The sequence below is a fragment of the Dasypus novemcinctus genome, chromosome 12 (assembly GCF_030445035.2).
Source record: "Dasypus novemcinctus isolate mDasNov1 chromosome 12, mDasNov1.1.hap2, whole genome shotgun sequence".
Taxonomy (NCBI): domain Eukaryota; kingdom Metazoa; phylum Chordata; class Mammalia; order Cingulata; family Dasypodidae; genus Dasypus; species Dasypus novemcinctus.
The window spans coordinates 85,365,249-85,477,901 of record NC_080684.1 but is presented as its reverse complement, the minus strand read 5'-3'; the positions used below and the strand labels follow the sequence as shown (position 1 = coordinate 85,477,901).

General features: G+C 38.9%; 1 protein-coding gene across 2 annotated transcripts; it reads right to left on the bottom strand.

Annotated features, from left to right (window-relative positions):
* Nucleotides 1–5,732: 5,732 nt before the first annotated feature.
* UTP20 (UTP20 small subunit processome component) lies at nucleotides 5,733–112,141 on the bottom strand. 2 transcript variants are annotated; one of them, XM_058308608.2, is made up of 62 exons: nucleotides 111,898–112,141; nucleotides 110,805–110,885; nucleotides 107,785–107,851; nucleotides 107,538–107,670; nucleotides 106,875–107,063; nucleotides 102,219–102,300; nucleotides 101,406–101,543; nucleotides 100,805–100,960; nucleotides 99,963–100,109; nucleotides 99,371–99,505; nucleotides 98,405–98,482; nucleotides 96,323–96,501; nucleotides 92,778–92,933; nucleotides 92,546–92,634; nucleotides 90,541–90,646; nucleotides 89,220–89,370; nucleotides 88,551–88,613; nucleotides 87,214–87,372; nucleotides 82,013–82,089; nucleotides 80,760–80,839; nucleotides 80,277–80,520; nucleotides 75,071–75,253; nucleotides 71,600–71,690; nucleotides 66,758–66,843; nucleotides 65,565–65,690; nucleotides 58,357–58,523; nucleotides 56,497–56,705; nucleotides 48,739–48,882; nucleotides 47,960–48,039; nucleotides 40,685–40,911; nucleotides 38,905–39,049; nucleotides 37,660–37,747; nucleotides 36,325–36,468; nucleotides 36,072–36,122; nucleotides 35,812–35,964; nucleotides 34,410–34,565; nucleotides 33,900–34,040; nucleotides 33,330–33,467; nucleotides 31,034–31,173; nucleotides 30,683–30,765; nucleotides 30,219–30,496; nucleotides 29,100–29,239; nucleotides 28,739–28,895; nucleotides 24,742–24,840; nucleotides 23,837–24,004; nucleotides 22,088–22,254; nucleotides 21,251–21,392; nucleotides 19,998–20,114; nucleotides 18,213–18,383; nucleotides 17,825–17,956; nucleotides 17,342–17,452; nucleotides 15,716–15,795; nucleotides 15,214–15,283; nucleotides 14,899–15,081; nucleotides 14,001–14,132; nucleotides 13,356–13,488; nucleotides 11,415–11,602; nucleotides 10,659–10,730; nucleotides 8,342–8,644; nucleotides 7,935–8,061; nucleotides 6,387–6,532; nucleotides 5,733–6,107 (listed from the first exon to the last, which is right to left on the bottom strand). In XM_058308608.2, exons 1-62 carry the CDS (start codon nucleotides 111,940–111,942, stop codon nucleotides 5,952–5,954), a joined length of 8,379 nt encoding a protein of 2,792 aa, XP_058164591.1. In that variant the 5' UTR covers nucleotides 111,943–112,141; the 3' UTR covers nucleotides 5,733–5,951. The 2 variants fall into 2 exon arrangements, with proteins under 2 accessions (XP_058164591.1, XP_071075127.1); XM_071219026.1 differs by lacking the exons at nucleotides 96,323–96,501; nucleotides 98,405–98,482; nucleotides 99,371–99,505; ... (7 more) ...; nucleotides 110,805–110,885; nucleotides 111,898–112,141 and adding an exon at nucleotides 93,755–93,939.
* Nucleotides 112,142–112,653: the final 512 nt, after the last annotated feature.

Genomic DNA, 112,653 nt, shown 5'->3' with positions numbered 1-112,653 from the left:
CTGGTGTGTCTGAGTGACAAGGGGACATGAAAGGTTATGCATTTAGAGGGTGAATGGAGCTGTCTCACGCTGCTTCAAGCCAGTAAGCCTGTATTCAGTCAGGACAGTCATACCCTATATAGTATATTACTTTGGATTTTTATTTTAATAACTATTATGGATAACCTGGGGTAACTTTCCTGAGGCTGACAAAATCCTATTACCGTAATAGGAGCTATTCAAAGTCTGAGGGCTGTAGCTACTCCAGAATGACAGCCACAGTGATTAGCCCTTCCCCCAGAAAACAGTAAGTTTTGAAGATCTGCGTCCTTGGATGGGGAGGACGCCATTCAATTGGTTGTTAGTACCCAGAGGACCTGTGTGGGAGGCTCTGATGATTTCAGGAAGCCCGGCGGTTTTCGTGTTAGGGTGGCAATTACCCTGTTGTTTATACTACCATCTGATTTCAAGTATTGTGCCCCGATGATATTTTTTTTTAAGATTTTTAAAAATTTATTTCTCTCCTCTTCCCCTGCCCCTCCCACCCCCCCCCAGTCGTCTGCTCTGTGTCCATCCACTGTGTGTTCTGTGTCCACTTGAATTTTTGTCAGTGGCACTGGGAATCTCTGTTATGTCATCTTGCTATGTCAGCTCTCTGTGTGCGGTGCCACTCCTGGGCAGGCTGCACTTTTTCACGCAGGATGGCTCTCCTTATGGGGCGCACTCCTTGCACATAGGGCTCCCCTGCACAGGGGGCACCCCTTGCGTGCATAAGCTCTGCACGGGGCCAGCTTACCACACAAATCAGGAGGCTCTGGGTTTCAACCCTGGACCTCCCATATGGTAGGCGGACACTCTTATCAGTTGAGCCAAATCCACTCCCTCCCCCCTCCTCCCCCCCCCCCCCCCCCCCCCCCCGATGATTCTTGATCCATCTGGACAGTCTGGGTGCAGGTGAGGGATGGTTGGGCAAACGGAATGTGGTTATTTGAATTAGAACAAACTATGTGGCCACGGAGGGAAAGCAACAACCCTAGCATCTAGATTCTGGGAGGTGTGGGAAGGGAGGCAATGAATAATGCTTTATCTCCTTGATACAGTCCCATCCAGTACCACAGACTGGCAGAACAATTATATGAACTGCTTGAGTCAAGCAGCAGCTTTGGCTGGTCATCTAACCCATGAGGTATAAGAACAGAAAAACTCAGGTGGACTAAATGGCACTGAATGAGGTATTCTACTGTGCTGACACCATCAAATGCCAAATCCTGAACATGGACTCCCCTTGTGCACATACACAGACTGGTGCCACCTAGTTTCAATCTTTGAATTCATATGCTTCACCTGTGGCCTGAATGGCCTTTGGTTATGCAATAGATGGTTATCAAGGCTGCAACTTCTTGGTGACCTTGCTCATGTAATCAATGTAAGTGATCCAAATCAGGTTTAACAAACCCTTAACTGGAGTCTCCTGTGCCCTTATGGTTATATATTTATATGTGGGGGAGAAGAGGCCAAAAAATGTCTTCCCACTGGGGATGAAAAGTTGCTTTTTGGCCCATTGATTGCCCTTTGTAATTGCTGGCAATGACACCATCCCTAGGACCATGTTCCCTTGCTGGATGCCAGGTCAAGAGGGCTGTCCTGCTGGAGGCTACCACTGATGGCTGGTTCCATAAGGTAGTGAGTACTGTGCCCTGGTATCAGCATCCATAGACAGTGGTCAGAAACCTGCTCTTCACTTTAGATACCATAGTCAAGTCCTATAGAATCAGCAGCACAATTTAAACTCTCTTGCATGGGTTGTAATAGATAATAGATTGGCCATAGACTACATCCTGGCTGCAAAGGAAGGAGTGTGAATGATCATCAACACCTCCTACTGTGTTTGAATTAATACCAGCTCATTACATGGAACAATCCACACATGCCTTCCTTAAAGGAAGCTAATTGGCTATCTGAAGTATGAATTTGGTCCTAGTCCTTATGTGTCGGATCCAAGTTACTGACAGTGGCATGCTCATGTGCAAATTTGAGTTTGACCAAGAACTTGTAGAGCTGAGGGGTGAATTATGGGAAGAGGCAGTCTGCCATGAACCCAGAACATCCCTGCACATCCTTGCTGAGTGTGCCAAACTGACCTCTGACCTGAGGCATTTCTATAGTTATGTAGCAATTAAGTAGGTCAAGGGCAACACACTGTGATGACCATGGGACTACTGTCTCCCTGAGGAGGGGGACTGGTTTGTTTCAAAAGGGGCTGATGAGATTACTTCAGTTTATGGTGTGATCCAACCCAATCAGAATGGGTCTTTTTTTTTTTTTTAAGATTTATTTTATTTCTCTCCCCTTCCCCCGCTGTCTGCACTCTGTATCCATTCGCTGTGTGTTCTTCTGTGTCCACTTGCATTATCTGGTGGCACTGGGAAACTGCGTCTCTTTTTTGTTGCATCATCTTGCTGCAGCTTTCTGTGTGTGCAGCGCCACTCCTGGGCGGGCTGCACTTTTTTCATGCAGGGTGGCTTTCCTTGCAGGGTGCACTCCTTGCATGTGGGACACCCCCACATAAGGGCACGGCACTCCTTGTGTGCGGCAGCAGTGCCCACGTGGACCAGCTCACCACACAGGTCAGGAGGCCCTGGGGATTGTACCCTGGACCCTCCATATGGTAGATGGAGGATTTATCTGTTGAGCCACATCTGCTTCCCCAGAATGGGTCTTAATCCTGTTTTTTATTGAAGCCCTTTAAAAGCAGGATGAAATTCAGTCAGAAAGACAGAAACCCACTGGAAGCAAGAAGCTGAAGCTCACTGCCATGTGGCAGAGGAGCCCAGAACCAAGGATCAGCAGCAGCCAGTCCAAGGATGCTAGTCTTCAGGAAGAAAGCATCATCTTTTTTTTTTTTTTTTAAAGATTTATTTATTTAATTTCCCCCCCTCCCCTGGTTGTCTGTTCTTGGTGTCTATTTGCTGCGTCTTGTCTCTTTGTCTGCTTCTGTTGTCGTCAGCGGCACGGAAAGTGTGGGCGGCGCCATTCCTGGGCAGGCTGCTCTTTCTTTTCACGCTGGGCAGCCCTCCTCACGGGCGCACTCCTTGCGCGTGGGGCTCCCCCACGCGGGGGACACCCTTGCGTGGCACGGCACTCCTTGCGTGCATCAGCGCTGCGCATGGCCAGCTCCACACGGGTCAAGGAGGCCCGGGGTTTGAACCGCGGACCTCCCATATGGTAGACGGACGCCCTAACCACTGGGCCAAAGTCCGTTTCCCGAAAGCATCATCTTGACACGAACTTTCTTAGTCTCAAAATTGTGAACCATGAAATTCCCATTGTTTAAGCCAACCCATGCCATGGTATTTGCTTGAGCAGCCAAGGAAAAATAAAAGTGTTCTTCTGACTTGTATCCTTCGTTGTGAGTAAAATTTCTCTACTTAATACTTTTTCCTTCCATTTTCTCTTTCTAAAACTGACTTAAGAACCTTCTCTCCTATTTTCATTTTGGCCTTTTTCTTCTCTTCCATTTCTCCCCACCCCAAGAACTAGATTTATATCCTAACCTTTAAATTGTTTTTATTTATGCCAATATATTTTTAATTTCTAAGAAATTTGTTTTTCATAACATCCTATTGTGTTCAGGTTATTTCCTTTGATCTTTCTGTTGAAGGCACTGCTGAAATGTCTGGAAATTCTGGGTTCCCTGTATTTAAGTAGAAGTCATTGAAATTTGTGGAAGGTTGTTTGTGCAGCATAACTAACTCCAGGGCCTCACTGCCAGTAATCAGGCAATGATGTGACTTTTTCATTGTGGGTTTCCCAAATGGTAGTGGATAAAGATCTTTTTCAAGGGCCAGAGAAAAGGGAGTAGTGGTGGAAGGGTCCACTTTCTGAATACTGGTATCCAGGGTAATAGAGACTCCTACAATTCAGAATGTACTTCCTTCTAGTCCTTATTTTCAACCTATGTCTTCCCTCTGCCTCGGCACACCTGCTTTTCCTGAGTCTGGGACTTCTCTGGTCTCCTGGCAAAGGACGGTCAGCTGGGCTATGGCAGTGTTGATTAGGGAATTTATGGGTTCAGCAACTGTGAATATAGACCTTCAGCTGGCTCATTTTCAGTCCCTTTCTCTCCTCAACTTTTTCAGTACAGATGCCTCCAGATGTTGAGGTTCTCAGGTGCTTGGCAGGCACTGTAGTTGCTAAATCAGTCACCACTTTTCCAAATGGCTTTCATTTCTCCAAAAATTTCAAATCTCTTGTTTCCTGTAGTCTTCTCTCCTCTTTTAATCACATTTAAGAGGAATTTGCAGTGGCCAGGAAAATGGAGAGCTCAGATCTGCTGTGGAGCACAACTGACTGAGCATCCTAGCTGCTACCTCTCCAGATCCACCACTGGAGCTTACATGGGCTGCTCCCAGCCACTGACTGGGCACAGCAGAGGTGGAAAGCAGGCCCACTCCTATGAGAAACCAGAAATGGGCTCTTCAATTGGGTGACTGGCTTGTAGACTACTCATTGGCCTGGCCAAATCTTTTTTTGCCTGGGCAGCCACAGTAGCATTTGGGGGTCTCAAGTAGTGGCTGCTACTGACTAACCAGTACCTAAGTACATTAATATGTAAGAATTGGTTATCAGCTAAAGACTAGTTCCAGGCAAATGCCTTGTCATGTTTAAGGGTCATTTATGTTTCTTGTATGCAATATCTATTTCTTTTGCCAATTTTTCCTACTGGATTATTTTTGTTGATTCACAGTCCATTATATATAACCTCGGTACTAATCGTTTATCAGTATATGGTAAATGCCATAACCCAATTTGTGTAGAAGTTCTTAATTTTAATGTAGTAGAATCTGTCACATTTCCTTTATAGATAGCAATTTTGTGCCTTCTTTTTGATATCTGACAGGGTCAGTTCCCCAACTTGTTTTCCTTTTTAAGTGTCATGGTTATTCTTGGCTTATTATTCTCTGTACCAATTTTAGAATTAGCTTATTATGTTAATATCAATAACTCTTGGGATTTTGCTCAGATTTGTGTTTAACCACTAGGATCAATTTGGGAAGAACATATATTTTATGATACCAAATCTTCCTATCCATGAACATGACTATATTTTTTCATTTGTGCGGATCCCCCTTAATGTCTTTTGATAAAGTTTTAAAATTTCCCCCCAGAGAAGTATTAGACATCTTTTATTAGGCTGATTCCTAACCACTTTTACATTTTTTCTTGCTATAAAGCTTATCATTTTAAAAAAAGATCCCCCCCCCCCCACCCTGCTGTTTTTGTTGTCTGTCTATTCACTGTGTGATCTTCTGTATCTATTTCTCTTTTTTGTCTTCTCATCTTTTTCTTCTAGGATTCAGAGGGATTCAATCTTGGAAACCTCTGATATGGAGAGGTTCCCTGTCAATTTTGCCACCTCTCTGTTGTGCTTCACCTTGACTCTCCCCTTTGTCTCTCTTGTGTCATCATCTTGCTGTGTGACTGACTTGCACAGGCACTGGCTTGCCATGTGGGCACTCACATGGGCATTCAGCTCACCGCATGGGCACTGGTTCACCATGCAGGGCACACTTTCTCTTCTTCTTTTTCACCAGGAGGTCCCAGGGATGGAACCTGGGTCCTCTCATATGGTAGGTGGAGGCCTTATCACTTGAACCACATCTGATTCCCTGAATCATTTTCTAAAGTTATATTTAGAGCTCTTTATTGCTAGTGTCAGGTGCTTTTTAGACAATGAAGATATATTAGCAGTATGAAATGTTTTAAGCAGGTTTAATATTTAAAAATTATGAGCATCATGATTATATTAAACAATATTACACAATCTATGCCAAAGTTTAACTTAAATATATATAACCAATAAAAACCTAATGTGATTTAAGACGAGTGGAATATACCAGAAAGTTTGTGCTTTGGGGCAAGTTGAGTCATTGGGTGTGTATCACTGCTTGAGTCATAGTTCAGGGAGCACTTTATTCCACCATTGCTAAATCTTTCAGACTGTGGCCTTTCTGTCTCTTGGCCTTATAGCCTGGACGGAGGAACTCTATTTTTCTCTTCTTTGCTTCACTTTTATTTTTGTGTTTCTTCAGCTTTTTCTTGGCAGCAATATCAGGATTAGTTACAAACTTTGAAAAAGAACAGAAATTTTATATTACTTTTAAAGTAATGGTAAACCAATAAAAATCACATGCAGAAATGTACCATTTTGTAATCATTTTTTCGCACCATGAATGTAATACATGCCCATTAAAGAAAATCTAGAGTCTGGGAAAAAACCCCACCTATAAAGTCCCCAGCTCTCCAGCACAATCGATCTCTTTTCACTGTGTGTGTAACATACACACACAGTTAAAAATACTTATTAAGCCTAGTGAACACGGCACATTTTCAAACAGCAAACTTACCTCCAAAGCTTTCCTCTTTTTCCGGAGAGCCCTTTTCTCATTAGCTTGTTTCTGCACAGAGGCAAAGGCTAATGAGAAGCTCTCGAGCCCAACCAGCTTTTTGAGTAATTCTATGATTTCCTGGGATAGATTCTTCAGCAAAGGGTCTAATCATACACAGAGAATAATGATCAGAGACAGTCACGTAAGAAAGGACACACTTAACAACAAAACCAACAATATACAAAATTTAAACTCCTGCAACCTCATCGCTTTTATCTCTTCTACATTAAACACTGATCTAAAACTGGCCTCTTTCTGAGATGGAAGGAATGAGCAGAGGTTCTGGACACAGCATTCCCAGGCTCCATTTCATCAAGGATACAACAAGAGACAAAGGCTGGGAGACCCACTTCCCAGCAGAATTCTATCTCTGAAGACAGGAGAGTAACTTGAGAACTGATAAAATGTTTTGGGTTACCTTTTTAACCTGCTCAGTTCTGTGCAGAGTTTCTCCAACTCCTCCCTAATCCACAGGCAGGCTTAGCTCTGCCTATGATAACCTCTGTTTGGATCAATGACTCCACACCAGTACTAGAGCGCAAGTTTCTTAAGGGAAGGAGCTGTGCCTTTTCCATTGGGAACCCCCAGCACTTAACTCAGTGCCTGGCAAATAATAGGTGCTCAATAAATGCAGGCTGAATAATACTAAAGCAGACTGGAGTCAGGCTCTGTCAACAGCCTGATCCCTCTTGACCTTTGCTTTTTCCTCTCTACCCCCTTACAATATGAATATACTGACTCAACTTTCCCTCCAAGTTGTATGACTAAAACAGCTCCTGCTTTGACATTTACTTCATTTGTTTTATTTTTTAAAATTAATTTATTTTTCCCCATGCCTTCATTGTTTGCATTTGCTGTGTCTGTTCACTGTGTGCTCATCATCATTTTAGGAGGCATTGGGAACTAAACCTAGGACCTCCCATGTGGTAGACGGGAGCTCAATTACTTGAGCCCCATCCACTTCCCTGTTTTATTTTTGAATTGTTTTAACATAACACCATCCACTTTAAGTCCTCTCTTTCCAAACCCTACCTCCTTCTTTTTCTATTAAATTCAACAGAGGTGATTAGGATTTATAGTGGCTATGAACCAAAATGTACTGGGCCAAGGAAAAAGAAGAAAAATAGGAAAAATTAATATAATATTAAAAACTATTTCAAGCAAAAATAATTCTGCACGTATTTTGCAGTAGTAAGTATAATACTTCAGAGAAGACTGTTCATAGCACTTTGAGATTAAAAAAACCATCAAATTATAGTTTTCTTTGAATATTTATTATATACTTAAGAGTAAGACATCTTTTAGGACAGAAATATTCACTCTAGACATGAAAAAGGATAGATGAGAGAACACATACAATAAAATTGTGTTTGCTATTAATTATCTTGAAGCCTCGTAAGTTTCTAAAAGCAAACTTTCTGGCAGGTATTGAGGAGAAAAAAGAAAGAAGCATTCTGATATGTCATGACTCCTAACGTGAAAATATACAGAAGAGAGGTGGGTTACCTTGCTCGGAATAGGTGCTGTTCAGTTCTCGAAACAAAGGAGCTATGATCACTGGGAGATATGGCTTTACCTTGTCTGTTCCAAGATCCATAGCTATGGCTCCAAGAAATTTAAGGATGCATGTTCTCTGGAAGAACAGAGAGTTTTTCATTTGAAATGTTTCTTACACTTGCAGTTACACAACTACTCAGTTAATTTTAGAAAAACTGGTCCAGTGCATATTGGGACAGATGTTTTTGCTGCAGTTTTGATTAAAAATGTAACATTTTTAGAGGCAGTTTTCTTGAGAGGATCATGAGTGCCACTAAAATACTTTTCTAAAGTGCTTCTTAACCTTAGTTTATGAAAATCTACTTTTTAAGCTACTCTTAATGACTACTTTTGGTCATATGGCACATGGATTGTACCTTTAATGGGTTTCGAGGTGAATAAGAAGCTTCCAGTTTTGCTATCCGGGACAACTTTTGGATCAACCACAGCAGGGTAACTGGCTTGTGGGGCTCTTCCTTTGCCTTTGCCTCTTCATCCTTGTCTTGGTCAGACTCCACCTTTTCATCTGCATGGGCCTCATGTTCTAGTTCCTCTTTGGCCACACCATCTCCTAAAGCTTCTTCTTCTTCCATATCTTCTTCTGTCTCATCTTGCTTATCCGCAGAATCAGGTACCAGTAAATACAAGACTTTGGCTACAAACAACAAATTCTTAATAACCTTCAAAGAAAAGGAGGAAAAGGTGGAATTGGATCTTGAAATATACATGGCTTGGTAAAGGATAAGCTAAAATAGCTAAATTGTAAACTTTTCTACAATGAGAAAATAAAAAACAAACAATTGGCACTGCATTGTTAAATTGATGATAGCCCAATTTCTGGATAATTCTCAAGTTCTTCCTTATAGTGCATCTAAACCCTTTTCTAGGTAACGTTATCCATTTGGTCTAGTCCTACTTTTTAAGGTTACACAGAGTAAAGAATTTTATTCCTGGCCATCTGTTTACATTTTTAAATGAGCTTTAATTCTCCCTCCATTAAATTATTCTTTTTTTTGAGTTACTAGGGCAGGTATTGAACTCGGGACCTTGTATGTGGGAAGCCAGAGGTCAAGCAGAGCTCACTGGTTCCCCCAAGTTGGTTTTTCATTTGTTTGTTGTTTGTTTTGTTTCTAGGAGGAACTGGGGATTGAATTCGGGACCTCCTATGTAGGAAGCAGGCAATCAACTGCTTGAGCCACATCCACTCCCCTCCATTAAATTCTTTCAACCATTCCTCATCAACATAACAAGACTTTCATTTATTGAGCAGTGACTAGTTGCTTGATACAGAGCATCCCAAATCAACCTTAAAATATCTCTGTCAGGTACTATTGTCAGGAGAGAATACCAAGGCTCAGAGATATAAAGCAAATTATCCAAAGACAAAGTGAGTAGTCAGTCAGGATCCAAAGGTCTTGAGAATTCAAGCCCAGCTCCTTAAAACTGAGCTCCTTCCTTCTCAAATCCCACTGATTCAGTCTGTCTGAAGAGCCTGCAGACTGAATGCAGTGTTATAACAATGCACACTTTTACGGAATCTCTGACACCTCTCAAGTCTATGAGGTTGGTATTTCACACCCACTAGGAAGGAAGAAATCAAATAGGTTTGGGGTTCCTCCACTGTCCTGGCTGCTCAGCTAGACATGCTGCGGTCTGTCAAGTATTCAGAACCCCACACATTGCCCTGAAGCTGGCCTGGCCAGCAAGGATTAGTGCCAAGATTATCTCTAAGAGCAGAACGGCCTTATATCGTCTCTCTTAGAGTTGATACTGTGTGAGACCTGATCCACTGTCCAGTCTGTTGGGATTTCTTTGGCCCCACTTTGCCAACCATTGTAATCACTATCCATTCCTTTCTTGACTCTGCCAGATCATGAAGCATGTTATATCTTCATTTTAGAAAGTGGTAGAACTATCAGTATTTCTGGCGTGTCATTTGAGATCACTCTTTAGAACCTGTTGCATAATCTACACTGCTCTATCTTGTCCACAATGAGTCATGAGAGATGTGATCAAGTGCCTTGCTCATCTCCAAATCCCATATCTATAGTGGTTTATGGACCAGCTCAACACTATTAAAGGCAGAAAAAATAAAAAGGAGCAGTAGACCAGTTATTCAAAAGTAATTCATATTTACTCCATATTTATAAGTACCTTTTCTATATTTGTGTTTTATTTATAGTTATATTTTATAATATGAAAATATATAAAACTTTTCAGTGATGGAACGATTCTTCCTGTTAAGGACAGACAATTCTCAGATCATGCTGTAATATTAACATTACTTTCTGTTTTCTCTTTAACTTCCAAGGGTAAGAGAGGAAATAAATATAGTTTAATAGCAAAATAATCATTCAGTCAAGCAACCACTCATGCTCTTCAAAACTTCAGTCACAATGTGGTGTTGATATATTCAGGCTGAAGGGTTAAAGGTTAACAGCTACCTCCACTGCATCATCTTTACTGGGAATTTTAAAAGGCGCCAAGAGGAACCCCACCATGGACCCCAAAGTTGATTAGGTATAGGTGTATAACTGAAAGTGCACTTGACTGTATCTTTATAGTTCATCAAATTCCAAGCATTAAAATAGGCTGAAGAACTCCCAAAACAAAGACCAAATGTGAGACTTTCCCTACATTGTTGGTAGAATAAGAGTTTCCCTTCTCTTACGATGGTAGGATTACAATTCTTACCTGTTCTCCTAGAGACTGATCCAAGAATTTGGAATGCAATTGGTGGCAAGAGGCTAGAGAGATACTTCTCATCTACAAAAAAACAAAACAAAATATGGACACTAGCAGATACAACATAGGACATTTCCCTTTGGTTTTTAAAACTCCAAATAACCATAATACCCTCTGAGGTACTAGATTTTGCTTTGAATAACCACTTCTGTAGACTGTAGAGGGAAGGTTCAAAAACTGTAACTATCTCCTTCTCCCTGCCCCAAAGCATTTCACCCCACAGAAATGGGATATTTTCAAGTTTGGGGAGATATAGGTAATAATCCCTTAGATTATCTGTAGAGCACTTTGTAGTATTCCAAATTTTTCTCCTTCCTCTTTTCTTCCCTTCCATCCTTCCGTCATTCCGTATTTATGGAGTCCCCACAATGAGTCAGGCCTTGTGCCAAACCCTAGGAAAGCAGAGACGCATTTAACGTGGTCCCTACCTAACATTTTCATGAATGTGATATCATTTAGTCTTATATACTATAAATCTTATTTCCCAATGCTGATAAGGAACTTAATACTTGCAGAGGAAGAGTAACGTGTTAAACCTTTAGGACGACCCCTTTCCAATTACTAAAACGCTTGTTGATTCACATGTTCAACAGTTTGCCAGGTGGAAGAGTTTCTGCCAAGGGCCAACCCCAAGAAAGTTTGTGATTCAGAATGAATACCTCACAAAGGTCATGAGGGAAGGAAAAGGTTTTAGAGAAACTTTACCTTTTGGTCCAGGTCATTTGTTAGAAACCTGACTGCTACTGGTTGCGAGAGTCTCTTTTTGGTCTTTTGGGCAGTCCATTTTCTAACAAGCTCCTCTGGTTGGCAAGATGCAAAGAGCAATCCAAAAATTTGGGCGGCGGTGAGCCACACCCAGTTGTGTGGATGTCTCAGGTGAGCGTGCACATGGCCTAGGAAAACAAGGGCATTTTCAGACTTCTCCCAGCTCTCCTGATTCTTTGTTGGTAAATTTGACTATTTTTGGCATTTATTAAAGACCTATTACATGCTTGGAGTTAGGAATACAAACATAAACAAAACAGCCCTGCTTTTTTTCCTTTTTTTAAAGATTTATTTCTCTACCCGCCCCCACCGTTGTCTGCTCTCTGTGTCCATTCGCTGTGTGTTCTTCTATGTCCGCTTGCATTCTCAACTGCACCCAGAATCTGTGTCTCTTCTGTTGCGTAATCTTGCTACGTCAGCTCTCCCTGTGTGCGGCGCCACTCCTAGGCAGGCTGTGCTTTTTTTGCACCAGGCGGCTCTTCTTGCAGGGTGCACTCCTTGTGCGTGGAGTTCCCCTACACTGGGGACACCCCTGCGTGGCAGGGCACTCCTTGTGCATGGCAGCACTGCATGTGGGCTAGCTCGCCACATGGGCCAGGAGGCCTTGGGTTTGAACCCTGGGCCTCCCATATGATAGGCAGACACTCTTATCAGTTAAGCCAAATTGCCTCCCCAGCCCTGCTTTAAGAAGCTACAGGGAGCGAGGGGAGTGGTGGGGTGAAGGAACTCTAGACACAACTTGAAAGCCAACCCCTAGCAGGGCAGATGACCCAGAAGGGGTATGAGTAAGCCTAATCATAGATTTAATTCCATAAGAACTAGTTTTAGTTTCAGATTCAACCGTTAATAAGGTAGCACTAACGGTTACATTTTCTAAATTAAGTGATGTAAATATGTATAAGGATGCACATTTGTTACTAACAACTACTAAAAGTGGTGGCTCCAAGTAGCTGACTGGAAAGCCATCATTTATTTGCCAGGTGCAGTGCTAAGTGTGTTACATCTACACCTCACAACAATTCTGAGGTGGAGAGGCCATTTCCATTTTACAGATGAGGAAACCAACATTCACGGAGATTGAGTGACTTGACAAGTTATAACAGGCAGAGCCAGAACTGGGTCCCAAAGCGATCTGTCCTCAAAGCTTACTCTTAAGCATTAGGCTACACTACTACTCTCGATATATCAAACTCGGAAAGCAGAGTGGAAAAGCTTATAACAGGTGGTGGGGAACAAGACTAAAATTCTGGATTAACCATGTTATATCTGAGTTTTAGTTTATGCTGTTACATTTTAAGAACATGGTTTTACTTTTTACCTGTATGACACTTGGTAATAATCTAACCAAATTTCAGCAAAGCCATACCAGAATAGGTCATAGTAACAATTATATTACTTCTTACATAATTGAGAGTTCTGGCTCTAAAAGTGGGTAGGTACTTCAAGCATTCATTCTAGTATCTATTTTCCACTGACTAATGAAAATCGAGTATGTTATGCAGCTGCTGTGAAAGAGAGTTTGGTGGTTCCTCAGAAAGTTAAGTACAGAATTACCATATGACCCAGTAATTCCAGAACTAGGTATATACCCTAAAGAACTGAAAGCAGGGGTTCAAAGAAATATTTGCACACTGATGTTTACAGCAGCATTATTCACAACTGCCAAAAGATGGAAGCAACCCAAGTGCCCATCAACCATTGAATGGATAAAGAAAATGATACACACAATGGAATATTATTCAGCCTTAAAGAGGAATGAAGTCCTGACACATGAAACAACACGAAGTGTTCATAGTCTAATTTCCCACACCTAAGTCTATTTTCAGTAATTTTATCACAACTGTGCTTGTGATTAGATTTAAATAAAAAGGAAATACTTACTCCAGATTTTACTCAAAATCTCAGAGGGTTTGGTAAACTGAATAATATTACATTCCTTGATGAGTTTACTTATCAGTGTAAGAAAACTAAACAGAAGGCGATCTGCAGCTTTTTCTTCAGTCTCTTCCATTATCTAAAAACGATACGTATGTAAAACAATTAAGACAACACTCTGAAACTATGTGGTAGACATTTTTACTCTAGCATGTAGATCCACACTAGGGTTTCTCCACCTTGGCACTATGGACACTCTGGGCCAGATAATTCTTTGTTGGGGGCTGTCTGTGCACTGCAGGATGTGGAGCAGCTTCCCTGGCCTTGGCCTACTAGATGCCAGTAGCACCGCCCCCTCCCCCCTCATTCCTCATTTGTAACAACCAAAAAATGCCTGCAGACATTGCCAAATGTCTCCTGGGGAAGGCGGGGGGAATTGCCCCCAGTTGAGAACCACAGGTTTTCCTACACTATGAAAGTTAACGTACTTTAACCCTATTTTTGAAAGAAGTTCCAGCTGCACTGAATTCTTGCTTTAACTAATAAAGATAATTTTGAACTACCAAAATATTTAATCTATTAGCTATATCATCTCAAATAAAACTGTGAAAGTTTTATTCCCTAGCAAATTGAAAATCTTGAAAATCTTACATCTTGGAAATTTTCAGGATCAATTTCCTTTTCAATGACAGGAAGGACATTTCCAAGTCTCCTCTGAAAAGAAACTCCTTCACTTTCCACAAACAAGCCACAGATCAGGGCAGCCAGTTGTCTATTCAAGCTCTACCAAAAGGAAACACCACAAGGCAATTAATACAACCTGGGAGGTTGTTAACAAATTTGAAAAATGAAGGTGGGCATTACTCTATCTCAACATGCAGAGACAATAAAAATATTTCTTTAGGATAGCAGAAACCAATAAAATATGGAGCTTTAGTGGCAGACAAAAAATGTGGAGAAATCTTCATACTCAAGAATAATGTAAAAAAAAAAAACAATAAAAAACATGAAGGATAATGGCCTTCATTATCCACTGAGCACTTTAGTATTATTTTTTCTAATTAAAAAAAAATTAAAAAGAGAAGTTTCATTTACTCCCTCAATTATGTGGGCATGCAACAAGTCAAACATTAATATAGGAAATGGTTATTTATATTCCTTAAAGATCAGCCAGAGATGATGGTGGCAGAGTAAGCAAGTGGATACTATGATTGATAAAAATTACATTCAAGGAATTAAAAAAGTTAAGACTGGAAACAAATGTGTTCATCAATAAGGGGCTGATTAGGTAAATTATAATACATCCATGTAGTGCAGTACTCGGCAAACAATGGGAATATGGCTGATTTTTATATTTTCACTATAGCTTCTTATAGTTTCTAGAATTTCACTGTAAGAATATACTAATTGCAAAATCAGATAAAAATGATAAATATATTTCTATTTTGGGTAAAAGTTAATTCAACAATGTATGAGATGAACTCTTCTTTGAAGTAGCAATGCCAAAAGCTAAGAGTTGTCATTAAATATGACTAAAATCAACCCTAACCTTTTTCGCTCCAAACCAGGTGATGACCATATCAAACAGCCAATCTTTATTCTCAAGGTTGATTTTACTGAGCAAGGATTTGATTGTCATGGATGCCATCTTTTTGCACATGGCAGAGTCATCATTCACCATCATTAGGCAAAGAGGAATAAAGAACATTCCACAGTTCTCGTGGAGCAGTCCCTGAAATGAAAGAGGCATTTATGAGCACACTCAGAAGTGGATTCTCACAGATTCGCTAACAAGGAAGGACAAGGGGGTTTCAGGACGCATGGGGAAACACAGCTGAAGAGTTGTTTTTGTGACTCACAGTACCTGAGGGAATGTGTCAAAGAGATAGGCTATCATTTCCAAGGTAGACTCTCTCCCAGTCTCATGTTCATAACTAGGGCAAGAACATTAGGGGGATTTGTTAGTATCTTTTGAATTTACCAATAATTACAAAAAATTTAAAATCTTGTATTAAGGTGTTAATCTATTTCTAAAATGAAAAGCACCCCAGTTTCCAATTTTAATCCTTGTATATAGTCACCAACTATTATGCAGTTATAAATGTAAATTTTGTTAGTTTTTAACATTCTCCTAAGTGGATGCTATTGACAATCAATCATTTAAAAGTTTGTAAGACTAGACTGAAACTTAGAACTGCCATATAAACCCAAGCATACAGTTTGATAATCAAGGCAGTAATTTCTATAACAGCATCGCCAGAGGATGTGCCATTATTCAGGCTTTGTCCTTTTCAAGACAGCATGCCATATTAAAAGGAAAGAAGAAAGGACCATTTGTCCTTGTGTAGTTTGCAGCTTAAGCTTACTTCAGTTGCGCGATCATGAATTCCAAGTTTGGTCTCAGTTTGTCACCAAGGGGATAGTCCAGAACATATTTCAGAAAAACCTAGGAACAAAAGTTACACGTATGATTATCTGGATCTCATTTCTTCAGGATTCCCTTTCCTGTGACACCTTCTGTGACACACTGGTCAAGGTTACCAAACCTATTAAATGCCTATTAAATGAACAATCGTGCCGTCTCTTCTCCTTATCCATGTCCTGCCCCACTCCTGGACAGGCGGTGTGGTGTGGGAGACTGAGTATGGACTCTGGTCCAACTCCATGTCTTCCCCTGAATAACGGTAATAATAATGATGATAATGGTGATAATATTAATACCGGTAATTACAATTATTAATGCATTTACGAAATATCTTCTATGTGACAAGCACAGTGTTAAAAGTTTCTTGGTTAATTCTCGTCACTCCATTAAGAAGTAGGCATTATTCTTGGAAGAGGATGAAGTTGCTACAGAGAGGTAAGTAACTTATTCAAATGACAATGTTAGAGTTCCATGCCTAGTCTATCTGTGCCCAAAGGCTGTGCTTTCAAACCACTGTTCTATTCAGCCTCTAACTTTAGTCATAAACTGTGAGAAAAAGGCACATCATTAAATATTTTTCCACCTCCTGGTTGATAGGTGTTCATAAGATAAGGGTACAAGTGCATAAACACAAATCTGATGACATCACTCTTCTGCTTAATGATTTCAAAAGCTTTGTGCTATTCTTAGAAAAATCCCTAAATCTCTAACAAGACCACAAGGTCCCGCTTAACCTGGCTCCCCTTCCCTACCTCACCCACCTTCATTTAGCTCCTTGAACAAGCTAAGCTCCTAACCCATCCCAAGGCTTGCTTACTTCAGGCATTCACTGTTCCCCTTACCTGGAAGTCTAAATCTTAGTCTTCCTTCAGATTTTGACTTAAATGTCAATCCTGAGGAAAGTCTTTCCTGACTAGGTGCTCCCACTGCATGTTTGCCAATTCTAAGATACACACTTTTTTACATTTTAACACACCTGAAATTGGCATGTATCTTATACTTGATGGTGTCTTAAACTGGTGTCACAGTTTTCTCTGTCTTTGAGGTACATATAATAATGGTGTGTCTTACAACTGATGAAAGATGACAGTACTTTTTCCTCATGGCACTTATGATGACTGTAATTCAATAACTATTTGTGGAGTTGGTGTTTTATGCTTGTCCCTGTAGGACAGGGATCATAAATAAATTTTGATGACTGCTCTTCCAGCATCACCTGGTATACACTGACAAGCTAAGCAGTTGATGATAGACCAATGGACGTAAACCTCTGCTGCAGGTTATCAGGCTGGGGAAGAAAAATGCACTTCTTCACTCCTTCTGAAACATGCAACCTACGATGACGACATACAATTAATGCTCCTTGTTAGCCAAAAATCACCCATAAGACAAAGCAGAGACCCTTCTCACATTTGGTGTATAAATGGGTTCCTGTACCTCAGAATAAAGCAATAACCTGACATAAGCTAGTCTTCAGGATTCAGTCAATGTTGACATCTCTGCCTAAAAACAAAACCAATAAGGTGGGGCTCAACCTTTGCTATGGTAATCAGCTTTCTCTACAAACCTGTCTGCATTGGATTCTGACAGGTTCACTTTGTGCAGAAATTGCCAACTTGGATACTTTCCGCATGACATCATCTATTTCTGGGACCAAGAGCTTTCTTGATAAAATGGCCTAAAATACAGAAGGAAAAGACAGATTCGTTTCATGTGTTTTACTACAGATGGACACAAGTAGACTGGATGTTCAAGTGGTATTCAAACATCATTATTACTGTATCATCAAAAAAAACCCAAACAACGTCCGATATGATAAATGCAGAGTAGCTGATTTATGCAGAATTCCCAAGAAATGCTGAAATAGAGCTCCCATTCAACATTTTAATAAGTAGATACATTAGCTTCCAATTAACCCACCATAACCCAAACAACCTTTAAAATAAGTTATTTTCAGAGTTGATATCTAGTCGACTATGTTGCACATTATTCTAAATCTCTGATGTGAAGGTCATAAGTGGTAAAAGCCAACATTTTGGTGACTGCATACCTTCAGAAGACCAAATGCAGTTGCTTGTCTTGAGGTATCATAAATGTCCTCCTCCGCATATGCCAGAAGGACTTGAAGCTGTTTTTCGGTTATCTGGTAAGATGTCACTTTCTTCACAAGTATGGTCACACACTGCAAGTTACAAGTGTAAGGTTAACTGCCAGCATGTCCAACAAATCAGGACCCACTGAAATGATAAGGACTTAATACAGCACCAGTTCTGGTTTTCACACAGGATACCAATACCCTGGCCTTAGCAAATTAATCTGGAACAATTTTTGACCAAGACCACAAAGAACAATGGGGATGACTAAATTTGATGTTGGTCAAAATCCAGGTCCCGGCTTGAAATCCTGATTCCAGCTTTCTAAAAGAGAAAACACCTCACCTTGAAACAATTTACTGCCAGGTGGAAGTTCTGGCCCCTGGCAGCCCCGAGTTTTGCATAGTCCTTCAGCAAAAGAAAAAGGTGTCTTGTCAGCTGCTCTGCTCTTGTTTCTATGGAAGGCAGGGGGAACCTCAAGACCCAGATCAGGCATTGTAAAGCACCTGTGATCACCTGGAGAAGGAAAAAAAATCAATTTATGAACCAAGAGGGCTGACTAAATAAAATGCTCTGCCCAGTTCACTTTGTAAGATCTGTGCCTAGTTTAAGATGATAAGGGAAGCAGATGCGGCTCAAGTAATTGAGCTCTTGCCTAGGACATAGGAGATCCTGGGTTCAGCTCCCAGTGCCTCCTGGAGAAGATGAGCAAGAGAGTGAGCTGGCACAACAGGCTGGAGCAGCGAGCTGATGCAACAAGGAGACACAAAAGAGAAAGCACAACGAAAGATACAACAAAGTAGGGAGCAGGGGTGGCTCAAGTGATTGATAGCCTCTCTTGCACATTGGAGATGTGTTCCTGCTGCCTCCTAAAAGAGTATGAGCAGACACAGAGAGAACACAGCAAACGGGCACAGAAAGCAGGTAGTGAACACAAACAACGAAGGGTGGGGGGAATAAATAAAATAAAATAAAGTTAAAGAAAAAAAAAAAAGATAAAGAAGTTTTTTATCCCCTGCAGAAGAACTCACTGTTTATCCACAGCAAGGGAAGATATATCACAAGAAAAGAAGAAAAGGCGCTCATTTACCATATTCTTAAACTACATGGATAAATGATTGGATGGGTTTGTTGAGTTGAATTCTTTTTGGAAAGTGCATCATAAATGACTTCTATTTTCTAGAACACTTCTTTATAATTATACTCATTCTCATGAAGTTTGAATTACGTATACCAAGCATTCTACTGGTATGAGCAATACAAAGACACCATCCCTGCATGCAGAAGTCCACAACCAGCTCAGAAATTAAGCATGGGGTCAATTAATTATAATTTAATACGTGAAGTGCTATGCAAAGGGCATGAAAAAAAGAAATGGCGACTCTGTGATGACACAGAACATCACCATATCTCTAGGCAAACCAAGATCATCAGGTAGTGCACCTAGTTAAGCTCAACCTAAAACAGTCCCTCCTCAGTGGCTGGGACATCCTCACTGGGATGGACTGGATGAAGAAAAAGTGCTTGGGCTCTGGAGTCAGAAAGACCTGGGCTCAGTTTCCAGCCTTGCAGCTTACTATGTCCTACCTATTACTATATTACTCTGAGATGTTACTTCGCTGCTCGGCACCTTCATCTGTAAAACAGGCACTGTGACGAAGGGGCACTAAGGGTTCATATCCTAGAAGGCAGCAGCTCTGTGACCTGGAGCAAGCCACCGAGGCTAAGCCCTGGCTTTCACATGTGTAAAATAGAAACATTAATAATACAAGTCTCTTGGGTTGCTGTGAGGAGTAGAGACAATGTCTTTAAGGTCACAGCACTGAGCCGCAGCAGTGATGACAACGCTGAAAAGTTGATGATTACTTAGGGATGCCATTTACCGTAATGGTGAGGATTGAATGAAAGAATTAATGCACATGGAAGGGCTGTCCAAACAGATGGGCTTATTAAGCTGAGGAAGCAATTTAATGCAGGGAATAGTGGTGGTTCATGCTGTCAGAAAGCCCTCTAAAAATTCAATCATCATGTGAAGTTATATAAGCCTAGAAATAAAATCTAGGTATTTTGCACAACAGTGCTCTTGTGGAGAAAATAATGGGCCAACACAGAGGGTAAACCAATGCTCACCTTCACATCCATGGAACCCAGGCAGTCTATGAGGAGGGACACAAAAGGGTCCAACATCTCCAAAACATTTTCACTTGAAGACTTGATCTTGGAATTCTTCAGACTCAGGTGTAGCAGCTAAGGAGAGAGTTTAGGAAGATATTTCACATTAGTTGCCTGTAAGACCAAATGAGTTGGGAAAATGTGAAATGATTTTTAAGAGACAATTATGAAATGTCAAGATGTTTCTATTTGGAAAGACTAAATTTTTTTTTTAATGGTACCGGGGATGGGGATTGAACCTGGGGCTTTGTATGTGGGAAGCTGGTGCTCAACCACTGAGCCATATCAGCTCCCCTGAGTTGGTTTTTTTGTTTGTTTGCCTGTTGTTTGTTTTTGTTTTTAGGAGGCACCAGGGACCGAACCCAGGACCTTCCATGTGGGAAGCAGGCACTCAACCACTTGAGTCATATCTGCTCCCCTGGAAAGACTAAATTTTTAAAGAAATGGGAAACAGGCTGGGAGACTCTCAGTAAGTCAAGGTGGGAGCTCACTGTACAGCTGAGATGCTAAGTTTATTTACCAAATGGTTACTCAATGTCTACTATGGCTCCAGGCACTTGGGATCCAGCACTTGGGATGTAGCAACAACCAAGACAGACATGGTCCCTGCCCTATTGGATCTTAGCCAGAAATCATTAACTCGTGACAAATGCCAGAAAAAAGAAATGCAGGGTGCCCTGAGGGGTCTGTGGGAACTCAGCAGAGGCAAGAGCAGGTGGAAAGGTCTTGGGTTTGGAAAAGGTGTGATGGCTCGTATCTGCAGACTCTTATGCAATTGAAAGGAAGCCAGTGGGGCTGCGATGCATGATGGAGAGGCCCAACATGAGGCTAAGAGCTCGCAGCCCAAATGGAAGACTGGGCTGTCTCCTAGGAAAACAGAAGCCAACGAAAGACATGATCAGATGTGTGTTCTTTAAAGCTCATCATCTGTGAAAAAAATTGAAAGTAGTTCAGAGGTGCTCATCTGCAAAGCAACAGTGAATCCATAATAAATATCAGGTCTGAACCAGTCATTCTGGGACAGATATTATCATCCACGTAGGTACCAGATGAGATAAACAGTAAATGGGCCAATGCACATTTGAAAAAATGTTTCGTAATTTATTTAAGAAAAGGCATTCCCAATGGAAGTGAGCAGTACTGGAAATTCAGGAGAGGATTAAAAAGGACTTACTGAGGGCAGCAAGTCTCACTTTAAGCTCAATTCTTACCTGAAGCCCAGACTCAATAAATATGTGCATGTTGGTTTTCCTGCTCACAACAGCTTTCTGCCCGCCTCGAGCTGGAGTTGGGGGGAGCAGAAGACAGCTCTGGGGTGGTAGACGTGGATCTGGTGCAGGGGCAGCTGGGCTTCTGTCAGTCACAGGAAGGAAAAGGAGGGGAAGAGACCCTGTTTGCGGCATTCCCAGGACGTGCCGAGCCCACTGGGGTGATGAGGGCCCCGCACTAGTTCCTGTGCCGTTTGTACCTGCTTTTTCCCCACCCCATTTATTAGGCTGATGATCAGGGTTATTAGGACAATCCCCAGAAGCAGAGATGGGATGATGAACACACACTTAAGATGAGCAGCCAGGGGACACTCCCTTGGTTTGATTTCTGAACACAAATGCCAAGGAGTCTCTTTTTAGTACATAATAGCAAAATCCAAAGGAAGTTTATAAATATGTAAAGGATTTTTAAATATGTCTAAATCTAAAACTCTGAGCAGAACAAGAGGTATATATTTAAAACCTATCCTAACTTTGATTCAATAAATATTTAAAACGTGGTATCATAGAAAATCGTATCACAGAGAAATGTCCAAACAACTGACTGCTAACACAGCTATCTCATTCTTCAGAAAAATACACTCATGTTGAGATAAAATCACTTGGGAAGACCTCAGCTCAAACACAATATTATAAAGTAGTACCATCTTAAAACTCCAATGAAAATAATTTTTTTAACTAAATCAAATTATTACATTAACCCACTGAAGAGTGGATAACAGCTGAATGGCCTATCAGAAGCAAGACCCTGAGGCAAGCCGACCCCCACCCCCAACTTACTTTTCTTTTTCTGTTAACAGAGGAAGATTTTCACTGACCAAACCATAACTGAGCAATAGAATGGATTCCGTTGTCATTTCTTGATTTACAATTAATCCTGCTATGATTCGGCGTAAGGTTTCATGAACTTTCCGGGCCAGTTTTAAACTTGTGGTATTTTGTAATATCTAAAGGCAAACACAAATGTCATGCTGAGGTAACACAGAACTGCATTTGGATTTGTGGTAATGGGAGTTTTCTTTTATGTAACTGCTCTGTAATATACGATGATTTCTTCTCATTAAAAAGAAGTACTTTCTCATATAATTTCAAGCATATATTATAAAACAGTAAAAGTTATGCATAAATTCAACCCCAGAGATAACCACTGTCAGTAGTTCATCAGCCTCCTGATTCCTTGCACTCCGAGTGCTCCCTGAGTGCATCCCAGGAGACCATGTGCTCAGAGACTTCTAAGAAGTCGACCCTGCAAGTACTTTAAAGGGGTGAACTACAGGCCAGCATGCACACTCAAAACCAAGCACACATGTAATCTCTGCTCTAAGATGCTAGTGAGGTGCCACAATGGCCAAGCCTGGGTGTTTGGTATTAGTTAGTGGGTCAAATCAAAGGAACTTGTTGGGAAACCAGGATATTCGACCCCAGCAAAACACTCAACCCTTCATAGCCATTATCTTGCATAGGACATAGTATTAATAACTTTCATTACCTTGGAGGAACTTTTACATATAGTATATATGTAAAAACATGTGCTCTGCTGATGTCATCAATTTCTCTTTTGCATTTTTTCCATCGTTAAAACTCAGATCAGGCTCAGATAAGGCTAAAATGCATTCTAGCAGCAATTATGGAGTTAATCTAGTGCTAAAACATTTGGGAATACAGTAATTCATGTCATTATTCATTTTTTTCCTCTAGTTTTAGTACACAAAGCTATAATAAGGTGGATCAGTAATATTTATTGAATTTTCACCCCTGTAATAGGCACAGAGAACAATACAAAGGTGGGTAAATTACAGTGCCTGCCCTGTAGGTCTGGGATTCTTAACCAGGGGTCCATGAGCTTGAACTGAAATTCAGAAAAACATTATCCTTATGGGGACGTGTTGGTGCGGGTTTGGTATATTTATTAAAGAATACACGGCATAGTGTGGACTTAGTAAGGGGTTCTGTGGTTTTCACCTGACTGCAAAGGGGTCCATGGAACAAAAAAGGTTAAGAACCCCTGCTCTAGGTAGAAGGCAGAATCAAAGAGTGGAAAGAATGAGAGCTTTAGATCAGAAAGACATGGAACTAAATTCTTAACCATGTACTATTTTTCTGGGTCTGAATTTTCTTATATGGAAAATGGAAATACTATCAACCTCATAGTGGCTGTGTACATTAGAAGAGATAATGAACACATTGTCCATTTAATGAGTTCTCTTCCTCTTGGCAATCTGGGAGTGGTAGTGTGACTCCAAAGGCTATGTTCTTAGCTGCTGACTTGACTCGGCTGGGAAATTCAGCTGCACTTCAGTTTTGTTGCCTTTCCTTTTGCATTCCATGGCTTACACCAGGGACCATGACCGCTGGTTTAGGTCAACCAACTCAAAGCTGCCATCTAGTGGTCATACAGTAACTGGAACTCTTAGCCCTCAAGGAACTCCTGGGATCAAATGCACGGTTAAGGTCTGTCGGGCAAGGCTCTTTTCAGGAATGCATGATACTGTAAACTTTGGGAACTTCTGTATCGCATCACATCCTTACCTCTTTTAATGGAAGGATGAGTTTTGTAACCTGATCTTTTCCTATAAACTTTCCCAGGATTTCATAGGAATCATAACTCTTGCTTCTTCGTGCCTCCATGATTTTGGAGAGGATCTGCTTTACTTCTTTCTCTTCAGCAATGGCACCAAATAATTCATGGTTAAAAATCTTGGAAAGAAAAAGGCCACATGGCAATTATGTACACTCACCAAAATATGTCAACATCAGCAGTCTTTGATAAAGGCATTGGTATGTTCAAATCAAAGGAAAGCTAGTTAGACTAGTTGGAAATTAAGATGGTAGGAGTTTCTACATATTTTACTTGTTTTCAATTAAGTTTAGGGACCAACAGGTGAAGAAAAATCTGCATAAATTTACATATATATTTATATTTCTTATACAGACAGGCGTTTCTTTTTTTAAGGAGGTACCAGGAATTGACACTGTACATGGGAAGCAGGTGCTCAACCTCTCAGTCTCGAGCTACATCTACTCCCAGGCACTTCTTTTTTGAAAGTACCAAAAGGTAGCTTAACTTTCCTATATAGAATTCCTCATGATACTTGTTCTGGGGAACATACTTTTATATAAACCCCAGACCACATCTCCAATTACATCTTTAAAAGAGATTCTTTGAAGCGGCCAAAAGTTGTTGCTCATTTCAAAAGCCCTTGGTACACAATGCCAACATTCCCTCAAGAAATGTCATACCAACTTATTATCTGCTAGTAACTACTTTTTTCACTTGAGTCTTCACTTTTTAAACCTCTGCTAATTTAAGAGATAAAACAGTACATTATTTTATTTTCACATCATAGGATATTATTTCTTAATATGTGAACTCATTTTTTGTATCCTTTGTGTGCATATTAAAAAAACCTGGAAGTCCTTTCACTAAATCTTACCTCAATCATTATGTCTAAGCAAGAGTCCAAATCTCCAACATGGAGCTTGTTGGTGAGGCCTTGTAGCAACATGTAAACAGTGAACGTTAGCACATGGACCTAGAATGAAATGCATGTGAAAATATTAAAGGTTAAGAACAACGTGCTAGAAAACTATAGGAAGATCAGAGAAAAGAAGTATGGCAAAGATATCACTCACAGCTTATCTATCTGTTATTATTTCAGGGAGACATTTTGGCCAATGACATATACTTGTATTATCATCTAAAATCCTTTAACAAAATGATCACTTTGTACAAAAGATGCCCAGGAACACCTTACCAAGCTTAGGATCCATTATTGTAATTGAATCAGGCTAGTGATTTGTAAAGAAAAGCACAAGTTGAACTTTATAAACCAATCTGTGAATTAAATAGCTTGGCAATGAGGAATGTAAACACACGGCTGGTACATAAAGTGTTATGAAGGAAAGAAACACATTTACTGAGCGCTTACCATGGATAGGTACTGCTTAACACAGTTTGCGTATACTAAATCATTTAATCCTCACCTACGCTATCTATGGTGTAGGTGCTATGTTACCAGCATTTTGCCTAGTAGGAAGCAGAGGTACTGAGCGGACAAGTAAGGTGCCCCAAATTGCATGCATAGGAAGTGGTAGAGTCAGTATTTAAAATCAGAAAGCCTGGTGCCAGGGTCCCAGGTTTCCACCTCTATGTTATGCTACCTCTCAAGCTTTCTGCATTCTTTATACTGCTTTCGCTGATATAAAATTATCGCAGGAAATATCAGCTAATGATCATGGGCTAAGACAACACAGTTGTCAATAAATAGATTGGATTTTAAAGACATAGCTTCATATGCCTATCTTTAATTTTTTAAAGGTACTTTTATCTATTTAAAATGTTTCTGGGAAGCAGACTTGGCCCAATGGATAGGGTGTCCGCCTACCATGGGAGGTCCACAGTTCAAACGTCGGACCTCCTTGACCCATGTGCAGCTGGCCCATGTGCAGTGCTGATGTGCACAAGGAGTGCCATGCCACGCAGGGGTGTCCTCCGCATAGAGAAGTCCCACACACAAGGAGTGCACCCTGTAAGGAGAGCTGCCCAGAGTGAAAAGAAAGTGCAGCCTGCCCAAGAATGGCACCGCACACATGGAGAGCTGACACAAGATGATGCAACAAAAAGAAACACAGATTCCCGGTGCTGCTGGTAAGGATAGAAGTGGTCACAGAAGAACACACAGCAAATGAACACAGAGAGCAGACAACTGGGGGTGGGGGGGGGGAGAGGAAGGGGAGAGAAACAAATAAAAAATAAATCTCAAAAAAAAATAAATAAAATAAAATGCTTTCTGTGGAGCTTTATATAATTTAAAAAAATATACATATATTTTTGGAGGATGAAGAGGGAAAACTTGAGAGTACAATTTTGTTATGTCTACATTGTTAATATACTAAAACCCAAACTAGTTGTTCTTTCATTCCTATTTCAACTATTTTAACAAATAAAGGGATGGACTTTAAACACAGATGGTTAAAGGACAAAAGGCTAATAATTGAAGTACTGTACTGCAGGTGGCCCATAAATATGTGTGGAATGAATCCTCAGGGACAGAGATGTATTGCCATCATCCTTGTGTGCCCAGTGCCCAGCACAGTACCTGACACAAAGTAGCTGTGAAATAAATTCAAGTGGTTGAAAAAAACAAAAGGTAAGATGGAGAAAGCCTACTTACTATTCCCTGTCTCTCCCACTAAATGCAACTAAAAAACCTGGCCAGGAAGCATGGAACAGCCATAGGGGAAGAACACCAGAATCAAAGCACCATCAAATGGTTAGTGAGTTTACCATTTTCTCCTCTGGTATCCTCCAGCCAACATGGAATGGCACCAGGACATACACAGAGAAAGCTCTAGAAGACCCCTCCTCCTTCTGGCCAGAAGAGCAGGAGAGGGGATTTATAATGTTCCAAGAGAGTGAAGAAATTCCTTGTTTTTTTCCCCCCCTCCTTCTTTTTCCTCACCCATGCCCCAAGAAACCCAGTGGTAGTGCTTGCAGTAGCCTAGTAATGGGGGTTGGGAGGAACCAAAACTGAGGGAAGGAAAACTTCCTCTCTGATTCATGGGATTACAGTTACAGTTCTCAGAGGGCAAGCCAACTCTAGCTGCTTTTTTCTTTCTCTGTTTTCCCACTGGTTGGTCCCAGACATGAACTTAGTTGCAGGAGTGCATGGAAAAGTAGAAGAAATAAAGCTCCAGCTTTCTAGTAGCAGGACTGGAAGAAATGGTTAACTAGACAGTGTCAGCAAAGAAATGGAAGATATAAAGAAGAATCAAATGAAATTGTTAAAACTGAAAAACACAAAAACTGAAATATGAAACTCACTGGAAGGGCTCAAAAACAGAATGGAGTTGAAAGAAGAAGCCAATGAACCCAAAGACAGAGCAGTACAAACTATTCAACCTAAATAATGAAGAGGGGAAAAAAAGATTTGGAAAAAACGTAAACAGAGCCTTAGGGATTCATGGGACAAAAAAAAAAAAAAGATCTAACATCGATTTCATTGATTCACAGGAGGAGAGGAAAATGAGTGCGGTATAAAAAAAGTATATGAAAATTATGGCTGAAAACTTCTCACATTTGGTGAAAGACATACAAAAGTCTACACTCAGTGACAATATTCTTCAGGAATAAGGTGAAATGAAAATATTTACAGATGAAGGAAAACTAAGAGCATCTGTTGCCAGCTTATCTGCTTTACAAAGATTATGAAAGGAAGTTCTTCAGATGGAACGGAAAAGTTACCACAAAGAAACATGGAACATCAAGAATGAAGAAAGAGGGAAACAGATGTGGCTCAAGCAGTTGTCTCCTGTTTACCATACAGGAGGTCCAGGGTTTGATGCCCAGGTGAAGTGAGCTGGCTTGTGCACTGAGCTGGCCCATGCAGAGTGCTGGCCCATGCACGAGTGCCACGCTACGTGGGAGTGCTGTCCCGTGTGGGAGTGCCAGCCAATGAGGAGAGCTGGTGCAGCAAGATGATGCAACAAGAGACACAGAGGAGAGACAAGAAGAAGACATAGCAGAACAGAGAGCTGAGGTGGCGCAAGAGAATTATTGCCTCTCTCCTACTCCAGAAGGTACTGGATTGGTTCCTGGAGCCGCCTAATGAGAATACAAGCACAGACAGTGAATGGACACAGAGAACAGACAACAGGGCAGAATAAATAAATAAATCTTGAAAAAAAAAAAAGAATGAAGGAAGAGGGGAGTGGATAACTCAAGTAGTTGAGTGCCTGCTTCCCATGTACGAGGTCCTGGGCTCAATCCCTGGTACCTCCTGAAAAAAAGAAGAGGAGGAAGAAGAAAGCTAAAATCAAAGACCTAACTCAACACCTGAAGAAAAAAAGAGAGAATATGCAAATAAATAAAATAAGGAATGAAAGGGGGTACATTATGACTGATCCCACAGAAATTAAGAGGATCCTAAGAGGATATTATGAGAGACTGATGTCAACAAATTAGACAAAGGAAGAACAACAGAAATGGTAAAGATCTGGGTATGAAAGACTACTGTTCTCTTGAGTTCTTTTGCTATTCCACCTGGAAAGCTTGTATTATTTTTATGACTTATAATAGTATCTTTTCAATTCTTAAATATGCACACTTTATTGTTCACATTTGTGGCAATACACTCAATAAACATTTATTAACAACTCAGAGAACACAAACCATGGTATCAAGTGATTTGAAAGAAACAGACAAGTCAAGTAACCCAGGCCTATTAGGATCTTTTAAAAAATCAAACATAGGGGCTTTTGAAAAAACATATTCCTTTAATATTGATTAGGAACTTCTGAATGTCTTGCCTGCTGTCTCAGAGGATCAGCCTTACTGAAGACAGGCCCAGAGCACCATGACTTATCATGTACACACTGCAAATATCTGAACTACAGTTTAACTTGAATATAAAAGCACACCATGTAATTTACCTGATATCCACGGACAAGGGTAGTCTGTAATTCCTTTAAAATATATTGCAGGTAATGCACACCCAGATCCTCTATTATTTTTGCAAGAGTGCTGCGTGCAATGTCTCTGACTTCCTGTGCTCTGTTCTTGAGAAGGGCGCATACTTTCAGCAAAATACTAGAAAATAAGAAATTGAAAAACGATGAATCAAATATGAATCTAAATACATTTTAATCTCTTGTAACCCAAATTTCTCAGAATTCTAAACCAAAGCAAAGAGTGATGGTATTTCTCTTTCCTACAAAAGAGATTCAAAAGTCAATAGAAGAAAGAACAATTCTTGAGTTTCACTGAACTTCTCTAAATTGTCACACCACACACCTTGGCAGATTAGCTTCCAGAACTTCTTGTGGCAGGGACTGCATTAGCTTAACCATGGCAAAAGCTAAAGGAACTCGAATGACTTCTTCATCATTAACAACCTTTGACTTTATAAGCTTATGTTCTTCTTCCCTTTTAGTCTGCAAGAAAAGTTTAGATTAAACCAAAGTGAAAGGAAATGGATCTTGAACCTCTTAACACTTAACAGATAAGCTTGTTTTATATATTTTAAGCCCATTTCTAAGTTTAGTGGTTTTAAAAACAAACTAATATCAGATATTTGAGAATAACCCTCTAAAAATTATAAAAAGAATATTTTACTTTTAAAAGGAGCAACCAAAAAAAAAAAAATAAAGTCAGTTTTCACTGGTTTGGGTAAGAATGCTGTTATATTAAAAAAAAAAAAAAAACCACCTGAAATTTGCATCGATTTGTGACTGCAGTACCTCCAAAAAGATTTATTTACAAATATACAAAATGACCAAGTTAATATTTTATACCCAGGGTTGTCAAACTTTTTCTGCAAAGGGCCAGGTGATAACAATTTTCAGTTTTCTGAACTTTAAGGACCATGAGGCAATTATTCAATTCTGCCCATGTAACACAAAAGCAGTCTAGACAGTATATAAACAAACAGGTATGGCTGTTTTGTAATAAAATTTTATTTACAAAAACAAACTGCAGGCTACTTTCAGTTCCTGGGCCATAGTTTCCCAACCTATGTCTTACATGGAGAAGAAGACTGACTTCTTGAGAATGTGTGGTTAAATGTTATCTCTGTTAACTGGGGAAAGATGAATTTTAAAGAGTAGAGAAGTGGTCAAGTAGAAAAGGGAAAGATAATCTAATTTTTAATGATCTTGTTTTGGAAACTAAGTAATCATATTATCTACTGTAGAGACAGAAAACCATATATCCACCATACCAAAATCATAACAAAGAAGCTACAGCAAGAGATGAGCCCAAGGTTGACAAAGTAGTGGGAAGGGAGGTGTGATGTGAAATAAGATGAAATCCAAAAGCTTAAGCTAATCCATTAGAGCTAAGAGCTTCAGTATGATAAGGGTTCCACCAACACTGAGTTCACATACTCGACAGGGCCCGAAACAGAAAGATTACCGTAGATGCAAGGCACTTATGTAGCCTGGGTAGGATATCTCCAGTTATGGTTCCTTGGATATTTTTTATTGTTCTCTCCAGTTCTTCTTTATTCTGAGGAAGGGAAGAGACGGACTTTGTGGTACACTCAGATTCCTGAGTTGGTGTCTCTTTAGAATCAGTTGCATCAGGACTTCCCTTCTCCTTTCCTTCACCCATGAGCTCTAATTCCATAGATTCATGCTCTGGTAACTCAATCACTTCTATTGTGTCTATGTTTAGTAAACAGCAGAAGTCACCTTAAATCAAATAAGAAAACGAAATAGTTGTGGTAAGATGTCCTTTCTGTCAACATTCTGTCAGAACACATTTAATCACCAACTATGGGCAGGTGATTAGTGCTGTACATGCAATTTTTAATTCATGTTCGCAAATTACCCAAGATAAGGATGGAAATCTAGTGTAAGAAATTTTTAAAAACTTACTTTCTTCATTCTGAAATTTTCTCATTTGCTCTTCGAGAGTTTTGTGGTCAAAGTGGAATGCTTCTAATACTGTTACTAGCAAACTTTAAAAAAAAAGAAAAAAGGCACACAGAAATGTTCACTGGATTATTCATGTTAATACTATCTCACTATTAAAAGGACAGAGTATCATTCCAAGAGGCAATTTAAAGACATAAACATTAAAATTATTTTTTGACTTTAACAAGCATTAGCATAACCTCATTAGTAACATGTAAAAGCAAATTGAGATTATAAAAGAATTCAGGAAATAATTTTAAAATTACACTTTAGAAACAAAAGAAAACAAATACATAAGAAGTCTGACCATACCTGACACCCAACTTTTGATTGATCTGCCCTGTCTGTAACACATGAATGAAATGTTTCAAGTAATATATATATGCTGACCAAGACAGATGTTTGCAAACAGCGCCAATAACTTCTGTGGCAGCAATGATTATATTTTCATGCTGTGAAACAAATCAATGGCATTAATGCAGAACAAGTATTTGTCAATAAAATACATGGCTAACTCAGTATAATAAAAAATTTAGAGAGTGGATGATCCAGCAATTACAGACAGGAAAGAATGCCCAAACTACACTCCATTTTCTTCTCTAACTCTTTGAAAAGATGCAGTCAGTTCAAGGATGGACACCTTCCTTTAACTAAAAGATATTAAAAAATAAAAAAAAAATTTTTTAAAGGATATTAACATACACTGGACTCTTCTGCTCAGACCTCTCTAATGGGTACCATTTTAAGACTGCAGACAATCGATGAAGTAAATGCAATGTGTAAAAATTGATAAATACCAAAGTGAACTATAGATTATGCTGTTCATTACTCAAAAGTACATTGCCATGGAGACTTCTCTTTCAGACCACAATGGAGAATAGGGCCTAGATTTACCCTCATACCTTAAACAACCAGAAAACATGACAAAATACATGTAAGGACAGTTTTCAGATTTTGGACTTCAAGCATGCAGAATAGTGATCTCTGAGAGAATGGACACAGATGAGATTAGATTTATAATGACCCAGCTTACTGTCTGGAAAGAACTGCCAGGTCACAGTACAAAAAGGGAAAGTCCCCAAAAAGCCTCAGAATTGGAGAGACAGAATTGCAAATGTGGGGAAGTCATAACAGCTAAAGTCCACAAGGCAAATTATCAGAGGAGAGAGAGGGAGAAAGAGAGCTGCAGAGCCTCCCTAGTCTTTAGCTAAGTATTGATAGGCATATGTGAATAAGGAAGGGACACGAAAGGTGCAACAATCATCAAAAGAACTATACACTGCTGTGAATAGTTCATGTTCCTATCAGCCAGTGTGAAAAGCTTCATAATACCTGGGAAATTGGAAATTCAAGGTACTCAGAAAAATAGTGCCTCAATAATAGGGTCATATTAGACCTAAATTAAAGGTTGCCCTGGACCTGACTGACAAATTTTAAAGCCTGCCTCAAAAAGATCAGACTATTTTCAAGTCACCTAACCATGTCTCAGAACAGCTCTCAGGAATGTTTAAAGAAATACAAGTACAGCCAGCTCTCAAAAAGGTAACATTCACAATGTCTGGCATCTAACCAAAAATTACTAGGCATGCAAAGAAGCAGAAAAATTACCTATAACAAGAAACAGTGATCAATAGAAATAGACCTAGAAATGACATGGATGATAGAATTAGTAGACGAAGACATAAAAGAATTGATATAACTATATTCTATATGTTCAAAAAGGGAGAAGAAAGCATGAGCATGTTAAGGAGAGATGTGGAAGATATAAAAAAAAGACCCAAATTGAACTTGTAGAGATGTAAGAGACAATGTCTGAAACAGAAAATACATTGGTTGGAATAATGGAAGAATAGACACTGCAAAAGAAAAAAAAACAATGAATTTGAAGATCCTGCAATAGAAACAAAAGGAAACCCAGAAAAAAAACTAAAACAAAATCTGAGCCCTAATGAACCATGGGACTATTTCAAGTGGCCCAGTATACACAGAAGCCTCCAAAGGCAAGTGGGGGACTCAAAAATATATTTCATGAAACAATGGCCAAAAATCTCCAAGTTTGATAAAAACTACAAATCTACAGATCCAAGAATTTCAACAAACCCAAAACACAAGAAACAAGAGGGAAACTTCACTAAGGTACATCATAATTAAATTGCTTAAAACCCGGATCAAGAGAAAATCTTAATCATCCAGTTATAAGGATGAAGATTCCAAATGTAAAGTACTCAGAAAAGTGCCTGATACCTCACATAGTGCTCAAGAAAAGGTAGTAATTGTTTTATTTCATATCCTATGAGCCATTTGGGAGAACAATGACTCTACAATCAGCAAAGTTTACCAGAATTAAGTCCTATGATATAAGAATAAAAGTATGTCACCTGTGATAATTTCTAGTAGTGGAAGTATTTTGTGGTTGACACTTGTGGGCTAATAACTGTGACAGTATAAATGACAGCCACCATGTATATAGCATTACTATGTGCCAGGCACTCTTTAAGGGCTATAGAACTAGCCTAAGCCTCTACTTATTGTAACAACCCATTTACATGGTGGAAAAAACTATGTTATGGAAGTGTAAGTTTATTGGTTTCAAGATTTAATGCCCTACCTTTAGCATTTTCTCATCAAAAATTGGAGTCATGGCATAAGGCATAATATAATTCTGAAGAGATTTAGAAGATAGCACAAGTTTGCCTTCCATTAGTTGTTTTGAAAGTTTCTTCAAGGCTCGTGCTCTTCTGTGGATCTATTAGTAAGATAAAATATGAATTAGTTACTGAAAAATCTTACCTACAACCATCTCCATTTCACCATTATGTTCTTTTTCCATGAAAAGATTAAAGAAGTGAAATACAGTCCATGTGTTACATGAACAAACACCTGTGCTTTGATTTGCTTCCAGAGACATAATTCACAGCATTAGTCTAACAATGGATTCTAAATCTTTTAAACTTCTTAAGAAAAGGGAGAGAAATGTGACACTATTTTTAATCTTAGCTTGTGATATCACATGCCCCAGGAAATGATCATTTTACACGCAAATTTAACTGATGATCATGAAGACCAGCTTATGGGAAGCTTAAAACGTTTTGGAAAGCTAAAATATGTCTTTTAAAATGAGGCAGAATTGTTTGAATGCCTACTATGTAGGCTGGAAGAAAGGAGAATTATCTTTTACCTGAATGTGCTTCATGTTCTCAAAGAAGTCCATTTCTGGATCATGATTATCAGTAAGCTGTACTAGGTCTTTAAATTCCAGCTGATTTGGAAAGGTTTGGATTAAACAGGAAAGCAGTGTGGTATAGTCCTGTTGAATACTCTGCAAAGAGCAAGTTGAGAAAAAAAAAATGTGCTTTTATTTTAAAAGAAATATCAATTTGTTTCCTAGATAATACAAACACTCAAAAAAAGGTCCCTAATTTTTTTTTTAAAGTAAAACATTCCCATTGTTAAAAAAAAAAAAAAAAAAAAAAATCAAATAACAGCTATAAAAAGTATAAAATAACTGCTCTCTTTTCCAATCTCCTTTACAAGTCTGGTTCATATTTTCAAAATTAGGTATTTTAATTAAATGTATAAGCCTGCTATAAAACAACAGCGAAAGTAGAAAAAGAAAAGAAAAAGGAAAAAAAAGCACAAACCTCAGATTGTACTTTAAAGACAAAGTTACAATAACAAATCCTATTACCTCTGTCTGGCTCTTCAACCCTTTTCTTAATTTCTCCAGGAGTGAACGATGAATGATTTCCCTATATTCCTTCTCTGTGATGTTCAAGGCAGCCAGCCTTTTAATGATAGTCATCAAGCACATGCTAGCATTATCACTTAAAGACATGTCTCCTAACTAGAAAAAAGGAAATACAAATTATTCTGTATAATAAATATAATAGCATAGAACATTATTTCCCAGTGAAAGTGTATTTACAAAAATTTGCCAGAGCTCTGCTCAAAAATCCCTATTTAGAAATTTCCCCACAAGTATCTCACACCTCAGGAAGAACCAACTGTAGGGTTCTGAGGAATAAAATAAATGACTGAAAAATCGTGCCTAATGAGAAGTACCCCTTAATTTCAGAAAGTACTATGAAATGCACTTCTTAGTTAGCTTTACTTGCTAAAGCAGGCAATAAAGGCAATAAAAGGTTCATTAAGGCCCGTTTTCAGTATTCAATTTCAGGTCATCACTGAAAATGACTAAGACTTGGCTTGTATAATTCTGGTTAGGTGCTTGAACTCCTTGTTTGAGGAATGTAGGTAGATAGTATGGTAAAGGCATTCCCAAATCCACCAACTACATGGAATTACTTATGCTAAAATTTGACATGATATGTGAAGAAATGATCCCAAAACTTGGGGGTAAGTAGGGTGGGAGGGCATGATTTCATATATTACATAATCCTTAACATCCAATAAATAACTATAAAACAAAACAAAGAAATTATTGATGCCACTCCATGGTTAATATAATCAAGGGTTTTATTTTCCCCATTTTGGGTTTTTAATTCAATTCAGCAACATGACACTTAATATAATCCAAACCCCTTCTTTTCTACCATATCTACAATAAAAAGTGCAAACTCACCAATAATACTTAATAGTTAAATAACTACTTTAAAAATTGAGATATAATTCACACATCATAAAAATCACCTCTTTAAAGTATACGATTTAATGGTTGTTCGCAGATTCACAAGGTTGTGTAACCATCACCACTATCTAATTCCAGAACATTTTAATCACCCCGTAAAGAACCCCTGTACCCATTAGCAGTCATAGTCATTCTCCCTTTCCACCTTACCCCAGCCCCTGGCACCACTAATTTCGATGGATTTGCCTATTCTAATATATAAGTTTTTTGTTGTAACTGCCCCCACATATTTTATTTGATTTGAAATATTCGTTTGTCAAATCATGAGAAAAGTATGTTCTGTGCCAAAGTCTTCCATTAAAAGAAATTTTATATTAAAAACCCTTGTAACCACTCTAAAAAACAAACTAAAACAGAGAAACACCTTTGGGGAAATTAAGTTGTGAAATTATATTATCAAAACAGTGAGGAACAATTCAAATTGTTTTCTATAAAGACCTACCTCCAGATTATAGAAACAATTATGCATAACTGGAATTAGATAATTAACATCCACGGTTTGCATTTCTTTAATATAAGAGGTAATGGTCTGGAACATTGAGAAGCGAACATCAAAGTTGATGTCATCAAGATGTCTTTGATCAAAGGCGTTAAGCTACGAGAAATGCCATTGAAACCATAAAAATTAAGGGATATAAATCTTAAACAAAAATGAACAAAAGTACTTTTGAAGTACAAGGAAAAAAAGATTTTCTTTCTTACCTTGACAACATCAGTAATATACTGTAATCCATTCTCAAAATCAGAAAGATTCTAAAAGGAAAGAAAACACTACATTATTATAAACAAAACCTAAACTTTCATGCTCTCCTCTTGTCAATTCCCTGTCCTCTCCCCCTCCCCCATTCATACAGAAATACTATATTGGCACCAAGAAAGCTACTCACACATTTTAGATGTTAAAATTATTTCCTAAGGCAAAGAGTAATTTGGGACCAAAATGACTATTACAGACCTGGAAAACTGTACAAAGCAATTGTCTTGACAACTTGTTCTTAATGACTGAGAATAATTTTGCTAGAGGCTTGAGGAAGCTTGTAGGATCCAAGCAATGTTTTAACAAATTTTGTACTGTCACCAGAATATCAACCTCTGTATCCTAAGAAGAAAAATTAAGAAAGATCACATTTCAGTAACTTATAAAACTGGCTAACTTGCACATTAATATATTACAGCATAGAGAATATATGGATAAGAAAAGCACTAATTTGCAAAATTATTTCATAGTCTTTTTTTTTTAAAAAAAAGATTATTTATTTATTTATTCCCCTCCCCCCTCGTTGTTTGCACTTGCTGTGTCTGTTCGTTGTGGGTTCTTCTTTTTTGGAGGCACTGGAACTGAACCTGGGACCTCACATGTGTGAGAGAGGCGCCTAATTGCTTGAGCCACCTCTGCTCCCTGCTTTGTTATTTCTCTCATTGTGTTTTTCGCCTTGTGTCTTTTTGTTGCATCACCAAATTGTTGCACCAGCTCACTGTGCCAGCCTGTTGCGTCAGTTTGCTGTCTTGCTCTTCTTCTTAGCAGGCAACAGAGACCGAGCCCAGGACCCCCCATGTGGTAGGTGGGAGCTCAATCACTTGAGCCACATCCACTTTCCTCACAGTCTTTTAAAAGCAGTTAGCATTTTAACTTAACATAAAACCCACACTAATGTCTATATTAGTTTCTTTAATTCTAATAGAAAATATACATTATTTTGAAACATAATTTCTTCTATTGTCTAGTCAAAAAAGAGACATCAAAATGAGTTTGTGAAGAAAAACACACACTTTTCGTTGTCTTCAGATTTGCAGTCTTTTAAACTGAGGTGCTATATGATAATAATGTTCAAAGCAGCCTTATAAATGAGCTTGAGCAAGTAGAGGATTCTTTTACTCAAGACTGAACTAGGTTTGAAAATCCTACCAGAAACTCTTAGCGCATATCAAAAGTATGACTTTTCATTCAGGTTTTGCCAATGTGATGAACAGTTTAAGATTATACAATGCACTTCTTGATCAAAGTCAGAGGAAAAAAAACCTAGCAAAACCCTGAAATGGGTTAGAAGCTAAACAAAAGAAAGGGGGGTTGACATTTTTCTTATTACAGTAAATAAAGATGCAAAATCTAACCCCTGCTTCCTTTTTATTTAATGTTCTAACTTTTCTATTTTCAATTTTATATTTCTGTATAGTATCTTTTAAGTTCTTTGGAACAAATACAATATAGAATCCTACCAGTAAAACTATTATTCACAAATAAATCTAGTGATAAACTGCCACTTTCAAGACAAAGTAAATGAATTTGTACCTGGGCAATATTGCTACGGTGCAGGAAAGGAAGGAGAAGTGTAATAAGCAGAGAGCTCTGCTCTTTGTCTTTCATAAACTTGCTGATCCTAGAGAAGGCAAAAAAAAAAAAGGATTTGTAAGGAAGGTACACAAGTTAAGAGCATTTCTCTAAGAAGCTGAACTTTTTGTAGAGAAACACATCAATAACTGAAGGTTTTTTAAACATTCAAATTCATGGGTGGCTTTTAAGTATGTATACATGTATAAAAAGTTGAACTCAATTATTTAGCCTTACCCACTCTTACTTCTGTTCAATATTGGACTCACTGCTGCTACTTCTCTTTCTTTGGCAATATCTCATGGTGTAGGCAAGCTGTATTGAACTTCGATGCTGCAACCTGGCAATTTGTCATTCCTACTGCCTAAGTGCTCTGTGTACAGTATTTCAGTTTCACTCCCAAATTGCCCTGCAATGTAGGTATTACCAGGCCCATTTCGCTCAGAGGAAACGGATCTCAGAAGTTGATAATGCAGAGCTAGTGAAAGGTAGGGCAGGCCTTTCATGAAAACTCTGGTCTTTTTGGTGCCTAACTGCTCATCAATTTTTTTCACTACCACGTAGCCTGTGATGCAATTTAGTGAGTACATTTAGCGTGATTTTCCATTTTGCATGGATTAAAAAGACAGTAGTACAAAAAACAGCACTGCAAAGACATTTCTAATGTATCATTTTCTTGTTGCTAAAAGTAGCAGAAAAAATAAATGTTCAACAACTAAGCCTAAAGTCAATTTAAAGTATAAGACAGGGATCATTTACTGCACTCAAGTTTAACAACCTTATCCTTTATAGATATCACAATTATATATTACAGGATCTATTGCCAAATAGACTCTTTAAAAAACAAACCTGCTTTTAAAAATTACTTGAATCAAACTGAAAAAATTATGTGATTTTGCAAAACTGAAAATTGGAATTGAGTAAATTATACAGAGGTAAAACAAGCAAATCTGTTAGTCTATTTAAGGATTCTGAAGTCTGTTCCCTTTAATATAATTAAATGAAGATGCCATAAAAGGTTTCCAATGACTATTCCAGCCGAGAAACAGGATTCCACATTAACTCAAAAGTACAGAATATTTAAAATATGGAAAAGCTTTTTAGTTTGTTGTAACTACTTATAAACAACTGAAAAACCAGTTATATACATATATTTTAAACTAAACCATGGGTGGTAATGTCATCTTTAAGTACCATGTCACTTACTTTGAAAGAATGCCAAGTTCCTTGCTGACTTGTGCCCTATTCTTTTTCTTTTTCACCTTTTCTGCACTTATTGTGGTTTTGCTGAGATACTGAAGAATTGCAGGTACATGAGGTAGAATTAATCTTCCTCCTATCGTGATAGACTCTAAAAAAGATAGTGATTAATATTTTGATTTTAATCAACTACTTACTGTTTTTTTTTTTAGGTACCAGGGCTGGGGTTTGAACCTGGGACCTTGTATGTGGGAAGCTGGCACTTAACCACTAAGCAACATCGGCTCTCCTGAGTTGGTTTTTTCATTTGTTCTTTTGTTTTTAGGAGACAGTGGGAACCAAACCCAGGACTTCCCATGTAAGAAGCAGGTACTAAACTTCTTTTTTTTTTTTTTTTCAATTCATGAATGCAGTTTATTTAGCATGCACTTGAAATCGTTTTTTTTGCAAAGCAAATGAACTATGCATTCATTAAACCAGCAATAGCAAAAACAATCTCTTCAGTTAATAATACGGGGTTGCTTCAAAATATGCAAGTAGCTTTCAACATCATTAGGGCATACAAAATAGATAAATGATGTATCAACAAAGACCAGCAAAGAAAGTGGTTGGAGTGACATTTAACACATTTCCAAATTTCAAGTTGTCTAATAAAGAATGGTGATTACATATACCAATTATTTTCATTTCCTAAGCTCTTCAAAAATATTTACTAACAAAATTATTAAGCATCAAATTCCTCAACTACTCTTAAAGAATAATTATATAGTATCTTCATAACATGAAGTGCTCAACTATGAAAATGTAAATAAATTTCAACTCTAAAGATTAAAATAACTTTCTTCAAAATCAAAATAACTACATCACTAGCTAAATTTAAAATTAATAAGCCCCCATGAACCTTTATTTAAATTATTTTTGATAGTAGGAAAGGAAATGTTGGGATAATATGTCAGGAAGAATTCAGAGTCATGACAGTGGAAATCACTTGAGAATTTCTTGAAAGTAAATCACCTGACTTTCTACTACTATAAAGAAAATCTATCAATGTAACTTAAAAAGCACCCTCTTCTCTGTGACTTCCTGGAGAACCATGAGGAAGTGAAACTCATCAAGAAGCTGGGCGACCACCTGACCAACCTCCACAGGCTGGCTGGCCCGCAGGCCAGGCTGCACAAGTGTATCTTTGAAAGGCTCACCCTCAAGCCTGATTAGGAGCCTCTGTAGCCCAGAGGCTTTTGGGGGCCCCTCTGCATTACCCCAGCATCCAGGCTTCTGCCTGAACCCCCCTCTCTAGCTAGAAGGCATCTTTATTTTTTAAATTTTTTTTTGTCTTTTTTTTTTCAATGTTACAATTAAAAAAATATGAGGTCCCCATATACCCCCCACCCCCCTCACCCCACTCCTCCCATAACAACCTCCTCCTCCATCATCATGGGACATTAATTGTGCTTGATGAATACATCTCTGAGCACTGCTGCATCACATGATCAATGGTCCACATTATAGTTTCCACTCTCCCCCAGTCCACCCAGTGGGCCATGGGAGGACATACAATGTCCGGTTCTAGAAGGCATCTTTTTAACCACCACTTTACAGCCCCCTAACAAGCACTGAACTTCAGAGTATAAACAATAAAGCTTTCTGTAGCACAAGGGAAAAAAAAGGAAAATTATATGCATATAAGCTATTAAAAGAACTAAATTCTATTGAAGTTTTCCCTTTCTGAGGGAACAAGCAGCTACCTCGAGGTCTAAGAAGCATATGCTTTGTATAGCAAACATACCGTATGCATTTTCGGCAATGTCAGCATATACACATCCAGTTACTGGCAAGCTTAAAACCGTTTCTGTGGGTTCAAAATCTGGAAGGTTAAGAAGGTCATCGGCTATATCCATCACAATACTGGCTGTGGCTTCAGAGAGATTCTTTGCTGAGAGAATTGCAAAAACATTCGTCAGGATATCACATTCTGGGTGCCCAGGTTTCTGTTTAGCCAACAAAGGGAAATATCTGCAAGAAAACATTGACATAATCATTTACTTCTCAATATATTTATGCCTAAAAACATGTCCCATACAAATTTTTAAAATTAAAAAAAAAAATTTAAAGCAGGTACCAGGGATTCAATCAATTTGGGACCTTAAATATGTAAAGTGCACACTCCACCACTGAGTTACACTCGCTCCACTATACTGAGCTTAACAAGTATGTAAGTATATGTGTGTGTTTGCACATACGTGTGTGTGTATAATAACATTAATTCATAGAAAATTACTTAAAGGATAATTAACATTACTATCTAAAATTTGATGGATACTCTAAGCACCTTACAAACATATTATTTAGACACTTTATTTATATTTCCCATTTAATCCTTATAATATTATATCATTTTCCCTACATTACAGACGAAGACACTGGAATTTATCCAAAGCCACAGAGCTAAAAAGGGTCAAAGCTGAGGTATTTTTTAAAAGGGCTACCTACTTAATTTTTCATTTTTTACTAACATTCTATACCTACCAAGCAACAACTCCCCTTCCCTTTACCTCTCACCCTCAGTAAACTAATTTGTGTTCTAACTCTACAGAGTTGCTATTTTTGGATATTTCATAAAGGTGGAATCATACAGTATTTGTTCTTATGTGCTTTATTTCACTTGGCATTCTGTTTTCAAGGTTTATCTGTGTTATAGCATGCATGTCTTAGAACTGCATTCCATTTTATGACCAAATAATATTCCACTGTTTTTACAGACCACATTTTGTTTATTCATTCATCTTTTTATGGACACTTGAGTGTTTCCACCTATAGCTATTGTGAATAATATGTCTATGAACATTGGTGTACAAGTTTAAATTAGAGTCCCTGTTTTCAATTTCTCTGAAATATATACCGAGGAGTGGAACTGCAAGGTCTATGTGGAAATTCCATATTTAACTTTCTGAGGAACTGTCATATTCCTCTCCAGAGTGGCTGTAGCATTTTACATTCCTATCAGCAATGTATGAAGGTCCTAATTTCTCTGCATCTTCCCTAACACTTACTATGATTTATTTATTTATTTCATAATAGCCATCCTTGTGTGTGTGAAGTGGTGCCTCATTCTAGTTTTGACTTGTATCCCCCTAATGGCTAATGGTGTTAAGCACCTTTTATTATGCTTATTGCCATGTGTATATCCTTTTTGATAAAATGTTTAAATCTTTTGCATATTTTTTAAGGGGACTGTTTTTTTTTTGGTTGAACTGTAAGAGTCCTTTATATATTCTGGATATTAACCTTTATCAGATATATGATTTCCAACTATTTTCTCCCATTCAGTAACTAACCCCCCCTCCCCCTTTTTAGGAGGTACTGGGGATTGAACCCAAGATCTTATACATGGGAAGCAGGCACTCAACTACTGAGCTACATCTGCTCCCCAATTACAGTTGTTTTTTTCATTTGTTTTTAGGAGGTACCAAGGATCAAATCCAGGACCTTGTACATGGGAGGCAGGTGCTCAACCACTCAAACTACATCCATTCCCCGGATAAGTTGTCTTTTCACTTTCTTGATAATGTCTTTTGATGCACAAAAGCTTTTAATTTTGATGAAGTTCAATTTATCTATTATTTCTGTGAAACTATGTGACAGTAAATTCCCACTGTTAGGTCAACCCAATGCATGGTATTTATAACTGCCTGAAACTAACGTACTATAGTATGTTTCTTTTGTTTATTTTTAGGGGTACTGGGAAATGGCCAGGACCTCATACATGGGAAGGAGGCACTCAACCACTGAGCAACATCTCCTCCCCAATAACAGTTGGTTTCTTTGTTTATTTTTAGAAGATACTGGGAATTGAACCCAGGACCTCGTACATGGGAAGCAGGTGCTCAACTACTTGGGCTACATCCACGTCCCTGTAGTAAGTCTTAAATTCAGAGAATGTGAGTCCTCCAACTATATTTTTTATTGAGTTCTTCAACTTTTTGTTCTTTTTCAAAAATCATTCTGGCTATTTCAGTCCTCCTGCAATTCTATATGAATTTACGGATCAACTTTACCATTTCTGAAAAAGAACTATGGAATTATGACAGGGGTTGCACTGAATCTGTAGACTGCTTTGGATAGGATATTCACCTTAACTATATTAAGTCTTCCAATCCATGAATATGGAATGTTGCCCTTTATTAGATCTTTAATTTTTTCAGCGGGGTTTGGAGTTCTCAGCATATAGATATTTCATACCCTTGGTTACATTTATTCATAGGTATTTTATTTTTTTAGTGGCTATTGTAAATGAAATTGTTTCCTTAATTTCCTTTTCAGATTGTTCCTTGCTAGTGTATAGAAACACAATTGATTTTTGCATGTTAATCTTATACCATACAAGTTTGCTGAACTCATTTATTAGCTCTAATAGTCGTCTTGTGTATTCCTTTGGATTTTCTATATATAGGATCATGTCACCTGCAAACAGGGATAGTTTTCACCATTGAGTGTGATGTTAGTTGTAGGTTTCCCATAAATACCATTTATCATGTTGACAAAGTTCCCTTCTATTCCTATTTTCCTGAATGTTTTAACCATGAAAAGCTGTTACATTCTGTCAAATACCTTTTCTGCATTTACTGAGATGATGTGGTTCTCTCTCCTTTATTTATGTGATATATTTTATTTATTGATTTTCTTAGGTCAAACTACCCTTGTATTTCTAAGATAAATCCCATTTGGTCATGGTGTACAAACTTTTTAATACACTTTGGATTCAATTTGCTACCATTTTAGGGATTTTTATATCTAAACTCTTAAAGGAAATCGGTCTGTCATTTTACCAGGGTAATTAATGCTAGCTTCATAGGATGAATTAGGAAATGTTTTATCCTCTTGAGATTTTTGGTAGAATAAGACTTGAGCCACTGCCTAACTTCAAAGTCTAAGCCCTCTCTAAAAGAAACTTATTGAAGACAAACAGTTTTCAATGAATGTGAATGCTTTCACACTCACTTAAAAACAAATAGGGGCACCAGTGTGGCTCAGTGGTTGAGTGTTGGCTTCCCAAATACATGGCCCAGGGTTTAATCCCCCACCCCGGTACCTCAAACACCACCACCACCCAATGTACTACAACCTAGGAGTTAGGAGTACAGATCAGATGAACATTTGTTGTATCCAGATATACAACATTCAGAAATTAGATTCATTTTCATAGGGGGAAGGGTGAATCCCTTCCCAATAATGAAAGACTCACACAAAAGATATGAATGTCCCATCTAACAGCAATGTACAGTAAGGTCAGGTGAAACAGAGACTTTCCAGCTAAGAGCAAACAAGTATTTGTTTTACGGCCACGGATGCAATGCTAACATTTAGTAGGAAGGTCAAATTGGAAAAATCCAGAGAGTCTGACGTTAGCATAATCTCTGGAAAAAGAGCTCAAGTACTTTAGCATACTTAGCACAGATGAACTGGTATACACATTCTGAGAGATTATGTTTATTTATATATCTTATGTTCAACAAATATCAACAAATATTGGGCATGGTATAGGCAAGCATCAAAGAAGACTTTATATATACATATATTATCTCTAATATTACCGAGGTAGGTACTGTTATTATTTTCATTTTACAGGTGGAAAAACTGAGGTCCAGAGAGGTCAGTTTTGCCAAAATATACATAGTGGTACTAGGATTTGAAACTAGGTTTGGGTGGGCTGCAGAGCTTGCATTCTTAACCACTGTGCTTCATGTTGCCTTTACCGTTTTTTTTTTTAAGCAGAAAGGGTGAGAAAGTTGCTTTCAACTTTGGCAAAATCCTAGCAACAGCCCATTCAAATAAAATGCAACCCCAAAGTTATCAAACTTTTTTTCTTGAACAACAGTGTAACTACATGCAACAGTATATTGGGCGCATTCCATACTGAAGGGTATGGCTAAGTCAGGAATTTCATACATTCATTCCACACGCAATAAATATCAGCTTAGACGGATTAAGAGCTGAACCCTCTGTGGAGAAGATACAGTAAATGAGAATGGGTCTCTGCCCTGGGGAAGCTTAAGGTAGATAAGGTGTGAAGATAGATAAGTACATTATAAAGGCAATATGTGATAATGGAGGCTTATGGGAGTGCAAAGACCTTAGAGGAGGACAAGATGGGTCAGACATAGTGAATAGGCCAGAGCAACTATTAAGAGTGACTAAGAACAGTTCCACTTTATGGTGGTTGTCTTGGTTTAATTATTTATAGCTTCTTTCTTCCCTCTCAGGAATGTTGCAGTTTGGGCAATAAATTATATGATCACTCTACCTAGTAAGTAAGGTTTTGTTGTCCCAAGTTAAGCTAATTTCTAAGACAATTCAACCTTACTTGTAAGCTTAAAGATTTGGCTATAGTTCAGTGCTAAGTGCATTTATAAAAATAAAAAGCAAAATGCCTAGGGATGTCTGGACACAATATGCAATTAGCAGCCCCTCAGCAGGCTCTATCTGGGAATACAGAAAAAGCGATTTGTCCAATAAATTCCCTAATCATGATTCTTCTAACTACTTCTTTTATTTGAACCTATAATTTTCAATTTATTTGGTAAGTTTGTTTCTCAGAGACTTAAAGCTTTCAGTTTGTTCCTATGTCCGTTGAGCCCTGAAACCCAGTAGGTATGCGGTGAACTCCCAATCTCTAGTTCTTCAGTTCCCTGGACAACTAACAAGATTGATGATGAACCAACCCCATCCCAAAAGCAAGGAGTATCTTCAACTGCATGGAAATAATTCCATTCCTCTGCCCTACTGTATCTCCATCTCTTCTCAGCCTGAAGCTGTCAGAGTGGACACTGTTACAAATCCCTCAAGGCTGAGGAATGAACAAAAATAAGGGGGGAGTGTAATTGCTGACTAAAGCAAATTTATTGTTATTGTGGTTATCTTGTGTTAACTGAGTAATTTGTAACAATTGATATAAAAATAATTAAATTTAAAGAAGATACAGCTGAGACACTGGCTATACTTTTAGAAGTTAATAAAAATCATGACTTGTTAAAAAAAAAAAAGAGTAAAATGCAGAGCCTCTGAGTGGACGAAAAACTTTTCGTATCTAATTAATACTATAAAAGCTGTAACTGTGGGAAGTGGACTTGGCCCAGTGGTTAGGGCGTCCGCCTACCACATGGGAGGTCCGTGGTTCAAACCCCGGGCCTCCTTGACCCATGCACAGTGCTGATGTGGGCAAGGAGTGCCCTGCCACGCAGGGGTGTCCCCGCGTAGGGCAGCCCCACGCACAAGGAGTGCGCCCTTAAGGAGAGCCACCCAGAGCGAAAGAAAGTGCGGCCTGCCCAGGAATGGCGCCCACACACGGAGAGCTGACAAGCTGCAAGATGACTCAGCAAAAAGAAACAGATTCCCATGCTGCTGACAACAACAGAAGTGGACAAAGAACACGCAGCAAATAGACACAGAGAACAGACAACTGAGGTGGGGGGGGAAGGGGAGAGAAATAAATAAACCTTAAAAAAATAAAATAAAAGCTGTAACTGTACTTCAAAATCAAAGTTAATTTTTTACTGAAGAGTAACATTCCCATGAAGTGGTTCTAAACTCATTCATTCATTCATTCATTCATTCATTCTTCCACACACAACTACATATATGTATATATATATTGCTATGGATTAGAAGGGAAATCAATCTTTCTAGAGATATTCTTCAAGTGAGTATTATATATAAAAGACAAAAAAGGTCCTGCCACCCATGCCCTTTGTTGCTATGGGCTCTTATTTCCTCTACCCAATGAGAGAGAAATTGAGGAAGGGGATGAAAGGGCAACTAAGGATGTAGACCTAAACTTTGGATTAGGACCCAGTTAATATAAAGCTGAGTCACAATCGTAAGGTCTTCCTGGATGAAAGTCCTTTGTGGTTTCTTTGCATAAAAATTATACACTATAAAATAATTTCCGAGTAAACTTATTAAGTGCTGCTTATAAATGTTCAGTGATAAAGGCAAGATGTGAAACTGTTTTATCAACTTGGGAAATAAACAAAAAGAACCCTACTTATCAGTTAAATAAAACAGGTTTTCCTGAGATGGGCAATGTCAAGATTTTTGTTTCTGAAGATTTTTAATGATATAGGAAAATGTTTGTGTTATAATAGTACAAAAAGGTGGTCATAATATACTCAAAAGAATGTTGATTTACAACCATGACAAGTGTGTGTATATTTAGCTAGAGTTTTACAAGGAATAGAATAGTCTAGAAAATCTAGAAAGCCTGTGCCATTTTTCTGATTCAAAGTGGGAAATGGAAAAAAAAATACAGAATACCAATTACAAATCAGCTTTGATTTTTTTAGCTCTGATTTTTAAACAAGCATGCAGAAATGGTAATGTCTGCATGTAATTATTAATATATAACAATCTAGTGTGTTTCACATTCTGTTATTCTTTCTCACTATTCTCTCCCCTTGCCAGGCTGAATCAAGTTGCTAACATTATTCTTACATATAGGAAGAAGACCTGTATCAATTCCAAAACTGGTAATTTTAAAGTCTAATGAAACTAGAAAAACCCCCAAAAATGTATTAGCTTTGAAGTAATATATATTCTACAACTTTAATTTTTATTAAACTGCAAAAAGTTATTTTGGCTGTTTTAAAAAATATATATATATATATTATTATAAATAGTTCAAACACTGCATAGGATATATCATGAAAAATCTTCCTTCCCTACTCTGGCCCACCCTCAACCATGTATGGTAACCACAGCTTCTCATGTATTCTTCTAGACATTTTCTACTGCATTTCAAGCATACAGACCCACACGTGCACACCTGTGCAGTTTTCATGGATCATACTACTATCCATATTGCTTAGCAACTAACATTTTTTTAAAACTATGTATTTTGATAAATGCTTTAATTCCATGTTTTAATTCAATTGCTTTATTCTCTTTAACTGCATTTAAATATTCCACTATATGGAAAGACCATAAATGACATTGTAAGTTCCTCAGAAAAGTTTTAACTACATTAAAGATTACCCTTTTTAAAGGTGGGTGGGAGGGAGAGTTATACCTTGCATTTCTGCTCCAGATACTAATTAGTTTCAGCAGAGGAGTAGGAGAATACTGGCTCTCAGATCCAAGTCTGCTGATCTAGGAAACAAAATACGAACAGAACAAAATAAAAACCTACACAGAATTACAGAAAACGCCAAAAACAACTAAAAACCACAACAAGGAAAGAAATCTCACCAGCGGGTATAGGAGCCAAGGGACAGAGATAGCATTTATAGGGAAAAATAAAGGAATCCAAAATACCGTCCACACTGGAAGTGCTGGACACTTGAAAGGAATTAACAGAAGAGCCAGGTACTTGAGGTTTCAAAAGATCAGAAATGACTGAGAGCTCAAGTAGCTAGAAATAAGCTTTCCTAAAACCAATTCTACAGTCTCCTCACTACAGCTATACCGGTTATCATCACAGAGTGGTCACAACCACAGAAACCAAAATTGGAAGTAAGAGAAATACCTGCTTATTTTCCCTCATCCATGTCAACAGCTACAGCACAAAATGTGAGGTGCTACAAAAGTTATGCTCCATTTGCTCAAGGGATACAATCATATTCAAATGAACCACACACATAAATCCCAAGGTACTGCAGAAACTACTCTTCAACTTTACGTAGTAGTGGGGGGCAAAGAAAAGTATTCTAAAACTTCCAGAAATAAAGAAAAGTTTGAAGTAAAAGAAAAGACAGCACAGCATTCATGTCTAGGTTGTGGTTTACGCAGGTGGAGAGGCAACAAGGAAGAAGCAGAAGGCACCATAGCAGAACATAAAAATCGGTTTACCTGGGGCCAAATCGCACCATGAAATACAGCATCGATTTCTTCTGTTCTGAACTCATAGGACTCCCAATCCAAAAAGATATCAGTTACCATTTTTATTCCGAGCCGTCTTAAATTTTTCAGTGGGTTAATAAACCTCAGCTGTATCTGTAAAACAAAGATCTTCTGTTAAAAAAATATCATTTATATTTTATCATTAATATCATTATCAAATCACTGACTTTGGCTCTGATTCACTTGGGAACCCCGACACTTTTTTCATTAAGCAAGAAGCGACAGTGGAGATTAAAAAAATCAAATAGTGAAGGCCATTAGCAATGCCCAGTAAAATCCCATTAAAGTTTCCTTAGGAAAAAACCAGAATAGCTATTTTATAGATCACATTGTTTTTCCTGCCATAAACATAACATTCTAAAACAAATCAAAGCTTTTTTTTTTGTCACCACAATGCCTTAGACTAGAGAAAAAAGATATTAAAACTTCACTTCATGAAAGTCATTTTTATTCTTGTTCTTATACTTTTTTTTTTAACCTTTTAAAAACTAGGAGTTTTATATTATTCTTGTTAAATTTAGTCTAGGGGACCTATAAAACAACTTATGCTTTATTCTGTGACATGAAAGAAAACAGGCAACTTAATTAAAGCATGAAAAGGTCTCAAAATATGGAGTTCAGGGAAGCGGATATGGCTCAATCGACTGGGCTCCCGTCTGTCATATGGGAGGCCCTGGGTTCACATCCCGGGGCCTCCTTGTGAAGGCAAGCTGGCCTATGCCCATGGAGAGCAGATGGCCCACAGCCATGGAGAGCTGGCACAGCAAGATGATGCAACAGAAGGAGACAAGTAGACACAGAAGAATATGCAGCGAATGGACACAGAGAGCAGAGAGCAAGCAAGCAGCAAGGGGGGCAGAATAAATAAATAAAATAAATCTTAAAAAAACATGGAATTCAAAGAAAAATGTATTTTGGAAAAAAATAAGATTTGTGTGTGTGTGTGCGCTCATGCAAGGACGCTGGAGTAGGGGATATATATGAATTAGTAGTAGCCTTTATTTATACTGCCACTTGCACTGGTTTCTTCTTCCCTATGAGTTATGAAATCACAACTATGCTGCCAATTTGTCCAGGCTCGGATTCAGAAGCATTTATTGAGGCCCCACCAATGGGTCCAATGCCCTGCCAGCCATGGGTCAGGCCTCAAGTTAAAATCTAATCGATGGAAAATTTGTTAAATTTTGTGATAGAATGATATTACCAAAGATATTCACAGGTGAATGTATAAAAAAATATGGTATGTACACACATGGAATATTATAAAAAAGGAAAGAAATTCTGATGCATGCTGCATTTTGGATGAATGTTGAAGACATCATGCGGAGTGAAAAAAAAACAGATACAAAGAGATAAATATTTTATAATCTTGCTTATATGAAATACCTAGAAGAAACAAATTTCATAGAGATAGCAGCAGATTATAGGTTACCAGGGGCCAGGGTGTGGCGGGGAAGATGGAGTTACTGCTTAATAGGTTCACAGTTTGGGGTAATGGATATTGGTGAGTGTAGCACAATATTATGAATTGTACACTTGAATATGGTTAAAATAGGAAATTTTACATTATGTGTGTATATATATATTACTACAATAAAAAGTTTTTTAAAACGGAGGAAAAAGTGCCGAAGATTCTCAATAGGACAGAAATTACTATAAATGTGAGAAGAGTAAGGCTTCATGGAAGAGGCAGAATTTCCACAGGACCTTAAAGGATGAAGAGGCGTAGGCCAGAGAGAGGAGAAAGGAAAGGCCAGAGAGACTTCTCATGACCACAGAATGTTGCAGAAACTAAACAAAATGAGGAAGATCCAATCCTGAGTTTTTCTCCCCCCTTGATTGATACACTCTGGGTTATGAATATATTGGTGACCATTTAAATATGACCTATATCAAAATCTAAAAACTACCATGAGATTTACAAAGACAACACAAACCCTCCAATATAATGAATTTAATCAAGTCTTACAGTCAAGCTATCAATAAGAAAACTATTATTTCATGGGAAGTTACTTGTCAAAAAAACTGGATACCCTGATCACAAAAACTGGAGGCCTTGCATTCTGAAACAGCAATTTTTTTTTTTTAGGAGGTACCAAGGATTAAAGCTTGGACCTTGTACATGAGAAACAGGCACTCAACCAACTAAACTACGTCCACTCTGCTGAAACAGTACATTTTTTTTTTGAGGTACCCAGGCTGGGAACTGAGCCTAGGGCTTCTTATGTGGGATGCTGGCACTCAACCACTGAGCCACATGAGTGGTTTGTTTGCTTGTTGTGTTTTTTTTGTTTTTCAGGAGGCACCAAAGATCGAACCCAGGACTTCCCATGTGGGAAGCAAGCACTCAACTGCTTGAGTCACATCTGCTACCCAGAAACAGCACATTTTAAATGTACAAATATGAAAAAGGATGCTACCAATTTGCTGTGCAAGTCTGAGGAATTGTGATTTCTCACATACCCATGTTTCTACCATCCATTTTTATCTAACTGTGTAATTATACAAGCTATAGGGACGGAGAAAATGAAAGGGAAACATAAAATGGTGGCATAGTTTGTAAGTCATTCTGTTCTGCTTCAATTCCAATGCTAACATTTTCATAACCAATTATATCATGAGTACTGATCTTGGGAAACATGGTATCATGATCACTGGTTGCAAATAAGAAACCAACCATTACCAAAATGATATCAAATAAGACACCCTCCACCCTGCCACCAGCTTTCTCTACATCCTAGTATGTTCTGCAATGCTCTATTTATTTGCAACCACAGTGCCAGCAGCCCTGTTTACATAGTAACTGTCAAAATGGAGAAGAACCCTGAATACAAGCAATTGTAGAAGACTTTAATTCCTAGAAGAATATTAATATGACTAAGTTTATACACATTTACAAGTTACCCTATTGCTTAAAAGTACAAAAAACAAAACAAAACAAAACAGAAAACAAGTCTCATGACACATATTCCAGTGTTAGGAGATGCCCTAGAAGATAAAAAAAAGTAAATGTATAACTCAGCTCAAACACATAAATGTAGGAATTTAACTCATTTAAGTAATATTGTTGTGCAATAATTCATTATAAAACCTCAAGGGATTCCTCGGACTAACCCAAATTAAAAAAAAGAAAGCAAGAAAGCTTGCTTATATTTGCCAACAAGTTTAACACTTTGCTAACTAATGAACTGTGAAAGTACATAAATGAGCCTATGAGTTACTGACTGTTCACTCAGGAGTAAGACATCTTACTGAGTAATTTCTTTTTTTTTTTTTTAGAGATTTATTTATTTATTTATTCCCCCCACCCCTACCCCAGTTGTCTATTCTCTGTGTCTATTTGCTGCGTCTTCTTTGTCCGCTTCTGTTGTCAGCGGCATGGGAATCTGTGTCTCTTTTTGTTGCATCATCTTGTTATGTCAGCTCTCCGTGTGTGCAGCACCATTCCTGGGCAGGCTGCACTTTCTTTCACACTGGGTGGCTCTCCTTACGGGGCGCACTCCTTGCATGTGGGGCTCCCCCACGCGGGGGACACCCTTGAGTGGCAGGGCACTCCTTGCCGCATCAGCACTGTGCATGGGCCAGCTCCACACGGGTCAAGGAAGCCTGAGGCTTGAACTGTGGACCTCCCATGTGGTAGACGGACACCCTAACCACTGGGCCAAGTCTGCCGCCATTACTGAGTAATTTCTAAGTTATCCAAAGATTTAGAGAACTTACAGATGATTTATAAAACCTCTAACTTTTCATAATTTAAAATATTCATATATAGATAAAGTCACTATCACTCTTGTAAGACATAAACTAAAATTCTCACATAAGCCTCTTATTACATAGAGAAAGAATTTTCCAAGACCTCTTTTTCAGGTTCAACTCTTGGCCCACTAACAACCCATTTTCCACAAAGGAGCCAAAATGTTATTTTTAAACACCTGTAGTAGTTTGATACGGTTATGAATTCCAAAAATAGATATTGGATTATGTTTGGGATCTGGTCTGTACCTGGGCATGACTGAGTTATGATTAGGGCTTTGATTGGGACATGTCATTAGGGCATTGAGTCCCTGCTCCTTGGTGGGTGGGGACTCACAGATAAAAGGCATGGCAAAGGACAGAGTTGAGGGTTTCTGGTGTTGGAGTTTAATGCTGAAGTCTTAAGCTGGAGCCCAAGGAAGTTAGCACACACAGGAAAGCCCCAGGAAGAGAGGACCTGAGCCAGGAGAAGAACACAGAGGAGTAGAGACAACTCCTTAGACATGGCAGAAACCCCAGGGAGAGAGACAGAGCCGTTCACCTGATAGTCTACAGCTGACATTGTGGAGAGAGGCAAAGTCTAGAGAGCCTCATAGTCTATAGCTGACCTTGTGGAGAAAAGAGAGGAGTTGAGCCCAGAGGAACACAGGAAGCCTGAACCCTCACAGACATCAGCAGCCATCTTGCTCCAACACGTGAAAATAGACTTTGGTGAGGGAATTAACCTATGCTTTATAGCCTGGTATCTGTAAGTTCCTACCCCAAATAAACACCCTTTATAAAAACCAATCAATTTCTGGTATTTTGCATCAGCACCCCTTTGGCTGACTAATACAACACTCAACAGACCTTATGACTCCCCTGCTTGAAATCTTTCAGCAGTTTCCCATTACACATAGAAGTAAATCCAGCTCATCGTCACAGCCTTCTGTGGTCCCCCTACCTACCTCTAGTCATCTTGTGTGATTCTTCTTGCTCATTATGCTCCAGCCACCTCAGCTTTTGTTTGTTCTCAGAACATGCCAAGATCGTTCCTACCTAAGGGCCTCTGCGCTAATCATTTTCTTTCCCTGAAACGTACTTCCCCTGGCTGAGTAGTATAAGCTCAAATATTACCTCCTTACAGATAACTCTGACTACCCCAGTAAAAGTAGCACCCATCTACCCCACCCTGGTCATTATCATATTTCCTAGTTTTATTAAAAAAAAAAAAATTTTTTTAAATCTCACCTATGTCTCTCCTTAACATGCTTGAGCTTTTCTTTATTTTCTCGACCATATGGAATATATTTATAGCTGTTTTAATGTCCTTTTCTAATTCTACCATCTGTGTAATTTCTGGTTCTGTTTCTATTGATTGATTTTCCTCCTCTTTATCAGTCAAATTTTCCTCCTTCTTGGCAAGCCTGGTAATATGTGACTGGATGCTAGTCATTGTAAACTTTACATTGGTCATTAAATCATTTAAAAGTGTTTGAGCTTTGTTCTGGGCTATAGTTAATTTACTTGGAAAAAGTCTGCTCTTTTAAGCTTTGTTAAGTGGAGCAAAAGCAGCCTTTATTTGAGTGCTAAATGGCTCCAGTGCTGAGGCAATACCCTTCCCAGTCCCATGTATTACTGGGTTTCTAGTCTGGCTGTTGGGAAAGTGGACTGTTCTGCCTGCTCTGTTTGGGTGGTTTTTACCACTTCTGGCCAAGATGGAGAAACAGGGACCAGATTTACCCCTCCCCCTCTTAAGCCACTGAAAACTGAATAAAATATATGAAACAATGACTTTCAGCTAGCGGACATCCAGCAGGAGAGTACAGTGATCCTTAAGAGGGGAAACAGTGATGTAAGCCTTACTTTCCCCTGGCTTCTGGCCTGGAGACTTTCCAGACCTTCTGCAGGGAGGAAGAGCTGGGCATAGCCCAGGAACCTCCCTGAGGTGAGGAACTCCCTGGAGTTGGGAGTCTGGGAAGGCCATGGCGGCTAGAATTCACAGGGCAGAGCACTAGAGTGGAGAGAGTTACACAGAGCCTTTGAGTTTCAGAGATCCGTAAGAGGAGTCCCCTTATTTTATCTTTGTTTAAGAACTTACCACCATCTGAAATTATTCTACTTATTTTGAATTTTTGTTTTTTAGCTCTCCCCTATAATACTGAGTCCTTATATGTCTCTTTCCCCACCTAGAACAAATGTCTGACACAAAGTAGGTGCTCAAATAAGTACGTGTCAAATAAAAATGAATTGACAGGAATTTTTGTTTTGTTCACTGCTGAATCTCCAGTCCTAAGGACAGTTCCTGACACATAGTAAGGAATGAATTAAAATTTGCCGAAGGAAGGAATGACAGAATGAGGGAGACATCACAGTGCCACAAAAATGGAAGGTATGGGGAAGCAGACTTGGCCCAATGGATAGGGTGTCCGTCTACCACATGGGAGGTTCATGGTTCAAACCCCGGGCCTCCTTGACCCATGTGCAGCTGGCCCATGCACAGTGCTGATGCACGCCAAGAGTGCTGTGCCACACAGGGGTGTCCCCTGCGTAGGGGAGCCCCACGCGCAAGGAGTGCACCCCGTAAGGAGAGCCGCCCAGGGCGAAAGAAAGTGCAGCCTGCCCAGGAATGGCGCCGCACACGGGGAGAGCTGATGCAACAAGATGACGCAACAAGAGACACAGATTCCCGTGCCGCTGACAACAACAGAACTGGACAAAGAACACGCAGCAAATGGAAACAGAGAACAGACAATGGGGGGGGATGGGGGGGGTGATGAAGGGTGGGGGAGGGGGGAAGGGGAGAGAAATAAATTTTTAAAAATCTAAAAAAAAAAAGGAAGGTGTGTTCTAAATCTCTGGATCTTGGTGGTAAGAGATTATTATTCCATTACTAAAGAAGATTTATATCTATGCATAGCCCCAAAAAAACAGCATAAAGGGTTGGCTGATGGTTTTCATCTATACTAACCATATCTGAGAGGTAAATCAATAAATGAAATGAAATGAACATTAGACAAATCAAAACTGTGCTTATGTATCTCATTAACTGGGAGTCAATGGCAGAAATCAGGTCTACGGATTAACTTAAGTCTCACATTTCCCAAGAGGCCTTCAGTTGATAAAGACGTTATGTTTCCCTAGACTCCAAAGAGCATACTAATAACTACAAAACCATGTTTCAATAGAACATAATTCATTATCTTGAATACAATTCAAAAATTATTTACTAGGGAGCGGATATTGCTCAGTGTTAGAGCGCCTGCTTCCCATGTACGGGGTCCGGGTTCAATCCCTGGTACCTTCTAAAAACAAATGAAGAAACCAACTCTCATTGGTGAGCAGAGGTAGCTCAGTGGATGAGCACCTGCTTCCAATGTACGACGTCCTGGGTTCAATCCCTGGTACTTCCTGAAAACAAAAATTTTACCGAGCACCACCTTGTGAAGCCTCTTGGCAGGTGACCACGTGGCATGTCTTGCCCAATCTTGCTGCTTACCTTTATTTAAAACACTGCACCTACAGCAGGCAAGCATTTGCCTTTTAAAAAGCTTCAGGCAACTATCTCAAAATAACAAGAATGATGGTAACAGTGCTCTATGTACCCCCCAGCCATTCAGACTTGAAAGATGTCCTGCACCTCTGGGCTCTTGTAATTAAAATCTAAGAAATACCAGCTCAAGCACCCCTGACTTTAGTGTCTGAGAAATAAAAAAGATAGGGCCCAAGCACACACTCCACTATTCCACTTACTGTTTAAGTATCACTTGATGCAATCTTTTTCTACTTGTCATACACAAATATTTATAGCAATGCAGATCCCCCTGATATGGAAGATGTTTTAAAGAAACACTTTCAACAGGTTATGTGAGGACTTAATCTAGAAGGATATTAGGAATTCAGGTTCCAACCTAATTCCCAAGTGAAACATGTCTCATATTAGCCCAATAAGAAAGCATCTTCAGGAAAACTCACCTTGTCTCGTTGGTCAAGGATGTGTGATACAGTTGCTGTCATACAGAGCAATATCTGCAAAATCTTTGGTAAGTATGCACTGAGAAGATGACTAATATTCTTCAATACTATTTCAAGGCTATTAAAGATACCATGTTGACGACCCAAAGGAAGAACTTTAGACATATCCAAATCTTCTATTGCTTGAATGACCGCAAAATGGCACTCACCTAGTGAAACAAGGAGGAAGAGAGATATCATACAAAGAGAAATAGTATGTGACTACTAATAATAATAGCTTCCTTTCAATTTCCCTCCATAATACAGTATTTCCTATTTTTATAATGCTTTTTGACTGATTCCACATATATTATCTCCTTTTGATTCTTACCAAATACTTAATGAGTCAGGTAAGGCAGATTTTATTTCCACTTTATATATGTGGAAAACTGAGGAATAAAGGAGGAGAAACTAGTGCCAGTATTGTCTTTAAGCCCAATTTTCATCCAATTTATGGTATTCCGTAAAACCTGAGTTACTAAGTCTTTTATTCTATATGGCAATTTTCCAAAATTTCTTTTCATGCTCAGCTTTTATTGAGCTACACTGAATTTGGCATTTTCACAGACAATGGCTTGCTACATTATAAGCTCCTTTGGGGCTCAGAATCAAATGTTTTATTTCTCTTGTAGCCTGCTGATGAATACATAAAACAATAGTCTTTAGTACAGCCACACTGACTTCAGAATTACTTGCGAGACTTGAATTGCTATTGCTTGAGCTTTACTTCGAACCTTCTGGCAACAAAACAAGATCTTACTGATTCATGTACTGAAATGGTCCGTCCATAAGAGTTATCATTTATATTTACCCACCTACAAGGGGGAGTATTACACTGAACAAAAACTTAGCTACTTTCCTTCACAGGGCAATATTACACTGAATGAGAACATACAAGACAGCTGGATCCACTGCCAAAGAAAAAAGACAGAACAGACCCAATATAACCACCCTATAAATAAATATCTAAGTTTGACTAAAGTAAAGCAATTATGGGACTAGAACAGAGATTTTTTTTTTTTTGCCAGAAAGATATGGGTTCAATCCGAACTCCACTGCCTTCTACTTCATTGGCCATAGGTAAAATACTTTTCTTAGCCCCAGTTTCCTCATTTATAAAATGGGGACAATCAAGTAATGCTACATCAGGTGGTTGTGTTAAGGATCAAATGAGCTCCATGTAAAGTGGCCCATCATAACATCAGGCATAAAGGAAGCACTCGATAAGTTATTATTAATAATCAGTAGTAGCAATTACTAACACTGCATACCACAGAGCATTATAGTTCATTGAACACATTATTACATCCATCTCATCTAGACTGTGAGGTTCTTGAGGGCAGAGAATGTAATTACTCGCATTTCTATTCTCAACTTAGCAGAGCGTCTGAGGCAAGGAGGTGTTCAACAAATCATTACTCAATACATGGATGACTAGTGAAGGAATAAATGCCAAGACAATTAAGACTAATTAAGATTATTTTGCTGCAGGCTTTAAATTTCTTAGAAGAAAAACATTCTTCGTATATAGGTAAGTATTTAGCATTTTTTCAAATGGCTCAAATGCACAACAAAAAACACACATTTCCTAATCACGGGCTTACCTATACACAGATATAGATAAACCCCAGGTCAACTGTGAGCTTCACCCCATGCAATCTAATATTAAGATGAATTTCATTTCAGCAAAAAAAACACCATGGAGAGTGGGAGAAGCAACTGTGTTAGAAAGATGTGTAGAAGTATGGTAAACCTTCTCTGAGACACTAGAAGTCGACAGCAGACAAGAGGCATTCAGGGTGGGAGTGCTTTGATAGCTACCATTCTTGAAGTGCTTCACAGGTTCAAACAGCAGGTCTAGGAATATCTCAATCTCCTCAGGCTGGGTTCCCGCGAGGAACCTCAAAACAATGGACATGCGGGTGCCTGAAGCAGACTTCCCCTGAGTTTTACTCCCAGTCTTATTCTTCATTCGTCCATACAAAATTCTAAAAAGTCAGAAAACGTCATTTGTTTGCACATTAATTCTAAAACATGATATTAGTTGTTTTATTTTCTAAAAGGCTAGAATAGCAACTCAACAGATATATTGGGTTTATCATAACACAAGGGAAAATGAACACAGAAATTAGGTATTTAACATAGGAAGTTCAAGAAACAACAAAGCAAAACTAAGAGAAGCAGACAGAAAAAAAGAGAGTAAGGACAAAGGCCAGAAATTAATACTGGAAAACAGAATAGGAGTAAAGTTGATAAAGTCAGAAGGTGGTAATTTGTGGGAGAAAAAAGCAATAAAATAGGCAAGTCAAAGGTAAGCTTAATGAAGGAAAATGACAATGTGAACATATATATTAAAAGGACAAAAAATAAGAGAATGCAACTATAAGCAATAAAAGGGAAAGATTTCAATAAAATGCAAAATCATAAATAAATATAAATTAGCAAAGAAACCTAAGAGTAAGAAAGTCTGAATAGGGAAGTGGATATGGCCTCTGCCTACCATATGGGAAGACCCAGGTTTGATCCCTGGGGCCTCTTGGTGAAAAAGAAGAGGAAGCATGCCTGCGTGGCAAGCCAATGCCCGCGTGACGAGCCAAGTGCCTGTGTGTTGAGTCAAGTGCCCCAGCAGTGAGGTGAGTGCCCGCACGGTGAGCCAAGCACACATGTGGGAGCCTGCGTGGTGAACTGGTGCCCACGCGGCAAGCTGAGTGCCTGTGAAGTGTGCCTGTGCCTGCACAAGTTAAGTTAGTCATGCAGCAAAATGATGACACAACAAAAGAGAGATGAAGGGGAGAGTCAGCGTGAAGCGCAGCGGAGACCAGGAACTGAGGTGGTACAATTGACAGGGAACCTCTCCCCACATCAGAGGTCCCCAGGATTGAATCCTGGTGAATCCTAGAGGAAAAGACAAGAAGAGAAGACGAAAAGAGCGAAATAGATACAGAAGATCACACAGTGAATGGACACAGGCAGCGAAAACAGCAGGATGGGGGAGGGGTGAGGGGAGGAGAGCAGGGAAGGGGGAGGAGGGGAGGAGGAGAGGGGAAAAAAGTCTGAATAGACCAATTCTTGTGGGAAAACAATGAGTTTATATAGTTTTACAAGTGATCTTTTTTTTTAACTTTCAAGGAAAAAGTCCTTCATTTGTGAAGGTGGGATAATCATGATATTAAGACAGGTCAGCAAACAAAAATAATACTACATACAAATCATGTTTATAAACAGAAAACACAACATTTCTAATTACAGTATCCAGCACTGCATTAAAAAATATTAAAACTAGATGATAAATATCCCAGGAATGCAAGAGTTACTAGTAAAATCTATGAGATTCATACAGATCAATGTGCCATAGGAAGAAGCCAATACAATCATTTTAATAATATTCAACATCCATTCTTCTTTTTTTAAAAAGATTTATTTATGTATTTCTCTTCCTTTCTGCCCCAGTTGTCTGTTCTCTGTGTCTATTTGCTGCGTGTTCTTTGTCCGCTTCTGTTTCTGTTGTTGTCAGTGGCACGGGAATCTGTATTTCTTTTTGTTTTGTCACCTTGTTGTGTCAGCTCTCCATGTGTGCAGCGCCATTCATGGGCAGGCTGCACTATCTTTCACGCTGGGCAGCTCTCCTTATGGGGCGCACTCCTTGTGTGTGGGGCTCCCCTATGCGGGAGACACCCCAGCGTGGCATGGCACTCCTTGCGCGCATCAGCACTGCACGTGGGCCAGCTGCACATGGGTCAAGGAGGCCTGTGGTTTGAACTGTGGACTTCCCATGTGGTAGACAGACGCCCTAACCACTGGGCCAAGTCTGCTTCCCAACATCCATTCTTGAGAAACTTCTAAAATCCTAGTAAGAGAAGCTACTTTTCTAACATGTTAAAATTTATTAATTTAACATTTAAAATTCAAAGACAGTATCCTTTTTGATATTAGGATCCCTTTATACTCTTAAAAATTATTGAGGTCCCAAAAGAGTTTCTGTTTATGTGGGTTTTATCTATCACTATTCACAATAACAGAAATTAAAATTGAAAAAAGAAGTGTTTTAATTCACTTAAAAACAGTAAGTCAAGGGAAGCTGCTGACAACAATAGAAGTGGACAAAGATGAACATGCAGCAAATAGACACAGAGAACAGACAACTGGGGTGGGGGGCGGGAGGGGGGTAAGGAGAGAGAAATAAATAAATCTTAAAAAAAAAATAAGTTGATTACATATTAACATAAATAACATATATTTAGTGAAAAATAATTATATTTTGTACCCCTGTTAGTGAGACTAGTGGCACTGTCTTATTCATTTGCAAATTTCCTTATTGTCTGGCTTAATGGAAGATAACTGGATTCTTGCATCTGTTTCTGCATTCAATCTGTTTCAATATATTGTGGTTTAAGTAGATCTAGTCTCACACAATATGTAGTTGGAGAAGAGAGAAACATTTTAATAACTTTTCAGATAATTATGGATATTTTACTTTGATACTACAGCAATACTCAAGGAGTGGTAGTTTCTTAAAGGCTAGTTACAATGTGGAATATGAAACCATATAAATGAACTTTATGTCTTCTGCTAAATTAAAATTCATCTGTCTATCTTATACTTTGAATGGATCTTTTACCCATGCATGAATTTGTAACATGCATCATTGGTTATTTGGGAATACTGGCTGACTTATCAAGATCTGCCAAATCTTGACACATTTCATTACAAATAAAATTAATTTATTAATATCACTATCTTTCCTTAAAATTACAGGGTCATTGTATTCATTTTCAAGAAAATCCCTGTTTCAAGAAATATCCAAGTTTGAAAAGTCAAGTCTTTCAAGTGAAAATAATGTTCTAAGAAAAAGTGGCTAGTTTAGCCTGTAACTCAAACACTTGCATCACTTTCCTTGAGACACTAGTTGTCTGTGCAGTAGGTCTTTTATGTTTACATCCCACTTCATCATACAGAAAAAAAACCAAAAAAAAAACATGTACTTAAGGATCAAGATTTAATAAAATTAAAAATGTTAACTGCTTTATCAAAGACATTAATTGAAACTAGTTTTTTTGTTTGTTTTTCTTCCTTCAACTATAAGTGCGTGGTAATGAAGAATGAAGAATGACTACTGGTGTAGTTTGGTGCCACTTGTCTTGATTTATACTAAAGGTGAGTTTTTTACTCACCATTGCTGTGCCAAGTACAAATGTTAATTCAGTGAAAAAAAGATCCATGTATCTTAGTACTATTATGAAAACAGTTTCGTCCCTGTGGACCTCTTGAAAGGGTCTCAGAAACTACCCAAGAATGAGCAGACCACACCTTAAGAACGCTTGTTCTACAAACACTACTGTTAAAATACACTAACAAGAAAAGGACAACCACCACCTCTAACATCACAGTTAATTCTTCTGGGCTATGCAGTAGATTCTGATAAAGAAAGAAAAACTTTAACATCATAAAAGAGAACATCAAATTATTTTGAACAATATTAGAGTTCACCTTTTAGCAGGGGAGATAAACAATAGGAGAGTATGTTGGATAAGTACTTAAAGAAGAAAAAAGCAAGGTAAGGGAACAGGGTTATTAGAAGGTGCAATTTTACATAAAGACGTCAAGGGAGGCATCTCTAACAATGTGACATTTGAGTTAAGACACAAAAGAAGAAGAGGAGTTAGCTGTCATGTGTCCCAAGCAGAGGGATGAGCAAGATCAAAGAAACCGAAGTGGGTTCAGAGGCATGCCTGCCTATGTGAGGAACATCAAAGAGGCCACTAGGGCAGAAGCAGAGCGAGGAAGGTGGTATCTGTGAGGAGATATGGTTGGTTAGAGAGGCAGTTTGGGGTGACATCATATCAGGCCTTGTAAGAAGTAATAATGACTTTCTATTTTAATTCCAAATAAAATGGGAAAGCAAAGGGTTTTTAAACAGGGGACTAATATCATCTGACCAATGACCATTATTTATTATTATTATTTTCTGTTATTTATTTAATCATCCACATTACAAAACTTTCTTATTAATTTTAATAGGGTTTTCTTGTACTTTATAGGTAGGATAAAATCATAGAAAAAGCATTATAAAACCCTACATAAGTCTAGGTTATACATATATATTTTATGTCTATTACAAGTGACTGTCAACTCAATACATAAAAGTTGTTTTGCATTGTTTTTCTCCAATAAATGGTGTTGCAGTAATTGGATTACTATTTAGAAAAATAATTAGGCATGATCCCCATTTTCATTTCATACATCAAAATTAATTCCATATGAATAAATGAATCAAATTAAAACCTGAAGAATGAAGAGAAAACAGACAGGAATATCATTCACCTGGTTTCAGAAAATGAAAATGCTCAAAGACAAACAGTCCATGAGGAAAGAAATATAAATGACCAATAATCTTTAAAAAGGCCCTCTTCACTAGCAATCTGAAAAAGATGAATACAGTGATACCATTCTTCACTAACAAAGTAGCAAGAATTAAAACAAGCAAATAACAGTAACAGCAATAACAGTCAGCAACAGCCAGTATTAGAACAGGATAGGGAAATTAAATAATACCCTGGCATTGGAACAATATGGGAAAATGGGCATTCTCTTATGCTGCTGGTGGGAATATAAACTGGCTTAATCTTCTTGAAAGTGATTGGACAATTTGTATCAGAAGGTTTTTAAATGCCCATCCATCACTGACTTGTCTCCCTTCCAGAAATTTATTTTAAGGACATCATCAGAGGTTAAGTCAAAGGTTAATAAGGAAAAATAAAACTTGGGGTTGGGAAGCAGATGTGGCCCAAGTGATTGGGCTCCCATCTACTACACAGAAGGTTCAGGGTTCAATTCCTGGTGAAGGAAAGCTGGCCGGCGTGGTGAGCTGGTCCGAGCAGAGAGCTGGCACATGCAGAGTGCTGGCTCATGCAGACAGCTGGCGCAGTAAGATGACGCAACAAAAAAAAAGACACAGTGAAGAAACAGTAAGAGATGCAACAGAGCAGGGAGCTGAGGTGGCGCAAGAGGTTGAGCACCTGTCTTCCACTCCAGAAGGTCCCAGGATCGGTTCTCAGTACTGCCATATGAGAAGACAAGCAGGCACAAAAGAACATGTAGCGAATGGACAAAGAAAGCAGAGAGCAAGTGCAAAACAAAAGGAGGTAGGAGGAGAAATAAATAAAATTTTAAAAACAAAAACAAAACAATGGATTCTATTAAAGAAAACAACAACAACAACAACAAAACTTGGGGGAATGGATGTGGTTCAAGCAGTTGAGCATCTGCTTTCACATGGGAGGTGGTGGATTTGGTCCCCAGAGTGTCCTAAAAACAAAAAAACAAACAGCAAGCAAACAAATGAAAAAACCAACTCAGGGGAACCAATGTGGCTCAGTGGTTGAGTGCTGCCTTCCCACATTAAGAGTTTCCAGGCTCAATCTCTGGCCCCGGACCTCAAAAGAAAAAAAAAAAAAGAAAAAACCCCAAAAAACAACAAACAAAAAAACTTGGTTAAAATGAAAGAAGATAGTTCCAGAGAGTAATTTGGCAGTATATATCAAAAACTTTAAAGATTCACAGATATTCAATGTAAGATTTATTGAACAACAACAAAAAAAACACAACAGGGAGTGACAACATCAACATGGTGACATAACACATCCCCTAGAAGTGTCTTCTCTCAGAATGAAAAAATAAAAGGACAAAAACCACTTGATGAGTACTCTGGAGGATGATAGAGACTGGAGATAAACTCCACAGGTACTCTGTGTGATGTCTGTTTGATTCCATTTATAACCAGCATTGAGAAGCAAAAAGCAAATGGTTCTATGAAGTCCAGGTTAGTTATGTAAAATACAAACTACCCCAAACCACCTGAATACACATAAAAATATATAACATACACGAATCTAAACGCACAATGAAATAATTTTTAAAAGGAAATTGGGATCATATGGCATCAAATGATTTATAATCTTTTTCTACTTAATAAAATTTACCACAGATGTTTTCTCAGGTCATGAAATGTTTTAAATCATCATATAGATACGCCATAATTTACTTAGACCTGGCAGGGAACCCAGAGGATATGAGATTCAGCTCTAATTAAAGGAACTGAAATCCAATGAGATTAAAAGGCATAAATGGGGACGTGGATGTGAGTCAAGCAATTGGACTTCCGTCTACCACATAGGAGGTCCAGGGTTCAATACCCAGGGCCTCCTGATCAAGGCAAGTGAGTCCATGTGGCGAGCTGGCCCATGCAGAGTGCTGCCTTGTGCAGGAGTGCAGCCCACGCGGAGAGCTGGCACAGCAAGATGACACAACAGAAAGAGAGACAGGAGAGAGAAAATAAGAGACACAGCAGACCAGAGAGCTGAGGTGGTGCAGGAGAATTGATGGCCTCTCTCCCACACTGGAAGGTCCTAAGATCAGTTCCTGGAGCTGCCTAATGAGAATATAAGCAGACACAGAAGAACACACAGCGAAAGGACACAGAGAGCAGACAATGGAGGGAGGGGTAGAAATAAATAAATAAATAATGTTAAAAAAAAAAAAAAGGCATAAATGCCCCAACTTATACAACTATATAGTAGTAAAGGCTGTATGACATCAAAGGTCTTTTAAATTGCTGTTCTGGAATCTTTCCAATTCCTATCACTTTAGAGCTAGTGAGCTGAAAGGTCTGAGTTTTATTTTTTTGCACCCAGTAAATATAATCTTTGGATAATTTATGGATTATTTTTGTGTTCCACCATTTGTAATGAAAAGAGTAACACTAAATATCACCTGATATTAAGAAACTGAATTATTTTTACTATTTCTCAACAGTAAGACTGTTAAAATAATACCATGGCAAGATCTTTCTTCATGTTAGGAAGAAAATGTTCTAAATCAAGTCCCTATAACAATTTGACTTGCCCAAAAGGGGCAAAAAAAAAAAAACCAACAGGAAATACAAAATGAAAAATTCCATTACAATTGCCCAAAGGATCCTAATACTAGACTCACAATTTTTAAAAAATCAGTCTTTAAATAATATAAATTACCTCATCAGAATAGGAAACAGATCTGCTCGATGGACTGTTTTCACTACTGCATTATCTTCTGAAATGTTAAAATGCACTATCTCTTCCTTAAAGCTTCTGTCTTCAAGCAATCTTTGTAAGTTTTCCCTTTAAAAATAGAATATGGCACAAATCATCATTTGATAATCAACTCTACTTTTTAAAAAGTGCAAGTGAAGGATACATATGTTTAACTAAAAGAAGGTAGTAAAGAGTAGTGCATATTGTGGTTTACATCTATAAAGGAATATCCTCACCAAAAATACCTTCAAAATGACAGATTTTCAAAATTTAAAAGGTAAAATGGACTCTAAGGAATTAGACTTAATTAATTCTGTTGTTTAAAAAAGCATGGTACAAAAGCTTTCTTCAATTCTTAAAGAGTGATTACGATTCCCCAAAGTTACAGTCAAGATTTTATAGGATTATTATTATTACAAAGTCAATAAAAAATAAAAAAATTATAAAAAAAAAAAAAAAAAAAAAAGAGTAACAGTAAAAAAAAAAAAAAAAAAAAAAAAAGATTTTATAGGATTATATTAACAAGGAGAGGGAAACGGACTTTGGCCCAGTGGTTAGGGCGTCCGTCTACCACATGGGAGGTCTGCGGTTCAAGCCCCGGGCCTCCTTGACCCGTGTGGAGCTGGCCCATGCGCAGTGCTGATGTGCGCAAGGAGTGCCGTGCCACACAGGGGTGTCCCCCGCGTAGGGGAGCCCCACGCGCAAGGAGCACACCCATAAGGAGAGCCGCCCAGCGCCAAAGAAAGAGCAGCCTGCTGAGGAAGGCGCCGCCCACACTTCCCGTGCCGCTGAAGACAACAGAAGCGGACAAAGAAACAAGACGCAGCAAAAAGACACAGAAAACAGACAACCGGGGGAGGGGAGGGGAATTAAATAAATAAAAAATAAATCTTAAAAAAAAAAATTAACAAGGAGAGAAAAATGATATAACCTTTCTCAACACATATTTTCCTACTTTATTGTCTATGGAGAACCATACTTAACAAACAAATATCCCTTCAATTTTTATTTTTTGCCAGAAAATTGCATTATGATTATGTAAGAAAAGAGGGAAATTTCCCAGGCTTTCAAGATATTATTTTAGAAGGGGCTCTCATATAGAAAGATAAAAATTAGCCAAGAAATAGTATTTCTTTAGCATCAAGTTAACTCACCTGTAAGGGAGGATATGTGGATGTTTATATGTCATTATGCAATCCAGGGTTATTTTTTGCACTGCTTGATCTTGATGTAGCAACAACTAAGAGTAATAATTTATAGAATAAATACACACATAACATGGGACAGCAATTTACTCGTGTTAATTTGCTAAATTAGATTTTTTTTACCATTTTATTTATTTTCTTAAAGATAAATGGATCACACAAAATGTTACATTAAAAAATATAAGACTGAAGCAGATGTGGCTCAACTGATGGAGCATCCGTCTACCATATAGGAGGTCCAGGGTTCAAACCCAGGGCTTCCTGACCCATGTGGTAAGCTGGCCCAGGTGCAGCACTGCCGCGCAAGGAGTGCTGTGCCACGCAAGGGAGTCCCCCACGTATGGAAGCACCAGGTGTAAGGAGTGCGCCCTGCATTGTGCCGCCCTGCATGAAAAAAGCACAGCCCACCCAGGAGTGGCACCACACACACAGAGAGCTGACGCAGCAAGATGATGCAACAGAACGAGGCAGATTGCCAGTGTCGCCAAGAATGTAAGAGGACACAGAATAACACCCAGAGAATGGACACAAGAGAGCAAACAATGGGGGAGGGAGGAATAAACGAAATTTTAAAAATCTTAAAAAATATATATATATAGTCCATTAAAAACATATATATGTGTGTGTGTGTGTGTGTGTGTGTATATATATATATATATATATAAGAGGTACCATATCCTCCACTCCCCAAACCCCCCACACCTCCCACATCAACAACTTCTGCCATTAGTGTGGTACATTCATTGCATTTGATGAATACATTTTGGAGCACTGCTACACAACATGGATTATAGTTTACATATCCATTCCATTCAGTGGGTTAAGGCAGATTATATAATGTCCTGCATCTGTCCCGGCAATATCATTCAGGACAATTCTAAGTCCCGAAAATGTCCCCATGTTAAACCTCTTTTACCCTCTCCCTGCCTTCAGCAACTTCTGTGGCTACTGTCTCCACATCAATGATAGAATTTCTTCCATTTCTAGAGTCACAATAATTCTATAGTAGAATACCAGTGAGTCTACTCTAATCCATATTTTATTCTTCCATCCTGAGAACCGTGGGATGGCAATACCCACTCCACCTCTAAATTCAGAGGGGGCTTAGATCTCACATGGCTGATGGATGGGCTTCTCCTGCTTGAAGCTATAGACTCTTGGTTCCTTGGTGTGGTGGTCAACCACCCTCACCTCCTTGTAAGCTGATCTGGGTAAGTCAAACAAACTGGAGAGTAGGTGTTGCAACTCTGCTGAGGCTCAGGGCCCAGCTGGCACACAGACAGTCCAGAGACTCAAGTCTCCTGGGCATACACCAACTCCAGCGCCAACCACAGATTCAGAAAAAGTGACAGAAGAGGCATTTGTAGAGAAGTCACATCTGAGTCCCACTCCATCCCACCCAGGAGCACAAATTTCAGCGTAGGGCCCACTGGCAAGGCACTGAACGCCAGAGCCATCTGTCATGACCATAGGACCTGGGTGCCTCCATAGTCCTCAGGAGCACCACTACCTGGGGTTGTATCTACTTTGGCTGTCTCTGAGATCCTGCTGAGATGTGTGTAAGCGTGACCCCTATGATTACCTCCTGCCTCATTTTGAAGTCTCTCAGTCATATAAACTCATTTGTCTTTACCATTTCCCCCTTTTATTCAAAGTCTTTCTCCAGTTGCATCACCAGCCGGTGCTTGATAGGAATCCCTTGGCACCAGGGAGGCTTATCCCTGGGACTCATGTCCCACGCTGGGGGGAAGGTAATGTATTTATAAGCTGAGTTTAGCTTAGAGAGTGGCCACATTTGAGAACATGGAGGTTCTCAGGAGGTAACTCTTAGGTACTTTGCAGCTCTAGGCCAAGTTGAAATTTCAAGCACACAGGCTCATAAGCATAGTCATCAGTAATCAAGGGCCCATCATCGGACCATCCTTCCTCACTGGTCTTTGCCCTTGCACTTGGGGGTTCTTGCTGTTCCACTGGGGGATGCAACAGAGCTCCCCAGGATGGGAACTCAGCACTCCCTCAGTTGTCATGTGAAACTCTACCCACTATGTCAATACCCAACGAACATCCGAACATATCTATATACCCTATTTGGATGCCCTGGCGAACTCCCTCCCACCCATGCATCCCGCATCAATGACACTCCACACCAATGCTCCTCTCCTTCCACAGTTGAACACCTCTGATCCAAAACTTCTTTATAAATGAAGCCTAATATCTAGCCAAATTCAATTAATAGGAAAATGAAATAGTAATGATAGGTTTAAAGATTAGAAATAAAATACATAACAATTAAGAAAAACTAAAATAAAGTAAAAAATAAGTTGGGGAATTAAAAATGAAAAATACCAAAATTTTTTTTTTGACATTTTGCCTTTCATCACTATTGTAATAGGTGTTGTCCTGTATATACAGTGGAAAGGCAATCTCTTCCATTTCTTCCTCAGTGTATTATATCTTTTCTTTTATTATGTCTTCAGAAAAGTTTTAGGTCACAGTAAAGTCACATATAGAATATAGGGACTCCCATATACCCAATATCCTTCCCCTTCTCCCCTTCCTCAGCAATGATCTTTTTACATGTGGATGTTGTATTTGCTAAAATTGATGTACAAATATTGAAACATAGCTACTAACCATGGTTACATTATGTTTTACATTTTAGACTGTACACTTTTATACATTTTTGGTTTCATTATGATTTATGATTTACATTTTAGACTATACACCTTTATAAATTTTTGGTGCAATTTAACATGGTCTGTATCCATCATTGCACAATCATGCAGAACACTTCCATTGCCACCCAGTTACCCTCTCTTCCATCTATTCCATTCCTTTCTCCCCCTTCCCTCAGGGCCCATAGTGACTGACACCCAAGCTTCACTGCTTGAAGGACAAGATTCACAGATACTTGCAGCAATGCTGAGGGCTTGACACACTAGTCTGTTCTCCCCCATAAAGATTTTTTAAAAATTTACTTTATTTTATTTATCCCCTTTTCCCCCAGATGGTTCTCTCATCTATCTGCTCATTGTTTGCTCACCTTCTCCAGGAGCCACCGGGAACTGAATGAGGGACCTCCCACAAGAGAGAAAAGTGCTCAATGGACTAAGCCACATCCACACCCCTAGATTTTTTAAAATCTAAATTTTTAGACAGTTCTGTGCAGGTAAAGGGAAAAAAAATGGAAATAAAATCTGGGGCCCTCAACTTACACACTAGTTCCTCTGGTCTAGTCAGTCTTTTGGCCATAGCCAACTCTGGATTTACACCAATTAGGCTAGTTATGCAATGAGGGAAATCCCTGATAATACTGTGAAGTTAACAGTAGACAATAAGATTCCAGGACAGAAGGCCTAGCTCTGAGGACTTTCTAATAGTTCAGAATTTTGCTTCCTATGCACAATGGAGACTTCTGAGCTCTGTCTTTATAAGCAAGGTATACAACTGAATTATGGCCAGAGAACATGATTAAATCCTGCTGAAATGTCATAAGTTTAATCTAAAAACATCCAAATGAAAAAGAAAATTTCATTTCTGCAGGTGGTTTAGAATGATATCCAAAGCTTATTTCTGTGCTTCTGACATTAAACTCATCTGGCCAACTTTTCTGACTGATACTCAGGGTCATAAGTTGTGACAGCAACAGACTATCATTCCAACTCTGCTTTCACTCAGTCTAATATAACAGAGCCTGAAATTCTATGTCTTTCCCGAGGGTGGACTTAACTAGGAAGGAGAGGTAGCCTGATGCCCTTGACACAAACCCCCTGCCCTTCAAAAGCTAATGGCCCCTGAGACTCAGCCAAGTTGCAACACTACTCTCCAGTTCATCGGACTCACCCAGGACAACTAACAAGGAGGTGAGGATTGACAACCACAATACCAAGAAAATGAGAGAACCTACAACTCCAAGCAAGAAAGTCTCATCCATCAGTCATATGGAATCAGAGCCCCCTCTCAAATAGAGGTAGAGTAGACATCACCATCCCAGAATCCTCAGGACTGGGGAAGAAACTATGGACTAGAGTGGACCTACTGGTATTCTACTTTACACTTACTATGATCCTAGCAACAAAAGATATTACAACATTGATGTGGACGCAGTGGCTACTGGAGACTCTGGGGCAGGGAGAGGGAAAAACAGGTGTAATACAGGGAGCTCTTTCAGGATTTGGGAATTGTCCTGGATGATATTTCAACAACAGATAAAAGCCATTTTATATCTTCCCGTAACATGCAGAATTGTGTGGGAGAGAGTGTAAACTACAATGTGAACTACGGCCCATGCTCAGCAGCAATGCCCCAGGACCTGTTTATCAATTGCAATGTATGTACCACACTAATGAAGGATGTTGTTTATGTGGGAGGGTGTGGTAGGTGTGGGGAGAGGGGCATATGGGAATCCCTATATTTTCTGTGTGACATTTATGTAATCTAAGTATCTTTTAAAAAATAAAAAATACACATTATTTTGGAAAAAAAAACAAAACTAATGGCTAAGCTACAATTAATGCTTTGCTAAACTCAATACAGCCAACCAATGAACACTCTCCAAAACACCTTTAAAAATCAATTAAATTAGCATTGTCTAAAAAAGTTTCAAAGAGTAACAGGAAATTTTTTAAAAAGCAATTTTTTTTTTTCATGCTTAAAATGTAGAAATGAACCCTCTATAAGGAGTTACCAATTCAACAAATAACTACTGAAAACCTAAACATTACTCTGGCAAAGAAAATAACAGAGAAAATTTCACAAAGAATTGTAGTGATAAGAATGTAGTTTACTTACCTGAAGATACAGCTCATATAGTTTGGATTCCAGGTATAAGGCCCGTGGATTAGAAAATTTGGAGAAAACTTGTAAATGAGCAATTAATTGCCTAAACAAAAATGAAATAGAAACAGCATTACAGAACTAAACAACAGAGATTATTTTCTTAAGATGATATTACCCACCAATTTTTCTTTCCGGGTCAATTAAGTACTCCCAACAGCCTGATTATAATTTCCCTACTCATTATACCATTTAAATTTCAATGATTTGCATTTAGGAAATTATTCTATAGAAATACCAAATCACAGACAGGCTTCTCTGAAACCCAGACTCTTTGCTTCCAAAAAAAAGTCCTTCGGGATATGCTTAGAATGATTTAAATTAAACAAACAAAAAAGTAATCAGACAGTAGCACTTTCCAAAGTTGAACACAGATGACTTTTGAAATTATTCCTTGTCTAAATCCTATGTAGCAGACAAGAAAGTGTTAGAATATATTTATCCTCACTTTCATAACATAAATACTGATGCCAGCCAATAGAGATCCAAGGAGAAAGAGCTATGCTCTGTTGTCAAAAGTTGAGCAAATGCATTGCTTACTAAAAGAGAATGAAGAGGAAGCTTCTACTTTTTTTTCACTTGCCTGACTTCTGATCCATAGACTCTATGAGGCTTTAAAAACACTTAGAGAAAACTGTTCTCTGTGTATGACTGGTAAGATCTGTAGAACTTTTAAAAATTCTGAATGAATAAACTAGGGTTGTTTTATTGTTTTTTTCTTTAAGGAGGTACGGGGGATTGAACCTGGGACCTCGTACATGCAAAGCATGTGCTCAACCACTGAGCTACACCTGCTACACTGAATAAACTAATGAAGAGATTTCTTTTTTCTATTTCAAGAACATGAGCAGCGTTTAGTGAAGAGAGGGATAATGCAGGCTATGTGACATGGCTCTGCCATTCTTAGCTATGTGGTTCTGGGGAAAGTTACTACATGTCTTAGAGTCTTAGTACCCTGATTTTGGTAAGAGTGACCCTTCCTGGGATAACTGTGAGGATTAATAAAGAGAGTACACCAGTTGTGGTGCCTCTGCTTCTAACAGTTTAGCTAACAATGCCAATGGTTCTCTGCTCCTGGGCAAAAGAAAGCCAAACTGTTAAAGTTCTACTAAACAAGAGCAAGAAAATAACCTGGAAATTATGGTATCTTTAGATACTGTTAAGAAAATAGCGGCTAAGGCAGCATAATTGTTTATATTTAGCTTAAATAGCTCTGTAATTAATTGTTATCCCTGAGCCCTACAGTTTTATCAATAAAATTATCTACTGAAACACCGAGTTCTTATCCCAACAATTATTAAGCATCTTAGATGTGCCATGCAGCCTTTAAAAAAAAAAAAGATTTATTTATTTATTTCTCTCCCCTTCCCCCAACCCCCACCCCAGTTGTCTGTTCTCTGTGTCTGTTTGCTGTGTGTTCTTCTTTGTCCGCTTCTGTTGTTGTCAGTGGTACGGGAATCTGTGTTTCTTTTTTTGTTGCGTCATCTTGTTGTGTCAGCTCTCTGTGTGTGCAGCGCCATTCTCAGGCAGGCTGCACTTTCTTTCGCACTGGGCGGTTTTCCTCACGGGGCGCACTCCTTGTGCGTGGGGCTCCCCTAGGAGGGGGACACCCCTGCGTGGCAGGGCACTCCTTGCGCACATCAGCACTGCGCATGGGCCAGCTCCACACGGGTCAAGGAGGCCCGGGGTTTGAACCATGGACATTCCATGTGGTAGATGGACACCCTAACCACTGGGCAAAGTCCGCTTCCCCCATGTAGCCTTAAAGAGCCAAAGAGATCAGGAACTAATTTAAGTATTCTCAATAAATATTTGCTAATGAGGAGTGGGTTCTAGGAAGGATTATAAACTGGCAATGAATATATTGAGATGGTACCAGAAATATGTAATTATCAATTTATTCACATTTTCAACGATAACATATGTTAACGCTATTCTAGATGTGGCTACAGGGGGCAGAAAAACTCATTACAAGATGAGCCTTATCCTTAAACTTGCCAGTTTACATGGAGAGAACTAATATCGATGGCAAGGAGTAGCATCATGATAGAGGTATAACTAGCTGTTATGAAAGTCTGAAGCCAGGTAAGATAAATTTCAGTTTAAAAGACGGGAAAAGCTTAAGTGAAGAAGTAGTACTGGGCCTGTGTCATGAAGCAGGAGGAGAATTCTGAAGGGCAGAACTGTGGCAAGGGCATTGTAAAGAGAGGGGAGGGCCTGAGCAAAACTTCAGGGAGAGAAAGTAAGCAGCAGGAGTAAATAAACAGCTTATTCATTTATTGAGCAAACAGGTTCTGAGGACTAATTTTTTACCAGTCATTATGCTGGATATAAAAAAACCACAGCAATCTTTGTCTTAGAGGAAGCAGTAGGGGACAGAATTTTTTTTCCCTTTTACGGGACAGAATGTTAAGGGTTGCGAGAAGACGGAGGCAGAGAAGGAACTAGTTTCCTGAAGCCTGGACATGACCTTTCTTGCCCCTAGACTTTTACATACTCCTTCCCTTAACTGGCAGATTCTTCCCCATCCTTGTTGCCACAAACTCTTATCCTTCAGTGTCAAAGGTGCCCTCTCCTTTGGTTTTCCCTGGACCCTCTGACTCTTTTACAAATACTTCTCTCAAAACACGATGTGCATTAGACGGCGACTCCTGCATGGCAGCGGCTGTGGACAATCCATCATTGTAGCCCCGCACCCGGCACAACGGCACTCAATACTGAAGTAATGAATTAAACAGCTCACAGGAAATACAAATGGGCATAGATCAAGGTCTAAAGTGATAAAAAAACACAGGAGCACCAATCTAGTGACTCTCTAACACCAAAATTCGGACAATCTTCAAGTAAGCTAAAGTCACTTGTAAAGGCAAAATCACTTCTTCTCTAAGGTTTCCAACAATGTAGGTAAATGAATAACCCAAAGAATAAGAAAAAGAGTATAAGGACAGCATGGGAAAAAGGATTCAGGAGAAGATAAGTCAAAAGGCAGAACAAAAGTGCTGACATGCTCATTTGTAAGAGAAAAGTTGTTCCATTACGTGTGTCCGAGAACACAAATATAAATGCCCTGGTACTCTGAAAGTAAATTACAAAGGTCAAAAGGACAATTAAACTGCTCCAGGCCCCAACGCTCTCATCTATAAAAAAGAATCATGATTAGATGATCCCAAATGTCCCCCAACTCTAACATTCTTTGACTAAATAAGAAAATAAAGCAAATTAATTAACAAGCAAGCAACCAAAAAAACCTCAGAAAATGGACAGTTTTCTTTGGGCTATGAAAGAAAAGTCCCATGAAGACACAGCATTTCTTATAAATGATCATCTGAGCAGTGCGTCATGTGCAAGGTTATTTCACACTCAAGCCCTGTCACCTGTCTTCTGGTTCCTCCTAATCCTGTGATCTGTCAGGAACGTGGAACTTACTTTGCTGCAGCTCTTCTTGTCTTTTTTTTCTGCATGGGCTCATCTTGAGGCACCTCTTCTTCCAACTCTTCGTCATCTCTGGTAGCAAGTTCCTCTTCCAGTTCCTCGGCCGTCCCCCCTTTGCCTTTTCTTCGCAGATCTTGGGTTGGGGCAACTTGCAGGTCTGCTGGGTAATACTCATTGCTACAGTGGACAGAGAATGATACAGGACAGACGAAGATGGGTGCTGATCTGAAATGTCCTCATGCTGTTTATGAGATAGGTGTGCACAGTACGCAGAATCACACACTGAAGAGACACCAGACGCCCCTTAGTCAAGCCTCTTCTACAACATTATTCTTTTTACTCAGCCCCTCTTATGTGCCCTATTTGACGAGGCAACTCATCAACTGCAGAAGGCAGTCCATTCCATTTTCACAACTGTTGGAAATACCAGAAATGTCTACTTTCCACTGATTTGCTATCAGCCTTCCTGTCTCTGGAGTTCACAATGAGGGGAAGGTTATATTAAATGATAAAAGTATAGCATTAGGACCATGCTAGTCCCTTTCCATCAGATTCTATTTTGCCAATATCCTTTCAAAAGCAAAGCAGAACAGCAAAACTCAGACCTCCAGGTAAATCTGATAAGGCAGATAGGACTGTCACTTGTTTCTTTAAGGGGCAGCCACAACATGACACAGACTCAAATTGAGTGTCCAGGTAATGAAAGTCAGTAAGTACAATAACTACTCAGAATTCTCTGTATTCATTGTTATGATTTTATTATAGTAGAAGGATACAAATAAATCAAAAGAAGGATAAGGTCTGGGAAGATCTCAAACATGAGCTTCTGTGTCCTCCTCCAGGAAGTCATGACTCATAACCCTCCATGCACGCCAATCTGTATTATCAATCAGGGATGCCCACCAAGCTTAGGTGCCCAGAAATTTTTTTTGGGGGGTGGGGGGGCTGAGCAGGGTGGTTTCACTATGTAGGCAGGATTGATTGGTTGACCTCATTCTCCAGCTCAACTCTCCACCCTGGAGGAATGGCTGATATTACATGGCTCAAAGCCATAACCTTCTAATAACATGGTTGATCCTCATTGCATGGCCAGCTCCCACCCTAATTCTACAAATGTGGCCATCTCCACCCTGAGCCATCTCCTGAGCATTAAACTATCTAGTGTGGCCCAGAGGGCTCACCATATACAACAAAGACACTTCTAACATGGGAAATTGCCAAGATTTTGGAGACTATCTTCCAGGAAAATCAATTTCTTTACTATACAACAGTAGGTCTTGATGTTTATATCTCCCCTAAACTAAGTTTGACAGTTGGTATCATTAAAACCATTCCTTTAATTTTAGCTCATTTTTGTGGTTAACTAACATCACCTTCAAGCCCGTCATTCAAGGCATTAGTTTTGAGTCACTTTCAATCATTCATTCAATAATCATTTTGTTGTCTACTGTGTGCAAGGCACAGAGCTAGAGATGCCAGGAAATTGATTAGACTTTAAACTTTTCACTGAAAAAACACACTAATAAAATTTAAAAAAACATCTTAGGATAGAAGGCTACCAACATACCAGAAATAAAACTCCAGGATAATACACTAAACTACAACCTGTAAGCTGGGACTCTACCTTATTCAACTTTGTGGTCTCACCAAGCAGGACCTAGTATTTAATATATATATAAGGGATGAATGAATGAAATAAGCAAAGTTGTTCTGTTACAACTATACTTTGAATCATCCACTTAAAATATCCCCATTATAAAACTCAATAAATTAAATGAACTACTTTTAACTTTAATCTCCATGCATAGCATGTTCCCTAATTCATTTATTAAATGAGTTAATTTACACAAAGCACTTAGTGCCGGGTACACAGTAAAATAAGTACTCGTAAAGTGTCACACATTTTTGAGATGTAGTCACTATTGTTAGTCATCCCTTCACATTCCTAGTTTGGCTCCACTCAGAGAATGTTTACATGGGATTTCTAAGTTAGTTTTAATATCAAATTAATCAAAACCTATTTAGAAATATAAATTTTAGCTGAAAAAAACAAACAAACCATAATATATTTCAAAGACAGAATTAAAGGTGACATTTGGGTTTTACTTTAGTTGGGATCACTTATAAAAGTATTAGTTCTAAGGAAGCAGATGTGGCTCAAGTGATAAGGCCTCCGCCTACCATATGGGAGGACCCAGGTTCGATCCCTGGGACCTCTTGGCTGAAAAGAAGAGAAAGCCTGCCTGCGTGATGAGCCCATGCCCACATGGTGAGCCAGTCCCACACGGTGAGCTGAGTGCCTGCATGAGTGCCCGCGTGAGTGCCCATACAGTGAGCCAGTGCCTGTGCAAGTGAGTCATGCAGCAAGATGATGATGCAACAAAAGAGAAACGAAGGGGAGAGTCAAAGTGAAGTGCAGCAGAGACCAGGAATTGAGGTGGCACAATTGATGGGGAACCTCTCTCCATATCACAGGTCCCCAGGATTGAATCCCTCTAAATCCTCTAGGAGAAGTATGAGAAAAGAAGACAAAAAAAGAGAAATAGATACAGAAGATCACACAGCGAATGGCAAAAACACAGCAAAAATAGCAGGATGGGGGCAGGAGAAAAAAAGTATTAATTATAGATAATCAGTGCCAACTAATTTTATATTATGTATCCTCAAATAGTCTCTAACTCTTCTTAAAATTCAGGAACCATTTTCTATTACAGTCTCCTCTCCCCATCTCTAATCCCCACAGCACCCTGTATTGTTACAGGGAGGCCTTTATCCTTAGGCTAAGGAGTAATCTATGTCTTTCTTTAGGTAAAAACTTCTAAAATTAACATGGAAACAAGTTTATCTCTTACTATACGTATCACTACTGCTAGCTTGCATCCCTCTAGCCTTTTGTAATACACAAAACAACTGATAATCATTATTTTCTTTGGCCTTCAAAACAAAATAGGGGAGCCAAATATCATTGTTCTCATTCTGTAAGTAAATTTAAGCCCAAAGAATTACGTGAAAAAGAGAAAATCATTACTCTTCCACCACCATATCTGCTGACCAGCCTGCATCTTTACTTGTAACCTTTGTCAGAATGAATTATTCATGCAACCCTCTTCACTTGTGCACTGGATCCATCTCCTCTTACCTACTCAAAGACATGGTTCTAGCAATTTAATCCTCCCTTGCATCACCAATCTCCTCTCTTCTGGATCAGTCCCAATAGCATTACACACATAAGTTTTGTTTAAATCTTAATAAATAAACCCCAGCAGCTCCCATTTTGTCCTGATATCCCCTCCTCCTACTACTTTATTTCCATTGCTTTTTTTTTTTTAACGAGAACTGTCTGCCCTTGTTCCCTTTTTTCTACTCCATTTCTCTTGAACACATTCTAATTGGGCTTTTATCCCAACCAGGTTAACCGAAACTACTCTTGTTAAGGTCATCTCCATGTTGCCACAACAATGGTCAATTCTTCCTCTTTATCTGATTGACCCTCAGACACACACAATTCAGCTGATTACTCCCTCCTCGAAATATTCCCTTTACTTGGCCTTCCTGAAAACCAAGCAGTCTTGGTTCTTCTTCCTGGTCTCTTTTACTGCTTTCTCATTTCCCAGCCCCTAAATATCAGTGCCAGTCCCTGGAAGTCATCTTCTTTCCACATTCACAACCTGGTAGACTTCATTCCCTGTCCAGTGATTTAAAATAATATCCCAAAGAAGTGGGGAAAAAAAAAAAAGTAGCCAACAAAATAACCAAATATAATTAATAATGATAGGTTTAAAAATAATGAATAAAATACAAAAGATTTTAAAAACTAAAATTAAAAAAAAAAACAAAACATCCATAGAATGATGACTCTCAAATTTATTATCTCTATAAACCAAACCTTTTTCTTGAACATTCAAGTCCTTAATCCAACTGCCTATATCTCTACTTGGGTATATATCCAGGATCCCAAACTTATATCCAAAAATGAACTCCTGATCTTCCCCACAAACCTGCAACTCCTCCACTTATTCCAGTGGCTCAGACCAAAACCTCAGTGGCATCTTCAATTCCCACCCCACCCTTCTCTTTCTTTCTCTCTCACTCTCTCTCTCTCTCACATACACACACACACCCTCATTCCACATCAGATCTAAGGCAAATCCTTTCAGATTTATTTGAAATTCTTCAAAAATATATCTAATCTAATTGAAATCCTGCAAAACATACACAGAATCCAACCACCTCTCATCTTCCCCATGATGGTCTTGGTCCAGACACCATCATTTTTTTGCCTGGGCTTTTGCAATCTCCTCCTTACTGTTTTCCCTGCTCCCATCATTGCCATTGTACAGTCTATTTTCAACACAGCAGCCAGAGAAATCCTTAAAAAAACTTAAGAAAGGTCACATCATCCTTCTGCTTATACACTCCCATGGCGTCCCATCTCACTGAAAGTAAAAGCCAAAGTACTTATTTTGTACTTAAGGGCCCTACACAACTTGCTCTCCCATTACTTTTGACCTCGTCTCCAACTACCTTCTCTCTGGATCACTCTACTGTAGCCACTCAGACCTCCTTGCTGGTTCTTGAACAAGTCAGGCATGTGATTTGTAGCCTGCTTAACCTAACCCTACAGCATTCTCCTATGTAACGAAATACTCTGGGGAAACTTTTTATTGATTGCTTAGTCTTGAACTCTGCAATACATTCCTCATCTGTAGAGTTTTAAAACAATCAGATTCTCAGCATTTCCATTCAAAACAAAGCAATGCCCCAGAAAGCTCTTGTTTTCTTTTAGAATGCATTCCTCAGAATCACCGAAAACATCAAACAGCTCAAAACAGAGCAGAATATCTCCTTCTGAAGCCATGAGCAAAAAGGCTGGGTCTGGTCACTGCAGAAAATCTTTAAGCCCCAGGCAATTAATGAAACAACAAACAGGGTAAAGAATCACAAGGTCTTTATACACTGATCTAATTTTTAATGCGGCCTTTCTTATTCTGTACCCTAAAATTTTCATGAACAACATTGTGGGCTGGTTAAATTTTGATTCATGTAAAATTAAATGATGAATGAAATTAGTTTAGTTCTGATGCCAATAATTTGAAAACATGACAGATATGTAAAGAACTCAGTCAGTTTGGGAGGTTAATACTTCTCACCTTCTCTTCCTTACCACTCCAGAGACAAATTCCCAGAAGAGAACACTTACTTGATAAATCTCAAGAAAAGCGGGGAAAGCTCCCTGGACCGTGGCTCTACCCTCTCAGGGAATTTTGCCAGAGCCCTCCAGAGCAAAAATCGAAAGTTGGCATGGTCTAGTCTTTCCTGACAGTCCGTTTTTGATGCTAACTGCTCATGATAAAGAGTTCCAATGTCTCCTTCTTGGGTCTGCTCCCAATTTTCATCTCCACAGGACTTTTCCTCATGTCGTGCATCAATTTGCAATTCTTTCTCTGTAAGAAAAAAGTCCTCATGACCACTCAAGAAATGCTAGCACTTGTTCTATGTGTTTCATCAGGAGAGGGCATCTCTTTCTATCATACCATAAGAAAACAATAAACCACATCCAAAGGTTACCAAAGGTAATACATTTCTCATGCCTGTTTCCCGATTTCATTTGTAATTAAGCAGTAAAACTGAAATACCTTCCAGTTTTTTCTTTCTTTCTAGCCCCTCAGATCCTCTTACATACCAGCATGGGTAGCTGCTTTTTCTAGATGTTCATAGTAGACTTTCCAAAATTGTTTATTTTCCATTCCATGTGCATGAGAACTAAGAGAAAAGATCACGAAACAAAATTATCTATATTTTGTGATATCTCATAGGAAACAAAGACTGAAAGGCTGTAACTAAAATATTAATTGGGTTATCCCTGAATATGGTGTTGTAAACAACTTTTGCACTTTTCTGTATTTTTCAAAATGTCTGCACAGAGCACGAATTATTTTTATAGTCATAAAGCACTGAAAGACATGTTTTGTTTTTTTTTTAATGCATGTAGATCCCTATAAGAAGACTACTTCTAACAGCACAATAATGAGAATGGGGCAGGGAGTATGGCTCATTAAGGGAAGAAGTCCTTCGTTTGGAGAGAATATTCGGTTCATTCAAAGACAACTTAAAAATGTTGGCTTTTCCTAGACCATATCCAAATATGTCTATCATTAACACAAAAGCAAAATAAACATTTACTAACTATATGAAATATACATATCAGATTCCTTCTCCCTTCTGAGAAGCACAGTAAACAAAAGAACGAAGTGGTTGTTAGGGGACACTTGCATTCATTATAATGGTTTGATGATTTTGAAAAGCAATAAAAGGCTGACAAACTGGATCCAAACTGGAAAGGGATTTCTTTATTCTGCTCATGTCAGATATGAACTAATGGCTGGAGTTTTGAAAGGCCACATGTGACATATTTCAAATCTGACATGAAGCCAGAATAGTCCACTTGAAGAAAAACATTTCCAAAAGGACAGATTTCTACATGTGAGCCCCAACATATGTGTTATTTTATATGTGACTATGTATTTTAGAGCTAAAAAGTTTGGGGATACTAGACAGCAAGGGTTCTGAAGGTCCTTATTCTTAAAGTTTGGCTCAGTGACTCTCTATATAAATAAAAGTGTGCTATTATCACAAAATGCCTTTTTATTAATGCAAAAACAACAAAGTAAAAGAAGAAAGTCTTCCTAATATCCTCCAAAGCTTTTTCAATGCACAAAGAAACATATATGTAACATTTAAACTGTGGAAAACTGGCATCGAGTGAGAGAATAATTAATATTTATTCTTTCTTCAGCTTGTCCCACAAAGGACTTAAGGTAGCTGCAAATACTGTATACACCCGTTAAGGTGAAATCACACCTAGGATAGAGTCCTGACCCCGTCACCCTGTAGTAGTTACACTGTGAACAGCTTCATCCTTTAACCCATGCTCACCTTAGGAGTTCAATAACAGGATCCCAAAGAGCACTGAAGTTAACATACAGCATACCTAGTAAGTAACGAAGTGGCACCTGCAATTACAGGAGACTAGTTTAGTAATCAGTAACGAGTTACAGCAGGCGGAAGCAGGAGCGCTCAAATGGAACAATCTTGACTCAGGCAACCCGAGGTTTGGGAAGAAGCTTGGGCTTCAAGAAGAGAATGCTGGGAAGTAGACTTGGCCCAGCGGTTAGGGCATCCGTCTACCACATGGGAGGTCCACGGTTCAAACCCCGGGCCTCCTTGACCCGTGTGGAGCTGGCCCATGCGCAGTGCTGATGCGCGCAAGGAGGGCCATGCCACGAAGGGGTGTCCCTGCGTAGGGGAGCCCCACGCGCAAGGAGTACGCCCCGTAAGGAGAGCCGCCCAGCGCCAAAGAAAGTGCAGCCTGCCCAAGAATGGCACCGCACACGCGGAGAACTGACGCAGCAAGATGATGCAAATAAAAGAGACACAGATTCCCGTGCCGCTGACAACAACAGAAGCAGAAAAAAGAAGATGCAGCGAACAGACAACTGGGGTGGGGGGGAAGGGGAGAGAAATGAATAAATAAATAAATCTTTGAAGAAAAAAAAAAGAAGAGCATGCTGTAGACAACAACCCAAACTTCAGTGTATAATAATCTGCCCCCCTCCCCAAAATGCCACTCACTGTTTAACACAGAAGACTCCCTAAAGCAAACACAGTATTTAAACTCATCCCAGATGTTCACACATAAAGGATTTATTTGAATAAACAGATCTGACTCACAATTCACAATTAGATCCCCTCCTAACAAACCCTGCCATGATAAGATGAATGGTAGTCAGTAAAGCATAGATGCCAAAGAATCCAGGAACCAGCACAGTGAACGGCAGCTGAGACTGTGCAAGCAGATGTCTGCATTCTAGAAACTCACTTTACAAGTTCAGAGGATCTAAAGCTTATTTTAGCATCCCCACATGCTACGGAGGCATCAGATGGCACGGTGGCTTCATTATTGTTTGGGGGTGGGGTGTTGGTATCTATTTTAGCAGCTGAGCCTTTTCTCCAAATGAGGCTAACACAGGGCCCTAATATGTAAAGCAGGTAAGAGCAGAACTGCTCTGCTGAAAGGGGAATGTCTCCTACTCCCAACTGTCCTTATTCTCAAAGAGGTCCGTGATGTATCTGCAAGGATCAAGGACTGAAAACCCCTGATATAAAACAGAGGACAGACTTCCTGCAGCAGGGAAGAATATCAGGCTTTAAACCTGACCTGAGTTCCCTGCTTTGTTCCTTGTGCACTATGCAAGCCTGGCACAATTGGTGGCACTTAAGAAGGGCCAATAAATATTTGCTGAATGAACAAATGGTATCTAATGCCAAGAATGACAAATTCAGGCAGAAAAGAGGTTGGCAACAAGTGTCCAGGCTTATAAGATGTGACCTCTGCCTGCTGCCAGTCTCACGATCTCGTCTCTGCACCCCACACTCCAGCATTAGGGAGCGGCCTGTGTCCCTGAATAAGCTCAGGTCCTTGGGCACTGTATCCCTGGCCTCATCCTGCTTCCTCCAGTTGTAACGTCCTTCACGTCAGCCTTCCTGGAACCCTAAGTCATTGTTTAGGAGTCAGCTGGAGAGTAACTTTCTCCATGAAGCCTCCTCTGACAACTGCCCAAACCCTCCCTCACACCCTTGTTCCAAAAGAAGGCCCCCCTCTTCCTGTGCCCTGCTGTGCTTAGTGTCCACATATCTGTTCATCCCTAGTAGACTACACAAGACAGGGATGTGTTCTCAACTGTCTTCATATCCTTAGCACCTAGTTTGGCACCAAAATGTAGCAAGTGCTTGTGGAATGGGTGAGTGAACATAAGACTATGGAGTAAAAAATTCATTCCTATTGTGATATAAGCATTTTCTAAACAGAACTCATGGCTGCTGGGGCTATAAAATATGGTCTCTCTAGAGATGAGGACACCAAACCACAGGAGTCGAGGTGACTAGCCCTGAGCACAAAGCATTCAACACTCTCTGCAGGATCCCTGAGGCTCTCTGGTATATACCAAAGTGCCTTTCACACATGAAGACTCTACTTTTAATTTCTATGCAAGTAACATTAGCCATTGAATACTGGTATTTCAAATGAGCAGTAATGCCTACAAATAATATTTTTAGAGCACCTAACAACAGCTTACCTGAAGCTTGAGAGACAAAGTCAAGTCATGTAAAGGGTTACAATGAATAGCCAATTCTCATTTTATGTGCAGGGCACACTGGCTGAAATAATTCTAACCATGATCAGTTGATAACTGGTAGAAATTGACCTTCCATCTCCAGGAACTATATGGAGTTCTGCCTAATTTCAAGCACTGGACTCATATAAAGTGGGTCAAAGTCTCAATGCTAAAATGTGTCTAACCTTGAGCCAATCACTTTAACATTCCTGAGCCTCAAGTTCCACATCTACAAAATGGGTAATTCATTCTGAAAACCACAAAGTTCCAAGGTATTCTTTAAAGGGCAGCAAGGCAACATAGGATTTTCACTGTTTAAGCTGGCCATGTGGTTTTAAGCAGCAAAAGAGAATGGCAGTGATCGTGAATGCATTCATTTGTCCAAAGCAGTGCTGACTAAGTAAATAATACATATGTTTTCATTTTGCTCAGTATTAACACTTAAGAGTTCAATGGAAGCGGAAAAATTCATAACTATTTAATCAAAAGAAACTTGAAATTCACAAACCAAATGAGCAATGAGGAGGTCAAGATGATTTTCAAAGGGGTTTTGCTGGAAAATGTATTGTTCTCTTTTTGGGATATTTTCAAAAGTAAAATGCACATCTCAAAGCAAAGTGTTGGGAAATGGATGTGGCTCAAGCAACTGAGCTCCCGCCCACCCCACAGGAGGTCCTACGTTTGGTTCCCAGTGCCTCTTAAAGAAGTCAAGCAAGACAGCGAGTTGATGCAACAAGAGACACAAGGAGGAAAAGATAATGAGAGATACAACAAGGCAGGGAGCAGAGGTGGCTCAAGCAATTAGGTACCTCCCTCCCACATGGGAGGCCCCAGGTTCGGTTCCTGTTGCCTCCTAAAAGGGAAAAAAGCACACAACAAACAGTGAGTGGAAACAAGGAGGGAATGGGGGAAAAGAAGTAAAATAAATCTTAAAAAAAAAAAGGAAAGTGGCAATATGGCATGGTGGAAAGACTAAGAGCCAAACAAAGTGCCTACACCCTTCCCCTCCACCCTTTCCCATAGCCTCTAAACCAGTGAAAACAATGAATGGTTTTTAAAACATAAGGTGTTTCTCAAACAAACTACCAGGAAATAAAAGAGCATTATCTTTCTCATTGTGGCAAAGGTCAGAAGTGAGGAAGGAGATCAGGAACTATTTTACTTTCGTAAGCATATTTTATTCTTGTATATTTTGTAGGTAGAATAGAAGGTATTTGCTTTTATTACTGCCTATTTCATGGCCATTGTCTGATCCATTTTAAACCCTGTAATGGACACCAATAAGGAGGAACCATGTTTTTTAACCAGTCCACTCTCAGTGGAATTAATGGACATTTGCCTTTCTAAGGAACTGCCTAGCCCTGAAAATCCTTCCTGTTATTTTGAATTATTTATTTTGTTCTAAAACATATACTGCTTTTGTAATAAAAAAAAATCTAATAAAGAAAATTATAAAAGTTAAAAAAGTAGGTCACTAGGAGAATAACAGGGATCAACCAGAATAATTTCTTCATCACTCACTGATTAGTCTATAAAACAAATTGCCAGTAAAAACTTAACTAGGTGGGGCACAGTGCTACGCTTGGATGATTAATACAAGACTTAAATTCCTCAAGAAATACAGTAAAGCTAGTAAACGTATTATGTAACATTCAAGTAAAATTAAGTTAAAAAGGCCACCTATCTACCAACAATAAGCAGAACAATCACCTTTGCTAATCAGAGCAGAATAACTGAAATAGGATGAAAGAGAAAACACCTGTAACATCAGTTAGGTTGTAATGTACCCTTACACCTACCCCAGATTCTCTCAGCCACATCAAACATCTAACATCTATCTTCCCTGAACAAGCCATGCTCTCGGACCTCACTAACTTTACACATGCTCTTCCTCTCACGTGAAATGTTACCCACTTCTCCAGGCGTGGCATAAGCATCACCTCTTGCTAAAATCCTCTTACGCATTTACTATACACATGCCCCACTGCTATGTGATGGTCCATTTCCTAGTTCACCTTGTGTTCTTCGGTGTTTGTATCTCCAGCACTCAGCTGCAGGTGGTCAATACATGTTTGATAGAAGATTAATAATAATAATCATGATAACTACCAGAGAGTGAGTGCTTAGTATGTGCCAGGCACTATGCTAAGCATTTTATGTGTATCTCAAATAATTCTCAGAACAACCCAATAAGTTAGGGACTACTAGTTCCTCCATTTTGTAAATAAGAAATCTGAGGCACAGACAGTCTCTGGTTCCAGTATGTGGTAGAGTGGGGCCACAATTCTTGTCTTTTCTACTTAATCTACTTTGTGATGCTGGTGACCTGGAAAGTCAGTTCTGCTTCCTTATCTTAGCACAGTGCCCCAACCCACCCCAAGACCACACTCATTTACGTTTATACTCTACTCCTTTAAGCTTGTTTTTTTTTATTCAAAGATGAAAACTATAGTTTGGAAGTGTATATCAACAAAACTGGTGTTAAGGTGTTTGTTTGTTTATATAAGAAATTCTTTGTGGAATTAACCAATTCATTAGGGTCCCAGACTGACGAACCTGGAAAGCTGACAAGAATGAAGTATTTAATTTCAAAATGCTCAGGTGCTATATGCTGTCAATGAATGATACAAGACACAGCAGAGAGACCCCCAAGCAAACAAGTCTCTAAAGTAGCGACTCCCTGTTCCACTAGGAAAAGCATGAATAAACCCTGAATGAGGACTGGTCAACACTACAGCCACCCCTCAGCATATTCACGAGAAGGGAGGAGAATAAGTTATGCCTACTATTTAAAAACTGGCAGAACCATTTAATTAAAAACATCTAAGAGAAGTGGGACTATGTCTTGTTTTCAATTCTTTTTCGTTTTTTTGTGACTGCTTGGGGTGCTTCCCTTTTCCAAAGCCAGTTCAGCAGGTTTTAGACTATGAATTAGTTTAAAAAATGGACGCAGCTTTTCACCTCCTGTAAGGGTCCATCAGGGACTGCGGTCTGCACCACATCATGCCTTAGTTTTCGCAAGTGGAGAAGCTTCTCTCTGTAATCGTTTACAGTTGCTGGAACAAGTTCTGCCTGGCGTAGTATAGCGAAGGCAGACTGACGCTCTGAGAGCCCATCATCCTGAAGAGCCAGAGAATACAAAGAAGGCAGGTCAGGATTTGGATTTTCTAAAAGGAAGAGTAAATGTCACCAAAGTTTTATGAGAGAAAAACTGGAAAATGTTCATGCTTTAAAATAAATAATACTTTCAGTATAAATCATTCACTTTCCCGTACCTTTTTGGTAGATAATTTATTAGTAGATTAAGTCTTTAACAGAAATGACAAGTAAAAACATGGAAATTAATTCTCAAAATGACTCAAGTCGATGGGCAACTTTTTAACTTTGTGAAAGGTTACGATACTTTCTATAATTCTTTTTATTTGCTTTACGGAAATACTTCCTCTACAAAGATATCTGTGCAAGGATGTTGAGTGCAACAATATTTGAAATACTAAAAAACTAGAAATGATCCACATGGAATGGGATGAACTATGTCCTCTCAAAAAGCTATGTACCTATTCATGTACCTTATTTGGAAATGTAGCCAGATATAATCATTTGCAGATGTAATCTAGTTAAGCTGCGGTCACACTGGACTAGGGTGGGCCCTAAGTTCAATGGCTGGTGTCCTTATAAGGTACAAAGGCCATGTGAGGGCAGAGGTAAAGATTCTGTCACAAGTCAAGAAACACCAGGCACTGGAAAGCAGCAAGTGAGGATTGCTTTCTAGAAACTTCGGGTGACGCATGGCCCTGCCAACACTTTGATTTTGGATTTCTTATCTACAGAACTATGAGAAATTAAATGTCTGTTCTTTTAAGTCAAGCGGTTTGTGGTAACTTGCTATGGAAACTAATAGACCATTTAACCATCCATCAACTGGAAATTGGTTGTCTAAATGGAGATATTTTAAACTATGGAGTACCATTCAATTTCAGAGGAAATAGCATAGAATGAGAGGCACTAAATGGGGGGAAAAATGACGACTCTATTGTTATTTTAAAATACTCTGTACATAACTATCAAACAAGAGTAAATCACGTATGTGTGAACAAAAAATCTGAAAGAATATTCATCAGTTAATGTTAGGTTTTCAGTGGTGGGACTGCCGATGGGTGGGAATAAGAATTACCCCCAATTTTTATATTTAAATAGTGGTTGAAATTTCTGCAAATATACCATTCATTTTAGAAATAAAGTATCTATATGTAAAATTTCATTTTAAAAAATGTATCCTAATTAGACAGTTGAAATACCTCCATCAGTTCTGGAAGCTGAACTTCAAAATGGTTTAGGATCCTTATTGTCAAAAGACGAATCTAAAGGCAGTAAAAGAAAAGTTTTAAACTCCAAAGTTTAACCATACGAAGAAATTGATGAACAGTCATTAAGAATTAAGTATCACACAATTAAGAAATACCCCTGACCTGTTTATTCTAGTCCCATTTTAATACCTTATTCACTTAGTACATGGAACAATTAATCACCAGACAAGACTGAGGAGGTAAGGTTGCCCAAAAACCATGCTGCTTGAACTATGACACCATAAGCATCTCCATAAATAAGTGCGAAGAATCAGATTATGTTACAATTCAATTAAAATGAGTGATCTTTTGTTTCTAAGTAATATATTCCAGTATTTCCATAGGTGAATGAGCAGCAGAGAGGGCTTGAAAAACTATGCAAATTTTCATTTCCACCCTAGCCCCACTGAGTCAGAATCTTTAGGGGCAAAGATCCAGAATTTGGATTTTTATTAAACCAATCCTTCTACAGTTGGTTTACAGGCCATGGTTTAGGAGTATCTGCTTTAAACAGAAATCATCCCAAGCAGCATTTTCTAATTTAAGGAGGTCTGACATTCCACTGGCAGTATATAAACAGAACAAGAGCAGACAAATGAACATGTCACAAAACAATATTACCTTGGAAACACCAGTTGAGATGTTTGCTTGTAACTTGGAAAATAATTCCATTAAAGCTTCCTCGGAAAGCGGCCCTTTGCAACCACATAAGGCTAATCTCTGATAATAGAGATCAGCCAACAACAACACAGATGGCTCCAAAGGAAACATTCTGCAACAAGGTATTTATTAGACCCAAAATGCACCATATACTTCTGGGTATGCAGACGATAATATAAACTCTAGAAATTTATCCCTGATAAAGGAACTGGAAAAGGTGAGTCAAAATTTTACATGGACAATTAGCATCATTTTACAAATGAAGAGTTTTGAGGCCTTGCAACAACCATTGTCTTGGGCTCAAGACACAAAGCTGGTTGGACAAAGAGCGGGAATGAGAATATACCATGGGAACTACAAATCCAAAATTGCTTCTTTATTTAACCCACCACAACCCATTGTAAATGGCAATCCCACAAAAGGATGGCATATAACATTTACTAAGTGTGTGCCCCATGCCAGGCACTGTGCTAACAATGGAAGTGACACAAAGAAGTGCTTTAACACTTAGGCTCTGAGACGACGCAGTCTGGGTTTGAACCCAACCCCACCATTCATCGGCAGTGTAACTCTGGATAAAAGTTGCTCAACCTCTCTATGCCATCCTCATTCCACATATGTTTAGTGAGTGCCTACTTGTGCCAGTGACTTTTCTAGGCATTGTGGATATAGCAGTAAACAGAAGACAAGTTCCTATCCTAAAAGGAGGTGGCAGTCACTACATAAAAAAAACTAATAAATAAATAAGTGCCATGAAGAGTAAATGTGGAAATCAGGGAAAGGAAGCTTGAGCAAGAGACACATCTGTAAGGGTGGGAGTGATGGGAAGTGCTATTTGATATGGGGTGGTCAATATGTAGCAAAGGAATGCAGGCAAGTTTCCCCAAATGCTGATCATGTTAAAAGCTGAGGCAGACTATGAAATGACAGCAGTGAAATGTGGATGTTAGAACCACTAAAGAAGTTATAAAAGGTCAACGCTATGCAATGTTTTGGTTGAGAGTAAATCAGCATTACCTATCTTTCACCTTCTACAACACTAGTTCACACAAACAATAAAATAACCTTTACAAAAATGAATCTGTATTTAAAGTCAATGTAAAAAAAAAAGCACTTATTTTAACGGGAGTATCTAAATCAAAATTAAATTGCACTACATGAACACAGCTCATGTATAAAACAGACCAAAGCAAGGATTTTTATTTTGTCCAAGATTTCACAGGAACAGAGGCTTCTACGTTTTAACTCATTAATAAGGTGAGCGGAAGGTGATTTTACTTACAATAATAAATTTTTCACATGTTCCACAGGAACCAAATGAAGAAGTTCAGATGACTCCTCCAAACTTAGCAGAGTACTTACAGCTTGACAAAGAACAAATAAGTTTCCTATAGGCAGAAACACAGGAGAAACCACATTACTTATTTCTTTGACACAGATCAAATCTCATTTACCTGATACTTGCTACTTATAAAAGTTCTGAAATTAAAATGAATTTGTATCTTTTAAAGAATTATCAGTCAAATGTCAGACCATAACAAAAAGAAACAAAAAAGAGAAATTTATTGTCTCATACTTTATCTCTTATAAGAGGAAAAACATATTCGGAGGTAGAGGAAGCAAAAAGGTTCCACCCACTAACATTATCAAAATTAGAATTTTTAAGGGAGAAAACTTGGACTTTTCAAAAGTCAAGAGGGACAACTCATGTCGATTTTACATCTCCAATTTATAAGATGTCATGTACCCATGACCCATTCAATTATTGATATTAATAAACACTCATTTAATCTTTACACCAAGGGTTGGTGAACTATGGTCTATAGGCCAAATCTGATAAGCAGCCAGTTTTTATATAGCCAGTGAGTTAAGACTGGTTTTACATTTTTAAAAGTTTTTTTTTTTTTTAAGATTTATTTATTTATTTCTCTCCCCTTTCTCGCCCCCCCCCCCCCACCCCGGTTGTCTGTTCTCTGTGTCTATTTGCTGCGTCTTCTTAGTCTGCTTCTGTTGTTGTCAGCAGCACGGGAATCTGTGTTTCTTTTTTGCTGTGTCATCTTGTGTCAGTTCTCCATGCGGGTGGCGCCATTCCCGGGCAGGCTGCACTTTGTTTCGTGCTGGGTGGGTCTCCTTATGGGGCGCACTCCTTGCACGTGGGGCTCTCCTATGTGGGGGACACCCCTGCGTGGCAGGGCACTCCTTGAGCGCATCAGCACTGTGCATGGGCCAGCTGCATACGGGTCAGGGAGGCCTGGGGTTTGAACTGTGGACCTCCCATGTGGTAGACGGACGCCCTAACCACTGGGCCAAGTCCGCTGCCCTAAAAGGTTTTAAAAACAAAGAATGTACCACAAAAACGGAATGTGGTCCACAAAGCCTAAAATATTTACTATTTGGTCCTTTACAGAAAAAGGTTGCCAGCCCCTGTCCTGGACTCTAGGCCAGCACTATCCAATAGAACTTGTCTGCAATGGTGGAAATGTTCTATACTCGTGCTGTCCAATATGGCAGCCACAATCACATGTGGCTGCTCAGCACTGGAAATGTGGCAAATCTACTTTATTCTCTAACATATCTGCTCAGTGTCTGACACAGAACATAGCACATTAATATTTAAGTCAATGACCACTGTACACATGATAGGAAAAGAAATACTGTGCTAAAATAAAACAGAAGTTTCTGCCTTTAATTTGCTGCTCTCAGGGCAGTGGGGAAGATCTACGAACATAGAGCAGGAAACATTGCTGTGGACAGCCTAGTTCGGCCTGGAAGAGTCATGAAGGCTTTCCTCAAACAGCTGTGCTTGAGCTGAGTTTTGAAAGGTATGTAGGAGTTTACGAAGTGACAATGACCTACAAAGGACTCCAGGCAGAAGAAATAAAAGCACATGCATGGGCAGTCCGAGGGTTCTAAAGGACTGTGTCTTGCTCAGGGCTGGCCCTGGAAAATGCCTAGAGCGTAAGGTGCATTCCAGGGCTAGGGTGGGGGAAGGAGATGGGAAACAAGATACAGACTGGGGCTAGAAAATGAGGGGTCTTACATGCCCTGACATCCTTTTGTGGGCTTCACCTTCCAATTCAGCTTATGTTCAAGCCACCCTGACCTGGTCACATTATGGGATACGACAGGCACGCTACCTCCATCTTACCCTCTTTTTTTCCTGATTTCTCAAACAGGGAGTATGCCAGAAGACAATGTTTTTAACTATACTCTGGTATTTCACATTTACAGTGACTTTGGGTATGCCAGAAAAGAAGAGGAGAGAACAGACGGTGATTGTAACTGACCTTTTCCAACGCTCCCTCTGTCAACAGTTCTGAAGAGTGACTCAATGAAGCATGTGACTAGTGGTATCACCTTCTCTTTCTCAAGGGGTCTGTCCAAGAAGTGGGAAGAAAAAGGGAAAAGTTCAACCTGGAATCCAATGGCTTCTCATCCCATGGCAAGGAATAGCTAACAAATATTTCCATCAGCACATTAAGTATCTTTTACAAAATTTAGCATAGTTTCTTTTCTTACCTAATATGAGGTAATACCACAAGGGCTGCCCAAGAATGTGAAAGGTAAGTAGTATCTTCATTTGGGGGCAACTGAATTAGAGATAAGAGATGATCCAATACTGGAATCTGCTCCTTTTTACCTTTAGCTCTAGTCTTCTTCTGCCTTACATAGGCTCTAAAGGGTGAAAAGATAAACAAGTGCTTAAAATAGGAAAGAATGAAATCGTCTTGCCTGTTTAAGTTTGAAAACTGGTTCCTTTCTATGTGTGAAACTGAGTGGATGAGGGGAAGACTGGTAGTGGAGGCAGAATATAAATAACGATGCAAATGTGAGTCATTCATTGCCATGTCACAGCTTCCAATGATCTCCTCCAATGAAATCCACTCCTTACCTCGACCTCTAAGACCCCACATGATCTGGCCTTCACCTATCCCTCTCACCCCCTCTCATTCCAATCTCCTCCTTTGCTCTTTGGCCACATGAACCTTCTTTTTGTGGCTTAAACATGCTGAGTGCATCCCTGTCCCAGAACCATTATGGTAACTCTTCCCTCTGCCTGGAAAGCCTCTTGCCCAGATCTTTCCATGACCGCATCCTTGCACCACCACAATTGTGGTCCAATGTCCTGCTCCAGAGAGGAGCACTCTCCCTCTCAATAACCTGTTTTATTTTCTTTTTAGGACCATGTAAAATAAACTTGTTTTTTTATTTATCTGCCTCGCCATACCCATTATTTCCAAGATTATAAGATTCCCAAAAGAAGGTACCTTTTCTTATACATTGTTGCAAAACTACTGTCTAGAACAGTGTCTCATACGGTAAGTATCTGTCAAATGATTAGGAATATATTTATCCTCTGAAGAATACATTCACATCTCTTATCTCTTTTTATTCTTGCAATAAACCTGTGAGATGACTGGATGGAGTATTACTAAGAACAATCAAACAATTATTAATCACAGAGGGGTGAAGACAAAGGTGACCGCCACACATACCTTATCTCAGAGAACAGAAACACGGAACTGCGACATTTGCCCTGTGTTAACATGTTTGCATTTACTCCTGTATTCTCATCCTGCCACATTCCAAAGTGGATCTGAGGAGGCTAGGGCAACAGTGTGAGGTCTGACCCCCCGGCTGCCAGGCCCTGGGCTTGACCTCACAGAAGCTGACAACAAAGCAGTTTCATCCCGTTGCACAGAACCCACAGGTTTGGTCACTTCTAAGGAACTTGCCTGTTGTAGATTGGCTTAGTGTTGCACAATCAAGAGGAAAGTGCCAAAGGAATAATTCTAAAGGGGTTACTCATTACTCACTCCACAGGAATCAGTACTTAGTAAAATTTAAAAAGCCAAGACAGTATTCGCAAGTTTTGACAGAGAAACTACTAACAAGGTCGGCAGAAAAATGACGTGGTAAGAGGAGAGTTTCCTCCAGAACCTCAAGCCATTAGACTCAAAACTAACTCTGCTGTGTGTCTCGGTGGACAAGGACACCCACCTTGATGGATGTTATGAAGCTTCAATGCCTAATACTCAGAAGACACTCAGTCACTCATCCTTCTATTCCTACTGCCCCAGAGCAATTCACAAACGAGCAAGTTTAATTCAATAACACTAAGAAAACTAAATATAAAAACAAAGGAATGACAAGGGGACTGATTCCCTCATCTATAATTTCTAGATGCAAACATGAAAAACAAAAGATGAGTACTCATCTGGCATATTCAAATAAGCTTAATTTTCAACTTCTAAAACGTATGTATTATTTTCTTTGACAAAGAATGTAATCCATAGTCCTTCCGAAAATTAGTGCAATGCAAAGATACATAATTTAAAAATAGTCAATTCTTTCTTCTTATCCTCATCCTCCTGACATAAAAAAGTAGTTAACAGTTTTGGGTATCCTTGCAGAGATGTCAATTCTCCCCAAATTGATAGGTTTCACGCAATTCCTACCAAAATCCCATCAATTTTCTTATAAATTATGGTGAGCTTATTTTGAAATTCACAAAAAAAGGCAAAGAACCTAGAATAGCTAAAACAATCTTGAAAAAGAAGAATAAAGTAGGAAGAAACAGTCTACCCAATTTCAAGATCTATTTTATAATTACAGTAATAAAGGAAAAGTTAATAAATTGGGGCTTTATCAAAATTTAAAACGTTTGTTCTATGAAAAATCTTAAGAGAATAAAGGGACAAGCTCAGACTGGGAGAAAATATTTGCAAACCACATAACTGACAAAAGAACTAGTATCTAGAGTAAACAAAGCAATCTCAAAACAGTAAAGAAACAATCCAATTAGAAAATGGCCCGAAGATATGAACATACATTTCACTGAAGAAAGCAAACCAGTGCATGAAAAGATACCCAATATCATAAGCTATTAGAGAAATTTAAAATCACAATGAGATATCACTACACATCAATCAGAATGGCACAAATGAAAAGCAGTGATTATCCCAAATGCTAGTGAAGATGCAGAGAAACGGGATCACTCGTATACTGCTGGTGGGCATGTAAAGTGACAGTTTCTTGTAAAACCACACATGTGCTTATCATCCATCCTAGCAATTTCACTTTGGGCAACTATCCTAGAAAAATGAAAACCTACATACATGAATATTCATAGCAGTTTTATGGATAATAGCCCCAAACTGGAAAAACCTAAATGTCTTTCAACAAGTGAATGATTAAACAAATGTGGTACATCCATACCATAAAACACTACTCAGCAATAAAGAGGAATAAACTATTTATTGATAAACACAACAACTTGGATAGATCTCTATGGAATTACACTGAGTGAAAAACAGCCAATCTCAAAAGTTTACATACTGTATGATTCCATTTATATAACACTTTTAAAATGACAAAATTATAAAAATGGAGAATAGATTAGTGGTTGCCAGAGATCAGGAACAAGGTGGGGAGGGAAAGAGTGGGTGTACTTAGTAAAAGGTAGCACAAGGGGAATGGTTCTGTATCTTGACTGTGATGGTGGTTATACCAATCTCCACACATGAAAAACTGCACACAACTAAATATAAATGCACACACGTACCGCAAACAAGTGAGTGCATGTAAAACTGGGGAAATGCGAGTAAGGCCGATGGGTTAAGCTAATGCCAATTTGCTGGTTGTGATATGGCAGTATAGTCAGGCAAGGTATTACCACTGGGGAAGGAGGGCAAGAGAACACAGAACCACTTTGTAATGTTTCTTCCAACTGCACAAGAATCTATAATCTTTAAATAAAAAGCTTTAAAAATTAAGAATCAGCTCTTTCTTTCCCTTATACTCCTGTTGTAAGCAAAGGTAATAGGCTCTGTATCCTTTCATACTTTTTCCTATGCTTACACATGCTTTAAATTTGGCAAAATGGGATGATGCAACTTGTACTATTCTTCACCTTGCTTTTATCACATAATAATATATCATGGACATCTTTCTAGTTAATAAATATTGATCTTCATGTATATAAACTTGCAGGAATTCCTGATGCACTGCATTTAAATGGGTAATCTTATCAACATTACAGGCAGTAAAGACTTAGAACTTACCCTACTGTCGGTTGTGAGAAAACCAGAGGATACTTTTCAATTGCCATCGAGCCAGAGGTGGGAGGTGCTGCTTTGTTCAGAATAAGTTTGGCCAAAATGGCCAGAGCTTCATCTCTGGCCATAGCATCATCAATTGAGAAGCAAGTCTCAATATATAAGAGAAAGCTTGGTAGAAAAAGCTAAAAATAACAAAGGAAATCACACTTATTAACAGATATAACAAATTTCATAACACCTAATAAAGTGAAGATTCTAATACTTCTTCTAGAGAGCAAAAATAAATAAGTCATAAACACTCAGGAATCATAATGACATTAGATCTTTCCACAGGAACAATGCAAGCTAGGTTAGCAGTGCTTTCAAAACTCTGAGGGAAAATGATTCAGAATCTAGAATTCTATACCCAAACTACTAATAAATTGTGAACAGATAATAAAGACATTTTTGGACATACTGTATATCAAAATTTTACTCCCTTTTCCCTTTCTCAGGAACCTCTGGAGAATGTGTTCCATCAACATTAGAAAGTTAACTGTAAGATAAAGAGAAATACATAGGATCCCGGAAACGAGAGAAGCAAAAGGAAGCTCTATTACAACATTGTTTAGTAGGCTGAGAAAGCAACCCATTGAGAGAAAATTCCTCCAGGAGTGTCTCTAAGAAAGGGGAGGAAATACAAGTTGTTAAATTCTAACAGTTTGCCATGGAAGGCATTTTATAAAGCTGTTAGGAGGATAAACTCACTGACCTGGTATTAAAAAAAAAAACAATTTTTAAAGAATGAGGCAATTATAAACTCTGGAAAAAAATGTAAAGGCGTACAAAAAAATGTAACCTTAAAAAGGTCCCTTTTTTATATGGATTAAGTGTATGGCGAATTTGAAGTCAACCAAGATCTGTCATATAACTCTATTGGGAAGAAGAGGGGGCAGGAAAAGGGCTGTAGAAGAACCCAAATCTATCTAACATAAGCAGAAGTCCACACATAAGGACTAAAATTAACAAATTAAGGTCAAGATGAACATTTACATGACTTAAAAATATAAAGTAAATGTAGTAGCTAAAAATCATTAGATGTGTTAGATGTGAGAAAAACAGGAGTGGAAATCAAGTGACTGACTTTTAGTCCTGTTTGACTTTTTAAACTATGTACATATACTATTCTGATGAAAATAAGATTTAAAAAAAAAGAAGAAAAAGAAAAAGACCAAGGGGAGAAGGAAAAGATGCCATTGCTAAGAAAACTAGAGCAAGACAAAGGGCCCTTACTGGTAGGAAAGAACAGGATCCAACACACATGCAAAGAAGGTTTCTTTGGGACAAAAGAGAATAAACATTATTAAAGTCTTTCACAAGGGGAGGAATAATTAATAGCTTAAAAGGTGACCACACAAGCCAAAGTCCATGCTATCTGCCTATACAGTGCATATATCCATCCTCTCCTATATCTCAGCAAGCTCTGTTCTTTTCCCCCATTTCCCAATAAATTCTTTTTTGCTGGCAGAAAGAACAAAGGAGAGGAAGGAGAGGAAGGAAAGGTAGAAAGGAAGTCTAATGGGAAAAATGAGAGACAGCTATGAAATATACTGTAGGAAACTAGGTATAAGGAATGGCAAATGTTTGATGTGGCAGAGGAGGTAGAAGAGAGATCAAGTTAACTCAGTATTTGATAAGATTTCCATCTCATTCCATCAGGTGTCTACTCTATAGCAATGAAATAAATCCACAATCTTCCTTCAAAGCAAACTCTTTCAGAAACTATATTCTATGCTTCAAATTCACGTAAAACTTCCTTAAGCTGTTTTTTTTTTCCCATTTTATCACACAGTTCTATAACTTCCTAAATGATAATTAGAAAACAAGCTGGCTACCTGCTATCATTTTAAATGCCTTAGCACCTGGGATAAATTTTCACTTGTGACTTAAAATTAATACATAATCTCTTTTTTAAAAAAATCTTGACCAAAACATTAAGCACTTATTTTTCTTACTCTCAAAAAAAAAAAATTAGAGAATTTAAAATTTGATAATTTTATTATGACAGATTAAAAACTAAAACCCCCAATTTACTATCTTCCTTACCTGCTCAAATTGCTTCATAGCAAACATGACTTCAGAAAAATCCAAAATTAAACGTCTTTCAAATTTGCTCTCAAAAGTCTGTGGACCACAGGTACAAAAATATTAATATAAGTACAATGAGAATACTTCCCCTTTCCTGAAAAAAAAAATCCAAAACCTGCAAGAATGTCCTTCAATTTGCAGGCACGGAGTACTGGGATGCTTGATATGAGTTAATACAATCAAAGGAGTCAAAAAGAACTTGGTTCCTAAATTTGCCACTGTGCAAAAAGAAATGTGCCAGATGTGAAATAAGCACTGAGTTAGAGTACAGGAACAGTGGACACACTTATTCTGTCCAAATCAGGGTTCTCCAGAGGAACTTACATGGGTACAAAGGGGCCTATATTTTCCAGTGGTTAGAGAAGAGCTGCCTATTTCTTTTCTAACCACAGAGAATTATGGAAGGGCAAGGAGCAATTTTATACCACCTTAAAAGGTATACTCCTATACTTCATGGAACTAGGAAGAATCTAACCGATCTTTCCATTTTCAATGGAATCCATCTTCCAAATTCACTAAAGAAAAATGCAAATTTCATCAAATCATTTTCCTGCTTAAAATTCTTCAAGGCATCCCCATTCCCTCCCAACTACTTGCAGGTAAACTCCAACCTAACTTTTCAAAGCAGGAAGAGACTTGCTGATACTGCGTCATACCTCCTTGCGTGTTCGTGTGCCCAGACTGTGTAGGTCTATGAACACATCCCTCTGCTGATCCCCCTTCTAGGGTTAACCCTTTCTCTGACTGGCAGACTGCTATTTTACTTCAAGGACCTTCTATATCCCAAAATAAAAGTCCTTTGAAAAGGCTTCTCTTTTCATAGAGACAGAATTAATAATTTTTTTTCAATATAGTTTTTTCCTCTGCACTCACTCCCAAACCACCCACCCTCTCACCCCAAAAATATTTGATGAAGATAATTACTTTTTCTATGGTTTCTTTGATGAGGATGTCTGGCAAGGAAACATTTTCGCCTAAGATCAAAGCCGAAATTACATCCAAGAGGGTCTCCCGGCAAGGTGCAGAAAGATGGGTTATTTGTAATGTTTGAGACAATACCTGTAAAATAAAAGAAAAAACCAGGCCATGCTTACCTATCTGTTTTTTTTTGTTTGTTTTCAGATTTTTTATTTATTTCTCTCCATCCCCAACCGCCCCCCCCCCCAGTTTGTCTGTTCTGTGTGTCCATTTGCACGTGTTCTTCTTTTTGTCCGCCTCTGTTGTTGTCAGTGGCACGGGAATCTGTGTTTCTTCTTGTTGTGTCATCTTGCTGTATCAGCTCTCCGTGTGTAAGGCGCCATTCCTGGGCAGGCTGAACTTTCTTTCCTACTGGGTGGTTCTCCTTACGGGGCGCACTCCCTGTGTGCGGGGCTCCCCCATGCGGGTCTAGGAGGCCCAGGGTTTGAACCATGGACCTCCCATGAGGTAGACAGATGCCCTATCCATTGGGCCAAGTCCGTCTCCCCCTACCTGTTTTTAATGAAAAGACTCTAAGCAAATAAAGTTGGGGACTCACCTTACACACTTCAACGGGTTTGGTTATTTTTGATCCATTTCCATGCTTCACAAGAATCAGATAAGTTTCTAACAACCTTTTAATCTGTTCAGAACTTTCACAACAGTTAGTTTTAGTTACTTTTGTGTGTAGGCTCAGGAGGGATTCCTGCAAACCAAGGATTTAACAAAGAGAAGAGCTGTAGAATACCAAACTAATTTGTTAATCCAATAATGAAAATATCAAAAATTTCTAAAGCAAAAGAATGTAGAGATTCTTTTATATATTCTTTTGCTTTAGGAAAAAAAAAAGATGCATTTTCCAGGAATCACTAATGATGGTAATGGCTCACATTTACTGAGTGGCACTGTTCTAAATTCTTTACATGTATTTGCTCACAATCCTCACAGCAACCCTGAGGAAGAGAATATCATTACCCCCATTTGCCGTATAAGGAGACTGATGAATAGAGACCTTAAATAACTTTCCCATGTCACACTAGAACTAAGTAGCAGAGCCACTATTCAGACACAGGCAGTCTGACTTCAAAGCCTGCACTCTTAATTGCTACGCTCTACTGCATTTCAGGATATCAAATAAAAATTGCTCTGACTGTGGTGGGGGGGAAGGGAGAAAAGGGGGGGATCTTAATATGCATGTAAAGTATAAAGAAACATACAAAACACAATCTCCAGGAACGGAATCCTAAAGTAAGAACAAAAACAATAAATTCTTAGATTCCATTATATATATATATCCTTAAAAATAGAACTTACTCTTTATATTGTCTATGTAACATCTTAAGTAATCTAAGTATCTTTTAAAAATAAATAAAAAATATATTTAAAAAAAATAGAACTTACTTGCAAACATTCAAAAAATATACCAAAATGTTCCTTGAAGATGTAAAAAGCAGTGGACTTGACCATGTTTTTGAGTGTTTCTCCAACTAAAATCCATGGTAGTTGAACTTCTGTTTCAGTAACTGGGCCTAGCTTTTGTAAAATGAGCTTCACCGCCTGTGGGAACCCAAGAGTCATTGAAGGTAACATGTAAACCCTATTTTTAAGACTTACACTGTGATTTACCGCTCTCATTATATTAACTTCAAAATCAAGAGCATGACAGCTTTGTTGGTTGCCAGCTATTTACAAAAGGAATTTGCAAACTAGGATGGGTTTTTTTTTATCATTAAACAGTCTACTCCTCCCCCCCACCCATGAATCAACTTATTCCTCCTTGTATACAGGAGGAAGAAGACAGCAATGATTTTGTGAGTAAATAAAAACACCTACTCACCAAGGGCCTACATTAGGTAATCACTGTTACTAAACCCCACGGCACTCCTTTTTGCGCTTCCTAAGTATTCTGGACAATCCTCAGTCAATGTTAATTGCATTCTTCTTTTCTATTTTCTTTTTAATCTCTTCCACAAGACCCAAAGTATTGCTCGTGGTTTTTTACCTGGCCTGTACAAGAGTGAAACATATTTCTGACTCCTTTGCACATTTCAAACAGCAACTGTCCAACTCCTTCCACCTTTTCTGGATGCTTATCAAGATCAAGAAACATTAAATTGAAAAGTGCATTTTTATCAGAAACCTAAAATACAAAATATAAATGGAAAATTATATTTACAACATAGACATCTCCAAATGAAGGAAACTTGTTTGTTATACTATAGAGCACACATAAATATAATTAGGAAGAAATTCTAAAATGAATATACTACTATTGAACTGCAAGTACTTTAACAATAAACTCTCACTTATGTCACACAGAAGAATGGTTAATTCACTGATGTGGTTAAGTATCAAGCAAAACCACATAAGGTGACATTGAATCTTTTCAAATAAATCATAAAGACAGTTATGAGCATAAGAGAAATTTAATACCAGTGTTTTTGTTGTATTACAAAAGTCCTCTAAAATTCACTATGGAAGCAAACACAAATGACACCATGCAATCAGTCCCAGAAAATTATTATAAAAATTCTTGTTATCTCACTGTATATGTATTTACTGACTTGAATGGAAACCTTTGATGTATATTCACTGAAAGTTGTTAAAAACCTAAATGGCAATAAGAGTGACCCAAATTATTTCACATTAGTGAACAAAGACTAAACCTTACATTGAGATAATCTCAAAATAGTAAAAGGAAGTTTCTGTTCACATAAAAAATGAGTCCAGAAAAACCACATTCAAAATGATGTCTTTCTGTTTATTAGATCCTTAAGAATTAACCAGTAATAAGACTATAAAATATCAGACTAACCTTTCTCATCAAAAATGTAAAGCTCTCAGCAGCAAAATTTCTTATATGTAGTTTGTTATGAGCCAGCAGTGTACTGTACATGCTGTAATAAGAAAATAAAGACATGTTTAATTAATCACTTGATTAATTAATTAATCACTTGATTTTTATAAAGATGTACTGAATGTCAACTATCTGTCCAACACCAAGTCAGGTGTACAAAGACTACGTAACAGGTATAAGACAGGAAGTTACATTCTCATGCGATTAACCAGTCCCCCACGGTAAAAACAGTTAAAAGACTGCACGGTCACAGACACCAAAAGCTCGCAGTTTGGTGGTGCTGGTCTTCTAGGAAAGGCTCCATGAAAACAAACTCATGGTCAGCCCTGAAGGACAGAAGGGATTCAGGTGGGGACTGGAGTGCGTATTAGGAGAGATGAAGGCAAGAGCAAAGACAGGAGTGGGCAGGAGCGATCATGGCCAAGTGACAGGAAGGCATGCGGCCCTGCTCAAAGAGGAAGGACCACTGGTTCAGGGAGGGCATTCTGCCCCTGCAAACGGATGACTCTCAACGCCCAGGGGAGAAGTTTGGACTAACTTACATTTATTGAGCAATTACTTTTTATTTCCTTCCATCAGGACAACTCTATCGGGTAGGTACTACTATTAGCCCCATTTTACAGATACCGAAAGTGAAGCAGAAAAGGTAAACATGCCCAAGCACACAACTCTAACTAGTTATCTGTTTAATTAAATTGTTTAAATTGGTCTCTCCAATGTCAGGACAGATGGAATGTCTCTCGTATTTTTACCACATCCCCAGAACATGATAGCAGGTATTGAGAAAACGTTCCAGCTGAACAAGTCCCTTGGGTATATATGGGGCATCCCCCAAGTTTCTAATGGGGCCCCAGTCATCTATGAGATGAGCCAGCTCATACCACATAGAGGAAAGAGGCCACCCCAGGATCTCCCCCATGGAATTCAGGATTGCCCCCATGGAATTCAGAATTGCCTCGACAGAATTCCCTGTAATGGGCATGCTCTCATGCTCCACGAGGGTCTCCAGAATATCTTGCCAGCTATGCCAACAGTAACACAGGAGGTCGAGCCCAGGAAGGTTTACCGAATTTTTCTGTATTCTGAAGAAACCCCATGGGAGGCCAGCAAGAGTAAACATACCTTTAATATTTACAGGACCCTATGGTGGCCTGTTAGGAGTTACTGTGCCACCCCTTGGGGATAGGGGCTTATAAAGCCATTACATCAGAGGGAGAAAGAAATGGTACCTGGAACAGCTACAGAAATATGCTTGTGCATGCAATTTCCAAAACATTCTCACCACATCCTTGCTCTTATCTTCAAGGACTGGGCTGCTAGCAAGTTTAGCCTATCTTTTCCCTTAGTTCTAATCAACAGGAAGGAGGAGGGGGAATGGGCATTTACATTAACCCCTCGGGGACACTGAGACCTGAGAGGGGAAGGGGTTAGGCCAAGGCCCACAAAATTTGAGCAGCAAGGAAGGACCAGGGTCAGCTCTCTGCTCTCTCTTGCTCTCAAGATCCCTACTCAGACTGACCTTCTGTACCTTGCCTGGGGGAATGGGTTGGGGTCCCTCTCCCTGCAGCTCTGTGTGGTGGTCTGGAGATGTAGCATGCAGAGAAGGGTAGGGTGCAGCGGGGAGTGGGGTGACCCTGAACCTCTGTGGTCCAAACCTGGACCAGTGTCCTTTACTCTTGAACAAGGCTAATGCTGACTGCGGTCTCATCAGCCCTGTACCCCCTGCTCAATACCTGGTGGCCTTGATCAGCCCCAAGGGAGGAGTGGCAGACTTCCTGCTTACTGTGCAACCAGAAATTGACTCCAAGTCAGAGGGCAAGAACTGGGGTACCTGGATGAGAACAGCTACCTCTGGCCTGGCTGGAGGGTTCTGGCTCCAGAGCCAAGGAGGGAATCCCCGTGGGAAGATGTGTCCTGCAGTTAGACGGTATAGGGGAGGGAGGGCCGTGCACAACCTTCCCAGCTTTCAGCTTTTTAAATATTTAAATAGACTGATAAAACTAATTCACTTCTGACAAGTACTTGAAATCAGTATGGAAATTGTGGGATATGATAAAATTCTGTGAGCAACTGCCATTCATTCATCAACAAGGTGACAAATCCTACCAATTAGCAGGGAAATGTCCTTTACTCTGTCCACCTGCCTAATCTTGGCATCCTTGCACAAAAGTTCTTTCACACAGACCCATCCCTCCCTTTGCTAGCCCTCTTCCCTCCTCTTCTTCCTTTCAATATTAACTTATTTTCTTCTGAAATTGACAGGCTTGTTATAAAGAGTTCAATCAAGAAAACATAAAAAATGAAACAAAAAAATCCAACTTTCCAAAAAATGGAAACGATCCATCATCAGCATCAGAAGAACCTCCTACCAGCTGTCTTCCTACTCTTGTATGGAGATGGAAGAATAGAAAGCTGACAGATAGAATGGTATTTATTTGGAAAGGTGAAGACAGATTTAGCAATAGCCAGTTGCTGAGCTTGACAAATACTTTTGCATAAAAATACAGTTGAGCAAATTTCATGTCTCCTGGACCTCACTGAGGATAAAGAGAGGATGTGGTCTTCTGTGCTGGCATTGCTGTGCAGGACTGGAGGCCAGCCTAACAGTCCCCCAACTCCTGTGTGACTTTGTTTCTGTCATGCGAGCTTGAACAGGTACTTCTTTCTCTCTGGAGCTGAGACACTTGTCCAAGGCAAGCTGGGACTTCAAGCCCCTCTCCCCCCAGCTTAAGGTTCCAAGGAGTATTATGGGCCCTGTGAAGACAGAGCTTTTTCCTGTCAAGAAAAATTTCAGTGCTTCATCTGTGAAACACGTTCTCCATTTCATTTATAGGTTCTCTACTTCAGAGACACCCAACAGTCCTTATGCCAGGTGGCTTTGTCCTGTTGCCAAATGTCTTTTCTATAATTGCTCTAATTTGTTTGGCCTTATCTTTTATCTGTATTACAGTGATTTTCCCAAAATTTTCCTTCACACTGCTAATTTGACTTCCAGCTATGTCTACTGTACTATAATATTTATGTACTAGTTTTGTTTTAGTCAAGTATCAGTACTCACAGTTACTCACCATTTCTATGTCATTCTGTTGTTCTATATGCAGGTATTGAACTCCTTCACACAGTTACCCTTAAAGTATGAATCCTTTCTTTTGGCACTTCTCTGACACTAAGGTTTGGGGGTAGGATGTATTTGGGGAGGGGCTTGCTTTCCTAGGAGAAATTTCACTGGAGGTCTCAGGCTCTTCTCACTCTCTGAGAACCTGTGTACAGTTTCAGAGCACGCTTTCCCATGTGAGTTCATTTTTAATTGTCGTTCTGAGCCTTCTATGAATAGTCTTTTTTCATCCTGGGCAAGCCTCATCACCTTTCCCTCTCTCCTCTTCTCCACCAACTCTGATCACACTTATTCTAGAGATTAATGTCATATTGTTTATATGATTCAAGACATTGAAAAGTGTAGAGAATAATAAAAAGTACATTATGAAAAAAAAGAAAACAGCGACTAAGTGAGAAAAGAGTACTTTCAGAAAGATTAATTTGGTGGCAGGGTACAGAATAATGTGAAGGAAGGAAAAAGAGGACAGTAGTCCAACTAGAAAGCTGCTTAAGTCATATAAGTTTAGGCAAACAAACACATGAAAGAGGCTGGTAGTAGGGGAAAGTGGCAAAGGATGAGCCCAGGAAACATTTCAAGAGTTCCTGCAGTGAAGCCAAAGCGCTGCAGGCTCTGGACTTTCCCCTACTACTTCTCTGACTTTGTGTACTCTTCCCCTTACTCATGCTGTTCCAGCCACTTGGACTCTTTGCTGTTCCGTGGACATATCAGGCATACTCCCAAGACATTCTCCCCTTGCTAGACTCCTCTAAAGGGCAGGGATTTTCATCTGTTTTATTTGTGAATGTATCTCAAGTGCCTGACAAACGGTGCTCAATAAATATTGACTGAGTAAGTGAATGAATAACAGACACAAAAGGATTCGGGTCAAAGATGCTTCTAAGGTGCCAAACCTCAGTGACCAGAGAGACATGGCGTCACCAGTAAAAATTGGTCAACCAGTGCCTGGTATGTAGTGGGCATTCAATATGTATTTGCTAAACACATGAATGAAGGAAAGGTAAGGAGGGTTGATTTGAACAGAAACATGTTGGGTTTGGTTTCAGTAATACTCAAGTGAAAATATCCAGGCTGTTGAAGATGCTAAATTGAAAGGAAATAAATCTGGAACTGTACAGCCTAATTCAGGAAACATAACAGTGATAACTGTAGGCATGCAACTATATTCCCTAAAGACCAGGGTTGGTTATTTAATGAAGTAATCTTGTTTCTTATATATTTTATCAAACGTAATGGGCCCAGAAATACTTGTGGAGGTTATGGAATCTAAGCCAGGTGTTGATGGGTGGGTATAATTTCAATAACTAGAGATAAGAGAAAGTCAGGTCAATGCAGACTTAAGACATATTCAGTTGGGGGAATAGACCATGGACCACTTTAGCTGGAGAACAAACTTTGTATAAGGAAATAATTAGGGATCAAGCTGGAAAGAGTTTGGAGTCAGATAGAAGGAGGGGGAAAGGCAATTAAAAAACATATTAGAGAGAAAAAAGGGTCACCTGTATATACTGGTCATGTCCTTCACCATTAGTCTCCACAGGTACTTGTAAAGATATGACAGCGAGGTGAAAGCCCATTCTAACAGCTCCGTGTCTTGAGTCTCCAAGATTGGAGTGACAGTCAGAAAAAAATCTGGAAAATGTGGATAGAAGTCTGTCTGCAGATCTCGTGCCAACTGTACAACCAAACTGGATTAAAAATAAATAGAATCGACTGATTCTGAGACATGTAGATCAAAAAACAAAGACTGTAAATCTACTTCACAAATGACAGTAAATGGTCTATGATCACAGAAGAATTAAACCAACATGTAATACTTCTAAACTAAGTCCCAAGTTAGGTTTCATATCCTTTACATCTTGAGAGTTCAGCAACAAAATCAAGCTAGTGCAAAAGGTGCATTCCATAACAAACTATGATTGACAACTTCTGTAGTGTCAATGAAAAAATGGCATTCTCTTAGGAGCATAAAACAAAAGCAAAAAAAGTATTCTGCTTTATGGTAATCCACCTCTTCCTAATATTGTGATCTAACAGAAAAGACAAATTATTTTTGTTTCTAAATTACAAATTCCTGATCTAAGGCATATGTAGCTATGAAACACAATCTTTCTTAAAATTTAGATGTATGTTGTCAGTTTGTATTTCAAAATGCTACTTACTCCAAAAGGGGTTGATAGGCAAAACTGTTCTTAACTTGCAGGTGAGTCTTCAAACTCTGAACTATCTCTTTTTGATGATAGACCAACTGATTGAATGACTGGCATTTGTCAATAACTTCTTTGTAAAATTTCCCTGGGTGAAAAAAAAAGAATATGTTTTGTTTTTCCATCACACCAACAGCTGGTTGCTTTGAGCATATAAAGTACAAAAGACAGGTGAATAAGAAAGACACAAAATAGAAAATACCGAAGTGTTCTGTAAGGTTCAATTCTCTCCATTTCAGCAGGCCCTCAAAAAAGTAGGTTTCAACCTCCTGCCAAGATCAAAGCAGTTCATCAATCAGACAATTCAAAGCAAAACAATGATCAAAGTAAAAAGGAATAATATTATTAACTTAAGTCAAGGACGATATGTGAGGAGTTTAAAGCTCCTTTTTGTTTTTTAAAAAGGACACTAGCTAATACTTCAAAAAGCAACCAAAAATAAAAAAATAAAAGCAACCAGGAGTGTAATGTGGACAGTTGCCCTTATAAGAACGGTGTTTTACTGATTTGGGTGCAGTAAATAATTCTCTAAAACACACACAATAGTCACAGTAAAAGGAAATTTTATCTCTATGTTTTTTACAATTTAGGCCCAGAAAAATGTGCTGACTTTTTACAGTTCTTCTATTCGAAAATATGAACAACAACAATTTGAGGGGAAAGTAATCTGGCATTTCTAATAAAATTAAAAACAATGAGGTTTATTCAGTTTTATTCTAGTAGAGGGAGAAACATAAAATAACCTAAAATCCATCGATATAATCTATAAGTACTATGGTATATAATGTGGCAATTAAAAAACTTATATCTATATTGAACTAGAGGAATGTCGATACCCAAAAATGATAAAAGCAAGTTATAAGTAAAGTGTATGGTAGGATTCCACTTTTCTTTTAAGAAGAGAGCTCTATAATGATCACATATATTTGGATAAGCATGAGAGAAAGGTATGGAAGAACTGTCAATATTGGTTTACTTGACAACAGGGGATATGAAAGGTGAGATAATTGGCTTTTTCTAAGATTAATACCATGTTGTTTAGCTTTCCAATGCAAGTATATAATACTTTGTACTATGAAATGTAAAACCAGTAAATTATTGCCATATATGTTATATGTGTGTATGTATGAATACATTTAAATGAAGAGCATAACCGTATAAGCACACACACAAACAGCATGTCAAATATTCTACCTAAAAAAAAAACACCTTAAATTCTGCTTTGGAAATCTTTAAAGGTAAATATGAAATAAAGTAATAGGCAGAGTAGAGAAGAATAAAGAGAATTCCATTAAATTTTGTTCACTGTCCAATGAGACATAAGGGAAATACTAAACCGCTCAAAACATAAATATAGAAGGCATTTCTACCTAGCATAGTGACAGGCACACATCAGGGATAGACTGTATCCCTGCCCTGTGCAACGTGATTTTGTAGCTCCTTCCTCCAAGAGATGGAATCCATTTCCTCATCCCTTGAATCTAGACAGTGTGACTTCCAAGGCTAGGCTCTAAGACATCTTTCAGTTTCTGCTTTCATTCTCTTGAAAAAATTCTGCCACCATGTAAAGAATTCCGGTCTAGTTTACTAGAGAATAAGAGTTGAGGAGAACCAAGGCCAACAAGCCTCAACCAAACTGCCAGACATGTGATTAAGGCCATTTTGGACCATCAGCCCAGGATCCTTTCCTAGGCTCTCTTCTCTGCTCACCTGACACTCTATCCCTTGATACTTTCAACCTCTCCTGTGGCTTAAACTATAAATTATATGCTGAATCCCAACTCTGTAATTCCACCTCCAATGTCTCCTGCATTCCAGATTCATATATCCAACTGTCTTCTGGACATCATCATTTGGATGGCCATGAGAATATCAGATTCAGTAAGCCCCAAAAGGAACGAATTATCTTTTGACCACAACTGTATGCTCCTCTTCCTATAGCTCTATCTTGGTGAGCAACACCCCCACTACTCAGTTACTGGAACCAAAAACCTTGACCACATTCCCTTCCTCCTTGCATATCCAGCAAGATACAAGTCCTACCCATTCAACTTCCTTAATCACTCCGGATTCATGCCTCTTCTCTTCATCTTGACTACTCCTATGATAATTTTTTCTTACCTGGATCTTTCCTGATCTTCACAACTGGTTTTCCTGACTTTAATTCTGCTCTTTCCTCCACATTAAGATCAAAAAGATCTAAAACTTTAATCCAGTCATGTCAGTCTTGTCCTGACAATCCAGGAACAACACCCCATAGTGTCAGGATAAAATCCGAACCCCTTGGCTTGATATATGAAGCCCTTTGTGATCCCTGCCTATCTTTCCAGCTTAACCTCCCACCAACTAACCCCTTTCCCTATCCCAGCCACCAGCATTGCACACACACACACACACCAGATGTATGCTTGTAACTACACAAATTTCTTTGCAGTATGTAGAATGTAACATGCACTCTCTAGTTCCTCTGCCTGTACAAAGGCTTTTCCCAAAGCATTAAGTATTTACCTAAACAACTGCACTTACCACACTGAACTGTGTGAACACTGTAGACCATGCATTCAAAAGGACAGGGAACAGAGTCAAACTAGAGCCCAGTAAAGAATAGTTAAGAACTGAGGCTGAATACTTAATTTAAAAGCATATTACATAGGACCTTAAAAGGCTACCAGAGGGATACTGACTTGATGCAGGAAAGAGAAAAAGATTTCTGTATAGAGGGGTAATGTATAGAGTATAGTTAGAATGGCAGGGAAATTACATAGTCTAGCCCCTTCTTTTTATAGAGGAGGAAATGAAGCCCCAGAAAAGCAAGTTGCTCAAAGTCATGCTAAAATTATAGCTGCAGGAATATGGGTCTGCAGTATTGTTCAGAATGAACATGGGAAGAGAGGCTGGAATCACAGAAGCCACTTGACTATCATGTCAAGTAACTGTCTAGTATCTTCCAATAGAACCTTCTGCAATGTTGGCAACTTCCCACATCTGCACTTGTCCAACATGGTAGCAAATAACCACATTTGACTAATGAGTCCTTGAATTTTTAATTTAACTTAATTTAAATCTAATTTGCCACAAAGGGTTACTGTAGTGGACAGTACAGGCCTAACAAACACATTTCACACCCAAAAAAGGGATGACTTGAAAATCAATTCACCTCTACCAATAGTAAGAAATTAAAAAACAGTAATCAATACTTGAAGATTTGGCTCACATTCTTACCTCATCATAGCTTGTTGTTCTATCGATCCGATGAATAATATCGATATTCACATTCCCCAGTCGCTCGGCAAATGTAAGAAACTTGGGGGAAAGCACATTTAATATTATTTAATACTTATTACATCTTGAATATCCGTTTGAGAGATGTATGGTAATCACATGTGGATAATTTCCTTATGAAGTGTAGAAAGTTTATAGCTTCAGTCCTCAACTTTCTTCTGAATACTTTAGTAAACCTCTTCATTTACTAGCATTAAAAATAACAGTATGTTTTGCTTGTTATAATGATTAATTTCTGACTTGTTTTTCTATCAATCATAAAACGTTATTAAGTTTTGAAACAAAATGCAGACAACACTATCACTAGGAATAAGAGAAAATCCAAACCGAAAGATATAAAGCCTTAAGTAAATGCATTGAGCGCCTATTCAATGACAATAATACTTCAACAAATATGTTTGTAAAACTTTTTTTAATTATGTCTTTTCACATACAATATCCACCCTGGACTCTGGCGAACCTAGATGTACATCCGCTACGTGGCCTCGCTAGATCTGCTGTTAGCCTTCACAACCCGCTACAAGAAGAAGAATATAACTAAGTCATGGCAACAACAGGGTTTTTACAAGTTAAGAGTTGTGTGGCAACGAAAGCCAGGCGAGAAACTATCAAGACGCAAATAAAGAATATTGTAGTTGTCTTTGGCTAGAAATCACCCACAAGCTCCCGCCGGCCCGCCCACCAATTTGCTCTTTAAAAATCAAAAAGCAGGGGAGAACAGGCCCGAGGCACTCTGCCTGTGTCAATGAATTCAGTCTTGAACGGAAGGGAATTCCCAGGTCAGACTCAACTGATCATGGACAAAATCTGCAGTCCAGAAACTTGATGGGTTAAGCCAAAGGAGATGCATTTCTTTCCCCTTCCAAGCCCACCCCTTGTCTAAGGCAGCCAGAGTTTCCATCTTTCGCCGGAGCCTCCGGGTCTCTGCTCGTGCTAGACTTAAAGCTCTGCAGCCCAAGAGTCCCGCTCAAAGTCAGTCCCACCGGTGAGGCAGCGGAAACCGGGGGCTCTGGACACAAGCTCTCTAACTCACCCGGTACGTATTCTCCGTCTTGTGCGAAACGGGTTTTGTCTTCATGACTATAGAAGGGGAGAAACGAGCGAAGGGCTCGGCAAGGATCGAAGCGATGCAGTTGACTGTTGGGAAGGAAACCGGCTCACACACTTGCAGTCTCCGCTGCCCAAGTATCCAGACTCTCACGTGCGGCCTGAGCTCCAGGGCGCCGCCATGTTCGGGATAAAGAGCGGCCTGAGCTGGTCACGTGAGCGGAAACAACAGACCGCGCAGGCGCACCCTCCTCGCGTAGGGGGAGGGAGGGAAGGAGTAACTAACAGAACGAGTATGTCTCTTTTAACAGGCTTTTAAGAAGAATGTGTGATTTTATTAAAAAGCAAAACAAGCCTGTCATCATTATCAGCTACTATTAACTGACACTCTTGTACCGTTCGAAAGCTTTTTATATTCATAATTTTACAGTAAATAAAGCACAATGTGAATGCTAATATTAGTAACTCCTTTGACACACACGGGGTAATCAAGGGTGTACAGATAGTAACTGGCAGCCTAGCAGAGGTCAGTTTGGCTCTAAAATTTTAACCACTATTCTCTACGTAAAATTAGACAATAGAAAGGGATAAAAAGAACCAACAACCAAAAAATCCTATAATTTCACCAATTGTACACAACCATTGTTAACATAATATTTCTTGAGAACCTACTGTGGGCCAAGCACTGTTCTGGGAGCTGAACAAGACAGACACTAATAGTATTATTAGTAATAATTCTCTT

Bases quoted from the DNA above. Each gene is read 5' to 3' on its own strand.
- UTP20 (XM_058308608.2), bottom strand. From the start codon at position 111,942: ATGAAGACAAAACCCGTTTCGCACAAGACGGAGAATACGTACCGG. The intron at 56,706-58,356 runs GTAGCTATCAAA...TTGTTTCACTAG, and splicing joins TGTGAAGCACTTCAAGAATG to GTGAGTGCCATTTTGCGGTC. The intron at 6,108-6,386 runs GTAAGTTTGCTG...TCTTTTTCAAAG, and splicing joins AAAAGAGGAAAGCTTTGGAG to TTTGTAACTAATCCTGATAT.